At 41.5% G+C, this 144,179-nt stretch overlaps 2 protein-coding genes across 7 annotated transcripts in view; both read right to left on the reverse strand.

Annotated features, from left to right (window-relative positions):
* Positions 1-262: 262 nt before the first annotated feature.
* ARHGAP8 (Rho GTPase activating protein 8) lies at positions 263-80,223 on the reverse strand. 4 transcript variants are annotated; one of them, XM_014940164.1, is made up of 13 exons: positions 80,109-80,223; positions 56,994-57,105; positions 53,985-54,122; positions 45,181-45,268; positions 41,758-41,889; positions 38,151-38,237; positions 34,289-34,387; positions 33,038-33,148; positions 23,328-23,401; positions 11,649-11,726; positions 10,852-10,980; positions 7,639-7,742; positions 263-924 (listed from the first exon to the last, which is right to left on the reverse strand). In XM_014940164.1, exons 2-13 carry the CDS (start codon positions 57,028-57,030, stop codon positions 727-729), a joined length of 1,275 nt encoding a protein of 424 aa, XP_014795650.1. In that variant the 5' UTR covers positions 57,031-57,105; positions 80,109-80,223; the 3' UTR covers positions 263-726. The 4 variants fall into 4 exon arrangements, with proteins under 4 accessions (XP_014795650.1, XP_014795651.1, XP_014795652.1 ...); XM_014940165.1 differs by lacking the exon at positions 80,109-80,223 and adding an exon at positions 68,602-68,814; XM_014940166.1 differs by lacking the exon at positions 80,109-80,223 and adding an exon at positions 66,047-66,115.
* A 48,634-nt stretch (positions 80,224-128,857) lies between these two features.
* PRR5 (proline rich 5) overlaps positions 128,858-144,179 on the reverse strand; it is a 106,069-nt gene continuing 90,747 nt past the window's right edge. For all 3 annotated transcript variants that reach the window (XM_014940162.1, XM_014940161.1, XM_014940163.1), the window contains 2 exons: positions 133,689-133,827; positions 128,858-130,033 (listed from right to left, as the gene is read on the reverse strand). In XM_014940162.1, the coding sequence (XP_014795648.1) occupies positions 129,483-130,033; positions 133,689-133,827 (690 nt within the window). In that variant the 3' untranslated portion in view covers positions 128,858-129,482. The remainder of the gene's footprint in view (positions 130,034-133,688; positions 133,828-144,179) is intronic.

The raw sequence follows: 144,179 nt of genomic DNA on the forward strand, positions 1-144,179 counted from the left end.
AAATACATACAATTATTGCTCCCCGCTTGAACTTATCATAACAAAAAACCCCCAAACTTCCACACTCTTTGCACATGCAGCTACAGTGATTAACTGGACATAGTAGATACCTGCAAACATAATTAGTAAGCTGTCTGCACAACTCAAATTACCTGGGAAACACTTTATTCTCCATGGTAGCTGCAAACCTGATGTGCCACAAGTGCCCATACCTTTTTGTGTAAAACAAGACACTTAAATATATGGAAAAATAGTTTAGAAATGTTAGTATCTTAAAAATGGATTCAATCTTTATTAACTTAATAGGGAAATTTCCAACAAACCTGTATTAAAAAAAAATGAAGAAGAGGAAAGCTGTACATTCAGGAGTGGTCTAGAACTTCGCTCTGCACGTTCCCAGAAAATAACGCCACATTATTAAGGTCTCCAGATCCCCAAAGAAATGACACGTGTGTCATGATTTTTTTTAACATACCAGTTTTTGTCAGCTGTTCCAGTTTAATAAGGGGATTCACTTTGACCTATTGGTACTTTAAATGTTCATGTATATATGCTCCCACATGTGTATGGGGCAGTGTGCTTCTCCCCACATCTTTGGTATAGAAACTTTACTCTGTATTGAAAGTTTTCTTGGCAGGAAAAAGCCCTTAATATAAAGCTCCCACCAGTTGAGGCACGGAGACCTTTCCCTCAGGCAGCCATACTCCATTGTCCTTTCTGGGGGCACTAAGGTAAGATCTCACCAGGCACTGTTCTGGAGTTGAATATGTTTGTGTAGAAATCTATCAGAAGTTCAGTGAAGAGATTCAGAGGCACCAGAGCACTCAGAGAGGCTGTTCCTTTCGATGGCCAGATCAAATTCAAACCAAAGACACAGGCCAGGCTGGATGCTGTCATTCTGTTATATATGCTTTCCTGTGAAACCTGGAAAAACAGAAACATGAATAGGTATCTGCAGACACGTGGGCCTGAGAGAGAGAGAGAAGACACCATCCTGTGCTGAGGAGGAACCAATGATGGGAGTACACCCTGGCCACAGGTACATCACTGGCTATGCAGCCTAGAGCTACGGGGCCACTGGAGTTTCTGTCCCACGAATACAAGATAACACCTCAAGAAGTCAAACAAAAAGGCTGAATCATTTCCTTATGCTAGGAAAATTAATTTTTTTTTAATCCTTCTATATGGAACCTATTGTTATCTCTGCTGCAGGGCAGGGAAGGACAGCAGAAATAAACAGCTATCCCATCTGCTTTTGTACTAAGTCCTCTATAATAAACCTCGGGGACTTCTCAAGTTACTTGCAAGGGTTTAGACGTTGTTTTTTTCCTCCCACTGATGCATGACTTCACTTCCAAGTACTTCCACAACCACCCAATTCCTCTGAAGCAACAGAGGTGAAAATGGGCTGTAGGTAAAATACACAGCACTGAAATCTGTTCTGCACCTGGATGATGTGTCCTACTTCTGTCTGTGGATGTGAGCCCAGAACTGGGTAACAGGAGTATTTTTTTTCCTCTGTGTGAGCTTGGCAAGGAATTTGTATGTGTTTTGCTCTCCTGCATTGGGTGTTCTATCTGACAAGTTCTCTGTTAATGTAAAGAGCCAACAAGTTGAAGGTGCTCTTGATTCCTCCTGACCTAGGTAATTCAGCCTGTTCTTCTCAGGCTGCTGGTTGCAGTTGTTGATCAGTAATCTGTCATGGGAAGACCATGCTGTCACAAGCTGCGATGTACAAGTTGCTCTGAAGCTGTCATCTCAGACCAGAACAAGGAATTATTTGGCAAAATCTCCCATCTATTCTTCATGCTAGAATTCTAAGTGGAATAGGAAAGCCAAAATTCTACTTCTCAGTATCTTCCCATTTCTGCCTTGCCATAAAGCCTCCTGCAAAGGCAGCTCTGTAGTGCTATGAAAAGCCTGAGGGCACTGGAGAAAACCTACTAAGATCATGTGAACACTCGTTAGTATATGCATAAACTCCAGTTGCCCTCTGCCCATTCCCCTCTATCTCCTACAGCACAGTCCCACCCTCCTTGGTGTTTTACCCAGCAAGGAGCCTGTTTGCTCAGCCATGAGAGGATATAATGCCCTTTAGACACGTGCGCAGGATGGAAGTCTCTTCCTTGGGGGACATGAAGAAGCCCCTATGTGCTCAAAAGCATAACATTTTCTTCCTAACCATCTTAATTTTTCCAATAATAGGTACTATTTTTCCCTCCAACTTTGCCTCACCCTCCTGGGACATCAAAGCTGCCGTCATGCTACTTCTGCTACGAATATTAAAGGCTTCAAATGTTTTTAAGGTCATGAAGCAGGGCTGGATAAAGGAAAGAGGTATTAATAAGGAGATATTGGTGCCATAACCACCTTTTCAAAGGACCGACTTCATAACTTGAGAATAAAAAGTCATCAGATTAAACGGCAATGCCTGCTTCATGACCTTATGCAAAACCCACATGGTTGTCTCCAGAGTACAAATCACGTCCAGCCTGCTGACCTTCACATACTGCTCTCAATGCACTATTTAACTATAGGGAAAAACTAACAAGCCCATCTTGTTCATTTAATCTGCTTCGGACGAGATCAGCTCAAACAGGAGTTCATTAGACTACAGCAATGTAGCAAAAGCTAAACTGCTACCAAAATAACTGGTGAGGGAAAACAATTAGGACAAGGTTAACAGGAGTACACTGCTAACAAGGAGATGTAGACCTAGGTATTACCCTGAAGGTAGCTGGACAATGAAGCTGGCATTTGGATACTGCTAAATATATCAAGGTTAGGGACTGCGTTCTGGCCCTTGCATCACGTGCCTCAGACTGGCTGCATCCAACCCATGTAATGCTGTAACTGTGGAACCCCCGTGGATCAAAGACAGATTATTTTTTGGTGCTTCTTTCAGCTGAAAGTCTCTAAAATAACATGAGAGTTACAGCCCATCACACTGAGTTTTCTACAGGACAAACCCAAATGCATGTGCTGTGTATCCTAAGGGAGGTAAGTACCTGAAGTGTGTATGGGGCAGGTGCCCTGTGATGGCAGAGAAGCACGTGGTATAGTCCTGGACGACAGTGGAGGGTGGAAGGAGCCAAACCTGTTGTGGTTGTCTTCCACCTGGTTTTTGGGAGTACTCCCTGACACACTCCAAATCGTGTACAGGTGCTGTTTTCAAGCATTAATTGAAACACACCCAGCTTAACCTAGCCACTGCCTTCGAGGGCCAACGTTTCAGCCCAAAGCAACACCACTGAGACTTGCTGGTAGAGCTAGATTTGTTTTTTCTCTTTAGGCCAACTATTTCAAAGAATGTGAAACCATCTTTTCCCACCTGCCAGCACTCTGTGAACATTTCAAGGAGACAGTCAATGTTGAAATGATCAATGAAATTACCCATGACACAGCCTCTCCCCTGAGAGATAAAATCCTTAAGATAAAACGAACCAGTGATTATATCATCTGAGGCAAAGCCACACTAAGCCTTATCTGGGAGTCATCAATGAGGCTGACACTTTGGAATTCAAGGGAGACACAGCACGTTGCTTCACTCCAAAATGCACAGCAATCCCTTCCTCAGCAGATCTAAGAAAAAGCATGCAACTGAATCCAACTCTCCCCACAATGACCCTTCCCAGCTCATGGAGAGCTGCAAGCAAGGAAGCCTTGTCACAGCAGTGGTGACAGCTTTATCCCTCCCGGAGGGGATGAGGCTTCACACCATCTCAAGTTCCTCACTATTCCAATGCCAGATTTCTTTCTTGAATGACACAAACACATCTACTTAATCCACAACACCACTGTAAACAGCTGATGTCTTCTTCCAACACTAGGTCATGTAACGGCAGCACGCAGTCAGCCAACATCTTTATGGGCTACCCCTCTGAATAACTGCACCCCAAAGCTACGTTCTAAGAAATACAAATGGCATCTTTAGCATTTGGACTAAACCCCTTGATTCTTTCTTTGATTCACTCAGAAAGTTAGTAACTGTCATCTCTGTTTCAAGTGAAAATACACTTGCTCTGTCAAACTGACAAGCTAATAAAAGACAGTTCTCCAAGAAGTTCACCTTCAAAGATACATAGATCGTACCTTTGAAGGAATCATCTGAACATCACTGAAAAGTATTGCAACAAAGAACTATGAGTTCCACTTTGTTGGGTCTTTTTCTCCTCTCACTGGTACATATATAGAAAAATCATTAAGTAATGACAGCCTATATTGAAAGAAAGTCCTCTAGAAAGACAGAACTTGTACACTGCAAAACTCATTACAGGGAATAAACACTGATGATTTAGTGCCACATCAACAAATGCAAACTGTACATCTTCACTATCCCAGAATAAACATCCAGCTCCCCCCCCCCAGCAAAATTTGATGATTTTCAGATTCCACATACTTGCATCCCAGCACCCTCATGGCTACTGCTGGAGTGAAACCAGACAGCCATTGCTCTACCTAGTGAACTTAAACAGTGAAATCCAGAGGGTAGAAACAGCCAAGTACCATCATTTTTAAAAAATGTAAGGACATCACCATCTCTTTGGCTTCTCAGTCGCAATGCTGAAAGGAACTGCACAAAGCATTTTCAAAAGAAAATTACTAGAGATTAAAACGCCCCCACAAACTGATGAAAGTTTCGATCCCCCACTCTCTGCTACCTTGCAGAGGTGCCAGCTGCTTCTATCTGCTCTATGAGGCTTAGTTATCTAATCCTTCCCAACATACCCCAACATCCCCAGCCACCCCTACGCTGTGCTGGTGCTAATTACACTTTAAAATTGCTCGAGTGATTGAGGCAAAACATTAATTCAGAACATTATTTTTCCAGCCTGTACTTGGCTTTAACTTTGCAGCTTCAGTTACAGACCTGAAGCATATCTCACAGTCCCCAAAACCTTGTCCATTTTTTTCTAGTTGTCCAAGTTTGACGTTTTGAATTTGGCAGTTTTTTGCAACGGTTCTTTCAGCCAAGTCAGCCATCCTTCCCCAGCACCAGGCATGACTGCAGGGACAGAAATAAGCAGCAGAGAGGGAAAGGGTGTTAAGTGTAGTGAGGAGGGGGGTGTATCAGCTGGTGCCAAACCCAAAGACGTGGTTATAAAAGCACAATCTAGATGGTATTATTGCTTCTACAAACTTTGCTGATTGTTTAGCCTTAGACTGGCACGGAAAACCACAAACAGTTTTCTACTAAATGGTTTCTGGCTTCAGAACTGGGTAACTGTAGCCCTCAGCGTGCTTGGACAAGTAATTTGCAAGAGGACTTCTTTGAGTCCTTTAAATTTGCACGCGCATTTCTAAATCCACTTCACTGCAAGTACAACACAGGGCGCAAACACCTCTTTGTGCACAGCCAACTCTTGGGAAATCTGCGGAGCAAGCACCCATATTTTTTACAGACATAATTCAGGGACTGACTTGTGAAAACCAGCCTTTGTTTTCCCCCTTGCTCACTTCTGCCCAGGGACCTTAGTCCACTCCAACTCCAAGAAGACCTGCAAATCCTTCTCTAGCAGCCAGATGCAGTGCAAAGTGGAGATGGACTGCTTACACCTTCCACAGCGTGCTGGGCTCGTTGCTGGCAAAATCACTGCTAATCTAGGGTTAAAGGATTTGGATCTATGTTTGAAATTCAAGTCTTCTGTAGGAGCTGCACTGTCTTGCTGTAGCACCCTTGGACTGGAAGGAGTTGTTTCCTTAACTAAGGGGGTTGAGACTGAAGAGAAAATAGGGATATTTTTTTTTTTTCCTTCTTCCACAAGCCTGTATCAAACCCAGAGTGTTCAAAACCTGTATCTAGTGATTACAATTCATCCCACTTCATGAAATTACCACAAGTACCTCTTGCACTACTCAAGGCTGAGCTCATGGAAGAATTAAATTGCCTCTTATATGTAAGAAGGTTGATGCTTGCAGGTAAAAACTAGGATTATTGGTAGAGTGGTCTGTTAAAGTTTGAATTGTGGCAGCTCGCGCAGCACACCAATCTGCAATGAATAGAAATCTCTAGCTCCTAGATTGTTTCACATTCCCTTGACCTTTCCAAATGCAAATATTCCGCGAGACATTTAGGATAAAAAGCCATGGATCAGCAAAAATTGCAGATCTGAGCTCTAGTCTCAACTTGATGCCGTGCTTTACATAAGAAGGCATACTCAAAAATAATGCTATGTTCTGTTGCTCAATTACAGAAAACACCATGTAGTACTTCTGCACACCTCATTAACACCTCAAGTGCTCAGCTCTTAAGAAGTGCGTTGAGATGGTGCATCTATTATCGGAACAAAGTCACTTACACGATTCATAACACTGAGGAGAGATATCAGTTGCTAAAATAATAGCAAATGACACGAGGTTTTCCTTAATAGCATTAGAGTTCAGCTAAGCAACAGTAAACGAACATATGGGTGTTACAGGAACCTTGCAAGTGCTGTCTGAGTGTGGGTCATAGCAATGCGTTTCCTTTAATCTTGCTTTTCTCTACTGTTTCGATAGAAAATGGGATTAAATATACTTCTTTCTGAAATATGCTACTGGCTAGAATATGGCAAACATGGCTGTAGCGCAAGAACAGTTACTGAGGGCTAATTCCTCCACTGGGGAAAATCAGCATCATTCCCCATACATAACTGCTTTGGTGGGCTCTCAGGACTTTTGAAGGCTAGATCATCTTATTTAGGTGTCAGCTACACCGTGATCTTCAACTATAGGCACCTAAGTTTGAAAAATGCAATCTGGAAAAAGCAATGCACTGGATAAGGCAGAACCACAGGAAACTTACATTGCAGTCTTTTCCTGCACATAAATGGCAACCAAAGGATGTCACCAGCCTAACTGTAGAATAATTTTTAATGGATCTTTCCTGAACCCTCAGACTTGTGGGGATTCAAAAAATGGGTAGAAAAAAATCAGCAAATCAAAAAGTAGGACAAAAGACACACAACTTCATTTATCCTGAAGCATACCAAAAATCCTTGCAAAACGTCACTGTCAAAGTTTTTCATTTAACACTGTAGTAAATTACAGAACGAAAGGCTATTTTAAACAGGAAAGTGTAATTTGTAAGACTTAAATAAATTATTTTGCTGATTGTTGTTGTAAAGTTCATTAATATTTCTATCATTTTCTAAAACGACACTAATTTATTGGGTGTTTTAGTTGCTCAAGATTTACACTTCGGAGAAAAAAGGTGATTTCACCTATTTTTTTCTCCAGCACCAAAAATTACACAAACACTATTTTCAGGCTTTTTCACTCCAAAATAGGAAAAAACCCAAGAACTAAATCAATTAAAAATACATTTGTGAATGGGGAGTGAAGGGGACAAGGACAGGGCTTCTAAATACTTCAGTGCAGGCACCGTTCCATTTAAATTTACACAGTAGCTTTCACTACATGCAAAGAATTTAATGGTGAAGGTATGGCCACACCATTGTTTAGCACTGACTTTTATTAGAACTGGAGGGTTCTGCACCCTGAGTTCACTCCATTGGCAAGCACTTGCACCACCACATAAATGTATTTTTTTTAATTCTTCAGCTTTATTTTCGGTGGAGATTTTCAATGTTGAATTAGCAAGAACAGATTAAGAAAAGAAAAAACTGGCACTACTTGGTAAATTTTGCCTATACTCACCATATGGAGAAAGCATATCAGATATTTCAGAACAATGTAATTGTGCTCAGGAAGTCCTTGAATGATTTGCTTACATCTGGTGACTCGTAGACTGCTCTCCACACCTGCAATGTCGAAGTCAGTCTTAATTTAACTCAAAACCATCAAAATATTAACAAGAAATAATGCCTTATTTATATCTGCTGGAATTTAGATATTCACCTGTAAAACTGACCACAAAATTCAGCCCCACTAACCTCCATGACCACAGTAACAGTTAGGGTTATCCCTTTGAATGTCCCTGTTTTATTTTATATTATTATATATCTGGCTAAGACTAACTTCCAGAGTATTTTCTCAATTCAGTGAAATAGCCAAAATAATTTCTTTGCTACAGAGGACTTGCAAAGGCCTTGATTTGAATCCTATTATCTCTCCACGCACTGAATCCAGACGTCTACTTTTTATGCCCTGACTTTATTCTTGCTGAGACATGGTCCTGCCCAAAATGTTCTTTTGGCATTCTACTAACTTTAAAAACACTTTTGTGATTCTGCAGGAAACTCTTCTGACTTTGGGAAAAATTATGAGGTGGCCACTTGGGTGGGCAAGAGTTTTCTGGAGATGAACCTAAGCAGTTTCATTAACTCATTTCTGCAGATGAGTAAAACTAGAACTGGACCCCAAGCTCTTTGCATCATCCATAGAGTCTGGGTGAGAATTACACTAACACTAGATTATATTTCAAATGTTGTACCAAATGATTCTTTTTTTTTTTTTTTTTCTGGAATATTGTAATTATTTTAATACTGGAAGTTTAACACCAATTTGGAGAAAGGTCTGATGACTACAATCATGCCTGACCTCACCAGCCCATTTGTGCTGTTGTTTTTTCTGCATTTGTTGCATTTTCCTCTCCCTCTCCTTGACACAGCTAAAGCTGTGCATTAAGTATGCGAGCACGTACAAAATTCCAGCATGTTCAATGTTTTCCCTTAAGCTCTGAATTAAATACATGAAGCTATACGGTGGTGACCTGTGTTGACATTTTTCCTACTGCAAAGCTACCAATTCCCATTAAATACAATAATCTGAGCCCCAAGAATTTTTTTTGTCAGCCTTTTGCAGAGTAAATAATGCAGGAAGTGTAGCAATACTGGGTGAAGGAATTCTTGTTAGCAGTTTTCACGACCAAAATAGAAGTTCTTTGACAATTATGAACTTCAAGGTTTTATTAATATTTTTAGTCAGTTACTCAGCTATTTATTTCACATCAATAACTCTTTAAAAAAAATGTTTCAGATGAGGCACTATAGAGAGAAGTTTCACTATCATTTCAAAGTACTGTAAAGCAGAGCTACTGTATTTCTGGGTTTGCAGGTTAAGAGATGTAACAGATACATCACACACTGCTCTGGTGTCTTCCAGAAGACAGAATGAGAATTTTCAAATCATCCCAAGACAGCTGTCTGCGATCACACCTCTTCAAAGCTCCCTTCTGCACTGTATTCACGGAGAACATGCCTTTGCTGCAGTCCAGCTTGGCTCTCAAGATCTTTTAAATGATCTTAAGATCATTTAAAATCAGGGTATCACCACAGCATCAAGAAAAGATAGTGGCCATCAACACTGCATAACAGCCCAAGGAGAAATTATCTCAATCTTCACTTTTCAAAGTCTTTTGTTAACATTTAAAATGTCAGTAAACAAAAATAACATGGAATGAATGTTTCACAGGTGTTTTGACAAGCAAAACCTTCCAGCGTTTCTAGGACAATGTAATGTTCTCAGGTGATTTTCAGACTTGCTCTCATTTTCAACTTAGTTGTATTACGAAGTAATATCATGTCCAGAAAGTCAGCACAAGATTAATTTGATAAAAATTAGCTCTTCTGCATCCCTTTTCCATATTTCCCCTGTTCTTTCCAGTTCTGAGTGACTATCCTTAGTCTCTCCATTTCTACCACTTTCTTGTGAACAGACCTGTTCACAGGTCTCAATGCCCTGAGATATTTAGTGTGTGGACAAATGAATCCTTGATTTGGAAGGTGGTTATCCACAGGCTTAAAAATAGCAAAAGAGCACAGGACTTCAGAAGATTCTGAATGTGACCTGATTAAGTTTTTTAATGGAAATACAGGCATAACGTTAATGATATGAAACAGTACATGCAGATGTGAGCCATGGGCTCAGTATAAGAATTTTACCTAGAATACAGTATATCTAGGTAAAGTAAACTTGCTGTATTTCACTTCAAAAACATGTTGCCATTGAGATTTATCCTCAATGTGAATTATTTTAGTGACCTCCCCCAACAGCACCAGTCATGACAGCGATGATAACGTACATTTTGCAACAGCATCAGCCCATGGCTACCAGAGCTATGCTAACAGACTCTGTTGGAAGCCATACTCCATTATCATATATATATAATTTCCTCAAAAAGCAGGTTTTGGAAAAATGTGTGCTTGTGATTTGTTACTGGAAGCTCTACTGGTTCCCTGCTAGATTGACTATAGCCTGGATGGCAAAATACCAGTCTCTACAAGTATTGGATACTCAACCTCAGATATTCTGGGATCTCAGATCAACCCCCCCATCTATTAGGGAGTTGCCTCGCCAGCATTTGTAAACTTCTTTATGGCCCTGACAAAGGCCACAAAGTTTTGTAATTCATAGCCTCATATGGTGCTAGATCTTTAGGTAATCAATGTCTTCTCACAGCTTCAGATCCTTTCTTCCCTGATGTGTTATCCCATAGGAACAGTTCAAATAACAATTGCCTTCCCACTAAAAAAAAACAAACCAAAAAACGAGAGAAGCATACAAATGGCCAGCTAAATTTTGTTCCCACAGTTCTGCCAATGCTGCTGCTAAAACTAAAGCTGCTTTGACATCACTTGTGTCACAGACACAAGTCACAGACTGGCTCAGTGCTGTGCCATGACAAAAATGGAGCCCTGGCAGTAAGAAGTCTGATGCAACTCTTAGTAATACAGTATGATATATAGAAAAAACAGTAAAACTTGTAAAAAGCAGAGAGCGTCTTGGAAACCCTGACCACCTTGCTCTGGTGCAGATGACGAGGTTGTCCATTTGTGGCTGCAGTGAAGCACCAATAATAATAATATATACCCACAATTCAGTCTTGATTAGCAACCAGCAGTGATTATGAATTAGCCAGGTCCAGTTCAACTTGCTGTATAAATTTTTCTAGAACTTATTTATACTCACTGGTGATTCCGAGGATATGATCATAACACTCAAATGTTAGCAATGGCTGAGGGAGTTCCCTAAGGAAAGTCTTTAGGATAACAGCAGGAACATGGATATCATGATAATCATCGAAATTCACAGACTTGCCTAGAAGGAGAAAAAGAAGAAAAAAGGTGTTTAATCATATGTTTTACTGTTTCTTTACTGCTTAAAACTGTGACTCGCTACATTTTGAACAGAAAAAGTCTTGGCTTCCTGCTGCTGGTAACTCCTGGCATTTTCTTTTTGTGGCATTTTTTTGGTAGTGTTTTATTAACCTTGCTATAAGAGATTCTCCCCATAAAGGCATTTCATAAAATGACTTCACAGGGAAGCCAGTGACTTTCAAAATTACTTCACTACATTTCATAAATTATTAGGTAAGAATATATATCTTTGCCATAACCATGGAAAAACACCAGAGGCAAAATGACACAAAGACATTGTACTTCATAACTACAGTGACTCAAAGTGCGTAGTGGCAATACAAATGTTTATGAAAAAACAGACCATTTTTGACTCAAACCTTATCATTCATTAGCTGCTACAGATTTTGTAAGCTCTGGTCTGCCATCAATCGATGACTTGCTATTCAGTAAGCATTAAGTGCCTGTTGCCACCTTTCAGGTTTCTCTAATAGTGTTCTTACTACCATATTTTATATTACAAATGGGTTTATGATTTAACTAATTATAAGAAAGCTAGCATTTCTGCTTCACCAACAAAACCAAGATCAACAAAGCCCTCACACCAGTAATGGTACGATGACAGCTTACCCTGATTGTAGAGTTTCTGAACATCTTTGATAGTCTGGATGCTGGCTGACCTTCTGAAAAGGCCCTCTACTTGTAGTCCTAAAAAAACAATTAATGCAGGTCTCATCTGTAAAAGCTCACTCTGTTGTTTTTCTCTACAAATTCAGTTGAAAACAGAACAGAGGCAGAAGGTTTGGGAACAAACCCACTTGATACACTCATTTTTTTTTTAAATAAAGTCCTTGAGAATAGAATGTACAATCAAATAATGTTGCAACATTGCCTACAGCACTTTCTTTATTTAACGTGCCTCATAGAAACACTACCACCTTTCCTTAAGTGTTTTAGAATGCCTTGCCAACTATAAATTTTCTTTAAAAGTAGCTTTCAGTTGTGCCTAATGACACAGAAGCAGGAGATGTAGATTCACCAGGCTGCTTATGTACCCACCCTCACTGAGCGTATCTGCAAACCGAGCCCCAAACCACACCTGTAAATCTGCTGTTCTGCTTTTAAATGCTTTAAACCTTTGGCAAGCTAAAGATGATATTTGCAAAGATTCCCCAAACTCCCTCTTCTGCCAGTGAGTGAGACAAGATCCTTTAGGCTGGGGAATGCTTCATAGGACCTTTGGATGGAGGACCCCGTTTTTTACCATTGGAGGTAAAGGCATTTTGGGGCAGACCACTGCTCCTTCCACTTCTGGGGCTTAAGACTCTGCCTCCCCATGATATTTTGAAACACCTGATTCTAGTCTTGAGGAACTTCTGAAATACTTATTATAAATCTCCCGAAGGGTATCTATCTAATTTGCTTTCATGTCTTGGGCTAACTGAAATCTGAGTTTAGCTACAGAGGAAAAACTTCAATAAAATGCATCCCATCAAGGATCTAATTTGGACCTCAGCTTTCAAGACAAGTTATTCATCTGCATTATTATGCAAAACAGGATGGGGACAAGAAGTGTCACTTTTCTGGAGACCTGTGGTACTTCTTGCTTTTGAGTTTGGTAAAAGCATCATGTCCCTTTCTCTTTCCTTCTCTCCAATTTGTGCTCTTCTCTGCAGGTAATGCAATTTGGCTCACACATAGCCTCAACTGGAGAGTCCTACTGGAAGCACCATAGTCTAAAATATTAGTCTACGCTGGTCTGACAAAACATAAAATTGCTGACATTTTGACATACCACCCACTGACTTGGTGGGAATGCTGTATGTTTCTTAATGCGAGTGTGAAAGAGCAGATTGATTATTTTATTTTTTCCTGCTCATCTTTCAGCAAGCAAGGAGCCAGACTGAAATCAATGTTCGTGTATTTCAGCCAAAGTACACACGCATCTATTTGCATGATCAAGAATCTTTATGGTGTTCTAGAAAAATTTTGAGTCATACGTTAATGAAAGATACTCAATCACTCTTGTAAATTCACCCAGGTTGCATGCATTTTTTACGCATGAAAAACTAGTAAATTAATACAAAATTCCCTAATGAACCCATTCCTTACAGAATAGCTTTTAGTGTTGTTCATATGAATTTAGATCAGTATACTAAAAGAACTGATAATGTACTATTGAAATAAATTTTCATAAACATGTTTCAGAGACTTTTGCAAAGAACACCAAGCTCTACTTAATTCCAAATTCAGTGGCTCCTAGTTACCTTCTAAGCATTTATGCCCTTGCTTGTTAAATTCCAGGTTGAATATTAAAACTTAAACCCATGCACTCAGTTGTGGAAGGAGTGTATCTCAAACTACAATATATAAGAAGGATGTGTGTGTTTACTAAATGAATCAAATGGACAATAATTATGATCTATTTGACCGCTTGTTTTATTCCCAATCAGTTCATGTTTCAGTGGAATAAAGTTACGGCAAGTGACATCACTGTAGTAAAACTGTGCCATTAGATTTACAGCACAACCTGTCTAAAGACATGGTTTTGGAAGTGGGAGCTGGGAACAGCTAGCTCATCAAGGCCTCGCCCTCAGCAAACAAGAAATACAATAATTTCCTGAGAGTTTGTAGAATTTTATGCTGGCTGTGGGTGGACTAGAGGTTTTCTGTAGGAACAAGTCTTTCAGAAAACGGACATCATAAATGCTTGCAATTCGGTTTGCAGGGATTGGTTTAATAGTTAATGCTTTAATCTGCTGTGAATCTCACTGTATAAACTACAGTGTAATAAATATCAATTTTTAACATGTTTATGCCTTTATTGGCTAAGCTTTCAAGTGTCTAATTAAAGACATTAATCTGCAGCATAGACAGCAGCTGTACTTGTCTGGCCCTGTATCCCATCAACGTTACTGTAATGACACATAACACTAAGCTCTTGCTGGGTATGTTTTTTGGAGGGGGAAAAGCAACTTTTATCCTCATCTGCAGAAATCTGGGATATGAGTGATAGCCATTCATCATCGAGAATTCATTTTCCAGGACAGCTGAAAAAGAATCAATATACAGTAATTTGTTTGATCAAAGGTGGCAACAAGCCAACTACCAAAGCAGGTATCTCCGATCCTTCCTACATTTGTGGGCAACCTATCCAAATGACATGACACTAATTAAATGTAAGTTAGTGAAATTCTTAGAAAGAAAGAAAAAGCTATACGCTCCTGTTAAACAAAAGAACCCCAACAGCAAAAAGAGCCACATCTTTTTTGCAAAATATATATAGTAACATTTTTAAAATAAAGTATGAGTGATAACTTCAGCCTATTGGTAAACAGAAAGATGAGTCAACAGGAATTATGCTATTGAAGGGAGAAAACAATGACACTGAGCACAAAGACAGCCCTTTTGCAACACATTTTTCTGACTTCTGTGGTGTATATGAACTACTCAGGGCACTTTTTAAGAAGTCTGTAAATCCATTAATTGCTCTCAGTGTCTTCTGCGTTGAGGCAGGGCAGGGGAAAGCTATCTGAAAACATGATTTGAACAATGGTGTTTCCCATGTCCTGTAACCTGAACAGCACAAGCATATGCCCCCAACATATTGTATCTCATAATAAGGGATGAGAAGGAGAAAGAAAGGAGAAAGGGGACCTGAAACCTCTTGTTGGTTTTTCCACTGCAATGGATAAATACACGGCCTTATACGCACTCGGGAAATATTTTCTCCAAACCTGTCTCTTCCATTTCAGACACTAAGGGGAAAAAAACAAACAAACCACCAGCTCTTGGAATTAACATACTCAAGCTAACACATGGTGCCTGCACTATAATAAAATTAATCACTTTACCTTCTTTTTGCAGGCAAAATACATGCCGGAGTAACCAGAGTTATGGGATGAGGAAACAAAATTGCCTGAAGACAGTCCTGGCCATTGCAGCTCAAAGCAATCATTTTTGTCCTTTAAAAAAAAATAACTTGGAGGTAGCCTATTTAATTTCTGTTAGCTGTGTTCTTCAATCAAATCCCATTTACAGCGTGACTCACGTCAGCCGCCTCTTTAGAGAAATACCTTTTTTGTGTACATGTTGAACTGTTTTGCCATTAATAGCGTGGGTAAGGCAGTCTATAGAAAATACCAACCCTGGAGCAGGAGAGCTTGCCAGAACGCTGCTAGGGGCTGACTGACACGAGCCTGGGCTTTCCAGTTCTGATAAACACGCAGCTGCATGTCACTCACACACTCTATCAACGCTGCAGAGCCTCTGCGGAGATAACTCAGCACAAACTGCTCCTTGCCCCTCACCAAAAAAAAAATATAGGTAGATACAGACAGATACAGAGATCAGTGGACATTTCCTGCCCTGCACTAAGCTCTCCAGACCAAAAAGAGTGAAATTTTATTTTCAATATTAAGTGATACACAGAAAAAAAACCCCCGTAGCGATGTGACTAGTGAAGGAGCCATCTGTATTCAATGAAAAGTGATTCTGTGATTGAGAACTTAACTGAGTAATTATTTAAATGTCAGTAATCATAAATGAAAACAGGCAGGCACTTCATTCCACATTGAAATAAGATGGCTTTTACCACAGTAGACAAAATTTCACAGAGCAATGACACAACTGTGTCACACTCCGATTTAATAAACTGTTGCTAAAAATACTTAACCTCCTTCTACTCCCCCCGATCAGTTGTCCCGCTGGAAAGACACAGAAAATCAAAACTGATAAAGATAAATTAAAGCAACACATGCTGTCACATTGCTGCAAACTTGTCAAAGAGAGCGAGATGAGAAAATTACATTCTTTTTCTTTCAATCATCCTTGATTTGAGGGTTGCTGGCATCAAAAACCTTTGTTAATTTGTCTGCTTTCAGAAGAGAAATAGCAAAGAGTGAGCATCTGAATTCCTTCTGTCCCAAATTGAGTTTGGAAATGTTTCTTTTGGCTGGGGTCCTGCCAAGTCTCAGGAAGTGTCCAGCCTGATTTGGAAGCATTTTTGATTCTCATTAATACAACTGATTTAGACATCTTACTGCAGAGTACCTAATTCTAATAAGATTTCTTTTTAAAAACTAGAACTAATCTATTTCTAATATGTGGACTGATGAGTTTATAGTGTATTTAAATTGTCCATTTTCAGTGTAACATCTTAAATGCCCAAAGTAGCGGCAACTGCGAATTTTTATGCATAAGACAAAGGTGAGATTCAATTTTTTAAAGCTAGAATGCAGTACAAGTTTGAGGAGGAGATTGCACAACCTTCCTTTCCCTTGGACTCTGTGCAGTGAATACAGAACAAGAGAGCACGATGTCTGCAGTTTGTAAGGACGATTTGCACTGCAAGAAGGTGCACAGCAGATCAAGGGCAAAGGGGGAAGAGAAGGGACAGTTCCAGCTGTCCTGAAAAGCTGAGCAGCAGCAGCAGCAAAGGTGTAGAACTGTGCATCCTCCCCAGAACCCAAAGTATATCTGTGTCCTTGTGGTTTTGAATGGCACAGTCTCCAGCCTTTGGATTTATGAATGAATATTCTCAGTTTACACTTGGCACCTCTGAACATAATTTATTTGCAATGCCTGAGCACCAAAACCACAAACTGTCCTTATTACAAGGTTCATTTTTATCTGGTGGCACAAGAACCAGTCTTGGGATTTATCTCATCTCCATGAACCCTAGGTAAAAGCATTCACATGAAAACAAAAGAGCCAAGAACTCAGAAATGTTTATATGGCCTATGTCAAGCTTTCTCAGCGTTGCATTTTTAAAAGATATTTGATTGATCACAAGAAGTGGAGGCCAGGAGGCAAACTCACTAAGCTGCAGGAATCCAAACGTATTCAGAATGCATAACCATCCATCTCTACCCATTCTGACTATCACCACCAGGATGTATTCATTCACATTAAAAAATGGAACCAAAACTTTCTCCATCAGCAAGATTTGTTGTGCTTCATGGAGGGGATGAGAAGGAAAGATTAATCACTGTTTACCACTGCTCCTGCTATGGAACAGATAAAGGACAGCTTTAGTTGTCACTATAATCATACCACAGGACATTTATTACTTTATCATTAAACTTCTATAGCATGGTTATTACCATTTCATTTAGAAGTCTTAGTCATCACCCAGGACTCTCCTGTGGTACCACAAGACAACATTGAACAAAAACTTTGCGCTGCAAAGCACTTCCAGTCAACAAAAGAGATGAGGTAAGAGAGAAAGAATGGGCAGTGGGGCTCCTGGGAGATAATGTTCCTATAGGGGACAGTTATCTTTCCTGCTTTGTAATTCTGTAGTGTGATTCCTTCACTGTGAGTTTATTGTTCCATCATTTCCGAGCTGCTGCTGATCTCATGTGGTCTCTTCAGTAATCAGTGCTCTATGCAATTTTTTTTCTAGCTGTTCCCTTATTTGGCTATTCCTGGCAAGGCAAATGTTACCAAATTTTGGGAATTTTTGTAAGAATACCAGCAGGTTAGCTCTTGTTTTAAATTGTTTAAAACATGGACAAACATGTAGCTTAGCCCTTTGAGGCTACTCTCTCAAACATAAAATACATTAAAAATAATAATCCTACTTACATATTCCAAGTTGGTATTTTGCATAAGACCAGTACAAATGATAGCTTATTAATAATTAAGATAGCTTACAAAGAGCAGGAATGTTCCTCAAGCCTACCTGACATCTTCATGCAGGTCTGAACAGCGCAGTTTATATCCACCTTTATAATGAATCAGATACAAGTTCCCTTAAAAGCTGTCTTCTGACCTCTAGGTGTTGGGGTGGGGGCGGTTTGCAAACAAGATATGGATTTTACCATGCACTCAAACTGTGGGTCAGACTTTAAAAACTAAGACAGGATGGTGAATTGTACTGATGCTGACCTAAACAAACACCAAAACCACCAGTCCCACACCACCTAGCTTTTAATTTATCACGATAACTTACAGCCAGTCTGTAACCTGCTTTTCTAGAAAAAAAGACATGCAAGTAAAAGACATGAAAGGGAACGTCTGCTGCGATACCTTATTAGATTTTAAAAGCAGAAGTGCATTTCTGAATGTGAATTTCCTATGATGGATAGAACTGCCTGGGAGATGGGACAGCTCTGAAGTGAGCGTGCCCCTCTCTGCCCTGCTGGGTCGGTGTGGGCAGCACCAGCAGCTGCAGCCCCTCGCACAACGCTGTCCCTGAGCGTTATGGAAGCCATACACACAAAGATGCATCCTTAGTGCAAGTCAAGCCTTGCATTTATAAACTAGACAAGATGAACATGTTGTGGTTTCGAGGCTGAGCACGGAAAAAACTGTCCTCTGGTTTGCTAGTTACTACAAAGATCTGTTCACAAACGTGCTATGCTAAACCTACCCTTCCTCTTTTGATCTAAATCGCCAGCTGGGTACAGGATGACACTGATACCTTACTTCTGAAATTAAAAGCACCTCTCTAGTTTCATCTGGAAGATGAACTCTGAGGCTGAGTCTTAATGAGCTGATGATTTTCTCAGATACTCAGAACTCATTTGAGGAAAGCAATTCTGCCCTGTGATGGTTAGCAGGAACTTAAATTAAGCATTTGTACAATCCATTATCAAAAACTTTTAAGAACATTTTTCACTCTAAAGCAGAGCAAGAATGAAGGTGGTGAGATGCTTATTTTCTCGTTCTTTGTTGAAAAAATAACCTGAAAATTACTACAGAAATTAAGATACTTAGTTTATTGTGTTAATTGTAACAGTGCCTAACATCAGCCATAACAGATCTCGTTTATATAATACAAACAGATGTAGAGGAATCTCTGCTTACAGTAGATTCTTTAGCCTCTGTTAAGGTGTCTTACTAACTGGGTCCAGTGAGAGTCATCTTGCTTAGAAACAGCTATCTAAATATGCAGTCAGATAAATGTACTAGAAAGAAACCCGCACTCACTGTCATAATGTTAATTTGGCTGTTGGGGATGAGGACAGGCTTGCTGCTGTCAGAGACCACTCAGAAACTCGGTACAAGAAGGGGAGTTTTGGCTCATTTGTACAGATGAGGATGCTTCCACCCCGGGAAGAACACTTCTGCAAACAGTGTCGTCTGAAACCGAGGCAGAAAATTGAAACATCAAGGAGGAAAAAACGGGAAGAACACTTCTGCAGTGTCGTCTGAAACCGAAGCAGAAAATTGAAACATCAAGGAGGAAAAAAGTGACATGAAGCAATCTGTCAAAGGGATCGGAGACATTAAGAAGAAAAAGGCTGGGTGAACTTTAGAGACCGAAAGTTTACTTAACCTGGTAGCATATTATTGCAGGCTGGTGCCTAGTTTGAATGCCACCACAGCTCCCACATCACATCTGTTCAGGAAACAAGAGCCTGACCAGTAGAGAATGGGCTTAACAGATGCCAGAGGGTGGCTGCTGTTTTAAGAAATCTTAAACCTGTTGATGAAGCGTGATTTTGCAGAAGCTTTTGTGATCTAACTCAAGAGTTTCAGAACCTGATTTCAGGTACATAAATGTGAAAATGTAGCAGTGGGAAGAAAGAGTGAAAATACTGCAAACCCAAACCCACTCCCTGCTAATTCTGCAGGGCTGGAAACCATGCCAAAATCAATAGGGTAATGCCAGTGAATTTTTGTCACTTCCGGAAGATGAACTGCAGCTCTCGCTGCGCTCAGGGCTGCGTCTGGAGTGCAAAGAAGGCTGCCAGTCAGCCTCCCGGGGCTGTCAGCACGGGGACTGACACGCGCCGAAACTGATGGCAGAACTGAGATATTCCCAGTTTAGAGAAAGAGTTAAAATCATAGCAGACAGCAGGTACAACAGATACCTGCACGCTTATAATCAAGTGGAAAAAAAATGCATGTCTATCACCTACCACTTAACAGCCTTGGCATGGCAGGTACTTGGCTTTCAAGCATCAGCTGGCTGAGAAACGTCAGGAAACACTCCACCTGACAAGCCATCTCTCCTTAGAAATCTGGTTTGTGGAGATCTCCTTCTGATCGGGATTATGACAGCTCTGAGCAAATCTGGGCTTGGTTGGAAAATATCCACGTTGACAGAGCCCATGCCCTTCCTTCCTGGGGACACTGAAGGACAGAGAGCTGGGGAAAAAAAGACAGCCCGGCTAGCAAGTGTAGGGGCTGGACTACGTATCGGTGGCCAGCAACACCACGCCACTGACTTGTGTAGATGCACAAAGTAGGACAAGGGCTTTGTTTGAAAGTATCATCACATTTCCTCAGAGACTATCCTTTACAAACTGTGCTGAGACAGCACTGAACAGACGAATAATTTAGCCAAAAAAAGATTAAGTTTGGAGAAAACCCAAGGATGATTGCTGCTTTCAGAATAACAAACATTTCAGCGAGGAGAAATTCTGCAAAGACAAAGTTGAGCCAAGCCTTTCTTCTATCACAACCGTGAGAGCTAAAACTTGCTAATTTTTCCCTGTACTGTGCACTTGGCATTGCTGCTTCGGAAAACTGTGGGTATCTGAGCTGGACTCAGCAATTGTTGAGAGGGAAGAGTATGGGACTGGTGCAACAGTGATGAGACAAAACACCCAGAAAAAACAAAAGCAAGACACAGAGGAGGTTTTTTGTCAGATCAGTGCAAGAATTACTAGGTACTGGTCACTAGCACAATATAATGATGGCCATAAATCTCCTATTTCTTTAAAAACATTAAAAAGGCCCAAGGATGTGCCAAATATGCAAAGCCCTCCTCCCAAGCACAGCCAAAAGTTTAAATCAATTAACATTCTAGTAACTAAATTTTCACTCAATTTCTAAATAATAACAGCTGTGAGAAGTAATGATGTTAGTGCACATTCATCCTCATTTTAGCTCTCTTGACTCCTGTGATTAGTGAGAAAGAGGTATTTGCCTATTAAGATAAGCTAAATATATGTAAGGATGATTGTTTCATAACAATTTAAAACATGAAAAAGTCTGGCTTTCATCTGCAGATGGGGCATGCACTGATATACTACACAAGCTCTAATTATCCACTTAGAATTATAATTACAGGGATTGTCTCAAGCTGCCAGTCACTTGCCTTCAACATTCTTAGCAGTGAACTATTTACATTCCCTGTATCCAACCATAATATTTGATAGAAGCTACACCTGCAAGGTTTTCATCATTAGCACCAGTCTGGAAACAGCACATCCAAACAGCTTTATAGGCTTGAGTGGAAATTCTGAATTCGGACCAAGAGGCCTTCAATGAAGTCTATTAGTAACTCTCCATCTACTGCAGATCAGTAGATACCTTTAATGGCAGAACTGGCCCCACTCCAGTACTTGGCCTTGGCTGCTGCAGGTGTTTTGAAGATAAATCAGCAATTTCAAGAGGCGAGGAGCTAGCTGTTCTGTACACAAGTGTCTCTATAGATGCTATGCTCCATTGCTTGCAAGCTGTAAGCAGGTATCCACTGCAGTGGATATCTCTCTCATTCTCCTACGCGTGTCACTAGTCAGCTTCACTCAAGGAATAAAGCCCAAACAAAACCAAAATGCGCAGTTATTTAATGTTGTTATTTACCATGGGGTAAGCTAAAATATGAAGGAGCATAGCCTAGCAATGAGGGCAAGACATGAAGCGTCTAGTCTGTCCTCATTTAAATCAGTATGATCTTGTACTGATTTAAATGAAGCCATAATTTCTCTTGAGAATCAACAGTAATGCTGAGAAGCAATGTTTTTATTTTCCCCTCCCCTTTGCCTTCACAAATGTGAAGCCTGTTCAGTACAAGTTTTTAAAAGGTTTTATTTTTTTAAAAAGTTTCAAATCTATGATTCTAAGTTTCTCACTTAGGGTTCAAATAAACTCAAACTCAGACCAAACCCTAGTGGCAACAGTTAAAATGAACAGAGATCAATGTTGCACACTATTTGAATACTGAAAGCAAAGTTTATCTTGTTCAGAATTAACAGCTCAAGGCTGCAAATTAAGAATGGGGAATATTTTGGGATATAGGTTTTCGGTGACTCTATCTACAGAAGAATATAATTTAGTCAAAACATATATTTTATATTATTTGTGCCCTGTCAACACAAACAGCTCTTTAAAAGAGGAAAACCTCAGCTACAACTCATTTAACAGCAATATAGAGATCTGAGTCTGGTTTTTGTTTAATAAAATTCATGCTGATCCTCAAAATTTGTTCAAATATTAACCAAACTTAACAGTATGTTAAAGGCCAGTGATGTTTCCTTATTTATTTTTTTTTTTAAATAACTGAACCAAACACATTGTGATTTTCTTCACTTGCCCGTATTGACACACTTATTAAAAATTCACACCCTTCTTTCAAGGATCTTAGGAATCATTCCCTGTGTAATGTTGTGCCCATCACATAACTGTGTTATACTCTCTTTCTATTCTGTCTCCTGTAAGACAAATGTACTCTGGCTATAGATTTAGTACTGTAAGACTTAGCAAACATTTGTGAAGCTCTGAGGTCTTGGAGCACAAAGGACTATGGAAACGTTGCCATGATTGCCTTAAAAATCAGGGATCAAAATGTAAAATCACATTACACTGGGAAAAAGAAATTTCAAGACTGCAGCCTTATCTCTGACTTTCTCTCTGCCTACGCTTTTGTCCCTACGTAGGGAATACAGTGCACTTACCCTGCAGATAGCATCTAATATTTGGTCCTCTGTGTTGGTCAGGCGTGCACTGGGCAGCTCAGTGGTAGAGCCAGCAGTTCAGAGTCTACCCTCTCTTTGAAGGGTACATGAAGGTGATACAGGGAACCCAGATTTGGATGTTCCCATTTTAGATATGGGTCTTTTTAATCTGTATCTCTATATAATGTAACTATGGATATGAACTGTAGCCAAAGGGTCTCTAAGTGCCATTAAAAAGATTTTGTGAAGGGAGGGCTTCAGGTTTACTCTTGCAAAACATGTTTTTTCAACGGCTTTTTGTGGCCACTGGTTCTATAAAAACAGAACTTCTCATTGTTTTTTAATGGGACTTCTACTTAAAACCAACAATATGATACCAGTTGAAGATTCGTATGTCAAGACATCTTCTCTCATTTGCTATTCCCTAATCAAATCCTAAGGGCAAAAAGTTGTTTGTTTGTTTGTTTGGGTTTTTTTCATATTGGGGCAATAATCTGATAATTATTCCCCATCCACCAAAGCTCTCCAGGCAGTTCCCAACTGCCACTGAAGTTTTCAGGATATAAACACATCCTGTGTAGCTGTAAACTTTGCTGAATCAGGCACTGAACATTATATAGTTTGACACTATTGACCTTGTTCTGTAAGGCACATCCTCTTTTGACACAAAACTCACCTTTTCTTTTTAGGTAGGATACAGTTTCCTTCATTACTGGGGGAATTAGTTCGCCTTTATTTTTGTCCTTGATACTGTTAGGGGAAAAAAAAAAAAAAGGAAAAGGTAACAGCCTTTAAAATGGCATTTATAGACAAAGAGTTAAAACCAAGACAGAACAGTTTCAGCAAAAACCTGAGTGATATCTGAGAGCATACCTTAAAGTCCACAAATTAAAGAGCCTGCACCAAACACAAGAGTCCTCCACAAGGGCTGAATGAGCCATTGAAACAGGTGATTTAGCCTCCTATTCAAAGAGCCGTTCTTAAATGCTTTATTTGTGCTACAAAAGCTATATAACTGCAACAGTGCCAAGTAATAAATAAGTGCTATTTACTACACTGAAGGGGAGTCAAGGACAGAGGAGCAGAGCGGTGACCCAGGCTAACGTTACCACGATTTGAGATTGGTTTTGCTCCAGTTTTGTTGCCCTGGCTTGGCATGACCCAGCAGGACACAACGACGGCAACGGTGGTGGCTCTGACCAGTTCGGATGGAAACCATTGGTGGAACAGGGTTTCAAGGTGGCTTAGAGGCAGGAGAGGAAGGTGATTGCAGTGAATGCTTCATAATAAGTCTTGATCAAGGGATGCTGCGAGTTTAGGGAGCCTTTTATCATGCAGATTTTTCTTTGTCATTTGTCTCTTTTTAAGCTACAGTGTATGTATAATTAAAAGGATATTGTACTATTTATTTTGAAGGCAAAGTGATGCAGCGAGATTATTAACACTTTGAATGATTCCCATGAAATGAGATTTCTTTCTCTTTCATGAATGAACAGTTGAGGCAAAAAATTGAACATAGCATTTTCTTGATCTAGACAGCGCAGAAAATTCTGCAATTATCTTCCTTATTAAAAAAAAAAAAAAGTCTTTGGCAGTTTAAGAAGTATAACAAAAGAGACGGTCAGTATCTGCTGAGTATTCTGCTACATTTTTATAGCAATCAACAACAAAATAAAGGACAAATCGCAGATTTTAAAGTAGACAATATATACTTATGTGTACAATTTCATATTTGATATTTAAAAGGTGACCAGCTTTGCTGACAAATTCTAAAGCACCAGCACAAAAAAAGCACAGAGATCTGTGACTGTATCACGAGAGGTTGCAAATGCTGCAATTTATCCACAGAAAAAGAGAGATTTTTATACAACATGTGACATAGCCTTAACCTAGTGCTACTAACTGAGGTTGCCCCTGCAGAGAACAATGATTCTTAGAGTCCTTTTCCTTTCCAAGTACTGTGATTTCTTCTCTTTCTGCCTAGGCTTAATATAAAACAACTGCTAATAGCATTGTTGCATGGCAGGAGCAATCCAGTATTATATTTTGTGTTTACACTACACATAGAAACTACTTTAAAATAAATGTTACCGCAACATAAATCAGCATGGAGGGGTAGGGACATTGTTGCATCCCCCCCTTCTCCTCATATCTGTTTTCCCTATGCCTGTGAAGGGAGTTAGAAGAAGTTATGTAGACTGGTTTAATTTTGGATCCCCAAGCTTAGGAGATTGGTCACCCCCAGCTTCACGTATGGGGGCAGTGGGGGTGTTCCTCCAACGGAACGACTCAGAGCAGGATCATGACTTACGTCCTGAAATACCCTGTGGTTTTGCCTCTTTTACTCATAAACTGACAGGGAAATGTACTTCACTCTATTCAGTCACCAAACATTTTGAACTCATTCCCCATTCAAGGAACATAATGCTGAGCCACCAGTGCATTTTCTTCCAGTTTCATTGCTCACCCAGTCCTACTCTTTCCCATTTTCAACATGCAATCTCTTCCCAGCCAATAATGTCTGTGTGTCTGTATATTATACAGATCCTCCTAGACCATATCTGTTTTCATCTACTGCACATGTTTTGTGTGTCACTGCCCCTAAGTGCTGTATAAAACAAAGCAACTTGTTACTTGATGGTAATACACCTGTTAATCCGGCTCCCAGAGCTAGTTCTACTATTTCAAATACCAAGACCACCTTGCTGTTTGAAAGGTACTAAGTCATTCCCTCAGCTGCAGAATTAATGAAGTTGATTTACAGATTTGTATCCTATGTCCTATCTCTTTCCTCGTCATAGTAATCTGATACCATTTCCCTATGTCATCTATAACCTCACTTCCCTTACAGAGTATTTTCATTTCCTCCTCTCAACTCTTTATCTTGTATTTCTTCATAAGGCAAGGAGTAGCTCATAATTAATCACCATCTAAACGCTAACCGGACACCAGCAGACCAAATATAACAGAGAACTGAATTCCTGCTGTAGTTTCTCTCCTTCCAACCAATGATTTTTGAAAGCTTCTAGTATTTGTGAGAGCTCTGCTCCTCTGTTAAATTTGGTTGACATAAGCCCATGGCTCTTCCGTGAACCTAACTAAAAATCAATCTATTGAACAAATTTTTCCTGCTTTTTTTTTCAACGAAGTATCCATACCAGAATCTAAAGGGTATAAAATTCAATACTGCTTTATGTGTGGGTTAATACTACTTTGTGGACACTGCTGTATTTATATCTAACAGAAGCTGTTTAGGAAAGGGGAATTTTCCTTGATGTAAACAGGCATAGGGATTTTGATAAAAGATATAGCCAAGTTTCACAAAACCATGTTCATAATGTGATATATTCAGACATTTGATCAAATAAATTCTACAATATATGCAATACGCTTGCAGGAAGAAAAAGACTAACAGCAAGGAATAAGTTTAATTCAGATAATCCTAAAGTATAATCTTTTATATGTTATTAGTTCTCAGCATTTGCTGCTGGTTGCAAGTATGATCTTTAGATGAAATCATACAACTTCTTGTCCTTACACGCTGGCAAGGGACCATTAATTTCAATATGAAACAGCACTGGTCTTGCTGGAGTAATCATTCTCTGCGGTATCATAACAACATGATAACGGCCAGAAGAAATATTTATGACCTGACTTGCATGACCAAGTCCAACCTCAATCTTCCTCATTATCACAGACATCTTACAAGAGCTAAACCAGAGACTGTAAGAGCCTCATGAAAAAGACTCACTGACAAAGAAAAAGGCCATGGCTTGACATGCTACCAAGACCGAGTTTATGACCTAGTCCTCTGAGAAGCATCCTCTTCTTACTTACAGTGACAACCAGGTACCTCCATAAAAAAAAATCCTCTCAGCCCCTTTCAGGATATGTATCCCACCACTCCTAGTCTCTCCTGCTCCTTCCAGCTTAACAGTCTCACAGCAGTTTCAGGTGTGATGGTGACACTGGAAGGTCAGTGTCAGTGTTACAACCGTGCAGGAGTTGTGCAGTGCTCTCAGACCAGCTCCAAGACCCAGGTTGTTCTCCCCTTCCATCCTGCCTTCCATCTGGACTTCGGAGAAGAAAAATGAATAAGTAACTTTGCTTCAATACCATGAGCTCTCACGCCAGCCCCTGCAAAAGTTGGCCACAGCAAAGGGAAAATTGCCACGCAAACCCCCTGCTCCGAAAGGCAGCTGAATTATTTTCTCTCACAGCAGATGAGTGTTGTGTTGTACAACAACCCTCCTGCAATAGAACAAACCAGGCAGTGATTGTGCAGCCCCATTAATATATTAGCCTTGCTAATAAACCACACAAGGAAGGAATGTAGGGGTTCTCTGCACAGCATGCAAAGTTGAAATCCCCAGTGAAATGATATCCCCTGGTAAGGGACTAAACAAGAAAAGGGGCTGGGAGATGAGGTCAGGACCAAGGTCAATGTGTGGGATACCAGTGAGGAAAGGTCTGCAGCAAATCAAGGTAAGGAAAAAAAAACCACAACTGTTTATTTTAGCCTAATAGGGGAGTTATAATACACTTTCTGTGTGTCAAATAATTCTATTTTCTGTATTCAGATCAGTACCCTAAACATTTAGGGCAAGTTTTATTAAAATTAGTCGAAAGCCTAATTCACGTAAATGAGAACATTATCAAGACTTTAATTTGCTTGAAAGCTGTTACATCTTTATTATTGACAATTTAAGCTCATGGAACCTATTCTCAGTCTCTCTGAAGTTGCACTGATTGTTTTTGCTTTCTTACAGCTGCTCACTCCAGAGGCACCAAATAGAACCCAGCAGCTTTTTATAAATGTTTTCTAATTATTATTGTTACCCATAAATGTGTTTCCCATTTCAGTATATAAATAGCAAACTGATTATTTACAGCACTTGCTCCTGCTGAGCACTAGTTTATCTGTCAGAGAGGTGAGACAAATAACTGGGCTATAATTTGTAATAATAAAACTTACACATCATTTTTCTTTTTCTAGGAAAAAAGATACAGTTTCTGCTCATCTCCATTTTCTACAGGATTCCCATTTCCCTTGAAGGAAAGGTTTCATGCCCAGTACGATGAAAGAGGTCCTCAAGATAAATGGTATTTTAAAATAGCGCAGAATATTCACTAAAAGTCACATGAAAAGGTTTTTGTTCTGTTTCTCCAACACTGGGGAAATCTGGGATGGATATTTTCATAGCATTTTGCAATGTGGGACATAGTGCTCAGTTTACCAGACCTAACGTGACAAAAAAATAATAGGGACATTACCATAGCTAATGTAAATCAGACCGGCTCAGAGGTCAATGAAATTACACCTCTATCCTCTCTTTGTGGATCCTGTCAAGCAATCTGCATTTTTCTTGCCTTGTTTGGGATGGTGTGATGAGCAGCTGTGCTTTATAATGGACAATACAAACTGACACTGGAGATCAGGCACTACTACAGGCAATTTGAAATGAGAGATCTCTTACGCTTTCTGCTTAAGAGATGAGCTTAACAGAGCCTTTCAGTGCACGGTACAGTTTTCTGTCACTGATTCACAGATCTGAATCACATTGCAGCAACACGTCAGATTCAAGAGGGATCTATTCCAGTAAACACAGTAGCCAGAGAGAATGAGTCCTCCTCACTATAGGATATATGATTAGTTACTGCAACACATTATATACCCAATGACTTGTTTCAAGACAGTGGACTGTTATCAAGAAAGGCCCTTACACATTATTCTGAAGTGTCATTAAGTATTCTTGGCTGATAATCTTTCTCTCTCTCTCTGCTTTTCCTCTCCTTTTCATTTTTTCCCTGCTGAGACATGCTGAGATTTGGTTTAGAATGCATTCTTCCTCCCTGGTCACGCATGCACAGCATGCACAAGCGGAAAGATTATGACCAAAAGGAAAGCACCTTGAAATGTTTATGATAACAATTCAACAAGCAAAAGCTATGCAGTTGTGGCAATCGCGTGCATTTGCTCTGCCCTCTCTCCCCCATCCATGGCAATAGACAGAAAAACAAAACATTTCCTGTCTTCCCACAAAAGATACTTAATTTTAGATTTTAAAACCGATGGGAGAAAACAGAACAATGTCAATAGCTAGTCAAGGTCAACTCTGTGCTCTGTGCTGGAGCTCAGCTGTAGCTTTCCTTGATTACAGAGGCAATCGGGTGCAGCAACAGGGGTTTATAGGAGCTTGCTGAACGTACAGCAGAGGACAAGGATGCTGCTTGGCCCATATAGTCAATTATCAATTCCTTTAAAGTACTGCAAATTTAGGAAGCTTCATTCATGCATTTTAACTGTATTTATCTGATCAACAGAAGCAGAAAGTACCCCAAATTTTTCCTTGCCTTTTTGAACATAAAATCTTTATTAATGGCTTTTAAAATGAAAATCCTATTTTTCACCCTGACACGCAGTGCAAACTAGCAAGGTTATATTCTGAATAGCTAATTCCTGCTGCTCTACATTCTGTGTGTGAAGGTAGCATTGCTGAATGAACAGCACACAGTCTTGCTACATCAACACAATACATGAACATTCTTTGAAATGTCTGGATTTATCAAAGTGATAGCTACTAGTGGGTAACAGAAGGTCATTTTCACAGTACTGTAGTACTCCCCTCTGTCAGTCTCTAATCACTACAAGCTGGGCCATTATACCTGAGGAAGTATCGCTGCACACTTGCCCTGTTGTAACACTGCTCCCTGCTGACATCTGCTATTGCCCTCTGTTGGAGACGTGACGTGAGACACAAACCTTTAAACCAACTCATTACGGTTGTTATTCTCCTCACTCTATCTGCACATAAGAAGTTTGAATTAGCAAGTTGGAGAAGGACGCAATAAACAATAAACATGCAAGCCATCCCACCCACTCTGGGCTACATATTCTAAAGTACCTGTCAAATCCGAGCATGGATTCCCATTAAATTATAACTGAAAAATTAAGCGTGGACAAAACCTCTTCGGGAGGACTGTTCTGTCTGATGCGCCCATGAAGATGAACATTAGTTTCAGTTGTGTCATTTTATATTTTCAGGAAAAACACATAGTTTCTAACACGAATTCAACCCGTTAAAAGTGCGTTTTGGCAAGCGGGCGATGCTGGCTGGGGATCAGAAATGCTATGGAAAGTCTGTCACTCAGCAAACGGGGCAAGTCTGCTCTCTACATGTAGCCATAAGGAATTAAATAGGGAGAAAGCCAACCCTTTTTGGTCCTCCACACTTTATTCTAAAGACATCCTATAAGCCACCTTTGGATGATTTAGCTGCCTTTATTAATCTTATTTATTATTCTTTGAATTGGCCTAGTTTCAGTGGAAACTTCAGGACAACTTGATATTAGATTCAAGTTCTAGTTGCAAAAACCAAATTATTGTGTCCTCACAGGTGCTCACAATGAGGAAGGTATTCCACGTCTGTGCTTAACAAAGTACACGCTTAAATCCCTGATAAGTAAATTTAAATAAAGCCGGATGGATGCTTAAAATGCAGTCAGCTTGGTGTGTGTTGATGACACTGAGAGGTTAAATAGATCACATGCAACCATTTTAAATTCAGATTTGGATCCTGAGTGGAGGGGGGTAACATACGAAAGAGAAGTTTTGAACTAACCTGATAATGATCCCTTCAACTCACTCATAAATTGAAGCTAATTCAGTATAGATTATATTTCAAAGAATTATACTCCCAGCTCTCGCAGACCTTCCACGATTTTCAAATGCCCAGTTGCCTTATGTCATTTTGAAAATCTGACTCTACAAGGTTAAAAATGTCTTTGTGAGTTAACAGATTCCTCCAAGACAAGGCACTGGTCCCAGCCAGTCATTTATCAGTGTCTAGATGGAAACCTCCTCCAGCTTCATTTTGCTGTCCTAACAAAACAGGTTTTTCCCCCCTGCCCTTCGGACAAAAGTGATATTTTGAACCAATGCTTAGTAACTTCTTGCTCTTCTAGTTTTTAATTATAGCTCTGGAAAGCAAATGTATTAACCAATATAAACTGAGAAAAAAGTTAAATGAGGAAGTGTTACCAGAGACAGCATTGCTCGCTGCTTTTAGGGAGGCACTTTCAAACGGGTATGGCTTTACCACCTTCCACAGACAAAAGTCATTAGGATACCATTATCTTATCAAACATCTTATCAAAATTGGGCCACCTGTGACAGCTTTGGATAAATCCTATTCACCAACCTTTTACTGACTCAATAAAAATTATCATCCCAGAAGTCCTGAATCTGATGAAACCTCCTGCCTATGGGCCTTACCGCTTCTTTTCTTAAACTAAAGAAAAAGACTCCACGGAGAGACAGTCCTTTAATGACAGCAGCTTTCTCTCAGCAGCATCTCTGACACTATGATTTTTACTAACTGTAATGAAATACACAACACACATATTCCCCATAAGCCTATAGAAAATAAAACCAGGGTCTCCCCTATAGCTCTCTTCAGAAAAATGGAAGAGCCTCACTCAGGAGAAGACTTCAAACCAGCCTCTTTGGTAGACAGATGGGAGGTCACTGCCACTTTGTCATTACAGTCTATAGAGATCATAAAAGGAGAAGGAATTAGCAAAAGCAATTCATTCATCAAGCTGAAAGTTGATACTTTTACTCGGTTCAGATCTTAGAAGCTCTCCCCACATATCATTCCTTCTCCTCCATTAACTTTACCTTTCTTCACAAACACAGCCTCGATTAAGTCCTTTATTTCTCATTTAGTCATAGGGGATTTATTTATTTGTCATTTTTATGTGGTGATGCAGCACAGTCTCTTCCGAAAGAGGTAATTTGGACAAGGGTGGGCAGACAGAGGAATGAATATCCCTGTGTACTTTGATTTTGGACACCTGAGCCCTGTAAGCTGCACCCACACATGGAGGGCATCTGTCCATCAGCGCCTCCATCACCAGTGCTGGAACTCTCTAGGTCAAAACTGATAGTAATGCCTCACTTGGTGTTTCTCCACCCACAGATCTTCCACAGAAAAGCTCTTTGTAAGTAGCCACCATTTTAATACTTGGGAAAGCTAAGGGACATGGCAAGGACACAGTTTGCTGATGGTAACACAGCTGGGAAGTGGCAGAGCCAGGAAGGGTGGCCACCACAGCCTTACCATGAGCAGCCCAGTGAAAGGTTGAGGCACTGTCAGAGAAATAAAATATGACTAGTAGATGGTAAGAGTGGCCACAACATGCTGTGACGTGCATGACATAAGCCTGCAAAAAGTTTGACAGACCTGCTTGAGCAGCCAGGCTTGCCTGGAGGCAAGTGAGGCCTGCAAACAATCCAGGTTTTACTACTGAAGTGGTGGCACAAGACATTGTCCTTCTTAATGACCCAGTGGAGCCCACCTAAAAGATATTCTCTGAATGAGGGAAGTGAGTTAGCCGTGTTTCAAGCGTTAGGTTGAACTCTGAAAGAGGTATCATAAAAGTTAATGTCATGGTAGCTCTTGCACAATAGATATTGATTGTTCTAATTTCAGGCCTTCCAGAGAGGACTAATGCTTAACATTTAACCAGGGGAAAATTATATTTTATATCTCATTTACAGCTGAATCATTAGAACCAGAAAAGTAGACCGGGGGTGGGAGGAGATTCGACAAATGTCCATGTATCAGACAGCCTAAAATGCCTTTGCTGAATGCGAACAATATTCTTCAGCTGTTTTTGAGAAGGATGCCACAGAAAGATGACAGAAATTACTGTGGGTAGGAAGCTAGAAGGTTTTGTGGTGGTTTTTTGGTTTGGTTTTTGGTTTTTTTTTACCAAAATTGAATCTTGCGAGTACTATTGCCATCCCATTCCTTCTGTAAAGTAAATCACTTTTTATACCACATACAGTGCTGTAATCTATGTAAACAGCTGTCAGGGCATTTCTGATCTCAACTCTGATCACAACAATATGTGAGCACCGAAACTGCAATATATAAAGGCTCAAGCATCCATTTTAGCTTTATGCAGCCATTTTGGAACCTGACACTTTGTTTTGGCTTTGCTATCCACCACCTAACTGTGTCCAAAACACGTTCACACTGCCAGCATCCACCAGCAACAGATTAGCTCGAGGCTCTGTCATATATGGGCAAATTTCTGTCCATTGGGAGAAGACTTGTGCAGTCATGCTGGTACCAACTACCACTAACTACAACGATAAATATGTAAACATGAAGACCAGGCAGGTCACAGGGACAGAGATATTCCTCCTGAATTCATAAAACCTATTTTCTAGCCTTGTAGTTTTGTGGCTTTCAAAGAGAATGAGAAATGAAACATATAATAAACAAAATATTTGCAGACATTCTGTCCAGTGAATGTGCACATTACAGAAGGCTGCGGGGTATAGAAATCTCGTGTTTTAGAAATCTCACAGCTTACTATTTCAGGCTGACTCCAAATTGCTGGGTAGGTAGAGGTGGCCGTGGTGGAGGAATCTTAACCACAGGTGGCAGTTTTCCCTTATGTTTCTGCCGAAGATTTTCATCATGTCTGCAAAATTCAAGAAATCATTGATTTTCTGTGCACCACCATTGACAAACTATATATATATGAACAGCTATCAGTATTGCTCATAATGCTGATTTGCTGACAATTTCCAGGTCTTACAGAACTTGGATTTAATTTAAGCAGTAGGGAAATTTTTTAGTAGAATTTTTGGTAGAATACTTAAGCACGACATACAAGAGCTCTTTTGCTTCAGCCAATGGAGTATAGTAATAAATGTGTCCAAAACCCAGGAACACGCTATAATTTAACAGCAAAATTCAAACCTATTTTTTACTCAAAATACAACTCCCCTTTCTTTGGCAACCATGCAATCCAATTTATAACCTTCGAGCTGTAAGGTATTTTTCCTTATTCCATATTTACACAAAAGGTGTGTAAAAACCCACCAGGCATCAATAACAGTCATAATCAAAGCTTCCAGTTACTTTCATTCAGCGGTGACATAAAATCACTTCCTGTCAGTACATCAAAGCATTTCCATGTAAAGTGCTGTGTCGAAAAGACTGTTATTGATACTAATACTGGCACTTGACAATCCCAGCCCTATGCATTTCTTTCTTTTTTTTTCCTCTCCCGCCCCCTCTCCAATATTCCTCCCTAATACACATACACGCACGATATAAAAGTAATGGATCTGCTAACAATAGATATATCCATAAAGTTTAAAATCAATCAACACTTTGCTGACTGGGAATGCTCTTAGCGAAAGGAAGTCACTTAATCCATTACAATAGGAAAGTGAAGAGGTCAGAATTACATTTTTGACCACGAACATTATGTGATACTCTTAAGGAGTAATGACATACGGATTGGTTTTGTTAACGCTCACACAGAAGCTGCAGTTACACTAAGAAAATGCTCCACAACTGAGACAGACACTTTCCAAATCTTTAGAAAACTATATAGTGTTCTCTCCTCTAAAATCCTCTAAAATCCCAAGGCACTTCAGCATGTCTTTGATGGCGATGTAGCTTTCAGAATTCAATCCAACCAAGAACAAACAGGTAAATTAGACTTTTAATCATTGAAGAAACAGGATTAGACTCAGTTTGGAATACAGTGAATAGGATGCTACTCCACCTGAGAAAAGGTGAGACAATGCATTTTAAACTTGCCACATACCGGATGACTTCTTGAGGGATATTTAGCTGGTCATATTTGAGATGCTCTCTCAGGTCACTTAAATAGTTCAAGTAGGTGATTTTTTTCCCAAACTTATGGCTAAAACAACATAAAAAGAAAAAAAAGATCACAAAGAAGTATAAAAATCAGCATAGGGAGAACATTTACGAAGGGTTTAGTTTCTATTACAAAAATGTAAGTGCTGATGCAACTCAAAATTAGACTGTAATTGAAGCAGCAGGAGACATAAGATGTATTTCATTTCATATGATCAAACATATACAGTGCATGCCTGAGAGTCTGATTTGAATAAAAATAACTGACTTCCATCTGAATGTTTTGTGATTTGCATAGATATGAAAAACACTACTTTAAAAGCCACTGAAAAACAGCTTTCACAGAGCATTAGAAAGATCTCTAAAGAACTGTTAACTTAGGAGAAAATGTTACACGGCCAACAGAACAACATGTTTGTGCTATTTAGGCATTCCTCCCTACCAAAAGACAAAATAATGGGGCTGTAGACACAAACTATAAAGTAGTAAGCGACAGGCAAGATTTTCAAAGCATGGATAGTGTGTACCCTTGAAGTGTTGGGCCATCAGCTTTGCCTGTTTTGAAAAGAGCTGGGTAGCTTCTAGGAAACATCCTGAATAATAAGGTTTTTCTGTGAGTTGCACAAAACAGATTTCCAAATCTGAAGCCCCAAGCATCACCAGTTAGGTCTTGAGTTTCAGCCAGAATAAACTACTTAAAGGCTGAGGGGTTCAAACAAGGCTCGGGACACATTTACACATGTGGTCTGAAATAATTTCATCTTTTTCCACAACACAAAATCTTTGTCCTGTAATGAAGTGTCCAGCAAAATGATACGTGTTTATGATAAAAAGTATACTTTGCTGCAACTTACTTTGATCGTAAAATGCAAGAAAAATTCTCTCCCATTAGAATTTATCCCCGGATTGTCAAATACACATACACACACTCCCTCTAGTGGGAGATGGCACAAATATAAGCCACTTCAGCATTTTCAAAGCTTTTAATTGAAATGAGCTAAATTTTGCCAGCAGGCAAGATAGCAAGGGGACACTGATGGATATCAATCTGTGCGTGTACAACTTCAGAGCTCTTCAGTGTGTCTTTTAGCCAAAAGAGCCTGTGATTTCAACGTCTCCCCTAAGCCACCGGCTAGCACAGAATTCTCTGTAACTAATCAGACCTGGTAACAAAAGACATGTTGCAGGGCACATAATTTGTAACTAAACCCTGGGAATAATTAGGAATTATTCCTGTTCCTTAAAAATGCCACATCACCACCACCACCTAAATGTATATTAATTTGATAGCAGGCGGGTGGCTTCTGTTAACTCACAGACAGAAATATGCTCTTACAGTTTTCTTGCAGCTTGGAAAAATACATTTGACTTAATACTACCTTCTTGATCACCTCTTTTGGGACTGGAAAGGAGACCAACTGATCTACTGTATTTACATTTTCATAAATACTTTCAAATAAAGCGTGCAAAATATTTATTACTTTTGTTCTTCACTCTAATAATTCTGTCATTTGTCCAGTTCTTAGCAAACACATGTTCATGTAAAAGTACTTAGGCCATGTACTTACAGGTACCAAATGCACTAACAGATCTCTGAAGAATAAGTACATGTTTCTTGATAATGGAATTTATTTGACATCTGTGATTTTTAGTGGAAACACTATCTACAGTTGAGTCTGGGCTATATTTCAGCAAAGCTAGAAACGCAAAGTCTCGAGGATTTTTCTGCCTTCTTTTTGATCAGTTTGGTTTAATACTGACACTTAAACAAAAGTATGACCTACTAAGATATGCTTATTCTAAACTGGAATAAAAAGGTACTGTGAACAAATTTTAAATTGTACTATTCTAATAAATTAACAATTTTAATAAGTTTTAGTATCAAATGAGAGTACAATTTAGGCAAATTGTACATAGGCACTTCAGTTTTAAAATTATATTCTTATGTTTTCCTTTACCTGACACACCCAAACTTGAGTTAAGCTAAACCACAAATGCATGTGAGCATTTTTGCAATTAAACCATTTTAAGCATTAAAGATAGGTTTTTTCCCTAGCTTCAGCTAATTCCTGCCTTCTGACTTACCAGCCTTTTCAGAGCTTACTCATACTTTCAATTATTTTGTCAATGCCACTGTACAAATATCTTTGTTTCTGTTGGCGACACATTTTAACAGCAGAGAGAGTTGAAAAATAAGGACTCAAATCAAGTATTCAGGTACACATTGGTAAAAGTTGAGCACAAACAAGAACAGCCAATCCTGATGAAAGCAGGGTGTTAAGAAGATCAAGATGATGATGCATCTAAGATGACAAGCCCTGGTTTGAATTTTCTATGCTAGATATGAATGCTTAAACTTATCAGAATCACCCATTTTCACATCCATATTTAAGGATTTAGTGGCTAGTGTATATTATATTCTTCCAAGATAAAAAGTATTCATCTTATTTACACAGATATAGTCAAATCCAGGGAAAATTTTTCGGAACAGGTATGTGTAAACTTCTCTTTTGGAAGAATTAGCAGCCAATTATTGCTCTAAGTCAAATAGCACAACTGTGGCTCCACTGAATGCATTAACACTCACAGACTAAAAACCATCAGTGCCCCAAAAAAGCTTGCCTGGAGCTATTCCCAAGGAGCTCTCAGCTGCCTCTGAGAAAGAAGCTGATTTCATCTCATGTTGTAATGTACATCAAGAGTTTTTCTGGTTTTATTGGGTTTTTTTACTACAAAGTTGTCCATACCCATCCTACAGCAAATCAGGAACAAAATAAATCCATTCCTGAGGTACTATCAGCTACTGGACCTCCTGCTTCTGTCACATTTCTCTCACCATTGGTCTGTGTCCTGGATCTCTGGCTTTTATTTCACTTCAAGTTAAAATAAAAATCTACAGCCAACAATCTTCTTCCAAGAACAGCATGTTCTGGAAGGATTTTTAGTTGCAATTACTTTTTTTATTTTCACATGCTTCTTACATGTTCTGATCTGTCTAGAAGTTAAACTCCCCCCTCCTAATTAATTAACTTTCTACCAGTCAAAATTGAATCGATTGCAATGGACATTTTTAGTTGGTTCATTATGACTTCTCAAGATCAGCTGTTTTCCTCCTGTAGCCATTAGGACATTCATAGTATAATCTGCAAAATGTTAGAATTACTTTAAAAGTGACAGAAGTTCAGGAACAAAAACTAAATAAACCCACCTATTCTAGCACTTCGCATTATCTGCACATTGTTGCCAGTTCCTTGCAGACAACATCATGTTTTACCATGCAAAGAATGCACCAGTAAAATACATCTACCTTCACCGTTATACCCTCCACCTCAAATTTTTATGGGTACTTCAGGGCTTATCCATGAACTTTGAATACACAAATAGTATAATTCCTATTCATCTCAGCACTTGAGATCAGACCGAAGGTTAACCATCTATTATCTGCTTTACCGTACCACCGAGTAACTCCAGTCACGGACCCAGTTCTATTGTGCTAAGTGCTGTCAAAGAGGACAAAAAAGTCATTCATGGTCCACAGAATAACTATGTTTTAAAGTGATATTTACTTTAACATATGAGTAAAACGACTACGAATTGAGACTCCCTGTTCTTAGAAAGAAAAGAACTCTATCCCATTATTCATACCCGAGCTTAAGCTCACCTCACTCATTAGTTCAATACAGTTTAAATGGCTATTGTGCTCTTACCTGACATATTTTACCTCAAGCGTTTTAAAAAGCAACTTACTAGAGAACAAACCATCCTTAAACTAAATGGGAAAATGTGTTGAATAAACTGCCAAGTACCTTATAAGAGGTTTAAAGATATTCCACAGAATTTTTATGAAGTTGGTTGGATGTACAACATAGAGTGCTTTAAGGTTTTTCTTATACCTAGGAAAAGAAAATGAAATTGTTAGAAGACTTTTGAATATCATAGACAGTAGAACTGAATAGCTACCACTGAATGGGAGGTATTATTACAGGAACATTATACTGCAGTCTTTTCAAATACATTAAAAAGACCTAATTCAGAAGAAACTGAATGTAGAATGAAAAAAAACCCCAATTTTAAAAAATGGTCAGATTCGATGATACAATAGTAGGCCAAGATAACACTATTACGTTTCTAACCTGTCTTATAGGTTTAATAACAGGGGGACAGGAGGGAAATTAGGCAACTTGAAAAAAAACATGTGAACACGTGAAGAGAACCAAGAGATCCAATTTTTTTATTAAAAAATTTCTGTGATATAAAAAATTACTTTCCTTCCTCTCCCTTTATTTTCTGCTTACAGGAGTTTCGTATTGGAGAAAATTTCTAAATTTTCAGATGTAAAATTTACACCTAATCTTTCAGTTTTGCCACTACTTTTGTCTTATTTTGCTAGTAATTATTAAAGGGGAAGCTAACTTCACACTGTTTTATATTGGATGGTCCCCTTTGTATGAAACAAACAAAAATCTTTCTCCATTATAGCATTGCTTGATTCTACCGTGTCATACCATGACATACAAACAATAGATTCTAATAGGCTGAAACTGAAATGGAAACCAGGCTGCACAAAACCCTCTCTCTTATTCAACATGTGCATCTTATTCAACATTATTGCAAAATGAAATTGAGAAACACATAATGAAATATCCTGCTTTTATATATAAATTGTTACTTATCACTTTGCCAAGTTGGAGCGCCCCTCCCAAGCATTCACCATTCATGGTTAGAAAATAAATGACCATCGAAAAAAATGATTGTGAACTAAGAAAAACCTTCTAGTAGCAGGATATGGTAAGAGGCAAAAAAGGGAACAACTCAGCAATTACAACAGTTTTTCCTTCGGGGGTTTTAATTGGGTCCATACATCCTTGAATGAAAAAGACATTGTTTTCACAAAGCCGCTATCACATAAGCAAACAACTACAATTGTGCAATTGGCACCACTCTGCATATGAACCCAAAATCAACAATAAAAAGTAACAAGCAAAACACTTGAGTTTCTTTACTGAAGTTTCCATTTTAAGTTTGTTTTGTACCTTGAAGCAATGGGCATAAGCCGTTTCTTCTGTGGAATTTTACATACTTCATAGTTTCCAAGATTACAATTAAATGCCCACGAGACTTTACTGAGCCTCTGCTGTAAACCTTCAAAGCAAGATGTGTTCTTTTGAAACTATTCCTGTTGAACATTTGCTTTCATAATGCTAGCTAATTACTATCATCCCTAGTACTCTCCTTTGTTCTCTTTTTCCTTTGACCCCCCAAATGCACACAGAAGTCTGAAAGGTGTTTGTTTTTTGGTTTTTTTCCCCTCTGGCTAGTACAGTGGAATATACATGTTCGACTGTGAATACTGCTTTGAGCTTCTCCGTGACAGTATGCTAAGAAGTCCTAATTGTGAATAAAATGATGGGTGTATGGTTGCCTGGTTTCGCCTTTTGGATTAGGGTAGGGGAATGGAGAAAAGAGATTTCTGGCATAATCGAGAGTGACTTTGTGCACTTGAGAAGTATGTCAGAAAGCAACAAAACGGGAGAAAATATTCCCTCATGCTGCCTCTCCCCATCCAGCAACTGTAAATTTGGCTTAGGATTCTCCTAGAGGGAAAACAGTACGGTAGGGTACGCTTCCAACTCCATATAGTGCTTTATTTTCAGGAATTGTCAGTGCACAGCAAAACCCAGTGTCATAGTCCAAATCTCGCACCAAAGACAAAATAGAAGAAATCCTTTACCTTTCTTCTCCCTTACCCAATACCAGAAAAAACATATTCAGAAACCCACTAGCAAACCCAAAAAGCTTTCTCAGTCTGTTGAGAGCAGTATCTCATGAAATGAGATGGAGAGCAGTATCTCATGAAAGCAGCTACAGGCTTCTGATAACAGCGGGCTGCTACACACAACCTTTCCTTCTTGCTTAGTGGGTTTAAGAGTTTCAGGTTATTGAGTGAGATTCAAAAAAGGCTGAGCTCTGGCACGAGACCACCAAAAGGTGTTGTACACATCTCAACCTCAATTTACAAAGCAGGGTGCACAGTCCTATGAAACACTCAGGAGTTTATAGCCCAGTCTAGAAACACCCAATAATCTTACCCGGCAATCTTTTTCACAGAATCCTTTACGAGATTTGCTTCTTGTTCCAGCTACAAAATTGAAAAAGTCAAACACGTATGATGCAGCCCCCCAAAATGCACATAGACTCTCACTATCAGGAAAGATCTATTTGTGTATATTTTTGCTTTCGGTCATGTTGCCCTCTTGAGGCCAATTTACAAACAAGTAGATCAAGTAACAACTTGCAAACAAGACTAACTAACTTTAGCAGGAACTTCCCGCTCCTCTGGTAAGCATGCATTTTCAGAAAATAAACATCAGAACTTTAGTTTACACTGTTAAAAGGCTATTTATCTAGGAGTTTTGGCCTCAACTGTATCCTAACCAACTAAAATATGAAGCCATCAGCTGCAGCCATTGTTACTCCAAAGATCAGGCATATACGAGCGTAGCGGTCCCTTTGGGCTTTACCAACAAATGCTACAAGGGTTGAGAGATACAGACTGTTATCTTTCCTTTTTTGTATACAACCCAGCCTTGAGATAATCAAACACAACTGTGAGATAATTGAGTATGATGACTAATAGGTGTCACGGGTATCTTGTTAAATAGTGCACAGAGAGGGCAACGGCTCTTGGTTTTTGTGGGAAAGTACCAGAAGATTGGGAAGGAGGACAGTAAATACGCTCAAGTGACTCGCATGTGGGGTGCCGGAAAACACATCTATCACACTAAATCTTGCTTAGTTTTGTGTGCTCAACAGGTAGAACATCTGCACTCAGATAACATAGGCCTGGGATGGACTCAGGGGCACCTTATCAAACACGCCTGAGATGCTTGCCCTGCTGTTGAAGAGATCAAAGCCCAGCAGCAAACTCTGCCTGCCAGAATCCTTGAAATCAGCCCCAGACAGCAAGTGGGGCTCTCTGGCTCCCTCACTCCTTGCTAACGAGGACTCTCCTGCTATTAAGGACTCTCCCTCTGCGGTGCCTGCATCCCCTGCTGGCCTGCCTCTGCCTGGGTGCTGCTTCAGAGGTTCCCTGATCCATGAGGTATTGAGATGAAATTTGTTCTTTGCCCTTAATCCATGGTTTTGTGGTTGTTCCTGCGTCCTGCCTGCATCGGCTCACACAGTTTTGTTCCCAAACTTTGGCTAACCACTGGCAATCCTCACACCTTTTCTTAGCACTGCACAGAAGATACTTAGAAGAGAACTAACAGCAACAATATCATTACAAGAATTTGCAATGGCCAAATGAACTCAGTTAGTTGCAGGCAGATCAGGAAAGACACTCTTCCTTTGTGGGAATTAGTTACAGCCATTACAGAACTGAAAGAGTACACCAAATATTTGGAGACGTACTTCCTGTCAAATTCTTTGTAGGCTGTTTGTAACCATTTCAGAGACGGTTTATTCAAACTCTTCAGGCCATAGTGAAAGTAGACAATTGTATAATCATTCTCTACATACTGGTCCAGAGTATACTTTAAGTACCTGAGGAGAGAGATAACATTTTAGTTTTCAGACAGTTTAATGGAGGACAATTTTAAAGCAGTAAATGAGAAACAAAATGTGCTATTTTCGCACAGAACGCTAGTGACTGCAAATTCACATTTACTTTGATGTATTTATCTAACAAGTTCATCTTCCTCTAGCAGCAGCGCTGCCAATAATTCCACATCACTGCAAAGCCTGAAATTTGAAAGAACACATTTAGTTACAAAAACTATAGCGCTCATGAATCACTAAAAGATTGCTGCATCAGGAGAAGTGTGGCCAGCAGGTCACGGGAGGTGATTCTGCCCCTCTACTCTGCGCTCATGAGACCCCACCTGGAGTACTGTGTCCAGCTTTGGAGTCCTCAACACAGGAAAGATGTGGATCTGTTGGAACAGGTCCAGTGGAGGGCTATGAAGATGATCAGAGGGATGGAGCACCTCTGCTATGAGGACAGGCTAAAGGCTGGAGCTGTTCAGCCTGGAGAAGAGAAGGCTCTGGGGAGACCTTAGAGCAGCCTCCCAATATCTGAAGGGAGCTACAGGAGAGCTGGGGAGGGACTCTTTGTCAGGAAGTGCAGTGACAGGACAAGGAGCAACGGTTTTAACTTGGAAGAGGGGAGATTTAGATTAGATACCAGAAAGAAATTCTTTGCTGTGAGGGTGGTGAGGCACTGGAACAGGTTGCCCAGAGAAGTTGTGGCTGCCCCATCCCTGGAGGGGTTCAAGGCCAGGCTGGATGGGGCTTGGAGCAACCTGGTCTGGTGGGAGGTGTCCCTGCCCATGGCAGGGGGTTGGAACTTGATGATCTTTAAGGTCCCTTCCAACTCTAAGCATTCTATGATTAAAACTATAAGACTGTGTTTTCCAAGAATTTTTTAAAAAAGATGCATTTTAACTGACAGTTCTGGTCTTTGTAAAATCCTTCCTTTTAGCCAAGTAAACACTGTCATTTTGACTTCTCAAAATAATAAAAAATAAATCTTGGGTTTTCCCTTCAATTTAAAACTTTTTAAATTCTTGAAAAGTCCATTAGCCCTAATTACTGCCAATTACAACTTGTTACTATAAACTCTTTTCTTGAATATATTTGCCTCTCTTGACTGTATTGTGCGGACTGTGTTCATAGATCATTTCCCTTAAAACTAATTTAAAGAACTACACTATTTACCCCATCTTGAAATAATATTGCATGTTTTATAAGCAGATTTCTGTGTGTTCATTCTTTTTATGGTATAGTTTAAGATGCTTTTGTCTTCCCTTTCTCCTACAACTGAGAACACTATATGCCCTATTACACAGCTCAATGATTCAAATAAAGCAATGATGTAGGAGTACAATCTGGCCTCATCTCTTGCTGTGTCAGATTTCAACTTTCTCATGTCATTCTCAATGCTATCTTATTATTCTGCAACAGAGCCCCAGCTATTGCTCTTAATTGCATGTAAGCGATTTTCATTTAATAAAACAGATAGTTCCACGTGCCATTTATTAGGCTGTGGCCATCTGCAAGTATCAAGGGCACTCTGACTACCACCCTTTCATGGAAAAGCCCCTATCTTCACTCTTACACTGTACTCCCAGAGTCTCATTTATCTCCTCATTCCCTCAGCATAGTGTAACTCTTAACCTGCAAATAGCCTGGGACAAGGACTGCCACTGCAATTAATATAAAGCTGGTTTGATCACTGATTTAAGAATTAACAGTATTTTAATGAAGTAGTAGTAGTAACAGTCATTCTAGACTTTCTTTTTTTCAAGAGTTTGAAATTAAATTATATCTAAGCAGATATTCTTACATACAAAGTGCCTCATGTTTTATTTTACAGCATGTAAATTCCTTGGCACATTGTATACAGGAAAGCTTGTACTTATAAAAATAATTGAGGGTTTTGTGGGCATAAAATAACCAGTATTTTTGCACAGTTGATTACCTGTTCCAAGGCTGTAAGAGAATTGCAGGGATATTACAAAAGCTTTACTGAATCGATTATTTAAGTAATTTCATCATAAAACACCTACCAATCCAGGCCTAGTCTGCAGTTTTTCTCAAAATTCAACATCTGGATTTAACTACCCAAAATCAGATCACCTGATAGTTATGCTGCTAGCTTCACATTCAGATATCTGTCTTCAGTTATCTCATAGCACAGACATTCCATGTGAATTTGATGTAGGCTCAGATACAGGAAAACACCTAAGTGTTCAAGTCCAGGAGAGTGTAAAGGCTGGAAATCCTACTTTCATGAAGGTCCCTCCTCTCAGAATGAGGAAAGGTTCTTAGACCTGGTGGCAACGTGGTTTGTCACACTCCTTTTTTGGCATTTCCTAGTAATGACTGGTGTGGCTCTTCCTCCAAGGTACTAACACTCCCTCTATGCTACAGAGGAATCTCTGGCTTAAGGCTGTGGAAATACCCAAGGTGTGAAGAGCATACAAATGAAGCAACACAGTCCCAAACACATCTCTTAAATAATCTGCCTCCTAATCCCTCTCTGTTTCTGAAAAGTTGAGATAACAGCACTTCGGCTCTTTCCAAAGGTGGTAGGAACTGACGTTTGAAAGGTGCTTAAACATTTTGGCAATGGAGGTTGTACAACAAATCCAAATAGGTTTAAAATGCTTAATAAGAACAAGACTGTCACGGCAGAACTGATCTCCTTCTATTGAAAAACTACAAGGCAGACACACCTGCTGGTACCTTGCTGCAGCAAGTTTATAAAGAAGAATGTTGTGATTTTATATATTCACAACCTCTTTTAACACATTACAAAGTGAGATACATATAAAAAGGTTAAGCATAATAAACTGTATACGTAATACAGATCTTTTTTATAAAAGAGGAAAACCACTAAGATGTAAATAGCTAAACAAAGCTCCTGTTGAGTGATTTGGGAGATAAAGTATAGCAAATTAAGGCAAACACTGCTATTCATGAGAACATATGTACAGAGTGCTAAAATACTAGAATTTCTCTTTCATTGGTCTTCATCATAAATTTGATTTTTTAAATACTATCAGAACATGTTAATAAAATAAAGACAACAAGTTAATTTCAGTACACAGTAAATTGCTTCTTCTAGTCAAGATTCTGAGTGAAGTAACTTTGGCAGTTTCATCCACATCTCATTTACTCATTATTAACACTAATAGGTCTTGCACCCTTTTTAAATCTCACTCCCTGCCACCTGCTTCTCGCTCCTGAAAGCTAATTCACCTGGAAACAAGCTAAGAGAAGTTCACAGATAAAATATAAAGTAGTTCACGCAGGAGACTGAGATAAACTTACTCCAGCAATCTGGTGTGATTGAGCTGATGGGAGGGGGGCATACGGCAGCAACTGAAGGTAATCACTTTCCTTCCAGAATTGTCATCACCTAGTGAACAAAACAGTTAGTAAAGACAACGCTCATTTACTTATGCATTGGGACCTCAATGATCTGAAGGAATGGCTTGTATCTTCTCATATTCAAGACTAACTCTACCTCCCATCATTACTCCAAATACACTGCAAAACTTCACTGCCAAATCACATTGCCTACAGAAAGCAATTTGGTCACCACTGCAGTGACATGAAGCAGTTGCTGGGCAAATGGGGAAGTTAAGCTGAGAAAGTCACATTCAAGGGTGGTTGGTGGTGCTCAGCTCCTGGCAGGGAACATGCAGGTCCTCCTGCAGCACTCAGTCGTAGAAGAAAACAGGCCTGCTTTCCCCAGAAGTCTTGAGAAGTGACCTGTTTTCAAACTCTTCCTGCTTTATTTTGGGAATGTATCAGACTACTACTCTGCCTACGAACACTTTCGGCATTTTCTTTGTCACATATCTTAGTCACTTTTTTTTAACCAATGTAAACTTTTTTAGATATCCTTTTCCAGAAGCAGTCCTACGTTCAGATCACATTTAAAAATAAACAAGCAAGGCATGCAAGTATGATTTTCATAACCTGAAGATCCCTCAATGTTCACCCCTTAGTTCCTCTGACAAAGCATATATTGCTGCACTCAAGTTCATTTACTCTTTGACTCATGACAGTGTCACTCATGCCATCTGTACAGACAAGGTTGGTGTTTATGCCATGCCCACCCCACACCCGGGTTCCACTATCCAGGAATCCAGGTGAAGAGTTTAAGTCACGCTCATAATGAAGGTAACTCAGCACTGAAGACTGTGAGGTGTTAAGGTTTTAACTTAATACTTGAAAGATATTATTCCTTTTAAGGCACTACAGAAATATCCCAGAAAAATGTTCAGACTGAATTCATATTTCAGATGTTCTCGGTCTAATTTCAGTGTTAAAACTAAATGATATTTAATACTTGCTTCTATTGCCACAAAACCATCAAAGGTTGGCTTTGATATCAGTAGGACCACAATAAAGGTAAGAATTGGGGTTTTTTAGAAACTCTTTATACTGTTGTTCCCCTTCCACAGCTAATTAAGTAGCTGTAATGAATAAACAAATTTTAACAAGTAATAAAATGGGGGACGTTAAATCTGTTAACAGAATCACTTAATGAATATATAACACCATATAAGCATTTCTATGAAAACTGGGTAGAACAGCTTCAGACCACTTCTAATTTGTATTACTGATGTTGATTCAAATTACTTATCTGACCAAACAGAACACTTCCCAGCTTTGCAAACACGCACTTTTCATGAAAACCCACCACAGATAGTAATATGCTTTCCTTCATTCAACTCAGGAAGAGGTGGCTGTCCTCACCTGACAGATTCGACACTTAAAAAAAATAATCCTGTACCTGTTTTGTCCAGTTCCTACCTAGTTGTGCTGAACAGAGGTCATGAAGGGACAGCATCTATTGAAACCCATTCCATTTTAGGTGCAGAAGGAGAAAAGGGAGGGAAGAAAGGAAATTAGCGCTTAATGACTCTTCACATATGAACATGGACTAGGAAACATCTTCTGCATTATCAGTTCCAAGCTTGTGTTATCACCAGGAACTGTCCTACATAATCCTTCCATTGATTTGTTGAGCTCTATCTTAAAAAACAGTTAGGTTTTTCTATTTCTTGCTCCACCTGCTCACTGCTTTGACAACTAGCAACCTTTCTCAATCCCAGTCTAAAACTCATAGCAAGTTTGTCCCAAATTTGTTCGTGTGACAATGACACCACTTAGCTGAAGCAGCACTTCTCCTTCAGTACTGTTTACCATCCTGAATGACTCTCTAGACAATAAACATATCTCCTCCCAGCCTGTATTTTATTGCTTGTAAACAAGTTAGATCTTCTATTTCTTCCCCACCCTAGCTATATCTCTATCTATGCATCTTCCCTAAACATGGGTGATGAGTTAGATCATAAATTGCAGATGAACATCACATACAAGACTCAAAAAGATTTCCTAATAATATCATCATTGTCTTTACTGAAAACTGAGATGAAGTATTAATTCAGTTTGACAGCTATAGTTGGATTATCTCTGATGGCCACCTCACTCTTATTTCACAGAAGATAACTTCTTCTGCTTTTCTTTTTTTTTTTTTGTATTTATACAACCAAAGAAACTTTTGCTATTTGCTTTAACATCCTTTAAAGATTTGACTCAGCTTGAATTTTGGTCATTATCACTTTAGTCCTGTAGTTTTGATTTCCAAAACATAGCTTTCTCTACTGGTTGGTTCCTTCTTCCTCTCCTATTTTGTCTGACTGCTTATTTTTATTACCTTTCTCAAAGGTATTTTTTCATTCCACAAGGCCTGGTCTCTCTTCCCACATTGATAAATAAATTCTGACTCCTGGGTTAAATAACCTTCCCACATTGATAAATAAATAAATAAATAAATAAATTCTGACTCCTGGGTTAAATAAGGTGCTTGAGCACCACTAAAGGAAGAATATGTACAACAACACAATTATATGCACTCAGGTATGTCTGCATATTGTTCTTGAACAGATGATAATTTATTTCCTGAAGTTATTTTTAAGTGTCTTATTTCATATTCTCAGAGCACTTATAAAGGCATTACAATGTGACATGCATTAATATGAATGATGTACTAAAATTAAATTAAGACATAATTGCCAAGTCTCCCAGTTTCAATAATGGGAAAACTGAGGCAGAGAAACCTTCTCAAAATTACCAGCAGAGCAGATCACTTCGTTCTCCCACCCCACGGTGCCACACAGGCAACAAGAGCAAACCAGAAAAGGTGACTGAAAACCCCAATTCTATTAAAAAACTAAATAAAGCAGTGCCAGCTTCCAGTTAGTGATGGAAGTTAATGAAAGGAAAGAGGCTGTCCTTTCTTCACAGGCCTCAATAACGTTTTGAAGAGCATCACATTTTAACATGACCACACAAAGGAAGCAGGTTTCCCTTGCCTTCCACCAGAAGGGCTGTGACTGAGCACCCTGGGAAATTCCCAGTGCATTTGCTTCCCAGTCCGATATAGTTTGAATCCCATGACCTCGTGGATAGAATTTTGACCCAAACACGTGGAAGTGCAGTTTGAAGGGTATGGTGAGAAGCGGCAGTTATCTGCACATTCAAAATGTCATTTCAAGCATGCGGATTTTAAATCAGAGCAGAGTATATTTTTAAACCACAAAACCTGTATTTCCCCACTACTTGGACTTCAACTGAAAGATGTCTCATTTTCTACAGGGGACAAAGCAAAAAAGAAGTGCAACATCAGCTTTAATCCTTCGTGTTTTGCTTTCAGGTCAAAAATGTAGTTTTGTATTAACCTACTTGATTTCAGAGGCTAATGTCACCAAACACTTTCAGATGAAAGCTGATAACCTGTTCTACCTCCCTGGAAAACGTGCTCCTCCTCTTATTTTTCTGCACTGGTTTTAAGCTCCAGATACTTAGGAGGCATTCCCAAAGACTGAGCGCTTTAGACTGCTTGGGCACTCACACTCCTCTGGCCACCTAATTATACCTTTTTAAAAGTCACTGGCTCAGAGACAAAAGATCTGACTGGCCCATGGGTAGGAGGCTCCTGCCTTTGGATCAGGCACTTGATATCTCCACGTGTTCCTGGGTAGCCTCAGGATTATCTCTCAGCTGTGTCGGCTGCGGAGCACAGCACAGAAACTCCAGCCACCTCCTCTGCGCTCGGTGAGCAAAGAGGGGTGTGTAGAGCACGCTGTCCAGAATGAGATTTATGCACATTAAAACACGAGCTATCTGCTGGGTTTGCTTTTCTTTTGTCTGGATTTCACCGAAACAGACATGAATCATCCATCGCTTTTGATATCAAACTTTGCAGTAGGAAAAAAAAAAAAAAAGTTACAGCAGAGCACAGGGAAGTGCAAGTGGGAAAGGGGACTGGTCTACTTTTTAATTAAGATTTTGGACGGCGCAGCACTTCCTAACTGCTTCTTGCAATTGAAAAGTTTTTTTTCCTAAAGATACAGCTCATTCCAATTTGCAAATGAGGTCTTTTGAATGCCGTAATTTTAGAATGACTTTTTGAGGGCTTTTGTTCTGATGATACTAAAGATTACTATTTTATAAGTGAAAAGTGAAACATCATTTTATTTCACTCAAGCTTGTCATTATCACGTTAGAGCCAAGCAAGTTCCTAAAGGCAACAGAAGTTTTGCCATTGGCTTCAATGGGAAGTGAAGCAGAGTAAAAATCCAGGGGACTTGCCACAGCAGTGAAAACATGTGCTCATATAGAATTTAAGCTACAGAAAATGAACCTAAACCTCAATTACACTACGTTAAATGGCCACACAAACTGTGCTTCCGAGCCTCCTCCTCCTCCTACTCTCTGTGACTCAGAGAAATATGGGGTTGCACAAAAGCTGTCATGGAACTTCTGTGTTTTGCCTGGGCTGAGTAACAGACGGTAAATACACCCACAACGAGTCTGCTCCGGGTCTTTGCCCATCCGTAAAGGCAAACTTTTAGTCAGTTAAGAAATACACAGCCAAGATAACACAGCGGAGTCTCAACTTGAGCAGGAGAAGCTTATACCTTTAGCTGTAGAAATTTGAGTTGTCTTTCTGCTGGCATTGATCACCTCAGCTGATCATATCAAAATATATTACAACAGATATTAGCCAGCTCAAAGACGGAATATTAAAATATCCATTGTAACATTTATCCTTTGGGACACAGACCACACCCACCAAGGAAATTAGGAGTACACCACCAACTCTAAATTCCAAGACTCAACTCGTTCTGGTTTCACAAAGTTCCCGTTTTGCATATTTGGGTGTAGAATGACTTGTGTTATGTTGTCAGGATACCCAAACCTAAAATTGAGTTTGCATTCACATTTGAATCTGGCACTTCAAGCCATCATTTATTTTAGTAAGCCTGTTGCTCTACTAAACGACGTCTAAAGCAGACCTGTTACATTTTCTCAGATTCAACGAGAAAGCATGTCCATATATTTTGATATAATTAACTCAGTTTTGTGTTTAAAAAAGAGACTGTAACTTACAGCCTGATGTTCAAAGCGAGGAATACGGGAAATAAGGATTTATTTCCTTTCATGTTCTAAGAAGATAGTTGGAGAAAGAAGCAAGAGGAAAATTGGTGTAGAATTTGGAAAATCTAAGTTCAATTCCTGCCTAAAGGATTTGAACCCATGTTTCTATCACTCAGGCAAGTTCCATCTTCACTAAAGCAGGAAATAGTTTTCATTGCTGTCAACCTTTATTTGGGATTTCCTCTTGTAGCAACTGAGAGAAGAAAACGACACCACCCAAACAGTTAGGACATGCTTTGTAATGTGCAAAGCCTACGTTAAAATCTGTTCTTGTGCTGCAAATAGGTTATGAATCAGAGCCCTCAGCTTCCTTCTTGAAAAGTGTCCAAGACTTAGGTCTCTCCAGTTGATTTGTTATTTTCCCCTAAAGGATACTCATGAAATACTTTCACTTTGGGGGAAAAGAAAGAGTAAGTATTTTAAGAAAAAAAAATATCTTTGAACCCAGTTTTTTCCTGTGGCACTGCAATTTACAGACCAGAGAACTGCTCCAGAAGCTATTGCAAGGAAGTAGCAAGGCTGTCACTAAGTGGCACTACAGACCAGAGATCTGCTCCAGAAGGTATTGCAAGGAAGTAGCAAGGCTGTCACTAAGATGGACTGAAAATTATTAGGACTTGTGTCTTAGGCTTATTAGGAAATTCATTACAGTTCCTCCTTACATGTTACAAAAACTAAATTACAACTTTACCTTTCACAGTCTGATCTACATAATACTACTCTAATCAGTGTCTATTGCACTGGTTCAAAATCAGAAACAAGCATGAAATCAACTGGATCATGAAGAAAAATATAGTCAGTCTCTATAAAGTCCCAGGCTGGACACCTGAAATCTTTAAACATAATGAGAAAAGCAATAAAAGGCTACAAAGGGAAATATAGATTTAAAACAATAATGGACTTCGATTCCATTAAAAATTTTTGACTAACACATAAAAGGATTTCACAGGCAGTTAATGAAAACACAAGCATCAGAGACACAGTCCTACTAGAGTAAGCACATATTCAAAAAATGGTACCAAAGTTGTCAGCAATCATATTACAGAAGCAAACTACAGAAAATAAGGAAGCTTGATGCATGGTATATGATTAAATGTCCCTTCTGTTTTACCACAAAGAAAAATAATCTTGAGTTTCTTTTTAGGCAACAGATTAAAATTTCTCCTTCCAAATAGAAATAAGAAGAACCAACATTGCAGCACTGTTCCATTTATGTACGCTTAGAGAAGTCAGCTGCACATTGGTATTAGTGACAGAAACCAACCTGTAATTAATAAACAATTATTAAAGCTTACATCTTTTTAAAATGTCCCCTATTTTTATTTAATTAATTGTATTTTCACACTGTATGAATAAAACTCAAAAAATCTCCTTTATATAGTCAAAGCTATTGTTATGGAAAGCAGGTACGAGTCATTTTAATTTGTGAGAAGCAAGAAGGAATTTTAGACTTTCTTAAATTAACTGTTGGAAACTAGATCACTGTAAAAGATGGATAAATTACTGCAAATATTTTCACCTAAATTATCTCTTTTTTTCGATCATTTCAAACAATACATCTCCTTGTCTTTCAATCACAGAATGAAAGCTGAAGGAATAGCTTTCAGAATTGCTTAAAAACAGCCATTCCAAACACTTAAATTCTACTATGTCATATTCAAATAGGTTATTAAAACCATTATAAGCTAGGTACAGATCATTTCAGAATTTGTTCAAAAGGGACTGGCCTTTTCCAATATGGGAAGGAGACCTGAAGAGCTTATCCTTTCTGCACTTCTAAATCCAGAAAACGTTCAAACCTGACTCCTTAACACCGGGGATAGGGAGGGCTCGTTTTGTGAAGGTGAAGCATGTCTTCCCATCGTATTTCACCTTCCCCGTGTTCTGCATTCATATGCACACTTCTGCGTTCTCCTCTTACATCCCACCATCAGAGCTGTTTTAGAGGGTGCAGAATGCCTTCTAGAAACACAGCTCCTGGCTCGTGCTTTGCACTTAAATTGTCCAGTAAACTTCCAAAACCCCATCATATATTTCCGATTGAAACGGCAGCTAAATTAACTCTTTTCTGAGCTTAAACAATGGCTAGGGGACTTTGTTCCTACAAAATACTGCAGTATTAAGGATAAAACCAGCAGAAATAATCCAACATTTCAGCCAAGATTCATCCTGTGAATACCTCCATTCGCTCCAGTGAATTTAAGCCAGGATACCTAACGTTTTGACTTCAATTCAAGCAAACGCTGAGAGGGAACAAGTTCTCTTTTTATGTGTTATCATATAGCACTGCCTACTACAGGAGATGGAAGAGGTTCTTAGGTGGACAGTTACATTGACTCTGGTGCATCCACTGTGCCCGTTAACACGTCTATTTCACGCTTTGTCAGTTTGATCTCAATGGTTTCATTAATAACTTCAATATCTTGGTATTTTTCCCATCCCCAAACTGGTGCTTGAGTGAAAAGTGGGTCGTAGCTTTTGAATCACAAGAACGTGGATCTGTTATTCCCTTGTTTATGGATTTGAGTCTTATGTTGAGGGGGGTAGTTTCAAAGAAAGTAAAAGGTTATTATTCTGTGTATAGCTAGGGTCAAGAAGAGAAGTTACTACAGGTAAAATTCTCCTCCCACTATAAGTCCAAAGTCAAATACCACAGATTTCATTGCCCTGGTCAACGACACCTCACTAGAAGACTGGTCTTCCTAAGATTGATATTCACCTGGATGACATCCTGTTTATGGCTTGCATTCGGGAAGGTACCTATGTATAATCAACTCAGGTTATAACCTACATATGATTTTACAGGAAAATTATGAACTGACATCTTTTCCTGAAAAATCATAACCTCGGCTCACTAGAGTGTAAGGCAAAAAAGTGTGCACAACACAACTCAACCTCAGACTTCATTAGGATAAGTAGCGTTAAATACTGCTATTTGTTTCTTGTTGCATATGTTTCTTTAGTTCAGGATTGTGATTATTAATGCTATTTTAACAAGCACATTAAATCCAAAAGGAATATGCAATGCATACTTTAAAGAGATGCTTTTATATGATAAATATGCCTTCATGTCTTATACATTGTCAGAATGTTCTAAAAATAAATAACTGTAAACATTAAATGATTCAATAGTCAAATATGCTATGTACCCATAGCTTCTCTCCATGTCACAATAGGCAGTCAGGTGATAAACATTTATGTCAACAGTTTCCTTTCTGAGTTTTGTTACTATTTACACAGTAATCCATGTCTCTTCAGCTGCACACCCTTTCCAGGGCAGACTAGAAAAATGATTACGTGTGGCTACACAACACTTCAGGTTATTCAGAAAACAAAATAGCTTATCACAAATAAAGTACAGATCTGTTACAGCCACAGTTAGGCCTTAGATAATAATATATTGCTACTGTTATATTTTAAAGCAAGATTGAGCTCAAATATTTGGTTCATAATTCATCTGTAGAAACACACTGAGCTCACATATTACTATTCAGCTGCTTTTCAGGATGAAGGCTGAAAGCATCAACATGATTCCTATGCATCATCTTGAGGAGTACAGTAAGAAAAATGTGCTAAGGGTTGTAGTAAGGTAAAGCCAAAGTATTTTCCAAACATACCTGCCAACTGAATGATGCCATGTCTCGCAACATCATAGTAGGGGTGATTGATATTAAGCTCAGGATCCTCAAGTGGTGGAGGCATAATTGTTTCTTCCTGTTCTGACTGCATATCTTCTGCTTCATCTTTCTGCAATTCTGAAGGAGCAAGCAAGAATGCTTAAGTGCTAATGAACAGCGAAAAAGTTTTGCATCCAATACATTATTGACGGGTTGAATTTTAACTCAGTTTGACAAACACACAGGCTTTTCTTACCATTTGTCGCAGTTTCAAATCAGTTCCTTGTTCTTTGTCATTCCTCAGGTGTGGGAAAAGCAACAATACCTCAAAGCTACCTTCACACCCTCCTTAAGATTAATATCTACTGTGATGTTCACAAAAATCTCCACAATGACTAGACATCTGGCGCGCTGTGACCTTTCTATTCACAACTGCTGGTGTTGTCTCATCATTTCCTACACTCCCACAATCTGCTTGTTGTATCCGTCCACAGCTTCTTGCCTTTTATTTCAAGGTTGCCCAAACGGAGCAATCAAAGTTTCAGTGTGCTGTCGTGTGCATTGACAGCTACTCCACACTAACACCCCGTGTGAATGCTCTCTGAGAGCAGACTCAATACTTTGCACAGAAACTGACTGGAATACCGTTCTATTGACACGTTAACACACAGGTGTCTTGGAGGCTTAAGAGAAGAAAAGGCACATATACGGAGAAAAATTAACATTCTGATAAGGTCCACCACCCCCTATACATGATCCATCTCTTACCATGCAAGTTTTAATAAGGCAGAATTAACAGTTTTATTTATAACATTATTAGTGCCACTTTAAAAAGTACTTCCAGAATATTTTGCCTTCTCATCATCTGCATTTTTCATACGCCTTGACCATCACACAAGACACACTAGAGCAGAGAGAATATATTAAGTATTGATTTCAGCCAGATTTATGTGCCACTAGCTAATAAGTGTTAAAGAATAACTCTTACTAAATATTTCTCAGTGCTTTCCACTCACAGTTTCCCAGTATCTTTCTATCCTATAAACAACCACATGAAAGCTTTATCATCTCATTTTTATTTTTAACATGATTTGTACCAAAAATGCATTTCACAAGGATGAAAAATGCCACTAGTGGCTGGGCTTTTCAAAGACAGAGGAGTCAGGAACACGTGTACCACTTTTACATTTCTTTATGTCTGAATTCATACTAAAGCCCCCTCAAAAAATAAATCAGCAGTCCTACAGGAAAAAAAAAAATATATATATCTGCTTTTAGAAATACACCATTAGAGTACTCCTCATACAAACAAAAAAGTTAAAATCCTTATTATCATCTCCAAAATGTGTATATTTCTACCCCTTTAAAGAGTAAAATACATAAAAAGCTACACTAACCTTATCTGGAAAAGTATTTCACTTTAAAGAATGTTTTTATTCAAAGAGCCAGGAATAATAAAGCAAACATAATGCAGTATATAAATTTCACATTTTTTTCCTTTTTAATATATTTAAGTCATATCAAAACTCAGAACAAGGAAAACACTATTCTGTTTAGCAGGTTTGTTTGGGTTTTTTTCAGGTCTGAGGACTAACCACCTAAAGTAACAAAAAGTTGCAAAGGGGAGAGAGAAAAAGAAATAGAAAATGCAAGTCTGTGGGGACACAAAGCAAGAGCTGGGAACCATTTACCAGAATCCACTGAAACTTAACAGGCTTTATTAAAAGTGAAATGTATGTTGAAGTTAAACACAATAGAAACAACAAATATGTTAACCACAGGCTTTAGTACAGAGAGGCAGAGACCAACTCCTTCCATATAAAATTATTTTGTACTATGCGCAAAAATAGACACTTTTTCAAAAAGCAAGGGTAAGGATTTGTAAACCAAGCATAGATATCAAGCTGTCTTGTTTTAAAATGTATCAAAGTACTAGAGAAGCAAAGTAAGTACACGCAGCTATTGTACTGCAGTTATTCACAGGGACTAAAGTCCCAACATCTATTGAAAAGCTAGTTAACCCTAATCTAATAAGATAATCCTTTGTATATTCTTTTTAGTTTCCTTTTTTCCTTTTTCCTTTTTTTTTTTTTTTTTTTTTAAGCTCTGAGGATCAGAGCTCAAGAGAGGTTTCATAATAAACATAAATAGAAAAGAAGACTCATTGTTCCAAAGGACAAGGAGGGAGGCCTCAGGTCCATTTTTCTCCTGCAAATGATGGAGGAGTTTATTGCCCTGCTCCGTGAGCCACAGCAGAGGATCATCTGTTACTACTCACAGCGTTACCACTGCTCAGCCCAGGCTGGGAGACAACACGAGGGGCCTGATCCAGAGCTTGCTGGATCAGGAGAAAATTGGCTGAGGAGAAAATTGATTTCAGTGGGTTTTGAAACAGGCCCTGATTCAAAAAGGAAAAAAAACAAACAAAAGAGAGCCAGCCTGCTGCTGCTGGAAGTCACAGTATGGAGAAATCAAAGCTCATGTAAAGGACAGGGAAAGAGAAGCTGAGGCAGGAGGCACAGGGGGAAAGCTCTGGAAGACTCTTGTTCTGGCATTCAGTCTGGCATCCTCAAAAACGCAAGGAAAAAAAAATAATGCTGATCTTTCAAAATGATGAGGCCCCTAATGCCGTGGTCATATTGCTCAGCACGACTAACATCTTTGGAGATAACATGCAATAGAGCAATCTCTATGCTCATTCAATACTTGTCTCTTTGGAGTAATGACTCCCATTTGTGCCACAATATGTGATGATGGTGATATTCCAATAGCCTAGAATTGCACTAGGAACATCTACCAATAATTCATAAAAGCTGCATGTATTAAACTAACCTTCAACCCTAATGGCTTTAATAGGGTACACATCAGTACAGTGGCTGTAACTCATATTGGATTGCTCCAAAAAGTATTACAAGATGTTGGTGAAGCCTCTCACTTACTGAGGATGCTCTATTAAATCACCTGTAACTCTACACAGATGCCATTTGAAGTATAATAAAAAATATTTACCTATTTCAGCTAACTTCTCATAGTCAATCTCAGACATGTTTCCCCTTAGGAACAAGTCTATGCAGATCTTGATAACTGATTCTTGCAGGATGAAATGGTCCTTGGGTCAACCCTACAAAAATAAACAATAGCAGCTGTCATCACAATGTGGCATCTTTTACATACTATACGGATAGAAAATGAAAACAACCATCACCGTCAACCTCTAAACTCTACTGCCCAATTATTGTTGAGGAACCAGCTCATCTGCATTTGGGCACTATATTCTTACAACATAAGAGTACCATAGAAATATTTTAAAACAGCAGTCCAAAATAGAAAAGCTACATACAATAATAACAAACTGATCTGATGTTGGGGGTGGGGGTAACGATTATTTTTAAAAATACTTACATGTTACACATTTTTATTTATAAACATCAGAATTGCAGATTAATTCACTTCCAGAAATAATCTATACCTTCTTATTTTTTCCTTAATTTTATTTCTCTGATGAAGAACATATACACTCTATACCCTCCCAACAAAATCACTTATTCTATAGCAGTTTTAAGTCTTATTACAGGAAACATTCTATACTCCGCATTTCACATGAAAGAGCTTCATGAAAATTTCAAGTGAACATTAACATATAAAAAATGGAAAAAACAGCACTTCCTGTGCGTAATCACTGCTTTTTGTCACTCTGCAGAGTGCTTTGTAAACAGAATACTAACACACCCAAAGCGAGCATCAGGAGTGAAGAATACAATTTAGAAGATCTGTTTCCCCAAGCAGCTGCTCCAAGTAGAAACAGGTGAGAAAGAAACTGAGCTTTTCATACTCGCCTTTTAATTTAATTTAAAACCCCTGCTTCATACCAGTTTGGTTTCATTGAAGCATGTTAAATAAAAAAACCCAACCAACCAAACAGGGACATTTATGGCGTGGGGCTTGAGAAAAGGCATATACAAGAATACTCTCTGCCAAAAGGTTAGATATGGTATTGCTACTTCAAAGTACTGAAACTGGGAAATTATTTTGGACCAAACAAGAGCAGACAATCCTCCCGCTTGCTGCTGCCCACCTTGCACTTCCCAAAGCTTAAGTAAGATAAGTAGGTTTATTCCAGACCTACAAGTATGAAAGCAAGATACTATCCCTTTATTATTTTTTTTTTTAACCAGAGAAGGGATATATAAAAGTAGTTTTCTACAAATAAAATGCACATCAACAAAGCAAGCAAACGTCTACTTAACTTTAAGGAGATGTTTACCTATCTTGCTGTGGAGGGATTAGTCATTAGAGTGACCACAGGTATTACGTGTGTGAACCCTAACCAGCTAACACAAAGTCTTATCCTTTGGGTTTCAGCTTCTACAGGCAAAACAAATTTGCATCCTAGTATATGACTACAGCTCCCAGGTACTACAGTGAAACAAGCACCTGCTAGCCATCATAATATTTAAAAGCACTTCTGATGGATAATGAAGGTTTTCCACAAATTTTCAAAACATTTCACAGGTCTGATATTAATGTAATAGTAATTATCACCAACAGCAACCATGCATTTCCATAACTTGCTGCACTGCAGATAAAATATAAACGCAGTTCTACCACTCTGAAGATTTTCAAATGCTTACCAACTATTTTATAACAATTTTACTTGTTTCTTGTTGAAAATAATTATCGCCATTTATGGTAAACTCTAAGTTTAAAAGCACATAGAGAGAAAAGTCCCATTAAGTTCAAAAGAGAAAATTATGCAAACTCTCACCGAGCAACAATTTTCTTAAAAAAATGAAAGCAATTCGGGACCAGATATTTTTCACTTAATGTTAATTTTACCACATGGTATTCAAAATGATAACTTCATTGTTGTTTTTAAATTATGAGTTAAAAAAAATAATCTTAGTGATTTATATTACAATCAGTAATTTATTTGTTTACTATTATTCTGAGTGGTATTCAGACATTTCTAAAATTAACAATTAGCAACTAGCATGATAACGCATGGTTTTTTAGCAACTAATTTGTTGCAGGTATTATACATGATTTAGTTATTGACATAGTTTGCTCATAAGTACTTGGTGTATTATCTGATCATGTGTCCCTGTGATGGTCAGGAGTAAATGGTATATAAGTATCTACTTTGAATAAGCAAAATTTAAAAATGTTTTGAAGCAAAGTGTAGTTGCAAAAAAAAAAAAAAAAAAAAAAGCTGACTTTTTCTATCTTATCTGAACAATTTTCCCCCAACTTTTTTTCCTAAACAAAACATTTACATCTTGTACAAATATCATGTAAATGTAATGACACGGAGAGGGGCTCTGAATTCAACCTACAGCTCAATTTTGTATTCCTACCTCTTAACCTTCAACTCAACTATTTCAACCTGGCCTTTCTGCTCCTTGCTGAAGCTGGAACTCGAACACAAGAAGCTCTGTGCGACTTATTTTTCTGTTACATTTTCCAATTTTGTTTTCATAGACTACCACCTGCATTCAGCCAAGCTTTAAGAACAAAGAAAGCCAATGCTCAATATATCTGATCTTCATAGACTTCATCCCAACCAAGTATTTCCCAAAGCTGTTACAAGGAAAAGGGGCTCTACCTTTCTTCTAAAGTACCTATTTACACCAGGCCTTTCCATTCTATTGAATTTTAACCGTAAATCATAAATAAAATCATAAGTCATAAAAACTAGGCTATATCTTTGACACTAGAGTGCTTTTCAGATGACATGAGTAATGAAAGTCTCAATGAACTGATGGAACAGGGAGAAAAGCCATCTCCTTGAGCCCCTGCTTGAAGGGGAAAAAAAAAAAGAGAAAAAAAAAAAGATACAACTTTCGTGCTGCATAGCATGGAATAAAAAATAATTTCTTCTTCATACTAATTGCTAACTCTACAGTTAGCCAGTAGTGGCTCAATCTGAAGATGACAGATTTAAATTTCCCCCAAAACCTGCTGAAAAACATCTGGCTTTTGAACAGCTAAGTTACTGTACAAGCGAGAGCAACTACGATAGCGTTAAAACATTTGCAGACGTTCAAAACACAAAGTTCTTCGGAAGCTAGAAATAATTTAGACGGAATCAAAGAATAAGGGAAATGGGGAAGAAACCATCTGCCTGGTTTTCAGCTTACTGTTCCCTTGGGGCAGCAATTAGAAAGTTTCCAGTTACAAGACAAATTTACTGTAGCACCCTCGGAAATTGATTTCCCGTTGACCACAGCATTCTCTGTTCCTAGGAGATAACATAATCTCCTTAATAGCGTTCCGTGCCACGTAGCATCGTTTCTAGTAAACTGTCAGATTTAGTGCCTTCCCCCAGCTCACCCCACCAAAAAAGCAGTTAAAAAAAAAAACCTCAAAAGAGCCAAACTACAAGCTTTTTATTAATAGAAGAAATTCGGAAGTATTTTACAAAAAATACCAAATCCTCTATCCCTCCACAGGCAAGGTTATTACTTACTGACAGTCCTAAAAGAGCATTACTTTATCGAAAACAAAGGCAGTCACGCAGGCAGAACTGCTTGATAATGAACTCGCATCTACAGATAGTCCAAACAAAGGCGAGGGATTCCTCCCAACATTTGTCAAGGCGCAGACGTCTTTGATGCCTATTCTTTTTGTTCACTCAGCTGTCAGATATGTTCTTCTTCAAATTTAAATAGCGTGGTTTCTCGTCTCTTTTTTTTTTTTTTTTTTTTTTTTGTTCCCTGATGCTTTTGCCTTCCACTGATATTCTTTGTTACATTTAAAAGGTGTAACACAGCTCTCTGTGTAACATCAGTCTGCAATTTACATTTTGATAGGATGAGAATTCTACGTGCAGCCAGTATTTGCTAAGCGGTGTTGTCTACAAAACCAGGTGAAGTGGTTTCGGAAGATTATTTTATTATTTACAATACTGCAGGAACTTTGCTATGGAACTTATAAACACAGCAACACATGAGCTGAGTATATAACGTACGTGCGGAAAGCGTATTCAAAGCATCCTGCTTTTCTTCCCACAGGTCCTCTGTGCTAAATAATATTTTTGCACAGTGTATTTCCCACACTACCAAAACCAAAGCCCACGTTCTTCGTTAGCAGTTTGTTTCAGGTGTTTGACATACTTTATTTTCATATTGTTTATCGACCTACCATTCTTTGCTGGCAATATGTTGCTGAAAATCAGCTAGACCATGCCTAAGAAGTAGACACCCAAAGGACCAGCTGCCAGGGAGAGCAATCAAGCCTGTGGGTCTTTTGGCCTCCTTTATTTTAAGGACTGATTTGGGTCTAGTTCAGCTAACGTCAAAAGCCTGCCTTGCTACTCAGAGAGTCGGTCTGCCACAACCTAGATGGATTTTTGGGACAGAATCAATAAAATCAAGGGGATTACTGTACTTCCACATAATACAACGCACAGATTAGCTTTTAAAAAAGGAAACTCTGGTTCGGCAGCAGAGCAGTTGTTTCACCTGACAACGGCTTAGTGGTTTGTTTGTCTGTTTTTTAATTTTTTAAATTATTTTTAAAATATATAGCTGCCATACTAACACTTCCCAGCTACCCTCTTTCCTCTCTCTCCCTCTACTCTCTCTTTGCTTCCCCTCTTTCTTCGTGTCAGGCAGCAGTTTATACTGTCTATGGAACCAAACAAGTAGCAAAGGTTTACACCCAGGACCCAGATTCCCCAAACCACTGGAAGCGTTTGGTACAGCATTTCCCATGGAGGAAGAACCCAAACAAAACCCCACCCCTCTTCCTGCAAGAACTGGTGCCTTATTTGCCTTCCTAGCATCCTGATAGGATGAGGGGTAACGGTTTCAAACTGAACGAGGGGAGATTTAGATTAGATATTGGGAAGATATTCTTTACCCTGAGAGCAGTGAGACACTGGAACAGTTGCTCTGGGAAGTTATGGATGCCCCATCCCTGGAGATGTTCAAGGCCAGGCTGGATGGGGATTTGAGCAACCTGGTTTGGCGGGAGGTGTCCCTGCCCATGGCAGGAGGACAGAACTCGATGATCTTTAAGGCCCCTTCCAACCCAAAGCATTCAATCACAGTGGGCAACAAGCTGCTACTGCTGCATGCTGAGAGGCTGCAGGTAGGGAGGAGATTCGGTACAGTCCTGCTTGCTGCTCTACCTTCACCCAGCACCAAGGGATCATAGAATCATAGAATCATTGAGGTTGGAAGAGACCCTTGGGATCATCGAGTCCAACCATCTACCCTACTCTACAAAGTCCTCCCCTACACCATGTCCCTCAGTACCCCATCTAAACGTCCCTTAAACACATCCAGGGATGGTGACTCAACCACCTCCCTGGGCAGCCTGTTCCAATGCCCGACCACTCTTTCCGTGAAAAATTCCTTCCTAATGTTCAATCTAAACCTACCCTGTTGGAGCTTGAAGCCATTCCCTCTCGTTCTATTGTTAATTACCTGTGAGAAGAGACCAGCACCAACCTCTCTACAGTGTCCTTTCAAGTACTTGTAGAGAGGATGAAGGCAGAGGGAGCCTATACCCTACAGCCGTGCTTCTCTGTTCTATCTGACAGCAGATTGCATCTTCTGGAGAATGTATAGGGCCCTAAAGTCAGGCCGATACTCTGTGATAGAGATGTGCAGATGTGTGGTGTAAACACCCAACTGTACCATATTGACCAGAACTGAAAAGGGATGCATGTAAGCAAAAAAAACCCCACCCAAACAACCAAGAACAAGACCACAACCACCAAATAAAAACCAAGAGATGGATGGAGGAAACCATTCTTACAATAGAAGGCTTCTCCTGATTGATATTGATGAGAAGTGTTCCTGAACCCTGGAATTCAAGGCAATTTAAACAGCTTTAATTTTACTAAACTTTCCATTTGGGCTCTAATCCCAAATTAAATTTACTGCTATAATAAGTTCCATTGGTTTTGGTGCAGTAAAGACAAATACACACAAATTCCAAGAACTGGCCACATTTATCTGCAGTGTTAAAACACTTTCAACCAAACTTTCCATGATAATTTCATTTTCAAAGAAAAAAAAAAAAAAACACAACAAATTTAAAAAACAATATTAAAGAATTCGAAGGATGGTGATACACAGGTTGGTAAATTAATATTTACAATTAGAAAATTATTCTTTTGGAAAGTTCAATGCAAGTTTAGAAAGGGTTATCCAACTAAGTATGGATATTCCAATCAACTTTCAAAGCATAATTGCTATTCCTAATTGCATCTATATCAATTGATTTCCATATCACTGAACACACAAAAATGTCATGCTAAGATTTAAAGCACAATATTAGAAATACTCCTGCAACTGTTCAGCATTTACCTTGTGCATAAATTTTAGCACGGTTTGTGTTCTTACGTGTGAAGTTGACATCTCTGTTCCTTCAGAATAAACAAAAACAGTCAAGAATTTATAATGGTTAAAACTAGCCATCTCTACATGAAATAACACTGTGCTGTAGCATCACAACTCTGTCCCAGAAATAATGTAAGAACTTATCTGGTTTTAAGGCTGAGATGAAAAATATTATGTTAAAGTGAAAGAGTAAAAATAAAAATTAAATGCATATGACCTTAAAAAGAATCCAAAGACTTTATCCTTTCTATATCACATTAGTTTGGGAGATTTTGAGCTTCTTTTCATATAATGATCAGAGAAGGAGCACACACAAAGGTTAATTCCTGTGATGGATTGAGAGACAGCCTTGAAAATCAGAAAGAAAGGAAGACAGTCTCCCTGTCATGAGTGTCTGCTCTATCACACCAAGTTACACACTGATCAAACAACACTGATTTCTCAGAAAGCAATTTTCTACTAGGCTCATCCATTCTCCTGTTTTCCAAGCACTGAACAGTGTTTACTTGGTGATTGCATATATTGTCCTAAACTTGGGAAGAAGCCCAAGTTTATGCAGCTGTTTTTTTGGGTTTTTTTCCTAGTATTTACTCCTGGATAAGTACTAAAGCGTTATTCTTTAATTACCCAATCTCCCAAACAAGTGAATTGCTTTGTTTCTTTGGAGTTTTGAAGCCACATGGAAATGTGGCTTTACTCTTCCAACACCTGGGTCACTTGGAGCACATCTGCATCATAAGCCTGGGCCATGAAAAAAATAACTCTCCATGGCAGAGCCACCTGGCAGAGTCTAGAGCCAAGCAGAAATCCTGGCTGGTGTCTCAACGTGGCAGAGCCATTTCTGTGGACAGCACGCTATGGGTAGTTGGTACTTCTATGATCCTCATCCCTACAGTGCAGAACATCTGCCTGCACCCAAGCCCTACTTCTGTACTCCCAGGCACTACTCACTCTTAGGTCTAGGGACTCTGGTTGTGATGCCAATTTTTGCTGGCAACTCGCCCCTGGCTTTTTACGCTCACGCTCTTTCAACACTCCCACTTCGAGATGGGATGGGATAATCCTGTCTTCTGTTCAGCCAAATGCCAACTCTCTGGTAAACCAGGTGCTGGCTGGGAATGTGAGGAAGGAAGAGTCAGTGACCTGATAGTTGCTGTTCCCTCCGTGACTGTGTTTTCAATCACAGAATCACAGAATCTTCTAGGTTGGAAGGGACCTTAAAGATCATCTTGTCCAACCATCAACCTAACTGACAAAAATAGACACCCACACAACAAACAAGGAACATCATCACTAAACCATACCTCCCAGCACTACATCAACCCGTCTTTTGAACACCTCCAGGGATGGTGCCTCAACCACCTCCCTGGGCAAAGGGATCAAATCATACTTGCTCTGTGCCCATTCAAGTGGCTCTTCGCTCCTCCCTTGATTTAACTACCCTCACTTTGTTCTCCTGTTTTCCCATCCACCAAGTTCCTCCTTTCTCCCTCTTTCTGTCTAGCCTTCCCCTTTATTCATCTCTGTCTTCCACCACAACTCTCTTTTTCCCCAACTTCTCCCTAGTTCCTTCATCTTGACTTAGTTCCTCTGTGCCTAATTTTTCACCTGCAACCACAACCAAATCTGCTGGTTAACACAACCCTCTGCTTTGCTGATGTCCAGTTCTCCTGCCTGAAGTTCTTTCTCTTCTCACCTCTCCCACTCCTGGTGCAATCACATTTCGAGCTCTCAGGTTGCACGTGAATAAATGAACCTCCAAGGCTGCGGACCCCCCAGAAACAAAGGGGATAAAAAGTCCTTAACAGCAGAAAAGGTGTTTCTTTAGTCCACTACATTTCTTACTGCTACTCTGGTATTTGTTACAACAGAATTCTGGCTGAAATTTGCAGACAGTTCTCTTCTTAGTACAACTTCCTAAATGATTAAGGCCTAAGAATTCACTTCACTATACTTTTTCTTCTTAAACTGTTAATGATGAAACCTGACTGAATGAGTAAATGTGTTTGTTTGTATTCCCTTACTACTTACAATTATAGTGGCAACCAGACTGTAATTTTCTAAGCAACGGTTTTCATTTTTGATGCGGAGTTTGGTGAAGCTTGATGGCTCAATAACCTGGTACACAAACAATTTTCACCACTGAGTTACCAGCATGAATTCAGTGTGAATACAAAGTAAACCCTATGTTCACCACATGGACGTATAGCAGCAAAGCCAGGAGAGATCAGTAACTTAAGAAAAAGAGTAGGCATTTTTATAAAAAATTATATGGGTAATTTTGAAGCATCCTCTTAACCCTCGCCGGTTCAAACCCTGTTCAGAACAAAAATTTATTAACGGTGAAGGGAGGGGAGGAGGTGCCTACGTGCTACTTGTTCTGATGACAAACTTCTGATGCCATCAACTGGGTAATTTTTAACCAGCACTGCACTCATTTAAAGCAAACATCCACTGCATATGCTACACTGTGCAAGGAAGTGAATTCTTAGTATATAAAATAGATAAAGCAACATTTGCTACACTGTGCAAGGAAGTGAATTCTTAGCAGGGAGGACAGTAAACACTGTGTAGTACAATCCTGAAATGAGAAGTTTAGTTTCTAGAATTATTTTTCCTCTCAGAGAGAACCTTGGGGGAGAGAACAGTGTATTCATTAGCTTTTTTACATGTACACACATTTGTATAGAAGAAAATTTAGAACATAATTACCTCAAATAGTAAAGATGCTGGAGTGGGAAAGAGATAGGGAAGTCCAGGGTTACTGCCTGGTGCAGCACAAGCACACCCTTCCTGCGGCTGGGGCTGCGTTGTGATTTGGGACATCCTTTACAGGCTGTCCTGGACCAGGAACAAGCCCTGTGGAATATATAAACCCAACTCTGTCCCCTACTGTCTTTCCTCTGAGAGCTGCCTCCGGACCACAGGCTGCCATGCAGACCTCACTCACGTAATCAAACATTTTCCCCACAGTTACATACTATGTCCCATCTCAAAGTATATTGCAACTTGCCTGCCTCGGTAACGTTTGTGATCACCTCTGCTGCAGGACAGGAGTGGGTAGGTAAACAAAGCAGGTTACACTTTGAACCTACAGACTGCCCATCACTTGTTTTGCACCTCTGCTGGGAAACCAGTAACATACTGTCATTTCAACGACCGCGAAATACGTATGCACAGTTTCTTTTCCCCCCAGCCCTACCATACCTTCTCTGCTGGAAAGAGTCAAAAATCTATTTACTGGAAGAAGTAAGCATGTCAGATTGAAATAAAAATTGTTTCCATACTACATATAAATATCTGCATGTATCAGCCGTTCCCACTTCTGAAAGCACTAAAGTAAAGGGATTATCTCTACCCATTACTCACAAAGAGGTTTTGGAAATACTCTTTTGTTGTCTGAAACAGTGCAGCTATTTTCTTATCACATCCACTCATTCATCTGGCAGAGTGCAAGCACATGGGAAAAAAAGAGTGCCTAATGTATAACCAATTAACAGAAAGCCATGTATGCTTGCTGTATCATTAGGGCAAAATTATCTGAACATGGATAAGTGGCTGCAATATGACACACTACACCACCATTTTTTGATTCAGCGTAAATGTTTATTGACTAAACAAAGATTACTATAATGTAATCATAATAAACATTAATGATCAGTCATCTATGGAACTTGTTCTCTAAATTAATATACTGTAATACACACTAATGTGGCAGAATTACATTTGGCTGAACTCATGTTTAACTAGCGCTTCCATCTCAAGGGATTACACACTTTCAATTGCAGACAAGTATATTTTTAAGACTGTGTTTTTTAATTAAATTAATCTGACAAGTTACTGGACAAAGAGTTGGTGTATTATGATAAAAAGGGTTTTTTTAATTGCATAATTATTCACTGGGGATTCCCCTGGCTGGAATAAATTAGGGCTTTTTAAATAAATTAACTTCTTCTTATATTTATGCAACACAGCCTAATGTTTCCAGTTCTTGTCATGATGCAGCAATACCCGCACTTACCATCACCCCTCCCACCTCTGAGCTGCACCAACATGAAATAGTGCTGTGAAGCGTAGGAGGTGAGTTCCAAAAACCATTTTATATGGTGAACATACAGCCCATGTTTAGTTATTAATCTCAATTCAAAATCGAGTAAAATGATGATAACAGCACCTGTCATTCCACTGTTTCTTAATCAGTGCACTTAAAGCCCTCCTAATTAGGTCTGCCTGAAACAATTATTTCTCATTTGCATTGGATTGTTTCTTAAGCAGTGCACTTAAAGCCCTTCTAATTAGGTCTGCCTGAAACAATTATTTCTCCACAAGTATTACGATTAAACATTTTCCACCCATCCAATTCCACACAACTTAATGCACCAGGCAGCAAATTTAGTATTGTGAAGCCCGGTCGTGTTTTACCACAGGAGTTCAATGCACGATGTCAGTGAAGCTACTAAAGCAGCCTGGTAAGTGTTTCAGATGAGAACTCAGTCATCGATCCGCTTGTATCAAGAGCCTTAGGAGGGCCCAAAAGAGTTCACATGTTTAATACTATCAATATTATCCAGCAGCAGCAACAGCCACTTCAAATCTAACCTTGAGCCCAACTTCTTTCCATATTCAGTCCACCTCAAATTTCCCAGCACATCCTATCCTCAGAATCTTAATTTTTAAAATCTCACCCCATGCTAGATTTCTATAGACACTTTGGAGTTACAGCTGAACAAAACCTGAAAAATGATTTTACATTTCAAGAGCTTGAACTGTTTTCTTGGTGTTAGAATTGTAAAGACAACACTAAAATGTTTCTTGCTCATCTTGCCACCAAAACTAAAACTCACTAACAACTCATGCTTTATTTTGCTGGCTTTTGTGAGCAAAACTTTGTGATAGGTAATGTTTGTGGAAGAGCACAAAGAATTCTTCTATGTGAAAAACTGCAGAATGAAATAGTAAATTTGTCAGCCAAAATTTACACTATGTCAGTACAAAATTACACTATGAAGTAATGGGAACTAGAAAAAGAAATAGAAAAGAGGGCAGAAAAGGCAGATCTTTCCATACTAAATAAGAAATAGAAAAGGAAGGCAGAAAAGGCAGATCTTTCCATACTAAATCGTAAAGTCTGGGGAAAAAAAAAACAACAAAACAAAACACTCAACCCTAAATTTAGACTTAAAATCTGAAATATGGCTAAAAGGCTTCCCATCTATTTTCCTTTGTGTTTGCTATGCCTGTGTCTTTTAGAGGTCTAATTCTCTTACCTGGTATGGCATACAGAAGACTAGCTGAAATCTGCATGAGACGTGTCTCCTGTCATGGTTCAGTGATACATTAAGTGTGACTTTCAAGTTCCCTGTACTGGATCAGAAAAACTGAGGTGGCATGAAAGAAAGAAATGACACAGCATAAACAAACTCTATGAATTCAAATTTGTTCAAGTTAACGAATTCAAATTTTGGCAGGTTAACTTTTTTATCAGAAAGATTTACATGGCATCGAGTATCTCCTGCCCTCCTGAAGCTGACAGAAACAAGGATTTATGGTTTTTGCTGCCTCGATGTACTTTGACTAAATTGACAGAAATGGCATTGTGCATCACTGCATGATCTGGATCAATTTTTTTATTGCTGGCTGATCCGTTTGCATGTATATTTGGTAATAACGATTATGGAACCATTGTCCCATTATAAAGGCTTTGACCCTGAAGACATCACCTTATCCAAAGGTATCTGTCCATATTCACGCACGTTACAGAGCAGTTCTTGGGTAAGAGAGTGTAGAAAAAGAAATGAAGTGGTAGCAGTAGCATGGTGGCTGAAATAATGACTTACCGTTATTAACTGGATTCTGCTATCACACCTTTTCCATACTTTAACAAAAGTCAACTTCAAAAGAAATCTTGCCAATTCCCTACTGTCATGTAAAACTACTTGCTGTCATTGCACCTGGCTTATTACCTTTCCTTCTTTAACTGCACCCCCAAACAGGCACAAATTATCATCCTAGGAAGGAATCAAAATTTCTAACATCTGGAAAATAATAAATCCTATTTCCCACATAAGAAATCTAACACTGGTAACATATTGCAGGAATGACACATATTAGCCCATTAATCTCCACAAAACACAACTAGAAGGCTCTTCAGAGGTACTTAACAGCACTGGAATTCAGATCTTTTTGAACTTTCAAAAACATACATATGCTAATCACTACACAAATCTAAAGGTATGAGTGCATCAGTTGTATACACACTTACTTAATCCTATACTAACATCTAACAAGACCATATTGTTTATTCATTATTCTTCTCTGTCGGCATATCACAAAAACAGAAAACATACAGAAATTTTATATTACTTACATGTTGAAGTAGGCTTTTGTGTCGCTACAGTCTATGGTGTTGTTACAGGCTAAAGTACTACCACAGCAACAGAAACGAAATGAAGGTGTGAATTTAGCAAGGCATAGAGGGAAACATAATGGTTTTTATGAAATCAAAGAATGCGGTGGGGTTAAAAAACAACTGGTAGATTTTCAGGCACTCAAGCCCTTCAGGTGACCTGAAAGAGAAGCTTGTGCACCCAGCAACTTATCATATTATGCACCTTCCAACAATATTGCCTTTGATATGTTTAATAAATATTTAATAAGCAGTATATAAACATAAGAGCGTAGCGTTCTTAGAGAGAAAAATAAAAAGCAAGGGGACAAGGGCACCCTAAGTCACCTGTGGAAAACAGCAAGGCTGTTAAATGCAATGATCAGAAGTAAATAAGGTTGTCAGGTGAGGCTCTTCTCCTCTTAAATGCCATAATTCGCAATTTAACCTTTTAAATAAATCCATAGTTTTTCTTGAACAACATTCATACCCTTTCCAAGGATGTGGACACGTGGCTTGCCTCACCAGAAATGCTACGTGACACACTTGCTTTACCAACTTGGTTGGCAAGAAAAACATTATTTCTTTAGACTGATAATATATGTGCTGCCTTTGTCTTAGGTGTTGGCCATAATCAATTAACGCCATTATGAAACACCTGGAATGAGTATTACTAAGCTAGCTTTTTTTTTTGGTTTTTGGTGGTGGTTTTTTTTTTTTTGAGAAGCAGCTTGGATGGCACACTCTGGGAAGAATTCAGGGCCAGGATGAAGAAAGCCTTGCATTCTCTCAGAGGGTCAATTAAAATTATACAGCACGTAAAAACAAACAAAAAAAAACCAAATCAAAAAACCAACCTTGCACACTGCTTACCAGATCAGTTTTCAGGAACAGTGACACACTCAAGCACAAACTTTGAGAATCCCATCGATGCAACAAAGCACTTGGCAGCATATTCTGCCTCCTTCCAAACATGGATTTTTACCCTTTTCTTCACTTCTATTTTGTATTAAGAACACACACCTGTAAGCCACTTGCCATGCCTCAGTGTAAAATGAATATACAGTCTATTAGGCCCAGATTGAGGAAAGCATTTGGGACAGCCATAAAGCACTAGCTCACGTATTTTAGCTGGACTTCTGTTGAACGTATGAATTATGTGTTCAAGGTTTTCATGAATCAATGCCTCGAAGTGTTAGCTGCTTGATTAGTCAGGAAGCAGTTCTGCTGCTCTTCACCTAATCAGATCTTGCCACTCTTAGCTCACGTTGAGATATATTTGCCTTCAAAGTACTTTCATATGTACCAGGATTACAATGAAATTCGGTTCCACTTCCCCCAACTACAGCTGCTAAAACCAAAAGCACCTACTTGCACCCCATCCTGCACCCACCTGGTTGATACTCCGTGAAAATAAATGGGCCTCCCCAAGGGGATACACACTATTCAGTGTCAGTAATGGTATCGCAGCAGAGCTCTTTATGAGCTTCAGTTGAAAAGAGTCACTCTAGAGTGAAATATTTGTTCTTTTCCACACAGTTTTTGGTATAGGACTTTTACCGATTTCTCTCTTTTTTCATCGATTCAGCCAGGTTTCTGCAGGCTTTCAGGAGGCTTCTTAAACTTCAGTGCAATTTTTTCTCATCATCTGACTTTAAAATCTTTAGAAGAAAATGGTTTAAGTAAGTTATCCCAAGGGCAGATAAGGATTATTTGGCTCTAGAGCCAAGTCACATTCACAGTTCCTGTTTGCTGGGAAAGAAAGAGAGAAGAAATGAAAAAGAAACTGAAAGGTGAATTTACAATAATCCCATTTATAAAAATTGGACCCTGCTAGGTTTATGGCTGGAACAAGAAGCTATTTTAACCTTTCAAAGGCATCTTTTAATTAAAATGACATTTCTATCTAAAAACTTCTACCTACTGCCGGTACAAAAAGATAACTACAAAAAATTAAGGATAAGATTTTTCCCTGGTTTACAATTCCTTTCCTTTAGTTGGCACTTTTAATAGTTCCTAGTTGCTACCATTCTATACTTGGATATGCTCACAGGTTTTTCAGTAAACAACCAGTTTCTTTGCATGGATCCTTTGCAAAAAGGGAAGATAAGCCTTTTTTAAGTGATTAAAAAAAAAAGGGATGAGAAAAGTTATCAGGTTGTCAGAGGAAATAAGAAATGCAATATGTGACACTAATCACAATTGATTACTTAAAAATTACTAGCTTTCAGATTCATATCACTGTCGTTCTTCCTTCTATTTTAAATACAGCAAAACATTAGATATTTATATGCGAGATGTCATCAGGTTACAGTAAACAATCAATGAGGCCACTATACCCAGAGAAAAAACTTAAGACTCATGAAAAGACCTGTAATATCACTTGCATTTTTATAACACCAATATGCAGTACTACAAGCTCTGCTTGTAAAAACAGCTGTTGAATCAAGAACAAGTTGGGTTTTTTTCCCTTTTTGTTTTTGCTGTAGTATTTTTCTTTGCAAGTCCGAGTAACATATCTTTTATCCTGACTTGTAGGCTTCTCACTGCAAAGATAAGGTTACAACTGGGAGTTTGTCAAGTCTGCTTAATCATTCTGTCAAGCAAAACAGTATGTCTAGTAAGTCCAGATGCAGAGACAAACAAAGCTGCAAACGTAACCACAGCTTACTCTGTTACCTGAATGCTGTGGCAAAAGAACTGTCCTGCTATTAGACAAGATCAAAAAACCATTGCCGAATAAAAAAGACCCAGTGGGTATACTGGATATACCAGAGCAGGGAAGAAGATACTAAGCTTTGAAACACTGGTTATTTCTGGCTTCTGAGTTTAATGTGCATACAGGTTAAGTGTAATTCTTGCATAAACAGAGTGAGATTCTGTGCCCAAGGAACAGAATAACTCACACTGACCTTGACTGAGCTGGGATAGGATCTCATTCCTACCTTTTCAGGTATTTTCCTCCCAAGCATATGATCACTGCTTATACTAAAAACTCTCTTCTGAGGAATTCAAGAATTGTCCACCTTCAGTGGCGGAGCCACCCACACAGCACCCAGCTTCAGCATGGGACTCCCTAGCATCCCAACGTGAACACAATGTTAGCTAACGTTCAACAGCTGGGTTGAAGCTGCAGGGTCTCTACTTCTAAAACACAGGATGTAAACCCTGTAACCCTAAACCAATAGAATATTTTTCAGAAAAGTGACCTTTTCATTCCTATTTCATCCAATAGGTAAGCAATGCAATGCTTACTTTCTATCTATGCAAAAGAGCTCAGTTTTATCAAACCGGGATTTAAAGCTAAAGCTACCATGGTTTCGGTGCTACCACTTCTTGAAGCTAAATACACATGAGCTGCCAGGAGCACCAGTATTCTCTGAAGCTACAGAGATCAGCCCTTAGTGCACAGGCTTTTTTCAATGCCAGATTTGTAGGGAAGATGCCAAACTTTTTAATTTCAGCCTCAAACTCAAGCTTCAAGCAAACAGCTTCTCAAGCTTGGAACAGCTTCCAAAAGCAGAAGCTCCCATGAAATTGCAGGCTTTCGCTAGTAACATCTGCCAGAAGAGAAAGAAGAGTGTGATTTAGAGAGAAAAAAAGCCCATAAAACTGTTGAGTTTTTAAATTGTTTCCATTTATTTAAGTATTTCATATGTGTAAACACATGGAAGATTATGTATATTCTGTCTCACAATAAAATACTGAAAGATAATAGTAAAGAAGGATGTGGAAGGTCTGCAGAGACACCTTAGTCTTTCCAATTTCTTGTACATCAGGTTATGCATTCTTCCCTAATAATTCAATGCCTTCTTAAAAATAAAAACGGACTCACTAGCTTTATGTTCTGAATCTTCTCTAGTTCTTCTTAGTTATGTGACACAAGATACCATGAAGCATTTCAGGATGTAGCGTCCAATGCACTGGCCTCTTGGTGTGCATGTTACCATGCATTTATAGCTCCTGTATTCAGCGGTCTGATAAATGACACAGAAAAGGTTTTCTTTAATGTTCACTCAGAAGTGGCTCTACAGCTTTTTAGCCAATAGGCATCTCAGTGGAAAAAATTTAGTAGACATGGCCCTGTGTGTGCAAAAAGGAACAGGGGTTTGGATGAGCAACATCAGGCATCAAGAATAGTGCAGGTTATATGATATCAGGTGAATATTGCGATGAGCAACATCAGGTTATATGTGCAGGTTATATGATATCAGGTGAATATTAAGATACGGTTATTTACAGAGACTCTTCATTGGAGACTAGGGGAAAAAAAGGCCAATTTCCTTATAAACAACTATGTAACTTTTTCCTGTTCATCCATTTTTTGCACCTAGCCTAAGTTTCCACGCTCAGCGGTATGAGCCTGCAATGACCAGCAAATCCTGATCGAGAGGCTACCATGAGGGCACACAAATGCCCAAGAACTCTGTAAGAAGTTTAAGGTTTAGTTTAATTGTTTGTTTGTTTGAAGTGTCTGCAGAAACCTGGCATATGCACTATGCTGTCGCCACATGCCCCTATATCTGCGGAAACTTGGCACATGCACTATGCTGTCGCCACATGCCCCTATATCAGAGACCACCACTGAATGTCACAGAACAACTAATTCCTAGTCAATGTTCTTCTTGAAGCTTTGACATTCAGCTTTATCACCACAACCCTGCAGCATCACGCCAAAGACAGTGTATCCTTGATGGCTGTGGAAGCCATACAGAAGAGGAAGCTCAAAATTTTCAGCAGGCTTAATTTCAAAGTTAGAAAACCCTAGTGAAATACAACCAGTGCACAGTACACAATGTCAGCTACGGTCTTCTCTAAGAATTTTCAGTTGAAAGAAATATTGCCAGAATACATTAATGTATAAAACGTACAAAAGTTATCTTCAGAATGAACAAATCAAAGAAAAAGCCAGACATTGCTGAAAGGCAATGAAGTGACACTGCTGGGGACGGTATCATAGCCCAGTTGGTATCACCTGAAACTTCAAGTCTGAGACCCCATTTTTAGTTCTTCACTATTTATTTGTGGGCTGAAATTTTCCAACCTCAAAAGAAGCATGTGAGTAAGATAGGAGTTCAGGAGGGTTACTGAGAAGGTTAAGTGAAAGAAATGGGATTTGAACAAGATAAGAGAGAAGAGATAAGAAAGAAGTTGAATGAGTCCCAACTGGGGATAATAAGCAGAAAATCTATGCCCACTAATGTAGCTTGAAATGAAACCCAAGATTGTTGTGTCTCACCATTTTTTTTCCCTATCAGCACGTCAGCTGTTACATCCTCATACATTGCTTGGCCTCAGAAATAGCAACTTACAATTGCTATCAGTTAATCCATCGCATTGAAATGCAGAAGTCTGTACAGCTAATCTTGAGATTCAGCCTTGACAATGACCTACACTGGTGACATGATATCCTACAGTAGAATTACTACGGGTTTTAAAATTAAAAGTTTCCATACAGATACAAAGTCACAAAATTTGTTACAAGAATATCAATGTGCTTCCTAAGCCTAGCACACAGACCTTCAGGAATGTGAGACATGAGTTTGCCTCAACAACGTGATTTTCAGTCCCTACGCGTGTATGCAAAGACATATTTTTAATTACAGGCTCAGAACGGTATTTTTTCTTTCCATGTAATTCCTTCTTCAGCTTCTGCACAGGAGAACATGACTTGAAGAAGAACTGTTCATTTCTATTGAGAAGATGACTCTTTCCCTCTTGTTAAGTAACATAGTGGATGTAGTCATAGAGGCAAGGCTTATACCCAGAGAAGAGAAGGGATGGTCTCCAAAAGAAAAACCCATTTTTGCTTCTGGCATCAATTTCCAATGCGATCCTTTTGGAAGTCATTAAACAAAACCCTTCTCTTCGATGATTTGAACACTACCTTTGAGTTTGCCAAGAGACAACGTGTAAGTAATATGAACAGAGCAGCTCCCTCAGGAGAGCTGATACTAGCTTGCTCCCCTTGACTGACAAATGTGCTATGCTCCCTGAACAGTGAAAACAGAAATATAATCCTTACTTGGTAATAGTTTAAAAGCATGAAAAAATAGCTTAAAGGAATAACTATATATATTTGGTTGTCCCCAAAACCAGAGAGAGACGTTTTGCTCTTCAAAGAACTAAGAATATGGAGACTAGCCTGACTAAAGAATTGGCTTGAGAATAAAAAAAAAACTGAGTAAAGCCACCAGTCTACAGAGAAACCTAAATAACAGCTGGAATTCAGTACTGACTGCCTGGCACTGGACACACAGTCCTTGATTATCCGAGGCACCTGCAGCCCCAGGTGTAGTAAACGGCAGCACTTGCAGGATACAAAATTTCTGACAAATGCGTGGTTTAAGCCATCACCTCCCACATTTGCATGATTAGAGGATTGTTATTTCTTGTATTGTATGTTCGTCAGTTCATGCTACTTATTCCTCATCTGCAGTCACCATCTGCACGTGCCGTGAAAATTATTGTCATCCCAGATCAAAGATTACACCTCCAAAGGACAGACTGAGCAGGAGAAAAACTCTCAAAGAATGTGAATTGTATCAATATCATACAAAGTGAATTCAGCAATAAAGCATGAAAGATTCAGTAAGTATGAACAAAGTAAGACCTCCAGTAGAAGCAAAGAAGAAATAATCATTTATTCTTTATTTTTTCTTCCCTCAAACGTTCTTGTTTCTGAAACCAGATATTATAAGTCAATGATTATATTTAGTTCTCTTTTTAAAACGCCTTACATTTTGTAACAAGAGAGCTTATTTTAGTTAGGGTCAGGGAAAATTTGATGGTTCAACTAAGCCAATCTTTAGTATACTGGTAATACTAACTGCCAGTCTCTCATTTGATGCAAAGAAAGCTTTTTTGGTAATTGTCTCCTTGAAAAGGCACCGAGTTGTCAGTTTTTAAGCCGTCAGGCTTGAACAGTGTATAAGTGCAACAGAATCTGTGCCTTATTACAGTAATATCCAGCAGTACTGCTAAAATAAAGGCCTTTTGACAATATTTTTACAATTACTCTGCACTTTCATTCCTTTGCAGTCTTAGACATTGTTGATTCAAACTTTCCTGTCATCAGTGCTTTGACCCACATATTCTAAAGCTTTGGTTTGTTGTTTGGGTGTTTTTTTTTCATGGGAGGATGGAGGGGGGCATAAATTAAAACCAGTAAGACTTTATATTTTCCAAATTACTTTTTTTCTGTATTTATTTTGACACTAAAATATTGATACTGTTCATATAGCCCATCTTTTCAAGAAAAAAATTATGTGTGCGGGTTTTGGTTTCTGTTTGGTTTGGGTTTTTTTGTAAACAATATAAATCCTAACTATACCTCTTTGTTCCTGGATACGAAATAGTTGTTTCTTTCTACAGCACAGCTGGGCCAATGAAGTTGAGGGGGTGTGTGTGCAAGAAAGCTGCCAGGTACAAATGTCATGCCTTTTTCCTTCAAGAGCAAAAGGGGTCAACCTGTGTGACTCCAGCCTCGTGTTGCTCAAAAGCAGGTTGTACGGGGTTCCCAGAGTCAGTCTGTATCATTTGCCTGGCAGCTGGTTATGATGGTGTGGAGGCTGGCAAGAAATCTGAAACCCCAGCTGTGGACGTGGTGAGCAGCAAGAGCTACTCACACTAATGCTGGGTGGGAAGTCACTCCCAGGTGGAACCCATTCCTGAGCAGCAGCCTGCCTACATCCCCTAATTTCCACCTCTCAGAGCTGCATCCCACATCAACATCTTGGACTGTGGTTTAAATGGTCTGGTGGAGTGAATCCTTATCCTAGATTTATAATGTGATGTCTCATTAAAAAAAAAAAAAAAGAGAAACATTTGTAAGTTTTAAAATGGGATTATAGTTTCAATAACACAATGCCTATTAAATAATGACTGTTCTGTCGTAGGTGAAATTCAAAATTAAACCAATCCAGTCAGCACAGCATAAACACTTACTGCTATATTACATTCAAACCCTTTACACCAAGGAATGTTTTGGCTCTGAATGTTTTATCTGAAAAAAACAACAGTTAAATTTAAAACCGATAAAAACTAATACCCACATAAGCATGTAAAATACTCAGCTCAGTCACACAATGACTTCATGCCTCTATCCATATTCTAAAAAAAAGCTTAAGAGTTCATAGGGGAGTACAAAAAACACTGTTAACACATTTGCCCAGTGGTATTGTTATTAAACATTTATTCAGTCCAGAAGAACTTTAAAAATACAGTTTACATCTCCCCATGTTTATTTACTTTTTGAATTCCTGCTCTAACAAAGAAAACCACACAGGGAACTCAGTTTCATTTCACTTAGTAAAGTTAGTTCAACCTAGCATTACTGCATATTTTTGTCCGAAGAAACTGGAATAAGCAACTTGTGTAAAAACAAACTTTAAAAAGTATTTCTCTGGTTGCAGAAACAGCACAACCTGACTTGGACCTACTCAGAGACCTCTCAGCAAACTGCTAGATTTTAGGCTAAAACGGCATGCTTTTTTTGGCAGCATATCGAAGGTCTGTAACAAGTCAGTGGCAAAAATCACATTTAGATGCCAAAACGCCCTCCCAAAAGCAGGGGTGGCTCCTCCTTGGAAGAGGCTTTGGTGTCGGAAGCAAGGCTCCTACCTTCTGCGGCCCCGACTGCTGCTCCATGAGATTTACTCCTGCATCCAGCCACTTAGGTTGGACTTGCAGAAGTAAAAGACCAGACGAAAAGAAGTTCAGCAATCATTCAGCTCAGAGACCGAGTAACAGACCAACATCATATGTTTAAAAGAAAAACAACAACAAAAAAAAGCCAAAATGCCAGCAAGGTCATCAATAAAACGAACAGTGTCAAGGACAGGAAGCTCAGTCACCCCTGGGGGTAACAGGAAAGGCATCTAACTGGGCTTTCCCTCAGATTTCAGGCTTGCTACTTCCCTGCCATAGGAGCGCAGGATGAGAGGCTTAGCCTCTTTTGTCTGCCCTAAAGGGTTTCAGCCTTTTGGTGGACAAATTCTACCAGGGTAGGTTGCGGAAGGAATTGCAAGAATGCTAATAGCAGCCAACAAGAGGAACCGGTTCCAGTCTGTCCTCCCAGCCTACCACAGTCCTGTCCCCTCATGGACCCCCCTTCCCCGCCCCCAGAGTTAAATCAGCCTTAACTAAACCCTGTGTCACCTTCTGCCTGGAAAATTTACTGCAAAAGAGCAAGGTCATCACTCAGGTATCTGGAAAGGTTGGGATGAATGTCCCACACACAACATGACATCAGCCCCTTGTGCACCTGCACACCAATACCAATTACACCTACATGCCAAATACGTGACACAACACGTATAGAAAGAACGTTGAAAAGTGAAACAGGTTTATGTATCTATTAGAACAAGAGGCAAAGAGGAATTCATTTTCAAAGGACTGGCAACAAAGAGGAGTAAAGAAAACCCTAAAAGCATAATGCACCACTGTATAGCTAGAGATACTATTTAAAAGATATTTTATGGTTTATAGTGTTGAATCTCAGTCACATAACATTCGCTGTAATCTTTATCCCATTTTCTATGTTTCTTGTGAGGTTTTGTATTGATGCCAGCTCCAATTCTACAATCGGACTCACATACAGAAACTTTTCATCCCGTGAAGTTGGCAGAACCAGCCAAGAAGGGCGCAAATTCACCTACCTACTATCAAAACCACTGAATTACTTCACGCAATCTTAAAAGTACAGGATCCTACCCAGCCGAGTCACGTCCTTGTGCAGATCACCACACGGCTCCCTTCCTCAGACCGAGGTGTGAGCACCGGTGTAAAACAACAGCCTCCCATCACACCGATCACAGCATAAACCTGACCTTTGAACCGTATTGTGGTGGGAACCGGCAAAAATGAAAGCATCCCGCAGAAAGGGCCCACCGAAAGCCGGCTCGACCCCGGCCCCCTTCGTGAGGGGAGCCCGGTGCAGCTGCTCCCCCGTGGGTCAAAATGGCGGGGGGGGTGGTGAGGGGGGGAAGAGAGAATCCCAGCCCGACCAACGGATCGCTTTGCCTTTAGACAGGGCGCTTTTCACCCACAGGGCAGCGCAACAGGTTGTTAGAAGGAGGAGCACAGGGAGTTTGCTTGGCTTGACACACACCTATGTATCTACAGACATCTCTGCAAGAGCCCCCGGGGGTCCCACCTGGCGCCGGCGCAACCCCCCCCTTCCCCCCGAAACGCCTCCCGGCAGCCAGTTTTTTACCCGCCTTTCCCCCCCCCACCCGGGAGCCCCAGCGGCTTTTACCTTCCCTCACCGGGAGGAAACACCGCCGCGGGCCCCGGGAATAAGAAGCCGGGGCGGAGCGAGCCTCCGGGAACAGACGAAGCCTGGGCCCCTGAGCGCTCCCCGAGGTAACCGGGCCGGGCCTCACGTACCTGACGGCGGCGGCAGGGGTTCACAGGCACCACAGGTGCTTCTCCCGGCCGAGACGAGGCGGACGGCCCGAGGCAGCGCCGCCCCGGGGCCGGCCTCACCTGCGGGCGGGCGGGCGGCCGGAGGAGGGGCGAGGCCGTGGGCCGGGGCAGGGCGGGCGCCTCCGGCCGCTGGGAGGCAGCGAACCGCACTGCGGCCGCCCCCGCCTCACAGCCGGGCAGGGCCGGAACCGGGCCCCGCTGGCCCAAATGGAGGGAAGGGGGCTCCGCGGCGGGGGGACGAAGCGGGGCTGTGGCCGTTGGCCCCGGGGTGGCGGTGGGAGGAGGAGGAGGAGGGAGGAGGGAGGAGGGAGCCGGGAGCGGGGTGTGAGGCAGGGGCGGTGAGGCCCGGGCCCGGAGCCCACCCCGCCGAGTGGCCACAGTGGGGAAGCTAAACCAGAGGCAAGAGCAAGATGGGGAAATTAATGTCTTTTTTAATGCTTTCTTATTGCTTGGTGGGATAAATTAGCGTCAAGTTTTCAAGCATCGCCATCTGACTACACGTGTGAGACACCGCTAGCTCCTCTAGGTCTCCCCAGGTATCCCCATGGGGTTTGGAGAGGTCCCATCAGCATCCTGACAAAAGGCTGCAGGTTGATCTTTTTGTCCCACGGTTTCCCCGGGATCATGCCGTTTTTTCTGTACACGTCCTCAAACTCAAGGCTCGGAAATCACCGTTGCCAGGAGAAAAGTGGGAAGTAGGCCGAGATAAACACAAAAACACAATTGGAGGCACGAGGGCACCACCTCACTGAGTCACAAACTGCCGGATGCTTCCACTGTTCAGGGAAAATCCTGCCGGATTCGCCTTCCCCGGCTTGTGTTGGCGGCTGCTGTCAGCAAGGAGGGCTATGGGACGTGGGGTCTGGCCTGGTGGGGCAGCCCTTACAGCTCTGGATGCGTGGTATACCCCTCTCCTGCCTCTTCCAGACAGAAATCAGTTCACTGCGGGCTCACTCCTGCTCCTGAGTGATTAATCCGTGCAATATCTTTTCTTTCTTCTGTCCGTCTGGAGAAGCCTCCTCTTCACCCCGCTTTACTGGAATTAATAGGAATTTCTGCTAAGTGCACAGCTTTGTATTCTTACTATTAAATTGCATGTCATTTCTCTTTCTCCTGTCCGCAGACTCATCCAATTCTTTCCATAGAGTATTCCAGTCCCTTTCTGTTGTAACAGCAGGTCTTGGGTTTATGTCATCAGCAAATTTCATTAGCACACTCATGTTTTTTGTGCCAAGGTCACTAATAAAATTTTAACTAAGATTAGTTCTGAGATCATTCCCTATGGAACTGCATTAGTAACCTCCTTCCATATAGAGTTTCCCTTTCAGCACACGCTATTGTCCTTCCTTTTCATTTCTTGCATTCATTCTCATCTCTCCATCTTAATTAATATTTTCTCACATGGCATCCTCTCAAATGTTTTATTGAAGTCCAGATAGATTTGATCTACTGTATTTGCATTGTTTGAAAAAATGATTTATCAGACAAAGATACTGGCTTAGTCTGGTACATTCTATCTTTTGGTGAAGTCCTGCTGCATTTTAACTAGTTTTTCATATACCTCCACATCTTTAATTAGTTTTTATTTCAGCATTTGTTCTAAAGCTTTGTGTACTAATGAGGTCAGATAAAAGAGCCTGTAGTTGCTTGGATCTGTTCATTTTCTCACCAAGTCCCACACAGAAGTCTCTAGACTTTTCAAATGTCTTTTCTGGGATGCTGTGGCCATAGGTTTGACCTGAAATTAAGGCACAGCATGCCTGTGATTGATTTTAGACTAACCCCTTAGGCTGAAAAAGCCAAATGTTATATTTTCTTACTTCAAAGCCTGCCTCACAGGTTTCTTCCACAAAACCACATGTTCAGATTGCCTAGTTCCCAGATTTCCTTACAGTCATGCCTTTGAGATTTTATGTACAATCCCTGAATGCTCTGGCATTGCTTTGTATATACTATACCTCTTTTCCATTTTCCATGCATTTCCTTATATTTGTAATTTTATTGTATTAACATTTTGTCTGCAACCCAAAAAAAGAACACTGCTTCTACTCTTTATGAACATGTCCATTCAATGGATTTAGAAGAAATCTTATTATTTCAAAACAAAATCAATTTGCTCATCTCCAGTTGCAGCCAACGGCCACCTCAAAATGAGATGTAAAAGCAAAGCTCATGGGTAAATGAAGTATTAAGTTTGTCCTACAGAACCCAGAGAGAGCTTTTTCTCTAGTTTTACTTTGGTCTTAAAAGACATTGCATTCTGTGCACTTTGCCACTTCCTTAATCGATACGAGACTCCAGGCAGCTTTCTTTCAGATGGTGAAGAGCATGATGAGGTCCTTGCTGAGAGTCACATATAATTCCTCAGAGCAGCAGCACAAATGGGAGGGGAGGCAGACAAGTCCAGATTTTTGGCTGGACCTCCATACTTCCATACCTTTCAACCGACATGAAACTCTCCCCTGTTGTACCCTCTACCTCTTTTTGCATGTCTGAATAAACAGGTTGGTTAGAGAACAGCTTTACACGGACCCCAACCTACAGCACTAAGCTCAGTTTATAGAGGCTGTCTAGGAAATTTTGAAGAGAAGAGCTTCCAGTCACAGAGATCTTCTGAGCAGCAAAATTTAAATCAGAGCAGCAGTGACTGTAAGGATTGTAGGATGGTTGCTGGAAGACTTCAGTGCAAACTCAGCTGTTCATCACCTCCTGTTGGTAGAGCACCTGTGCAAAGTGTATATGACTTGTGTTATTTTAACCACGCTCATAGGTGATCAGTATTCTGTAGGCAGGATCAAAAGCTAAGCATAGATTAGACTTTGGTCACAGAAAGCAAGTTTTACTGATAAAATAGTCAAGTAACATCAGATTTTTACTTGTTAAAAGATCACCTCTGTTTTCCCTCAAGGTACAATAGTTTTACGTAGTGGGTCTCTAAGATAAGACCCAGCACTGAGGTCAGCACTAAGGCTGACCTTGTGCAAACTGGAAGAAAAATCAACAGAAACAGCAAGGTTATATTTTGGAGTAAGGCTGTGACATCTCACCAGTTTAAGCTTAATAAGTCATGCAACTTTTTTTTTTTCCTTTTCAAAGTAAGAGGGTACTACATAGGAGAGTGTACCAAATTTGACTCTACTATGTGTATATATTCTAGCCTTTCCTTTCATATGAACAAGAACCAAATGTATGCTGTTTGTCATCTCTAAATCTGAATTATGTTCACTTAAGGAATGTAATTCACTATTGTTAAAATTTGCTTAAGAGAAAGTTGCAAATGAGAGCCCTCTAACGCAAAATGACTTAATATAGGGCATCATCTCCTGTAATATTAGAATTATTTATGATGTATAAAGTATCAGTTACCACAAGGAATGCAACATAAATGCATAGATTCAGTAGAACCTCCAGTATTATTTCAATGTGTCTGTAATTTCTAAAATGGCAGTGCAGTACTACTGCATGGATAATAAAGCAAAAGTGTATTTTAAAAGGCAAGAAGAAATTCCTCTACACTTAGAGTATAAAAATAATATGTCAGTAAAAAGAACTGCTTGTTTTCTGGTTTTGTTTCTTTAATACTTCCCCCATTCATGCAACTTGTCAGAGCCTTTCACTGCTACAGAATAGAATTGGACGCCGAAGGAAAGCTGTGAAGTGAAAGCAAGATTTCAGGGACTGAAGAGTTGTTTGAATTTTGTTTTTTCTCTCCATTTGCTTTCACACATGTTTACGAACTCACAGTTGGATTTCCTCAAACAGGAAATTCCACAGTAATTATCATTAGTGAGCTATGGTAATAGCAGCCCCCTGAATCCACAGGCTCTTTTCAAAGTCATTCCCTTTTAAAGGAAATAAATGCTAATATGGGCCAACTCCTCATTTACTGGGTTAGTGTCACTGAATTTAGCAACAAAACAATTTACTTTGGCAAACCATCCATCCACTCATTTCAAACAAGCTTATTATGAGGCATAGAGTAACTGCAAGAGGACGTTGTATGACCCAGAAGTACTACTGAAGCACTGCTGTACAAATACGTTTGTTGCTTTTGTAGATAATGTAAACAAAAAGCAAAGTGAAACTGGCTGGGAATTCCTGGAGGGCAGAGATAAGTAAGGATCAATGGAGAAAGATTACAGATATGGATTTTTCTGTGAAACAACACAGACTTCAGAAAGAAGCACATTGGCCTCAAGCAGTGGTCCACCCAGCCTGAGCCCTACCTCTCAATGCATACCAGATGCTCAAAAAAGTCATACACTTTCTAGCAGGAAGACAGGACAAAATTTGTCCCTCAAGAAGATTTTAATGGAATTCATAAATAACAGGTCTTCAACCAAAGTGTGAAATTTAAATACCTTTTAAGTTTTTTAAGAATTGCTGGATAATCTCAAAACGGAGTTCTTTTTATCAGTTTCATCAACCCTTGTCCGGAAACCTGTTCATGAGTTTCTTTCTACCTCATCTTTAGCATCTACCTGAATTACAGCTGAATGGTGATGACACCATTTTCCACAATATTCTCCTGGAGATACTGGCTGCCCATAGCTTTAATGGGTGTACTCTTTGTTGGGTAAAAAACTAGCTGGATGGCCAGGCCCAAAGAGTTGTGGTGAATGGAATTAAATCCAGTTGGTGGCTCATCACCAGTGGTGTTCCCTGGGGCTCAGTATTGAGGCCAGTTCTGTCTAGTATCTTTATCAACAACCTGGGCAAGGGGATTGAGTGCACCCTCAGTAAATCTGCAGACATCAACTTGGGTGGGCGTCTCAATGTGTTTGAGGATAGAAAAGCATTGCAGAGGGGCCTGGGCAGGGTGGATCAATGCGCTGCGGCCAATGGTATGAGGTTCAACAAAGCCAAACGCTGGGTCCTGCACTTGGGTCGCAACAACCCCATGCAGCACTACTGGCTTGGGGAATAGTGGCTGGAAACTGACCCAGTGGAAAATGACCTAAGGGTATTGATTGACAGCCAGATGAATATGAGCCAGCAATGAGCCCAGGTGGCCAAGGCGACCAACAGCATCCTGGCTTGTATCAGAAATGGTGTGGCCAGCAGGACTAGGGAAATGATAGTCCCCCTGTAGTCGGCACTGGTGAGGCCCCACCTTGAGTACTGTGTTCAGTTTTGGGCCCCTCAATACAAGAAAGACACTGATGTGTTTGACTGTGTCCAGAGAAGGGCAACAAAGCTGGTGAGGGGTCTCAAGAACAAGTCGTATGAGGAGCAGCTGAGAGAGCTGGGGTTGTTTAGCCTGGAGAAAAGGAGGCTGAGGGGAGACCTTATTGCTCTCTACAAACACCTAAAGGGAGATTGTAATGAGATGGGGGTCAGTCTCTTCTCCCAGGTCGCAGCCAATAGGACAAGAGGAAATGGCCTCAAGTTGCTCCAGGGGAGGCTTAGGATGGATATTAGGAAAAATTTCTTCACTGAAAGGGTTATCAAGCATTGGAACAGGCTGCCGAGGGAAGTGGCTGAGTCACCATCCCTGGAGGTATTTAAAAGATGTGTAGATATGGTGCTTAGAGACATGGTTTAATGGTGGTTTTTGCAGTGTTAACAATTAGACTCAATCTTAAAGGTCCCTTCCAACCTAGATGATTCTAGGATTCTTCCCCCTCTCCTCAATCTCTTTGCCTTGCCATTTTGAGTAGTTTATTTAGATGCTAACTTCGTGAAGAAATTGTGTACGTTGTATATCAACAATAAGCTATGCTATGTCATATCTAACCCATGAAGAAGACCCCAGGATTAGTCTTTCAGCATCTTAGAAGTGTCCACCAACTGTTTCCTTCCCAACCCCAGGCAAAGCAAGGGAGATGCCCCATTCCTGGAAGTGTTCAAGACCAGGTTGGATGGGGCCTTGAGCACCCTGGTCTGGTAGAGGGTGTCCCTGCCATGGCAGGGAGGTTGGAACTAGATGATCTTTAAAGTCCCTTCCAATTCTAACCATTCTATGATTCTGTGAGACTGATGCACATTGTTCATGACTCTGGCAAGAGCTAATAAACGAATCCTGGTTTAAGTCCAGGGTGAGGCTATCCAGCAGAGGACCACACTGTCCCTCCCCAGAAGACCACACCAGGCAGGACACAAACAGAAGCAGTGTCTGGAAGTAGATACGATACTCCACCATCTGCCTTTAAACATTTCTTCTATCCAGGGATCAAATGGGCCACTGGACGAGTACAAGAGGTCCCTGATCATGCTCTGTGCTGGCACAAGAAGATCTAAAACAAGCAAAGCATGCTTGCAAACAGCAGTTGAGGGAGATAAGAGATACAAACAGGCCTGAAGATCCCTCAAAGTTTAATTCCCATCTTCTCTCTCCTTTAGGATGCCAGGATTGCCTTGACCAGGTACATGGCTCTCCCTTTCCGGAGCAAATGGTTGTCCCCAGCACAATGTTACAAAGCAGACAGGAATGAGGGAGCAAGAAGGGTTATCTTCTCTACCAGGGATCCCAGTGTGGGAGAGGAAGATTCTAGGGAGGAGATGGCCCTGGGGTGAGATCATGTCCCCCCACCACTTTCTCCATTCAGCTGGAGAAAGCCAATATACACTATTGAAGAGGTGTAGAACAAGTGTGTCCTCCACAGGGACACTGGGACCACTGACATGCCCAGCAATGTCTCAACTGACTCAGCCTGATGATTGGGGTGGAATAAGCTCACCTGGCAGCTTTTCTAAGCAGAGTTTGTACATAGCTTGTTCAGCAAGGAAGGAATACAACAGGGTAGGTTTAGACTGAGCATTAGGAAAGAATTTTTCACAGAAAGAGTAGTCAGACACTGGAATCGGCTGCCGAGGGAGGTGGTTGAGTGACCATCCCTGGATGTGTTTAAGAGTCGTTTAGATGCGGTGTTGGGGGATATGGTGTAGGGGAGAACTTTGTAGAGTAGGGCTGATGGTTGGACTCGATGATCCCAAGGGTCTTTTCCAACCTAAATGATTCTATGAATACAAAAGTCCTCTCCTTCCAGGTCTGAAGCAAGGACTTTCCAGCAACTGACAGAGAAGTTTACCAGAGTAGAAAAGAGGCTCGGGGATTTCTCGGAAAAACATTGTTCTGAAGGAAGCCCTGAGGAAATGCAAAGGTACAAAGAAAGAGGAAAATCTAAGCACACTTCTACAGCTGGAGATGAGTGGACACTAGCTACTTGCCAGCATAAAGTCCCATCTAAGGAATGCTAACAATGAGTTACTCAAACCCCCTCCTATCTGGGGCTGGAGCTGGAAGAGGGAAGGTAATTGTGTTCCCATGCATATTTGCACACTGGTCTGAATGCTTGAGTAATACAAAGGACTAGAACGAGACCCTCCCTTTAGCTACACGAAGGAAATTAATCAAATTCTTGATTCCAGCCCTATTTTAACCAAACAGGCTGTAGGTAACATCTAGACATCTGCAAGACAGTCAACATGCAAAATCAATGTATTGCAAACAGATTGTATAGATAAGTGCTGAGTGACCTATTTTGAGACTATTCTTCATGTTCAGATAACTGTCCCATTCCCTCCTCTGATCTCTAATTAGTAATTGGTGCAGGCAACTCTGAATTAAAGAAAAATTGTCATAAAGCTGGCCGTATTGGGTTTGACTGCCTGTCTGTCCATAAGCTAGACTTGTTCACCTGGTGATTTTACTTGTTTTGCAAGGAGAAAAGGCACCTCCTCATATTTACCCATTTATAATACGCTCCCTCTCCCCCATAAACAAAATAATAGTAGTTCTCACTTCTTCCAGAGAGTCTCCTTGGTGAACTGGAAGTACAAAAGGGCAAGTTTCAGGAGACTGGAGGTATACTGGGGTGAAAAAGGGTGACCCAAGTGAGAAAAAGATAACAAAAGCAGGGAATTTGTGCTTTCCTGGTGGGTTGGCAAGATGAATTTCTATTCCACTTCAATCACACTTAAAAACAGTAAAAATCATTAGAGCATTTAAATAGATCTTTATAAAGAAAGCCCTTACCAAAGGTTTGGTCAGATCCCCAGGAAAAAAAAAAAGCCACAACGGAAAGATATATATAGAAAGAAATGTCCATCACCTTCCCTCTGTAATGTTGTTTTTCTTCTCTCATGCTTTCCTTCCAATCAGCAAACATTACTCTGAACCCAGATAGAGCAAACCTGCACCTCCTCCTCTTTAAGGATCATAGGAGCATGAGGTGGGATGAGATACCCCAGAATTTGCCCAACAATCCCCAGAGATTTGGTACCTACTGCTCCAAGTTGAGTTGCGAAGGCTTCACAGTGAAGACCCAGGGATTTTGGGCTGTGGGGATAACCAGACACTCAGTGTGGAGAAAGGGTTGGATTAACCTCAACCTCTCTCAGGGGATTTGGGTTGTTGGCATATCTGGGGACAGGCTTCAAGCTTTCATCTCCTTCAAAACATTTCAACATCTGAATAGGAGGCCAAGGACTATCTGAGTCTGTCTGGATTATGCAAAGGGAATGTGGCTTTCTTTGATGTCGATAACGAGACCTTAGCTTTTGCTTTTCCTCTGACTTCTTTCCTTTGAGAGAAAATCCTGCCTTTCTTCTGTGTTTGGAAGTCCAGGATCCAGCTGGGTCCCTGAGACAGCATGGACAGCAAGATAGACATTATGTGCTCTGGAAAAGCCTTTGGTTTGATCCAGGACCACAGTATGTTTCAGGACTCTGTGCATGGTAAAGAATAAAGTGGAGCAAATGAGTCTTGGTATCCACTTTGAGTCTCATTCTCATGGGGTTTCCAAGAGCAGCAGATTCAGAAAGGATCATCTTGGGCAGACATCTGGATTTTTTAACATTTGGGTACTCAAATGAAAGCCCTTAAAGCCTTCCTTGTTTCATGACAGCTGTAGTGGGAGGAAATAACAATGACTTCCTGCTCGAGTGCCTGAAAAGCAGCTGGACTGGAAAACAGTTGAAAGTCTGAAATGATACTGGAAAGAAGAGACAACAACAATTTTTGAAAGTAAAGGCATTTAAAGAGCAGGAAAAGGAAGGAAAAACATCAGTCCTATGCCACTGCAGATCAGAGAAACCTACTGGGATCTTGCAGGGTCTTGGAGGTACCAGCAATCTCCAGGGACACGTGAGCATCTTTGATACATAGCAGTCTCTGCGGGGTGTTAGTCTGATACCCCAAGGGCAAAGTTGATGTCCCAGGGGTCAGGAGTGGCAGAAATTTCTTCTGACAGCCAGGAAAGCCCTGCCATGCAGTGAATGGTACATTTGAACCCTTAGTGTCACCCAGGAGATGTTAAAGTCCTCCCAAACAGCTCTACAGAGGCTGTCCTAAAGGGTGCTGAGGTCCTTCGCAAGCTCTGGCCAGGTCCTGTCAGTCCTGATCTCGGAAGCATTTTCAGCCAGTGGTTGACTCCCACCCCAGCTGCACCACAACCTCTCAGTGCTGGTAGGGAATGAAACTCCTGTTCTAGCTTCTGCTGAGTAACCAAATCCACCGGTCTCCACTGGTTCAAAGGACAGGCTTTGGAGACTGAAAAATCCCAGTGCCTTCACTGGGCAAAAATGGGATGGGCATCTCCAATTCTCTTCTTCATCAGCTGTCAAACTGGTACTTCCCAGAACAATATAAGTAAATATATTGCCTAAGTTCTGCTAGAAAGGGGCTGGATCTCAGTTTAACCAATGGCTTAGAATCAGAAAGAGAAGTCTCTCTTCTTCCTGATCGTTCAAGAGTGAAAGAAACTTGGTCCCTCTCCATGGCAGTCAGAACATCTGTGGAATGCCTTCTGGATGAAGCCTGCCGCTCCATCTGCCTGGAAATTTTCCAGGATGCCAGGTCTATCCACTGCAGGCACAGCTTTTGCCAGGCATGCATCACTTGGAACTGGGAAAGACTGACTACCAACTTCTCCTGCCCCCAGTGCAGAAAGATGCTGCCCCACCAGAGCTTCCAACCCAACTGGGAGTTGGCCAACATCATTGAAGTAGCCGAAAGCTTGAATCTGTGACCAGTCAGAGAGGTGAAAGGAGGGGAGAACTTGTTCAAGGAACACTAGGAAGCCCTGAAGCTCTTCTGCAAAGATGAGGAGAGGCTTATTTGCCTAGTATGTGTCAGGTCCAAGGTGCACTGTAACCATTCTGTGGCTCCTGTGAACAAGGCTGCCTGGGAGTACAAGGTGAGGGGCTTATGGGTATGTTGAGGCACAAAAGGCCAGAATCTTCTGGTGTTGCTGCTCTTAACAGGTGCAGATACCTATATAGCCTTTGGTCTGTGGGATAAACCACCTCTGGACTGACCCTTCCTAAAATCTTGATACCAACTATTGAGGTGACATTACCTGCTCTGAGGAAGAGGTGGACATAGGAGCACCATGCTCTTGGGGACCAAGGAGTCCTCTCCACCAGCATTCAACCATGAGCAGAGGCTTAGGCAAGAGTAAGAAACAGATGCATGTGATTTCTTACCACCACAATCCCTACATAACCTTTTAACCTCAGAGTTTGCAATGCCAGGGGTTTACTGAGCCTTGTGAGGGTTTGTTTATCCAGCAGCCATAAATGGCTCTCTCATCTGGTATGCGAGTCCCTTATCAAGATCAGCTATGCTCAAGATCAGTAGGAAAGAAAAAAACAAACAACCTAAACACCAACACAAAGAGGTCCTCAGCCCTTTTCCTACCCCACAGCTCCTGAAATCTCCTTGACCTTGGTTAAAAAAAAAAAAAAAAGAAGAAGAAAGGGGAGGTAAATAGCTCTGATGCCATTAAATTATGCCATTAACCAAGGGACTTATTACTTTCCTCTCAGAAACAAATTCAGACCAAACTGCAACTTGTGAAATCAGAACATGAGGCTCTTCAATCTTCTGTGGAGGATAGAGAAGAAAGAGTCCAGGACTACGTTGTACATGCCCATCAGTTTTCCTTAGCAGAGGATGGGAGAAGAAAGGAGGAATATCTCCTCTTCCTCTCTCCTATGGGTGGGTGATGCTCAAGGGGTGTGGGGAGGGGAAAGTGGGTTTGTATTTTCCCCAAATGCCTCTTTTTTGTGGATCCCATTAATGCATGGCCCACCATCAACTCTTGATGCTCTTGTCCTGCTCTCTGCTTTCCTTTACCTGCTTCAGCTTGCTCTTGGCAGAGAAGGACAGAAGCTACAAAGCAGAAGGTTGCGATAGAATATAAACAGTTGCACGAGTTCCTAGAGAACTTATCTTTAAGGTCCCTTCCAACCTAGAAGATTCTGTGAAACAGGAGTCCTTTTTGCTGTCCCAGCTGGACACAGAGATAATGAACACACATGAAGAAATCCTCAACAGGCTTTTGGAGAAGAAATCAAGCCTGGACACGCTGATTGCAGAGATGGAGAGGATATGCCAGCAGCCAGACTGTGAACTCCTGAAGGTGAGACCCCAGGCTTTCCAAACTTGCCGTGAAGGCACTGGTTAGGCACCAGCTTGGTCTCCAGCTCAATCTCCAGCTCTCATTTTAATACCCCAACATGCTAAAAGAGGGACTTCATTATAGTGGGACCCTGATACTCCAAGGGGAGCTATTCCAGGTCACCAAGGCTCTTTTTCTCTCTTACCTAGGACATTAAAACCACCTACAGCAGGTATGTGGTCCTTCTCCTATCAAAATTTCACCACAGTAGAGCAGCTTTGTGGCAGGATACCAGGAGAAATCATATAGGGACTGGTTGGTCCTTCTGCAATATAGCCTTTGGACTTGATTGAGGACACAGGTTTGAAAGGAGGTCTCTTCCTCTCTACTTAATTAATGATGAATTCAGACACATACTGGCACCAACAGCTCAGTCAGCTGCACAAGCTGAAGCAGGATAACAGGGCTCCATTTCTAAAGGGTTCAGGTTCCTACACTCTCAATGTGAATATCTGGTGGGAGTGTGTTGGGGAAGAGTTTTAATCCATTGCTGAAGAAATAGCTCAGTGTAACAAAAACGAGCATCATCCTGGAATAAGTTGTCAGGGTGCAGTAAGGGCTGACAGCTCCCTACGGTGCTACTCACAACCATGCAGGGAGTGGAGACATCACCAGCCACAGCCCCATTCCACATACCTGAGCAAGAAGAGCTAAGCAGGGCTGGGAATAGCAGCTATGGGCGGCCCAGAGCATCAGGCAGGTCCGTGGTCAGGAAGCAGGGCCGGGGACAAGCCAAGAAGCCAGCCTGTGGTGTGGATCTGCAGGGTCCATGGCCACATATGGGTACTCTTCTAAAGTAGTTTGCAAAAGGACTAAATGTTTCAAGGCTGAGCTTAAATAGAGCACCTGGACCATGGGTGGGGATGTGGGGTCTCAGGTGGATCTGCTCAGGGATGTAGACATAATCACCTCATCCTTTCACAGCTGAAGTCAGTCAATAAGCGTCTGCAAGGGTGGTGTGTGATCATGTTGTGTAATTTGCTGTCTAAGATGTGCGACAATGTGCAGACCCATCATCTTCCTCCCACTAATTTTGCTGATAAAGCACTCAGTAGTAAACTACAACCAGTCATAAATGCATCCCCTCTTTCCTTCCAGGTGTGAAAACTTCCTCACAGTCACTCGATATTTCCCCTGAGCTGGAAAATAAATTCTGTGATTTCACAGAGAAAACTGCGGACATCAAGGAGGCTGTGGAGAAATTTCAAGGTACCATGCACAGGTCCAGAAAGCCAAATGCCATTGTGCTTCTTGGTGGGGAGGGATGGAGTGAAGCCATGCAAAAGAAATACATCCTGGCTGTTGAATGAGGGACTTTTTTCAAGATCCAATAATGAGATTGCAAATGAGCAGTGAGTGTTAGTCTGGTATTGCCTGCCTGCTGCTATTGTTGCTTGTTGCACTGAGTCCTACGTATTTCACATTAACTACATGGAGTTAGTGTCTTGCTGCTCTCCCGTGCTCCTCATCACAGGCATGCTCCTATTAGTTGTCATATTCATTTTCTTAGCAGCAGCCCCTCTGTGTGGGGGTGAATTTCGTATGTGTAGTCCTGTTCTTCTCCTCTGCCCCCTCAAGTTGCTCTACATTCCCCCTAGCTTGTTCCTGACTCCCTGGATTTTTGCAGAAATATGGAATCAGACCAATAGATCAATTCTGCCTCTCACGTTTTTCTCTTTCTCTTTCCTCTAGACATGCTGGAGTTTGAACTTCCATTCACAAGTAAGTGATCTAAATTTCTGGATCTTAATTTCTACCAAAGCTTTTCATCTATTTGCATCAAGAGCTCCCTCTTGATAAGCACAAGACAGAAGTGAGACTATGAGTGCAGTCGCTGTATAAAATGTATCATCCAAACAGAATTGAGAACAGAGTTCTTCCCAAATCAGTTTCTGATGCAAATAAAACAGCAAAATGTAGAATGAGCACATATGGCAGTAGATTTTTATTAATGGGTTAACAACTCAAGTAATATAGATGCCTACACATCAAAGTCATGTAAACAGAGCTCAATCACCATATGGAACTAGACCAAAACGATAATGGGCAACAAAGCACAACAATCCTATTCGTGTTCCATATGGCTTCTGTTGACTTCTATCCATTATGCTGAAACTTGTCTGAACGCTATTACGGAGTATCACATATTGCTTTTCAAAATGGATATCTGAGGTAAGGAATCCGAGCGTACTATCAATGGCCCAAAAATACAGAAGGTATGTAAAGAGAAAAACTGGATTTTTTAAAATGATTTTTTTTTCTATATCAGCTTGATGTATCAGCAAGCAAGTCATGCTTGCTTGAACCCTACTTATTTTTTTTTCCGTTTGATGAAGATGGTTAAGCTAAATCTTCCTCCGCTACCAGGAGAGCCCTTTCTACACTAATGAAACAGATCCTTTTGTTACAGCACAACTATTGCAATATTGAACCTTAGGAGAGAAACACAAAGGCTGCTGGCAGCAAGTACAAGCAAAGGTATCTATTTACACATCCCTTTATCTGCACCATTCCAAGCGTATTGAACAATGTAGACTATTTTCCTCTCTAGCAAGACAAATGGAAACAGAGTCTTATTCCACGTTGGAAGGGATAGAAAGACATAGATACTTTGAGGAATTCCCTTGGGAGAAACAAATCACTATTGTGAAAAGCCTGATTTGTTTCCTGCTTTCAGCCTGTACATAATATCATTTGGATCTAATAATTAACAGTTTGGATTTTTCAGACAGATGTGCTAAGCACACCTTTTGAAAATCAGACATAGAATATGGCCCTTGCAGAGCGAATTGCCAATGCAACTGCTTTTCCAAGTGACATGGGGGTACAATCAAAGCCAGTGGCTTTCAGGTCTGGTCTGAGTGAGTAAGTGGGAGAGGAAGAGATGAGGTGAAAGCAGAAAGAAGAGCCTTCCATCTAGTGGAAGCTTTTTTTTTTTTTTTTAACAGCTGATTCAGAACTGTCTGGAATTTTAACAGTGAGTTCAGCCTAATGACCCCCACCTGCAGAGGCCTGTGGTTCTGTGTATCACAGCAGATAACTACAGATTGGGATGCTCTACTGACACATGGTCCAGCTTCAAACCACTTTCTCACCTTCCCTCGCGTGCTCAACATTTCTGTTAAGCAGTCAGCGTTCAAGTCTAAATTATTTCAGAAATGAGGTGTGGGGAGCATGGTATTAACTTTATTTTCCTTCCTAAAACAGGAAAGTGATTCAAACTGTAATACCTGTTTCAACTTGGAGCTTTCCTTCAGAAATTGAGAAGGGCCTAGAGGCTGGCTGTTGAGTCACATCTTTATACACTACTGGACATGTCTCATGCTCGGTTTAAGTGTTATTGCCTACTGGTTTTGTCATTACTGGAGTGCTACTGATTTTTTTTAGTTGGATCAAATTTGATGTCTGGTGTTCAAAGTATGGGAAAGTGTAAATGAAAATGGGGCAGCTGCTGTTTGGAATGCACTGACTGTCAGGCAAATGGGTTTTCCATCCTCCTACTGCCGGAAAATGAAGTGAGACAACAAAACTTGTGGCAGTGGGAATGGGCTGCAGTGCAGAACGAAGGAGGCATCACATGCAACTACCACAGCTAGTACTATGTCCCCATAAATAATTACCTTCCTGAACAATTAACGTTAATGCCCTGCCTGTAATTAATTTTGACACAGATCTTTTGCCCCCTCTATGGTCAAGTCAAAAGACGGTAGTGCTGCTTCTTTCCTTGGTGATCTTATAAACCTGAAGTGTGTACCTGCAGAGGATCAGCTCCACCTGGCGAAGCACGAAAAAGAAAACTGGTCTACACGATAAGCCACACACCACTGGGCTTCTTCCTCTCACCCATCAACGATAGTCTTCCGAACAAAAGGCAGCAGAGGACTAGCATGCTTCATTTCCCTAAACAGATTTATAAACCACAGCAGCACCCTAGCAGGTGCTGAGATTTGAAGTTTCCCATTTGCCTTTTTTTATTTATTTTTTTCTTAAGCAAAGGCAGCTGGTGAACTATAGGGAAATTGCAAACTTTTAAAGAAAGGGCTTAATCCACCATCTGAAATTCACAGAAGCATTAAGTCATTATTCAAATGAAAAGCTGCTTTTATCCATTAACATATTTTTGTCAACAACAAAAAAAGCAAGATGCTGATATGAAGGGAGATATGCGCATTCTTATTTATATGGTAATTGAATGGTCAGGGAGTTTGTCTGTTATTTTCCTAAGACATGGTACGCGTCAATTAAAACTATGTTATGCTACTCTTCTAATGGAACCTGGCACCATTAAGAAATCTTTTCTTCTTCGTAAGATGTGATGGGGAAAGAGGCATTGAAAGTCAACCAATTTATGCAACCTACTTTGTAACATGATTGCTGGCTTTTGCCTTTCTACAGACAAAGCAAAATTAATAATTCTTCTCTATAACAAGTGACAAGAGAATTATTTCTGTCTATCAAACCCATCCTAAATAAGAGTAAGAATATTGCTTCCCCTCCCATAAATTTGCATATTTAGAGTGTTCTTAGTAAAATCGGGTGCGTTATAATTCAATAGCTCATATTCTTTGTCAATCAGGCTTCTTTCAAGAGTGAAAATATTTTTAAAAGCTAGTGTACAACTGCAGTTTTCTTTTATCCAAGCAACACATGCTGTAAATCACGGTGCAAAAAACTCCGGCTTCATTTAGATGGGCAGAGTTCCAGTGATGCTGGTGGTGCTGTGGTTGGGCTGAGCTGGGTCCAAGAAGTCCAGCAAGCTCCTCTGCAAACGCATCATTAACAGAGTTAATTGTCAGTGCTGAAGAGGCACCCTGAGAAGATGTATCTTACTGTTGTGTAAGGATCCTTTTAATACCCTGGGTTCATCACTCAGGCTGGAGCTGCTGTTTCGCGTTCAAGCCAAGGGAGCCATTTGTCAGGTTTTATGCCTACCTGTCTCTCAATTTATGCAAATTCCCCAGGGCCTCACCAAAAAGAAACCAAAAAGACAAATCACTATCCGGTGGTGTGGGATTATTAGCATTTTTTGCTGAACGTGCTTACACATATGGCACTAGTTTTCCTACCTGTGCTGTCTCAGCCTGAAAAGGGACACGTTGAGGCACGGAAAGGTAAATATCTAAGTGCTATCAGGAGTTACAGAGGTCAAAACTGTAATTTAGAAATGGGTTTGAGGGGTTGTTGTCAAGAAAATGTGAACCACTCATCAGAAATTTCTAAAAGGTGAATGGCCTAAATCTCAAAGTAGCATGTTTAGGTAACAAAGATAATACAAAAGGACACAGCTCAGACTCACAGGCTGTCCAACACCCCTTTGGCTCTGGAAGAGTTTCCAGCATCCCATGAGGAGGACACATCAGAGCATGAGCGTGGAAGATGAACTGCATAAACACTTGGCCTGCTAAGCACAAGCCCAGTCCCTGAACACAGACTCCCTAATCCTGAAGGGGAGAATAAAATACCTTCCCAAATAAATGTAGGCTAAATCTGTATGCTGCCTTTATCCTATCACATGTTTTGGCCATGGAACATCTTTCTGCAAATGTAATTTGCAGAATGTTTTAGATTTGGGAATAATTGGGGTAGAATGGCAGTTCTGTTTTTCTGGTATGCATGAAAGATAATGCAGTATTTACAAAGCCCAGCGATGTTGTCATACAAGTTCTCAAATTTGCACCTCCCTGCAGTGCCCTAAAACATATTCTTTTTCTTATTAAAAAAAAAAAAGGAGGGGATTCAGAAGAAACATTAATAAACCAATGGAATATATGTACTTAAAGTTAAATAATCTGAGTTGGCTAAAGCAATGCTACACAGTCTAACAATCATGTAATTGTGATAATGGGGAACTTGAGAGTGTGACTGATAAGCAGCTAGACTAATGTGGACATTATCTATAATCCATCCAGTGAAGAAAAAAAGGACCAAGAAAAAGCTATGCTGGACACTGTGGTTTTGTAGGATGAGGAGGTGCAGCGGATGAAGTCAAGATATTTGCAGGTTGATTTAAAGTGTCCACAGTAGTTAAAGAACTCCGGTCTTAGCTGAACACCTGATGAAAGGAGTTAGGACTTCCCATATGGATGAGGTAAGCAGCCAATTAACAAGCGCATACAGAATGTGGTTGTACTATAACTGCTCTTTGTATTAACAATAGCAAGTACATAGTACATACCCCAGCTTCAAAGGCTTATGGTGTTTCACGCTTCTTATAGACATAATTGCCAAAAATGCATCCCAGGAAAATGACATATTACATCTTAACAATGCTAAAAAATTGTACTGCTTTAGCTGTATTGATATACTTATTGCAGGACAACCACCCATAGAAATGGATGCTGATACAAATAGGAATAAGGTGTTCTTCCCATGAACTGCCATTTTCATCAACGACCAGGTTTTCAACAAAAGTATTTAGGATTATCAAAAAAAAAAAAGAAAAAAGAAAAAAGAAAGGTGAAACCAAAGCTTAGACCAGATTCATGTATTGTCCTTACATGTATTCAAGAACCGTACCGGTAATCATGTGTATCAAATGAAAAAGTGCAGATTTAAGCTAGGCAAGTTAAAACAAAACAAAACAAAACAAAAAACCCCAAACATTGCAGAGATCTGCACTGGGATTGGAAATTTCCCAAGTTACAGGACTGTAAAAGTCTATAGCATTTACATTTTAAAATCATAATTCATTGAAAAGCAAATGAGCATTGTGCATGATTCTTGAAAACATTAATTCTGAGTTGCATGCTATTACAGAAACATCCCACTTTCCAATAGGAGAATCTTTAATAAAAGATTAATTTGACAAGCATTTCATTTTTGATCAGCAAAAATAGGAAATGTTAGCTGAGGAGATACAATTCTAACCCCCTTCAGTTGCTGAGGGAAATATGTTATTTATGCCCTCAAACAGGTGGAGGCTGTAGCCAAAGACAAGGTTGGGTATTAGAGCTGGTGTACTGGAAAGAACCTGCTGGTGGCTGATGCTCATCCGTGTCTGCAGGTGGGGTGAGGAGGCAGCAGGAATATAGCAATAGAGATTGTGGGCACCTGCTGAAGTTTTCCGTGGCTGAAAATCATTTTTTATAACCAAAGAGCTCACGGGGAGGAAGGGGCTTCTGGACCAAAAAAATGATTTGCAGCTACAAAGCCTGGCAGAGCCGGGGGTGGGTTATACTTTATTCATAGGAGGGTTTGAGAAATCAGTGGAAAATGGCAGGGACTCAGAGAAGACAAAACAATGCCATAAAAGAACTGAATGTTGGAAACAAGGAGTTTATGTTTTCTCATGGACTTTTGCATTTTTCATGCATATTTTCACTCTAAGCCCTTGCACGCACTCCCAGAAATCTGCCAAGACAGAAGAAAATGAAACCAACCCCATTTTCCCACCTCATCCCCGTGCGAGAGGGTTTGTGGGTTTTTTTTTTTTTTGTTCCTTCTGGTTTTATCCCAGGCTTTCCTAATGACTTATTTTTCTCATTCATCATGTATGCTGTTCTGCCTGCCTCTTGTTCATTTACACGTCTCATTGCGCTGCACACCTTCCAGGATACAGAGGTTGCCAGAGTGATGATGCATATTTCAAGGGTGACAAAGGAAGACATTCATTTAAATAACGCACCAAAAACTTGCGCGGAATATTCCCAGACACATCGGTACTTGGCAGATAATCATTCTCTTTGACAGTCTCTGAGTGAGGCGGTACCAAGCGAAGATTATTCAGAATAGGCTGTAAATGCAAACTGAGTTGTGTTCGAAAATGAGCAAAGTCGAGGCAGCTTGATAACGTACAGTTTGGAGCTGCCGTAGTTATAAGGCCCCGTGGATCAATTTTTGGAATCCCTGGCCCCATTATAAATTCCACAAACAATATTCTGCTCCTGGATGTTAACATGCTGAGTGTAGCAAGGAATCAGTTTACAGAAGTCCCTGTAGAGACAGCAGTGATATTACAAGCATCTGTTGTATTTTCAGAAGCATTACGCTGCCTTTTCTCTTAGGGGTTATTACTACGAACAACCACTGCACATGAAAAAGCCAAAAGCCACTGGAAATAAACCAGGAAAAATTAAAAGGAAGGTGTACAGTGCTTAGAAATTCTTCAAAAATCTCTATATTTATGCAGAAACTTTCTTCAGAAAGTCCCCAAAGTGCAAGGGAAATTCTAGATATTCTATAGATGGTATTACTCAACCGCTGGGCTATAGCTTTTTACTTCTTTATATGCATTGGAGGAACTCAGCCTCAGGCTTCATTGCACTCGAATCTTCACAAATGCAGAGCAGAAGGGAACTAGGCCCACAAGAACTTACAATCTAAGAAACATGCAAAAATCAAGCAGCAAAGCAGAGGCAGCAATGACTTAGGCTATCTTACTAGAAAGTCTTCCAAACCGTGCAGGCTAAGTACCATCTTCTGATTCATTCTACTAAAAATCTCCAAACCAGTACAGTTATGATCAAGTAACTTAAAAATACCTTTTGGCCTAAAGAAAGGCTCATCTGTGTGTCTTACTAATATTCCTTATCCTGTATGTGTGCCTGCATTTTAGTGTATGATAACAGTTTATTATATTTTTTATATAGTTTAATAACAGTTTAATATATTTTTTAAGGCTGATTCTAGCAATAAAGATAGTGATAGCAGATAACAACAAATAGCCTTCCCAGTAGTTGAATAGTATGTCTGATGAAGATCTTTGCACAGAAGAGAAAGGATTTCCCAAATCTGCTTACTGTGATTAGTGATAGTTTTAGACCCTCTTATACAGGGTGTTTAGAAGCTGAAGCTAAATACATTCCTCAGTACCCAAGAAAAAAGGCCAAACCAAAAACAAGACTCCAAATTTGTGCAAGTAAGCCTTTCACTTTGCACTAAAATCTCTAAGCCTATACAGATAATCAAGCATTGTATTGTGAATTTCAATTAGATTTTCATTCAAGATTTGCCTTGTAGGCTTTGATAAATTTTCCTTGTGATACTTTACATTTGATCCATCTTTGTCACAAAAAGAGGGGAATTTTTGGGCGCAGTGTACACTTAGCACGTTTCTCTGTAAGCCCATCAATCAGTATCTATTGTGTCTGTTGCCAATTGGGTATTACTGCTAAATAATATATGCACGTTAAGTCCTCTGCTTGGGGAAGTCATTAAATCTGAGACGATCAGAAATCTCCCAACCTCTAAGTAGCGCTACAGCAGCTACCGACCCGGAGCTTTATCAATAGAAAAGAATTGATATATTGGTTATCTTGCCATTTCAAATTGCCAAAGAGCCAGTGCCATGTGTGCCTCCACATTAAGCAGCTGAAACCTTTATAGAAGTAATTGGTAGCTCGCCAGTTGAAAGCTTAGGTCAAAATCAATGGCGCTAACGGCCGTCTAGGAATTGCTGCTCTCCGTTGCTGTAAATTATGATCGGTCACCTTGAGAAAAGCACTGAAAGTTCAAGAACAGACCAAAAGCCTATTTAAGTAGCTCATCATTAATTATATTTGGACAAAGCCCCCGGTACTGAGTTCACCCATCTTTCAAGTTATTTAAGCAACTACGAACAGAAAGGGGTCTGTAATTACTTAATGCTGAAATGCATCCATCCTTCATGCGTTGCATGGATTCTAGTGAAATAGTGGGTTTGTCCCATTCATTTACATTATCACTTCGTTTCTCATGAATGCTTTAAAAGGACAAAACTCCATGTCTCTGAATCTCTTTTTCCATGTTTAAGATGAAATGTGATTTGCTGAGGACTCTGTGGCTTGTAGGAGAGGACACATAGGGCTAGAAATAAGCATCTGGCAAGAGAAGAGGAGTGCTATCATTTTCATATAATTTTGTTTAACGTTGTTGTTTTTTGGCAAGACACAGGCATAGTTGAAAGGACTTGTCCCAGGACGTAAAACATTAATCTCTGTTCACATATTGCTGTTCCAAGGGTATTTGTTTTGCAAAGTAATCTTTAAAAATAGGAACATGAGTACCATGAAAGGCAGCATTATTCTGAAGCCTATTTAAGAAAAGCAAATTTCTTTGCTGGAACTCATGCTGCATCATTACCGTGATCAAAAGTTAGAGGTGGCTTTTTGATGACGTTGCAAATGCCTCTGGCAGATATAAGAGGTTGTAGAAAGATGAAGCGTTGTTACAAATAGAGTGATTCTTAAGCATTGGAGACTGTCAATCGCCCCCATGTCAAGTGAAGTAAGCCAAGTTACACCAATTAGTGCTAATAATAACATCCTCAGCTGGCATAAAGTTTTTAATGAACGTTAGGATAGCAGTGCCTAAGAAGCACTCAGGGGCAGATCCTTGCCTTGCAAAGTACTTTGCAGAACACATTTATAACCCTGTGGGCTAAACAGAGAAGGCGATTGCAAGCATCAACTCCATGATTATTACTTTTTCCTCTCATGGGCTTACTCTGGGGGTGAAGTGGTACACGGAAACCAAAGCAAAAAAGAAAGCATTGGAGAAACAATTGTGAAGACAATAGGAGATAGGGTTTGAGCAATAGCCAGGTAGCACGAAAAGAGAGAAAACCGAGCGAGAGCTGTTAGTTTTTTGTGGGTTCTGGCATTCTCTACTTCTGTTGACTGCTGGCATCCTTCCCCCTAGTGTTTCACCACCAGCACCACATGGTTGAAGGGGAGACTGTTGGATCCAACTCGCTGCCTGGTGCTGTAAAGGTGGGGGGAGAGAGGTGGCACCCCTCGTGCCGTGCTCACCCCGCTTCCTTTAGAGCAGCTGCAGAAGCCAGCAGCAGAGGTACTTCTGTAACACTGCTGAAGTCTCACCCTAGTGCTGGAGTCACAACCTCTGAAAACGAGTACCCTCCTATCACCCAGACTGTGTTTCATTTTAGCACGTGGCGGGTGGCCTCGGAACTGGAAGGTGGAAAGCATCGCTCAAAATTAAATAGCCTTCACTTGTGGGGGATGGCTCACCATCTCGCTGGACTGAGCCCAATTCTGCTTTATACCAAACAAAGCCAGATGAAAGCAGAAGTCAAGCAGATTTTGCCCCCCTGGGGTAACCAAACAAAATAGAGTACACGCAGCTCACGCTGCAATAGGGCCAGTAAAAACAAAAGTGTCCATCAGCTGTTAAGGTAATATATGAGGAAGCAATCTTCAAAACTGAATTGGGAAGCTAATGCCACCATTTCCAGGAATGGGAATAAAGGGTTTACTGAATAGTCCTGGACTTCCCGGTAAGCCCTGGAATTCAACCAGATCTTGATTGTCTAACTACATTCCCCATAAAACCATACGGCTTTAATAAAAAATAAAGAAGTAATAAAAACATTTGTACTGCACCTCACATCTCAAGATTCACAATTCACCATCTAAAATTCTAAAAGTTTTTTTTTTATTCCTCAAAAATGCAGCTTATTTCATGTCATTATTATCTATTTCAGAATCAAAACTTGTACATTAATTGAAGATTCTTTCTATCAATTCATATGACAATCGAATTCTGTCTGGTCTGAGATTATTTCAGGACACAGAGTCTTGCTTTAGCATTTTGAGATAGACTTTTATCTTCGCTAAATCTGGCTCTGATTGTGCAAGATCCACTAGGTGAATGCAGAGTTATTGTCTTGAGCTGCTAACCAACAGCGTGCTGGGAGCATCGCTGTAGCTGTGCGCGTTGCTCCAAGTCCAACATCACAGATTTTAAAATGCCCCACGTTTCTGTCCGTGTCGGGTGTCAAAGCAGCAAACTGGAAACCCAGAGTCTGACATGCATTCAGAGCCTGGACTTTTTTTCAGGGGGGAGGCTGTGTGTATGAACTGTAATCACAGCTATTTGCTTTGAGAAGAGCAAAAAAAAAAATAATCTGCTGCTCTCAGCACTGCAGCTCATTGAATTTCCCCTCACGCCCGCGCACTTGCAAACCCGAGCCTGACAAAGCAGAGTTAACACTCTGTATTTATTAAACAAAAAGATAAGGACAGTTGAACTGATCGCAGTGTTTAAATACACTGTAGCGTTTCAACGTCTATAAATCTTGTAAAACAAAGCAGAAAAGAATTCTAACGGCACTGAATTCAGCTGTTTACGCTGAGGCTAAAAAAAGGCTCAGCTGGTATTTCCTGACTACAAGGTCACAGGCAGCGTGGTTTCGGAGGAGGGTATAAAACTTGCAAGAGTGGGAAGGAAGCATTGTTTAGTTGCAAGACAAGAATATATAGAAAGCACACTCTAAGTAGGAAAAAACATATCATTTAAATTAAACTATTAATAACTACCTAATTTATAAATATGTAACCCAGACCATTCTGTCTTAATTTTCTTCCCATTTTTTGCTGTTGCTTTTTTAGCTTTCCTGTCTGTAGTCAAGCCCCAATACTGCAATGAAACCCAGAGCCCACCTTAGGCTCAAGCTTTTCACTCTTTAGTATCTCATTTAAACGAGGTCTACCAAGGAGTATAATTTTAAGCACATTCACTCAAACCTATGCAAAAGTTCTGCCCGGGGTGCTTATTTTGGTTGAAACCAATTTTATTTTGGTTCAGATGATATGAGTTAGGAATAGGTTTGCGCAGTTTGTCCTGGTCTGGCATAAACTAAAATAACAAAGTACAGCAAAAATCAGAATTTTAAGTCTTAGAAAAAAGTATGCACTTCAATAAAATTTTTACTCCTGGTCTACAAGACTTTGATTAAAAGATACTAAGAAAAGACGTGGGTCTGTGTTATTTGTATAGCTAACCCTTATGTACAGGACATAGTATAAACAAGAGCAAACAGAAAATAAAAAACCCCAACCTGTAGAAAAACTGTTTGGAGACAGATAAACAGTCACAAACATGGTGTCTCTTGAAGGTAAAGAAATCTGCATGAGTGATAACAGTAGGCTATTCCTTTTGCTATTCTTTTCAGTGCTGTAGCATCTTTGAGATGCTCTTAGTGCTTCACAGTGATTAGGGAAATAGGGCACTTTCTTCACTTCCTACTTGCAAAGTCTTAGGTACTCCAGAGGAGAAGCTCCACAATAATACAAATACGTAAGAAAATCATTTAAGATCTTACTGAAATACATTATTTAGGTCAAAGAAGTTGAACTTATACATGCATCTTAACATTTTAAAAAATATTCTTTCAACGTGGAAAAATGCAATCGGCCGTGTTCCCTTTGTTACAATTAAAATTAGCACGGCTGCTCTTGTTGCTGTGAAGGTGCTTGCAGATTCCTCAGCAATTTTATGAGGTTGGTTTCTTTCTCTCTCTCTCAAAAAACCCCCCAAAATAATTATCGAGGTTGTAAAGAGAATCTTTGCTGCTTTCCTATCTAAAAAAAACCCCAAAATAATTATCGAGGCTGTAAAGAGAATCTTTGCTGCTTTCCTATCTAGAGAGATTCCCTGCTTTGTGGTTTACATCCCCTATTCTGAAGTTGCTAGGTGGTGTAGGTCAATATTGCAGAGTATATATTTATCTTTGTGCTTCCCACAAGCTGAGCACAGATGTTTTATCACATCCATTTCAAATTAGAGGGTTTACCCATTTTCTTTCAGGAGACAGAGAGATTACCAAGGACAAAGAATTGCCCAACAAAGTTCTGAACAGCATTGCTACTAAAAGGGAATTTTTTTGCTTTTTTTAAAGATGAAGTGAGAGAAGTATAACTAGAGATGGAAGATGAAAGCATCTTTCCTGCTTTGGTGATGAAAGGGAGATACAGCTTAAGAAGTTTTCTGGAGAGGAAGAGGCATATTAGAAGAGATAAATACTTCTTTACAAAAAAACCCACAACCCAAAACATTGCTGTGCTTCGATGTGGAGATCAAAACCTGGCCAGCCATTTAGAAAATAAGAGGAGGCAGGGAGCTCCGTGCAGGCAGGGACCACTGGAGCCCTGTCCTTTGAGCCGATTCTTGTACGCTGGTGTTAGTGCTGGTGTGTTATTAGTGCTACTTAGGTGGAATTACTTGATGGAGTAAGGGACATAGTTTTCCAAATTTCACCCCTGGCCTGGGATTCTTGCAAACTTCTTTGCACAAACATCAAAGAATGGGATTATCTTCGTCTGCATAGCGGCCATTTAAATCTGGCTGGTTTCAAAAGAATCAACACAGGATGAAAACCAGTATTTTTTTTATTTTAAATTTCCACCACTATATGCCCTGGTTCATTATTAAAGAAATGCATAAAGTATTATTTTTTTTTTTCTTATAGATAATGCTCTGTCTATTTAGAGTCAAAGTAGGGACTTCATTCTGTAGTTTGCCAGAAGTTTTTGTGAAAATTCCTCCCACCTTAACATTTCAATTCACTTTTTATTCTTAACAGAGCAACATGACCCAAAACTAGTGAAAATCATGGTTTGACCCCTTTTCTGTTTCTGCTTACTTTCTCAAAGACTAACTGTAGCCCAGGGATACCATGTTTTCTGTATTTCTAATGATCCAGCTCCTCCATCTGGAGGAGCCTAACCGCTCTGCATAGAAAGCTCTGTTGGCTGGTAAATCAATTTATTGTTTCCACACACACCTCCAAAAGTCAAGTCAGTTATAGCATCTGAGATCTTTGGCTCAGGGACTATGCAAATAATCAGTACCACAATATCGACTGGAAAAGCGAGAATCTATTTTGGTATCAATCCAGTTCTAGAAGGCCATAATCGATACCAAGAGAACCACAACCAACAGCTACTGCAACTACCTCAGCAGGGAGACAGGAAAACAGACAAGGCAAAACAGGTCTCCTGCTCCAAGTTAGACTGATACAGTTTGGGCAATGGAAACGAGATTGCCACTCCTCTGCTCTTCTTGGGATAGAAATTTTAGTTTATCTCTTCCTATTAAAGGAGATGAGATTGCCATTCTGCTCTTCTTGGGATAGAAATTTTAGTTTATCTCTTCCTACTAAAGGAGAGAATTCCCACTAAGGAAAAAAACCCAACAAAACCAAACAAATCCTCTAAGTGATGAATTGACAGCAAAAAACTACAAAACCAAGCAAATCCTCTAAGTGATGAATTGACAGCAAATTCTTTGTGGTTGTTATTTGATGTATAATGTAATACTGACAGAAAATAATTTCCCCTTCCCAGTCATTGTCAAAAGTCACTAAGCCATTTTTATGGTGTCTTCTACCCATACAAAAAAATCTGCACACAAGAGACGGCCTCACAGTAGGATAATCCCAACACATGGTACTTTGCTGCCAAATATTTAAAGGGCAGGAGGAAGGGCTGTGCAGCACATAACAGGAGAGAATCCAAAAGGGAATCAAGCTTTGATAATCTCCAATATCTGTCTCCAACGCTGTCCCTTCTTGACAATGTTATTTTATCTTTACAGAGTGCTTTTTTTCTTTTTTTTTCATGGAGATGAATGCCCAGAGACAAGCACCAGTGAGTTCAGGGCACAGGGCACCAGGCATCATCATTTAACAGATAGAAATGTGGTGGCATTGCTCTGTAGCTGGCAGTCAATGAGTCAGCACAGAGCCCCGTGGCAGTGCGTGTCCCCAAGCTGTGACACACCACAGCTCTTTGTCATCCCTTACCAGATGCAGCTAGAGCCTGAGAATAAGGGGGAAGTTCTCCAGAGAGCATGGTGTGCATGGACACATGGTATTACTCAGCCAGGTATAGTATGAGGAATAATACTCAAATGGGTAACACTTCTTTGCTTAACATGGTAGCCATTGAAATACCATATCCTCTCCATCCTGAGGCACCAGGCTGTGACCTAGGCTGCTGGTAGAACCCTAGTAATTTCAATATTGAGGGAGGAAAAAAAGCAAAATAGAGTTAAAAGGGAGCGAGGAGCACTCGCAATTGGTTAGGACACTTGGGAGAGGGAAAAAGAGTCTTTGCAAGAGAAGGTAAGAAGAGGATGGTATGGGAGAGGCTCTGAGCAGAAATGTGCTATATGCAATAACCATCACACACAGGTATACTCTGCCTCAAACCATCTCAAACTAGATTACAAACAAGAAGCTAAAAGGAAGAAATTAGAAAAAGAAGAACAACAGAAGGAAATGAAATCAAATGGGTTTGGAGGTTGGCTTCTGCATAACTCTCTTGTCCCTAAGGTGATTTCAGTTTTGGTCTTCATGTGGCTTTTTAGGAAACATCTGCTCTCAGTAATTATGGCTCATTTTGGCTTGCTGATTTCTTAGAGATATTTTTGCAATAAAGTGGGTCACGTAGAGAGATTTGGAAGTGAGATGTGTGGCTTTATGAATGAGTACCAAGAAGATATCATGGTTCTCAAGGACATCCTGCTATTGCTCAAGGACACCATGCACAGGTGACTGCAAAGAGGCTCAAAGTGCAAGCAGCATTTGGAAAGAGGCTGTGGCATTTACAGCTACCTGTCAACTACTTGAAGCAGAATGCAGCATTTTGACATCATGGCAATACTCACCCCTGTTGTCCCTAAGCTTCTTAAGCCACCAAATCATTTCCAGCATAAGGATCTCATGGACTGAGAAGTTAAAATAAGTCCATCTTATTGCCAGTAACCCAAAGCTCCCTTGTCCGTGCTAGCAGATGTCACTGCTGTCTAGGAGATGTCTGGACCAGGGAAGGTGAGTACACACAGTGGCATGTATTTTCTGATTATTTTTTTTTCCACACGGAGCATAAGATATAGTACAAGTGGGTGAGCGGAAAGAACTGTGAGATAAAAGCAAATGGAAGAAGTTCTTTCCAGCTGACCCCTGCCAATCCATGCCAAGATATACAAATGCACTGACAATGTAGTATGTAATCAAGGTAGTCTTGGAAAAAAACAGTAGTAACAACCTCTTATCTCACTTCTTAACAGCCACTAGCATTAAACAGACTGCTCAATACATTCTGCTGCATGATGAAGGGACTGACTAAAGCATAGCTTAGCTCCCATTCCTTCCAGCACTGCCTATTTTGGCACTGGTCTAACCTGGCATGACTTTAAGTTGGGGATATTAACCATGGGATCCCGGCTGCTTCATCTCCAAGGCACATAAAACGGTCAGAGGCCTTTGTGTCTTCTGTCCTTTGGGTCCATAGGGCTGAATTTGAATTACTGAAGACATCCCGCTCACTTCAGAAGGAATTAACTACGTCAGGCCTTTGTGGACAACTAGTGAATTTGACCTTTTCTTCCCAATTAAGTTCTTCTGCTTGATTTACTGTATTTCCCATGAACAGGAGAAATGAGACTGTGTACAACTACTACTGCTTTAGGTTAGTTTTTTGTTTTAAAAGTCTTCCTTGGCTTCTTTCACATTATCTTGATGGTATCATTTTTTATGCTGTGTAAGAAGTACTTAGTTTCCAGCTAAGGATGGATTAACTCTAGACAGCAGAATCAGTGCCAAGCTACAGTAATGCAGGCAGCTTGTCCAATTCATTGATCTGAGCAAGACAGCTTTGTGAGAAAAAGCATGTGCATGGCAGGGGTGAGAAAGAGCTTGTAAACTTGAGGGCAACCCTACTAGACAACTGCATCAGTAGATTCTCATTTTCAGCTGAGGCACAATCATTCACCTTATCTAACTTGCTTGTGTGGAACCACTGGGAAAGTCTCAGACTGGGTCTTATACTTGAAGAGACATACATTTTTATTTCTATTCAGGACAGAACTTCAAAGCACTATCTGTGACTTTCAGGCGAGAAGGTTAAACAGTACTATGATCCATGAATCAAGCTGGGTTTCCTTTCCATAGTTGTTACTGATGAGGAGTAACATGGAGGTAGTATGATCGTAGGATTCAGTTGGTTCATGCTTTGTCTATCTCCATCAGCACTGTTGCTTGCTTTCAACAACAAAGACCTACACAAGATATGATTTGGGCTCAAAGTGTAGGGTATTGGCATTCTTCTCCCCTCCCTCCCAGTCAGCGTCCTACTGCCAAATAGCTGCACTTTCACAAGTGCAGGGATGTCGCCAGAAACTCTCTATGGGTTTTCAAGGTCATTTTTGAAGGATAAGCTTTCTGTGGTGGAGCAATAAGGAGAAGGAAGGCAATAGGCACCCCATGAGATTGTGGTGGTCTCAGTGGGATCCCTGTGCAGTTAGAAATGAGATGCAGGATCCACCACCTAAGTTAGGCTGTGGCTCTGAATTGTTCCTTCTCTTCCACTGAGCCATCTGTGGAGAGTAAGCATCTAACTTCCATGCTTTTGAGATACTGTGTGAGCTCCTGCCCCACCATGGTTAATGCCAAAAACTAAAGGGACTTTACTATGTATAAGTAGGGTGTAACCAGTATGAGTAGAAGATTATATTCATGCCTCAAATAGTTCCTAAGTACCATGGTCTCAATTTTCATTTATTCATTTATTAACTGGTATTATCTAGTGACCTCTCACCATGGTTTTACCTCTTGTAACCACACAACTTAAATGTATCTCTTCCTTTCTCTCTCCCAAAATGGTGACACCTTAAAATATGCCAACTTAAAATAGGAGTGGGGAGAAGAAAGTAAAATTAATCCACTGCCTTACTAAGTTGGTTTAGGAACGTGCCCAGGCCATACAGTTTTATTTACTGCTGTTAATTAGCAAGGTACTGGCATTTTTGCTCAGTGGCTCTCAGACTCCTGGCATGAGAGGGGGACAATTTTCTTCAAAGAAACTTCATTTCAAGCCTTCTATTTGAGTGGGAGAATGTTTGCAGCCTGCAGCATTCATTTCTGTACCACTTCTTGCTGCTAGTCCCAGGGGGAGGGTGGAGAACTCTTCTATTTGCTCTGTTCTTTCACTGTCTCTAGATCCCTTTGCCCATCCCCACACCACCGTGCCGCTTGGCAAGCTGTACAAGCACTTTTTAGTGAAAGGATTTCCTATTTTCAATCCAACAGACCCCCATCATCTGGGGAAAGAAAAGCAGTGGCAAATACCAAAGGTTCTCTGAAGGGAACTCTTGGTCACGCTTTTGACACCAACTTTCTAGGGGTCCACACTCCGCCTATAAAATAGTAAGTTGGACACTGCTAAAAAAGAATAGTCTCTAGTCTAGGGAAAGCTTTTCCTCAGAGGGCGTTTCTAGGTAGGGAGAGAGGAAGATGTTTTGGGGAAAATGTGGCTGGAAAATCTCCTCCCAGAATCCACATCTGTCTGCAGCTGGTGTTCCTGCCTTCAACAAGATGCAGACAGCCTGATATGTTTCTCCTAATTAACAGCCAATCTTATTTTTACAAAGACTTTCATGGTAGTACCCAGTCCCTGCCAGATACGCCACACATTGAAACTACAATACAAAAGTGTTTCCTTCTCTGACTTAAGGACCAGATAATGAGTTTGAAGACCTTTGACCCAGTGCTGATGAGAACCTGAATGATTTGTTAGATTCCTAGACAAGGAAGGAGAGCCAAGCCCTTCATATAATCACACAACATTTCAGAAGCCAAAGAAATGAGAACTCAGGTTCCACATCTCGTTCCTCCCTCATATTCGACTACCAGTCAACAGACCGGTATTCAACAGACCATTCCTGCCTCAAAATAGTGTTCACATTTGGAAACAGAAAATCAAACATTCTGCTGGCTATACCCAGACATGTCTCCTCTCTATTGATGCTCAATGGAAGTAAAGAGATGAGACCAAGTCCCAGTGGATTAGAAACCTTAGAAAAATCCCACCTGAGAGTTACTTGCTCTTCTCAAGATGAAAAACAAGCAATACTGCCACTCTGGTCTTTTCGGTCTCTTTGAAAATCTCAAAGTATGATCTTACGTGCATAGCTTTGAGTTCACAGTGTGCTCCTATTCCAAGGCTTTTGGGGTTTACTTCCACTTGATATTCTGCCCCTTTTTGCATTTCTGATGTCTGGTTGCACAAAGCCTATCAAAAGGAGTGCAATTTGATGCCCCTGCTATGCTTTTCTTGTAGGGTTATGGATTAAACACCGTGGTCCTTCTTTGTTTGAAGCCCTTTTCTCTAGTTCACAAGGTTAAAGAAATTCAATGACGTCACTCATGCTCTTAGTGGAATGTGCAGCAAGTGCTTGTAATTAGAAGTATTTTTCTAACTGATTTCTAGAAAAACCCTGCTGTAAATTCCCTTGGAACTATAAAGCAAAGTGGCTTTTGTGGGACCACACGATTCCACATGGCCTAATGCCGTGCCTTCATACAACCGGATCATTTCACCACAAAAATACAATCTGTGTCAAGCATTGATCACATTTCAATCAAATTCACCAGTGTGCGTGATGTTGAGCTTATGCTAGGTGTAAAAAGGACCAAGAAGGCCTGCTCCAGCTTTCTGTTGTCTAGCTTGTTTATAATTACTTTTAAAACAAATGTGACCAATAAATTGAGTTTACGTTAGCTGAGCACTGTGCATCTCATGGTTGTGGTAGTTTTTGTCTAGCCCTACAAATCTTACAGCTGCCTGTGCTGTACTGTTGAACCACAGAGGGCTGAAAACTGATAAAGCAAGCCTGATAAATCCCGCTATAATTATTTTAGGAAGTTTTTTGAACAGCTGTCTGTTTTTCCCCCCTTCCACCTCATTCTCCTCATACCCATGCTCTTTTAGCAGGGAATATACTCACATCTCAGTTGCTTGAGCCTATTTCATTTCAACCACCAAGGTCTGAACTGGCTACAACAAAAGCATTTGTTCCTTTATAGTATTGACTACAGCCCAGAAAGGGAGAAGAGGAAAGACCAGTATTGCCTTTGCTGGTTACCTTGGAGGGTTCCGAGATCAGCAGAGAGGTAAGGAGGAGAGCAGGATGCGGCTATACCTTGAGCTGCCATACAGAGGTGACTCTTAGGGGGTGGGGTTCCCAACAGAAAATTTTCTAGTATATATATATATGTGTGCAAACATGGGAAAAATGCAATAGGAATTTAAAGAAAAAAAATCATGCAAAGCAAGAAGATTGTAACTTATTGGGCAACAAGAAATGGCCATTATCTTGGAAAGGACCTTAGAATCTTCTCATATACAATTATTTTTGCTCATATGGGAGACTGCCCCATGCCTGTCTCTATGGGGACTGTGCAGGCACAAGGAACTTACTCCTCAGGTAGATCCTTCCTGCCTGACTTGGTGCAGTGCTGGTCTTGAGGCAAGCCAGATACAAGACTGAGAAAACAGCTGTGGAGGGTTATGGTATTTCCATGGGGAAGAACCAAACTATCCCCAAGATAAAACCCAGCCTTGTTCTATTAACTTTGTCTTGAGAGCACCTCCATCCAAGAGCTGGGTGCATTTCCCAGACCACAGTGTGAAGGCACACAGAACAAACCAGAGATTTGGTTCTCTGGAAGAAAGAAGCAGAAGTTCAATTAAAATAAAGCCATCTCTTCTGGAAGTGTACCATTCTTTCCCTTTCTTTTAAAATGTAGATGGTGGGAAATTCCAGACAGCCTATTTGGCAATCCTCCCAGAGATGGCCCTCCGCAAAGGCTTATCTGTAACAGAGGGTAGGCATATTGTTGCAGAGCTAAAAAATCTGCTCCTGAGAGCAACCTTTGAGGCATGTTCCCCAAGGAGAAATCTATTGACTAGAGATGCCCTCTTATACCTAAGAAATGCTCAAGAGCTCTCTCTTACAACCACAAGCCCCAAACTGATGGCATGCTAGAGAATCAATCATTTCTTATGTCCTGACTTGTTCCTGCACCTATGCAGGAACTCCCTGATGCTTTTTTGGCTTGGTGTATTCAAAGACCTCTCTTCCTGCCAGGACACTGGGACAGTGTTGCCACCTTTCTGTGCCCAGTACTGCCTTTGCACCCATCCAGTCTGCGACCACACTGAGCAAGGCTCTCTGGGTAGCCTGGCACCAGAGATGGATGACCACTGGAGATTTGAAAGGAGCTGGGCAAAAGATAATCTGAAGCCTCAGTTGGACTGTCCTCATTGTAGCTTGGTTAGGCCTGTGAAGGAAGCAGCAGGCAGGGATCAAGGGGAAGCTGTGATTTGACTATGTGCTTAGCAAGCCCTTTTTTGCAGCTTGGGTACACCCACAAAAGAGAGATTTGGATCAATAAGAGACATTTGGGTTGAGCTGAACTAGGTGTGACTGAGTTGTCCTTCAAAAATCAAGAGCAAAGGCTCTTGCATGACCTCCAAAGCTACATTGCAGAGGGCTCCTGAGCTGCACTGGGCCGAGAGCCCCAGATGGGTGGCAGACATGGGGTAAGCTGGACTGCTTTTGCTCTTTCAAGGAAAGGCAACCCTTGAAAACCTCTTCTGTGAGCAGTGGTCCTTGCCATGGGCCTTGGCCAATAGCCAGAGTTGGGGACACATTTTGTTCCAAGGCTCAAGATCCTGTTTCCCATCACCTTCTCCCAGACCCAGCAGGACTCCTCAGCATTGGCCTTGCTCATCTCTTCACTGAGCATCTTTCCAACTAGTGATATCACTCCATCTCCTTGGGGAGTCTTCAAGGATGACTGGAATCCATACTTTTCAAAAAGGTCTGTGTTCAGTCTCCCAGACAAGCAAATACCTGCAGTCCCATGCCCCAACTCTGATGCTTCTTCTCCAAGACGACTCAGAGCCACCTCTGTCTCCTCCAAAGAGAGAGGAAACCTTGCCTTGAGATATCTTGGGGAGTTCTCACTTATGGTTGCAGGAAGTCAGTCTGTCCTCCTGAAAGAGGAAGGCCTTCATTGAGAAGAAGTATGTCACCTGAACTGAGAACAATGTTTAACACTGTAGCTAAAGCCTGGTGAAAGCCATTTGTGAAAGGCTTCATCCTGTGCTCTTCCTAATTGTCCTCACGTGGCACAGGACAGAAAAGAGCCTGAAAAGGCTGTCTGCAAAGTTACTGTGCCACTTCAGGTTTGGACCATGTTTAGACCAGAAACTGCACAAGTAATGTAGGCTCTGTCAGCCAAAGTGCCCAGGCACTGCAAACATATGGAGCCAGCAGAAGTGTCTTCTGGCACTGTGTGATGCAGCTACCTTGTGCTACCTTGATGTGAGCCTCCAGCACAGCTAGAAAAAGGAAGGACTTCCAAAAGGGTACAGGACCAGGATCTGGTTTTCTAGGAATGAGGCGCTCTCCGCCGATGGGAGCTCCTTCCCGTTCCCTTACAAGTGTCCTCAGGTTTTCACTTCTCAGGGTCTCATTTGTGTGCCCCAGCTCCCTGCTTCATGCCTGAGCCTGGACAACTGTGTGTTCACTGGACTATGAGGCAATCTATTCAATCATGAATTTAGATAGGTTCTTTTCATAGCCTTGGGCAAGCCCTTGAACTTCTGGATCACGTTTGCTGGTTACTTAAGACAAATAACAGGTACTCCCAAAGGACACGATTAGTATTACAGCGTGCCTAGGCTGCAAGATTGCTGTCCCAGGTTACTTCTAGATACTTTAAAATGACAGCAGAGATCTACACCTGCCCTTGCCTTTACCTTCCTTCCCCTCACGCCTAAAGATCTGAAAAACTAAGCACAATATTCACCTTCATAGCACATAAAATATGTTGATCCAATGACATCAGCAAGTTCACTGTACTTTTGATTTTTAAGCTAGGGGTACAAAACAAAATGGCATATGAATAAAAGCACAAAACTTATTATCTCATGCTCCAAGATATATATTAAATTCAGTGATTCTTCAGACAAATACCGTAGACCTCTCTTTGTATCATAGTCAGAAATAGCAGCATAGAGCCTTTATCAACTACAAACTGTCAAATCTTCTTGCAAGCCTAATTGAATCATCCAAAGCATCCCTGAAAATGACTAAACAGTTACCTCAAATGGCTTCAAACAATCACAGATATTTGGCAACTTGTAAAGCGAGGTTACTTCCTACCTACGCTGAGGATATATTTTTAAGATACAGGTTCTGTTTGAACCCAGCGTTTCCTAAGGGCATTTTAAATTTCAACTCAGCAATGAAGCTTAACTTTCATGTTTGCACAATATATCTGGTTTTCAGTGAAATAAATACACATTCTACCTACCCTTATTTCTTAAAATAACAGTGCTGGAGTGAGTATATTGTAGCGATACCTATTCTTGGGTTCTCTGTACATACAGATATCCCACTGATGTCCATTAGAGTGAAAGTTTTTTTAAATTTAGTCAAGGTCTAGGGGCACAGTAATAAAGCCATGGTATGTCTTGCTAGACATGAGTTAAGTGCCTCAGTCTGAACCTGTTTTGAAGTCTGCCTTGCCCTAAGACTGGCTATACATGTGCTAAACAACTAGATGCAATGGCAATCACCCCCCTTCTGGTGTCCTACAAGAGTGGGTGTCCCTTAGCTGTGCTGGCCCATCGCACCACCTGAAGCCAAGCAAAGCTTCTACAAGAGTGGGTGTCCCATCGCACCACCTGAAGCCAAGCAAAGCTCTTCTCATGTTTTCAGTGCCACCTCTTCTCCCACTCCCGCAGCTGTACTGATTCTGTGCAAGCTGCCTCATATCCTCCTCATCCCTCAGAAAAGCCACCAAGGTGGCTCACCAATGCTAAGGTTTTGCTCAACATAACAGAATCTTAGATGGTCATCTCATTGTCAAAAAGTCATGGAGTTAATATCACAGATTTCAGACACAAGCCATCAAGTTAATACTCATGAGATGAGCAGCGTCACCAGAGGAAAATAGGAAATATTCTGTGCTGAGCTGTGGGCTATAAGCAGGGCACAGATGAGATGGGAAGACACAAAAAGCCCAGCGTGGACATCTGGAAGCACAGAGGGCACAGCTCTGGCACAAGCACACAGAAAGAAAGAGACTAAGAATTTGGCTGAAGTGCTGTGCCAGGCAGAAAGCACAATAAAGATCACTGGTGTCATATACACAATGAGCAGATTCAGAATGATGGGTTTCAAGTAAAAAATGCTGTGAAATGGAGCAATCAACCACCTCATGGCTGAAAGCCAAACCTACCTTCATCACTTACAGGAAAAGTGTGCCATTTGAACATGGGGAGATCAGGGGATGCTGCCTCTCAGAGACAAGGTGTCTATGAGCTTATTAACAGTATTTTGCATCCTGAAAGCCTCATACACAGGAAGGAACTGCCTTGATTTATTACTGGCAGTGGCAGTGCTAATGGCTTCTAGATGGTGGGCCCCTTCCATGCTGGAGGGCTGTTGTGGAAGAAGTGTGCTCCCTGGTCTGGGATGTATCTCAGGTCCTCCCCTAAGACTGCCTTGGTGGGGATAACCTGGCCCTCAGCTCTTGACCCTATGCCAGACCCTTTGTAACCTGGCCATTTGCTCTGCTTGGGACCTGTGGAGGAGTCTGCAGAACCTTCCCCAGACACCTTGAACATACCAAAGAAATAGATAAACTGTGGCTTTAAGGTGATGGGCAGGATATGAAACAAACTATAGCTGCAAGGCAGCTGGTCAAAAGTCCCAACAGAGAGTCATGGCCACTGAAGAGTTATGACAACTGAATAGCACCAAGGCAAGACAAAGAAGGATCTAATTGACCAGATAGTTAGAGACCTCCAATATAAGCACAAGCTATGGCAGGTCAGGTCTGGGGAAGCTCCCCCAGAAACCCCAGAGGAGAACCCATTGGTGGACCTGAATGCTGATGGTAGAGGTCCCTACCTTGCAGAGCTCCTGAGGCAGAGGAGCTACCTGGTCCAAACCTGTAGGAAGGTCATCTGATCTCTCTGTAGAAATGGATCTTTTAGCTACTGAGCTTCATCAGCTCTGGAGCTGTGCTCATGTCTCAGGCTGCTGGCTACTGGGCCAGGCTACTGGGAACACATCAGCAACTCCAGGCATGCCTGGCATTAGAGAGGTGACCGTGGGGGAAGGAGGCAAGACAGTTATTGCAAGAGCTATTTGTTTCATTTCAATAAAAGGGCCTTCGACATCCCAGCTCTCCACATCTCAGGAGATGGCCCTGCTGTGATGGCTGTGTTGGGCAGCCTGGACTCAGCCTTTCTGTGCTGCCCCTCTGCTGTTTCTTCCTCTCACCAGGGCCTTCCAAGAAAGCAATTAGTTCTCCAAGCTGCTCAGTCTTCTCACCTTCACCATGAGATGACAGACCATGGAAGGGACATTCTCCTGAAATACCAGGCAGCAGTTCTTGCCCAGCTCATCGCCAGACTGTGCATGGCTGAGTATGCTACAGGAACCAGGGCCCAAGGAAATCAGAGAGCACTGAGGTTGTCGTGTTTCTCAGTCCCCGTTAGCCCACAAATGAAGACAGAAGTTTGATCAGAGGCTGATTATCCTGTAGCAAGCTCAGCACGTTGCTGCTGTTCTCTCAGAGGGACTTTGGAAAGTGAGAACACAAAGGACCTTTTATGTGCAGAGCTGGCTCCTCCGCTCTCAGATGCTGCATTGCTTTCAGATGCATTTATTTGGAGCAATGGTGCAATCCAGTGGCCAGTTTGGATAGTAACACGGTAATTCTGTGCAAGCTCTAATCCACTGCAAAACTAGGAAGCATACCTAGGGAGCTGCAGTATCAGTGAGCCTGCAGAGAAGCAGTGATGTCTACTAGTGAGTGATCTTAAGAGATGCACAGAAGATCCGTGTTTCTTGAGAAGAGAAGCTCAGGACTGAGCTGTTGGAATCAATAAGTGGGACAGCTCTTCTTTAGGAGCAGTAGGGCCCATCCTCACAAAAGTGTACAACCCCCACTAACATTTTTCTGAGTGTTATTTCCCCGTGGTGCTAAGCGCAGGTGCTACACGTGCTGACACCAACCCCAGCACCACACTGCTCTGGAGTGGAAAGCACATCCCAGAAGAGGACCTGCACCCCAGACACCACTTCCACAGCAACCCTCCAGCAAAGATTGGGCCACCATCTAGAAGGCATTAGCATTGCCACTGCCAGTAATAAATTAACATTTTAAATATGTTGCTTTTCTAAGCGCCAGCATCTGGAGGCAGGAATGTGGATTTCTTTGATCTGTTGGTATAGATTAGACATCTTGGCCTGGAAAGCACATGGAGAGAGACAAAGAAGGGGACCTGCAGGATCTGTTAATCCAATAGGAAGTGTTGTAGGCTCTGCATCACTGCTCACCCAAGGAATCACTGAGGTGAGGTCACAGAAATCCTGCAAAAATAGATTGTAGAAAATCTTAGCCTGAGGATTGACTGCTACCCAGCCAATTGTGAAGAAGGATCTCCCCCCACCCCAAGAATTGCCGTTGGACTCCCACACTGGGAAAATGTGGGCTTGTGGCAGTGACTTGAACAAACCTGGCAGCACGTAGCCCTCCTGAAAAGCCTCTGCTGGAAGGGGAAGAATTTATGCTTAGTAGACTCCTTACTCTATGTAGTTTTTAACATATGCTTTATTCTGGAGAAGATAGAGGAGGTGGTGTTGCTGAAGGAAGCTGTTTGCCGCTTTTGACCATATGAGATGAGAAACTGTCTTCTGCAAGCCAGGCTGCAACAGGAGTAGCTCCAAGGAGACGCTTAGCTCTGCGTCCATCTCCTTGCTGTCTTCACCTCCCTCATCAGCAGCCACCTTGGCCAGGCAAAAGGAGTCCAAGAAACAGATTCTGAAGCCCCACAGGATTACTGTGGTGTCTTTCTTTGTAGCTTGTAGAGTCAACAAGATTGATCAGAAAGGCAAGAGCAGCTAGGTTCATGAGGGAAAAGAGAAATTCCAGTGGAAAGAGCAAACAGCATAGCCAGTTTGACTCAATCCTGCTTACAGTTATGTCTTCTTTCTTAAACGTGCAGCCTGGCCACTGCCACACCACCAAGGGAGCATCTCCTTACATGAAGCCAGTGGTCAGGTTTAGTCAGGGAGTGTCCCAGTGAACTAGCTGGCATGGCTACTGTAGAAAACACTATAGTCATCTGTATTAGAAGAGACAGGGAGACAATCCCTGCGTGTGCCAACAGCAGAAAAGCAGGACTTCAGGCTTGATTTAAAGCATCCTCTGGGAAAAAACAAACAAGTAAAAAAAAACCCCATCCACCACACACATAAATCCCTGAACTCTACTTAACTAGCAAGAGGAAAATATATGACAGTTTCGAGAGTAAGAAAAAAAAAATTCATATTGTTGTATATATGAGACTGTTTGGCAGTGACTTGGTGCTATATTTGAATACTCCTACAACCTGAACCAAGACTGATACATCCGCTGTGAGCATTTAAAAACGAAGCGTTCAAACTGCAGCATTACCAACCAAGAACCCCTGCCCACACACAGCACTTCAGGAGTGACTTCCGGAAGATGCAAAAGGTAGAATATCTAATTAGTTCTTCAGCATGAGCAAATCATTAAGCTATTCTTGCTGACAGAAAGTTGGATTCACTTGAATCCGCACAGTAAGCGTGTGCATGGTCCTTCCAGACTCCACATGCTGACTGGAGGCATCAATGTGCAGTTTCTTCCCCTGCTAAGTGTGGCATCAGTTTTCTTCTGTTTCCTCATCATCATTTGCTAATTCCAGACTGACAGGGCTAGATCCTGAGCTGTGCTGGGTGCTTGCAATCCCCAATTACAGAAGGCTCCCTGATGCTCCGTGGACAGAGCTCAGTGGAGGTACTTGAATGGATCCATACACTGTGGATGCATCTGTAGTACCTTCCAGGGATTGACGTGTACAAGGCCAATTTCAAAATATTAGAGCTGGTTGTCAATAATCAGTAATCACTTGTTTATAGGATGTAGAAGAGAAAGAGGAGGCAGGGAGCCTGGTGCTGGCCCAGATGCATTTGGCTGTATCTGCATCTGACACAGTAAAACTTCCAATGCCACCTTGGCTCTTGCCATCCAAATGCTGTTCTGTGCATCAACAGAGTCCTTGGTGTTGGACCCAAGGAAGGGAGAAGCTAATTTTGAAAATAACTAACATCCCAAGCCTGTTTTTCTCAGCAATGGTCATCATATCCCAGGGAGTGCAGCTGATCACCTTCCCCCTCGCTGTGTGCTGCAGGAGCTGGGGAGTTGCAGGAATGTTTGTGCACCAAACCCCTTCCTTCCTCCTCTCAGTCAACGTGCCCTAGAAATCCCAGTTTTCTTCAAAAAGCTTTTATCCACTTGAGTACTGACAGTTTGCTAGCGGTACAGTGCGCTCGATTGCCACCACTCCTCACTCCTGGAGTGGATGACAAAAAAAGCAGTTAAAAATATTTTTAAAAGCCAATTTTGCCAAAGATTTGGAACATCTGTATGACAAACAAGGATTTAAATCGAACCAGTGAAACTGAAAATACTTCCACCTGTACCCTGACAGATTCCCCCCCTCATAAGCCTTACAAAATTCTTCAGAGCTCTGCACAATTTTTTTAATCAGAATAATTTCTGTTCCTCCTCTTTCCCCAGGGAGGCTTGAACAAGGTTTAAGGATAGGGACATTCCACAGCTGCTGGTGCAGATGTGGGGTGAGATCTTAGCTCCATTTGAAGTCAGTTAAATGCTGTCATTAACTGGTTTGCATTTTTGTCTGCTCCAGCACCCACATGCTGTTCTGCTTCTGATTTTTTGGGTGCAACAATTCCATTTCTATTTTTACCTCTCTATCTTACCATGTAAAGGGATTGCCTGTGGACACCCCAAGAAGTTACCAGCTTCTCCAGCTTCCTGTAGTGTTTTACCATCCTGGATGATTGCGTACCCATGAGATTTAAGAATGAAGTGGCTTAATAACTCACAGAAAATGGAGTCTTTATGAGAGACAGACACTCCTGTAGAGAATCAGAGAGCACAAGTACCATACCTGTGTTTTAATGTAAGCCTGAGGGTAGGATCCAAACACTTATAAACTAGCAACCTTTACATCTGTATCTGGGAAAAACAGTTCAAGTGATCATGAAAACCAGAACATTATGATCTCAATTTTCCACAAAACTACTTCAACTGGGAAGATAAATTTTCCTCTTTAGAAATCAGGCCTAATGCCTTCCTCTTTTTGATTGGAAGAGGTGGATGAAGCATGAAGCAAAGATATTTGCTCCTGGGGTTACTGATTATATTCAGGACAGAACCCGAAGAATTTCAGAGGGACCTAAACTATTTAGAGTAATGGGCAATAAGAAGCTTGATGCTGAAAAGAACAAAGTAACGTGGACTGAAGGAAAAAAAAAACATGAAATGCTCAAAGCTCATGGAGTATTAGAGAGGTAACATCAGCTAAAGAAACAGAGCCTAGCGTCATTGCAAATGGGTCAGCAGAGATTGCTGTTGAGGAGGAAAGCCAAACAAGGCACAAAGATAGACAGGGAATGGCTCATAAATAAGAATTAATTACCATGTATAAACTTAAATCAGTGGTGCAGCTACATTAAAAGAATACGATGGTAACAAAGTTAAATACAAAAAAGTTAGGGTTGCATTGCTAATTTACATTCAATCATTCTCCAGCACGCTGACTCCTCTCCTCTTGCTGTGTGTGCTTGATCATGGAACCTTTAAGGACAGACAATCCACTCAACAGTTTAGAAAGTAAGAAAGACAGATAAGAACATTATCCCATGTTCTAAAGAGGTATGGAGCTATTAAGTGACTTAAATCTATGCAAAAAAGCCCATGGAGGACATGGAATTAACCCATCCCAGTTTCCAAGTTTCAGTTCAGCAAACTGATCCCAAGACTAATCTTCGTCGTACAGACAACAACCTAAGAATTGCCTTTAAATCCTGATTCCCAAACCCAGAGTCCAGAGGGTTAACAAAGGCAGTGCATTTTGCAATCTAGTTAAAACTCTGCCTAAGACTATTTGCTTTTCAAGAAAAAAAAGAAATCATCCTAAAACTACTAGGAAATAAGTACGTTCTGGAAGAGCTAGCAATCTTGGGGTGAAAATGCTGATGCAGACCCTCAGTAACAGAAATATAAACTCAGCCCCCGCTACCTTATTTCACAAAGGCAACTTGCTAACAATAATCTGGCAGGTTTATTAGCTCAGCAGTTCCATGGCTGCTCACACCCCTCGTTTTCCCTTCCCTCTCCTCTGGCTTTGGCAGAATGTCCTGGTGGTTCCTCTCTCAGGTAGGAAATCCTGCCACAGGCAGGCAAGCAGCCAATTTGCTAATCCAATTATGCACTACAATACCTGAGGGGTGCACCATTTGCGAAAGAACAGGCTATTTTCATTATTCAATTACTAATCAAGTTACCTGCCCGAGGAATATTAAAACGCCAGTGTAATTATGACATTATGATAGTAGGTCAAAACGAAATCCTTGCTGCAGATCTCTCCAAAATGTGGCTTCTGAGGGCGATACAGAGGAGTAAGCAGCAGCTTTAAGCCAGGTAGGGGATTTCGGAGAGACCACACATTAGCCTAATTCTGAGTCTGATAAAACCAGTTGAGTTTAACCATCGGTTTTGAGGGACCATCAAGGCCAACAGAGAACACCTGGGAGAGCTCATGTCCACTTGTTTGTGGCACCCTGGGACCACACAACATGGTTGAACCACTTTCTGGCACATCTCTCAATAGATCATTTGACATAAGCTCCATCCCTCAGAGATCCCTAATCTGGTGGTAACATCAGAAAACAGGCAGGAGCCCAAATCCCTCAGGCCATATGGAATGACCAGGAGACACCTTGGATGCCTCCAGCAGCGATTTTCTGGCAGGTCATCTCCACATCACCCTCCTGAGAGGGGTAGGCTGGTGGCTGACCCTCAGCAGCCCAACATCAGGAGGTCTGTGGTTTTCTGAAGCCTGCTGCCAGTTAAGACAAATAAACTGCCTCAAGAAGCTCTAATCCGACTTGGATTCTAGAGGACACAATGGCACAGCTGCTTTCTTGGCACCTTTCACCCACATCATCTTGAGATGTTGGTCTGCTCTTCCAGCCCCCAGCACCATCTCCACCCTTTGCAGAGGAAGAGGAGTCTAGGAACTTGCAAACCACTGAGCACAGCAGTCTGCTGCTACCACACCACGTGAAGAGAAAGGGACATCAGAAGGCTCTTAGATACAAAATATATTTATTCCCCTTTCAGAAGTGTATTTTTTTCCTCTGTGGAAAGGTGCAAACAAGATTTAATGGTAAACCAAGCATTTTATTCTCCTGGAGAGTATGGTGTATTTATATATTATTAAAATGTCTGCGTGTTCTTTCTTTGCATCACAGGCAGCTTGATAGGTATCTGGGTTTCTGTTCTCTTATTCCCCTCAAAATTCTGGTACTTTGAGAAAAGTTCTGGAATGACAGTCACACCTCTGCAGACCAGAGCTCAAAAGTAACACTAAGGCCTTTCTGACATCTTTAACTTCAAGATGTTCTTATAGAATATGAGCTTAATGAAGGAATGATCCATATATCTCTAAGCAAAACTTTAGAGAGATATCAGGTATTTTCATATACTTGCATTTCTGTATGGTGGCCCTAGAAGAAGGTGGCCCATAGCTCTTCTGCCACCACAGCTTAGTGGTTCAGATGGTATCAGCGAGTGCATTTGTTTTAATCAAAAGCACTATCAAAACCAGCTTGCCAGAAGCTGACTGAATAATGGAAAGTCATTTTTCCCGTTTCTACGAAAAACCAGCCCCTATTTGGGCAGCGTTATTTGCGGCCAATTATTCTGCTGTTTCCAGTTGTGCTCCAGGGAGCTGCGTTACTTCTCCATGGAGCTCAGCAGCAGTTCATTAGGTTAGTCCCCCAGGTTCCTTTTGCTTGCCTAACGTTCACCCTGCAGTGCCAGATGACAGGAGCCTTAAGTGCTATCTGTTGCTCTGGTATCTCCCCCGTAGGGTTTTGGAACCTGTCCCAAACAGAGAAAGAGCAGAGGGCTTTTGACTTTTGAATTAGGATATAAAATGCCACACAACAAAATGACAATGAGCAAGCAGTGTGCTCTTGTGGCCAGGAAGGCCAATGGAATCCTGGGCTGCATGGGGAAGAGTGTGGCCAGCAGGTCAAGGGAGGTCATTCTCCCCCTCTACTCTGCACTGGGGAGGCCACAGCTGGAATCCTGCGTCCAGTTCTGGGCTCCCCAGTTCAAGAGGGACAGGGAACTGCTGGAGAGAGTCCAGCGTAGGGCAACAAAGATGATTCAAGGATTGGAGCATCTCCCTGATAAGGAAAGGCTGAGAGAGCTGGGACTCTTCAGTCTGGAGAAGAGAAGGCTGAGGGGAGACCTTATTAATGCTGACAAGTATCTCAAGGGTGGGTTGAAGGAGGAGGGAGCCAGACTCTTTTCAGTGGTTCCCAGTGACAGGACGAGGGGCAACGGGCACAAGTTGGAACATAAGAGGTTCCACTCAAATATGAGGAAAGATTTCTTCATGGTGAGGGTGACAGAGCCCTGGAACAGGCTGCCCAGGGAGGGTGTGGAGTCCCCTTCTTTGGAGATTTTCAAGACCCACCTGGATGCAGTCCTGAGTAACATGCTCTGACAAGCTCTGGGTTGTTCTGCTTTAGCAGGGGAGTTGGACTAGATGATCTCTATGGTCCCTTCCAACTCTAAAAATTCAGTGAAATTCAGTAACAAGGGACGGGTGGAGAGAAGAACTGGCATACTGAGAATGCCCCCTTAGGGACAAGGCTTGAGTACCACTGGTGCACTGGGACACTGCCAGGTAGCAGCGTTTGAAAGCTGAAAGCCCATCACTTCACAAATATATTTTGGCAAGAACCTGCACTCTTGATACACGCTTTTCTTTTGCAACGACTTCACGATTTTTCTTCTAAGAAGACCACATCCCTCACTTGCCTGCATTGGGCTTACTGGCAGAAGGATCACCAATTAGGGCAGTCTCACACCTCTGCAGCATTTAAAGTCATTGAACCCTGGTCCACTGGGCTTTGATTGCCTGCACACACCTGGCTCTGCATAATTCCCACCATCTGTCCTCCCAGGGCAATCCCCCACTCCCTGCCCCTCTGGACATTCACAGATAAAGGATGTTCACACACACACGATCTTGCAGATACAACCCAGACCTGCCCAAAGGCTCAAAGCATCGAGCTGAAGCACAGCTCCACCGACATCTTCCTACAGAGTACACAGTGCCACCCGCTACGCCACTTCTTGGGGAAAGAGTTGATGAGAAACTTCATCTCTGGGGACAACAGAGATGGTGACTTTCACAGGAATTAGCTAGACCCAGTTTTTCCATTCACAGTCATATCCACCTGCATATCTTAATAGAAACTTGAAGGAGAGACAAAATGCAATCCCATCACCGTCGCAGTAGAAAACTTAACTCTGACTTCAGATTTTCAGGCTCTTCGTAGCAAGCCTGCTGAGTTTATAATGTTTTCTTTAATTAAAAAATAGCCCTGAAAATGCAGCTTGAACCCTTAAGAGTCAGAATGCACTTGTTCCTTCTTTAGTCATTCCCCCAGCAGAAGAGCTTTAGCACAGCAGACAAAACACCTGTGGATACCACCACATTTGCTAAGAGAGAGGCAAGTTCAGGTCACCAAGCTCTACACCACAGCAGCAGCAAAGCTCAGCCTGTTCCATTACAGCATCAGCAGGTTAACTTACTTTAATTGAAGCCAAGTGAGATCCTCTTCATCCTAAAGAGGATAAATAGAAGCCCTTTACTTCAGCTCAGCAGCACTCACAAAACATCCAAGTAATGAATCCCAACAGGTCTGAACCCAACTTCCTTAAATGCTCATTCAACCCTATCACAGCTGGTAGTCATAGATCTGGGGGCAGGATGGGGTCACATGTGGCTTTCCTTCTCCTTCTCCCTGCCCTTGCTTTTATTGTCTCCTTTTCTCCAGTGTGATCCTGGTGAATAGGGCATGGTCTGTATTTGTTGAAGAGACCGGGCTGGATGGAGCTTTGGGCAACCTGGTCTGGTGGGAGGTGTCCCTGCCCATGGCAGGGGGGGTTGGAACTGGATCATCTTTAAGGTCCCTTCCAACTCTAACCATTCTATGAGTCTAAGAGTCCAGGTGCTGCTAATGAAAGCCTGTGTTAGATCTTTCTGCTGCAAGAGCTTTGTCCCTGCAGAGTCCAGACTAAGTGTAAGAGTAAGAAATGTAAAAGCTGGAATGGAAGTTGCCAGGCTCCAATGCTACAACGCTCTGAGATAGCTGGTTCCCCAGGCAGCGCAGCTGGGAAGGCCAAGTGTCCAAATTCAAGCTTTTCCAACAGACACCACGCTGCCTGCCTTGGCCAAGAAGAAATGTTGAAGACAAGACTATTCCCTATATCCTGCTCCTCTTCCAGGTTTTCTGAGGTGGCCGTTGGGAATACTCCTCTTATGCAGTCACTGTCTTGAACCCAATCTGTAAATAACCACCCCAAACAGCTAGAGGGGGGATTTTCATGCAGTAGCTCCATGAATGGTTAGTTCATCGGCAGCACACCAGGGGTTCAAGGTCTCTAACCATGGGCACTAACCATGCGAAAGCTCAGGTGGGAAGGGTCCTAGCAGTCCCTTCCTCTTCTCAGTTGAAACTGTGCTTAAAAATTCTCCAATAATTAAGTGAGCTTATGACTCTCCTTATATTTAATGTTCCCTAAGGGAAGAAGGTGTGCAGAGGCCATGATCTGCTATATTTTCAAAATTTTCTTGTAGGGGTTTGAATCTATCTTTTCCTCCCCTGCACTGTGTCCTTAGAAAAAGGCCGTGCACACTGCTTTTCTCCAATCTAAAAAAAAAATTCAGGCATCAGAACACCCTTTGTTAGAAGGAATGAGGGTGGAGACTGAGGGTGCCAGCATCAGGGCTTGTACCAATTTTGGAAATCACCAATCCCATCATGTATCGGACCCAAGTTCAGTGAGACCTCCTCTCTCTCCTGTGGTTTGCACAAAACATGCCTTGAGACTGAGGGCTCATCGTGCCCCCCAGCCAGGAGAAGGTGGGCAAACACCCACTGGTAGCACCAACCAGCCGGTAGGAATCACAGAGTCATAGAATCATAAAATGGTCCAGGCTGGAAAGGACCTCCAAAGGCCATCTAGTCCGACCTCCCCGCAGTCAGCAGGGACACCCCCAACTAGACCAGGTTGCCCAGGGCCTCATTGAGCCTCTCCTTGAATATCTCCAGGGATGGGGCCTCAACCACCTCCCTGGGCAACCTGTTCCAGTGCTCCACCACCCTCACAGTGAAGAACCCTCTCCTGAACCTGCTAAACCTGAGACGTGAGTGAACTGCCAACACGCTCAGTCCCATCAGGAGCAAAGTGCTCCTGAGTGTGCCCAACCGTGGGATTGTACGGGCATCACCATGGCCAGGAAGCGGCCAAATGGGTGGTGACCTGATCATCTGCACCTTTCACTTGCACATCCAGAGGGCTAATTAGGTGCCATCATCCCCAACCATTTTGTTTATTGGACCTCAAAGATCCCACACAGGCACTGGAGTGGCTCTCACTGAGGATATGTTCTGCTGCACCCGCCTTTCTGTCAGCTGGTGTTAAGTCCCTTTGTGCTGACTCTGCCCCTCATCAGATGGTCCCATCCAGGTGTGTTCTCCAGCTGTTCGGTTTGAGACCGTTGGGACACAGAAGCAATTCCTCATCTCTGTGTAAAAGAAGCTTTTAAGTAAGACCTAACCTCAGTGCCTACCTGCAGGGGAGGCTGCACAGCTGCATGTGCCAAACAGGATGAAGCAAAACAGACACCAAACTCCTGCTTCCTTTATGGGTCTCCTTTCTCAGCTGGCTTCTGAGGTTCTCAAATCTCTGTTATGGGGAGCCTGCACATCTACCCAGAAGGTGAAATCTCCAGCAGTGAAGCAGGGCGATAGATTGAGCTGACACTTTCCAAAAGAGCAGGTAGCGAGGCCAAGGGAAATGAAGTATCAGAAGTGGGGCCTTGAGCCTAGAAATGCAATCAAAGGCTGGGGCGAATGCTGGGGTCAGCAGTGCAAGTGCAGAGCGAAGCTGGAGAGTCCTTGAGCATCTGAGCTGAGTGCCAGGCGCTGCCAGACCGACCTGACAACTGCTGTGCAGCTCAGGAGTTACCCACTGACTCTTTCGTCCAGAGGAGAGGAGATGCCTAGAATGGAGTGACCTGAAGCAGCGTTTTCTCCGCTGTAAAACCACCTGATCAAAACATCTGTCAAAACATCAGGATTTCTACTTCACCCTCGTGTCACGTGCATCCATCCTCTGTAAAACCACTGACACAGTTCTCACCACACTGTGTTAATGCAAGGGAGAATCAAGGAGCTGGGAGCGCACGGGAGGAGAAGAGCTGCAACGTTCACACTCCCCAAATATCAATACATAATTGACAGTATATGCATTATTATATTGCTTTAAGAATAGAAATAGACAATGAGGATTTCCACTGAGAGGCCATATTTTTATTTATTTAGGACAGAAGTTGGATCCTGCTGGAATCTCTCCATACAATGGATGCTCCAGGAGTTGACAGTGCACAGAGTTCTTGGAATTGCCACGTTCAGAGCAATTAACATAACTTTAAAAGCCATCTTCAAGACAACTTTCTAACAGACCCAAGGTAGCGGCTGTGAAACAGAACATCAGACACGAGGCATCACGTGGTATCAGGCAGCACATTTCTGTTTATTTGCCTTTCTTCAGTAACTCTACCTCACCATTAGGCAAAGGAGCGCATACAAGATGTACAAGAAAAAGATTAAAAGAGACTTCTTTATCACTGTGTTCTGTGGCACGAAGGCCCACAGCCTCTGGGGTTTTTTTTGTTGGTTTTTGGTTTGGTTTTGGTTTTTTTTTTTTGTCAAAAGGACGTGTTTTCACTCTGGCTGAGGTGTTAGAGTTCAGAGAACAACCTGCCGTCTACAGGAGATCTCTTGAGAAAATGAAAAGTGAACACAGCTATTTGCTAGGCTGTTTTACTGAATGAACACTGCCAGCTGCACTAACAGCATTTTACCAGACACTTGGCAGCTCGTGAACCTCCAAGTTTGTCAAAACAACAGGATATCTGACCGCAGAGTGACGGGGACAGGGAGAAGTGGTTGGAGCTTCTTCCCCCTCACAGCAGAATCCCGCCCGCTGTGAACTTGTGTCTGTGTACTTGAGGACATCTGTGATGACCTGCAACCGTGGTTCTGCCCTAGACATACATAGCTTGCTCATAGTCCAACTCAGTGCGTTAGTAACTCTCATATATAATATTAAAACCCAAGGTTTGTCTCCCAATGTCCTTCATATGATGCTCTGTCTGTTCACGTCCACGTTGTATGCTGATGAATTGGAACAGCCTCGGCCAAAATCAATAAAAATGCCTTCAGAATCAGAGTCGATCGACTCCAAAATTTGATCCACTATGTTCTCAGGGCTGGAAGAGGGAACGGGAATCAAGGAAGGGTCCCTGTCCAGCTCAAAAGACCTATGTGGGTCATCCATGGAGTGGAAGAGTCCTTTTTGCTGTTCAACTGTGCTGAGTTTGCTAGAGGATTGCACTGACCCGGTGCTGGGCCTCTCTTGGTCTCCCGACAGCGAGCTTTTCGTGGCCGTCATGGAGCTCTTGGAACCGTTGTCCATGATGGTGGTGAGGTTGGAGTACCCCTGTAGCTCCAGGCAGGAGGTCATCTCTGAAACAGAGTGCCTTCGGATGCCCGTTCCGTTGGCAGCCATGCTCTCCGTTTCGTACTCAGCCACTGGTGTCAGCAGAGGATTGTTGTAACTTTTTGATCGTACCACGGGGTTCTTGGCAAGGATGTCACCCGATTTTGAACGCCTGAAGAACCGCTTCTCTGTAAATAAAGAGAGACACAGAGTAATCTCTACAAAGTCTTTTTGTGGTACTAATAATTACGAGCGTTCAGAAGAAAAGTCAAGGCCGGAATATTCATGAGCTTTCGTCGAATGACAAAAACTTTTTAAAAAGAATACATTTTGCTGGTTCTATGGATCCATAGGATTCAGATCTCCTAGATTTCTTTAGCACACTGAAGACCCCAAACATATCTTTACAAATAACAGCTGAAATGCTCTTATATTCATAACACCTCAGCAGGTGGAGTAAAGCAGTAAGTATTGTCGGAGACCTGTTATACAATTGCAAATACTTTATCTAGATAAGGACGGAAAATGCAATTCTGTTATTGTCCAGGCTATAAAGGTCTTCACTAATTTCTCATAGTTGAAATCTAACTTTTCCCCCCACCCTGGGAAAATCAGGTGTCTTCAGCTTTGGGGCAGAGGGATTAAGACAGGCAGTCTGACTAATAATTCTGTAAGATCTTAGATGGAAAGCATCATTCAGAGACCACACAAGGAGAGAGCGCCAGGAGCGTTTGGAAACCGTTGTTACCTGGAGGGCAGTTCCCACAGCAAGCTTTTTTTGGGGGAACAAACCTGCACTGGATCTGGCAGTGATTGTAGGAATCACTGCTGCCCTTAACCCAGTGGGCTCTTTCCAGAGAAGGAGCAGCAGGTGGCAGCAAGTCAGCACAGAGACCCACCAGCAGCGCTTTAGGGTTGGGAGTGCTCCAAATGAGCATCGTGAAAACTCTCTGCAGACTTCCTTGTTCAGGCTCACTTTTGAAGCCTTCTCACCTGCTACTCTCACTCTGCCATCCCCAGGAAAGATGCACGAAAAGATGAAGAAAGGACTGAGTTATGCTGTGGAAGTCAACCATTGCATATAAATAGTTGGCTTTAAATTAGGATGCTGGTATATGTTCCCCTCCAAACCACGCAATTTCCTTTACAATTACGAGTCTCTTCTAAAATTACACTTGTGTATAATTACGTGCTTACCTTGACACAAATTCCAATTACATGCTGTACTATTAAAAAAAGCCAGTTTCTGTACTGAAGACTGCATTTTATAGTTGTTTCTGCCTCAGCAGTGAAATCAACTGAACCAAGTTCACTTTTGGACTTTTTCTTTGTTAGGAGTTTGACCTGGCAAACGGAAAAGGTTCCCTGGGGCTGCCCTGCCACAGGAACGCTGGCTTTTCTGTCACACCAAGGCTTGGCTGGAGGGGAAGGGTGGGTGCACTGGCCAGGTGGGGTAGAAAAGGGGTCAGAGGCCTCACCAGTCCCAAGGAAAATATGTCAAAGCTTTAAATCATACTGCCAGAACAGCTGGACAGAACTAGGTGCATTAGTTTAAAAGCAGCAGAGATTTGTGTGCTCAACTCCCCTGGATTTAGGTTCACTGACTGAAGTAAGACCTATCCAGGGGTACTACCACAGGCCACAGCATGGGGAAGTGCTCAGTCCACCAAAACCTTCCTATCTTCTGCAGTCATATAATACAACATTGATTTTCTAATAACCCACTTCATGGGAGTTTTATTCTCTTTCAGTGCATTTAGTCTAGTGGGAGGTGTCCCTGCCCATGGCAGGGGGTTGGAACTAGATGATCTTTAAGATCCCTTCCAACCCAAACCTTTCTATGATTCTATAATTTTTTCTGTCCTGACATACAGAAACTTGTATTCAGAAAATGTCAGTTTCGGGCTCTGTTTAAATGCCTGTGGCCTTTTAATGGCAAGCAGCGGATATGAAATCCGCTCAAATCATGAAATCAAATCATATGAAGAGCGGCTGAAGGAGCTGGGGCTGTTTAGTATGAGGAAGAGGAGGCTGAGGGGAGACCTCATCACTCTCTACAACTACTTGAAAGGACACTGTAGAGAGGTTGGTGCTGGTCTCTTCTCACAGGTAATTAGTGACAGAACGAGAGGGAACGGCTTCAAGCTCCAACAGGGTAGGTTTAGATTGAACATTAGGAAGGAATTTTTCACCGATTCTATGATTTTTTCTGTCCTGACATACAGAAACTTGTATTCAGAAAATGTCAGTTTCGGGCTCTGTTTAAATGCCTGTGGCCTTTTAATGGCAAGCAGCGGATATGAAATCCGCTCAAATCATGAAATCAAATCATATGAAGAGCGGCTGAAGGAGCTGGGGCTGTTTAGTATGAGGAAGAGGAGGCTGAGGGGAGACCTCATCACTCTCTACAACTACTTGAAAGGACACTGTAGAGAGGTTGGTGCTGGTCTCTTCTCACAGGTAATTAGTGACAGAACGAGAGGGAACGGCTTCAAGCTCCAACAGGATAGGTTTAGACTAAACAGTAGGAATTTTTCACAGAAAGAGTGGTTGGGCATTGGAATAGGCTGCCCAGGGAGGTGGTGGAGTCACCATCCCTGGCTGTGTTTAAGGGCCGTTTAGATGCAGTGCTAAGGGACATGGTGTAGGGGAGGACTTTGTAGAGTAGGGGAGATGGTTGGACTCGATGATCCCAAGGGTCTCTTCCAACCTCAATGATTCTATGAAGTAGTAAACCTGAACCACTTTCCATAAATAACTGGCCTCCACTTATTCACATAAAACTGATCTGTTTCTTAAATGCCTACTGCAATAAAACCATTTTTTCCCTTTAACTTTCAGGGAAAATCAACTACGTTATTGAGCACTCCTGACAAGCAAACAGATTAAACTGACTGCATAGAAAACACATCATTGAATTTATTTTCCCCTCTATTTTCTCTATTGAAGCAGGCCATCACACTGTTTACATTAAAGTACTCAAGTACTACCACAATTCCTTTTTGATTGACAATGGTAGTATCTCCCTTGCGTTTTCCAATAAACTGCATTATTAAGCGGGATATTCAAAAGACCTTCATCTTGGCCAAATCTTGCCTTCACAGAAGTCACTGAATGCTTCCTAACTCAAAGAATCATAGAAAATAAGCTGGAAGGGACTCAGGAAGGTCACTCACTCAGCCTGTCACCAAGCAGGGCCATGTTTACCCACCCTGCTCCTTCTGGATGCCTATCTATATGACATGTGTATAGCACCTCTAGCATTGAAGATTCAACAGCCTCCAGAGGCATTTTATGGACTATTAGAGATTTTTCCTTCCATATAATCTGAATTTCCCCTGCTATGGGTGCTCCATTCTTTTTCTTATCTCCAGTGGGATGCAGAACAGCTTATTACCTTCCACTCTACAGAAAGCTTTTCCATGTTTGAAAGCTTATTGCTTTGTTTTCTCTGAGAAATATTGCTACTCTCTTCCCTGCTTTAAACAGCCTCTGTGCACTAATGAACAGACACTACTCAGCACTCTAGAAATGGCTTCCTGCTTCTTCCTCTCCCTGCCCATAAAGCATCCTGCGTTAAAGCTCTGTCATTAAAAGATCGAATGTAAATGCTAAACACACTCTAGATGCACAGATTTATTAATGAGCCCCGTTAGGATGATCTGTTTTCATCTCCTGCCACTGTGACTTTGCCCATTGCAAAGAGCACGTCCCTGGGAAAGGAGCCTGGCTGTGTTGCATCAATACTGGCAGCCTCCTCTCCTGTGGGCCCTGGCCCTCTGTGGACCAAGGCTTTGGTGAAGCCCTCCGTGCTGTGACAAATCCAGTCTCTGTGATCCTTACCCAAGATGCAGGAAGAGTGTGTGAAGGGTCCGTCACTGGAATACAGACCGTATGTGCCCAAGTAAGGAGAAACGACTTTCTGGATCAGGGATTCCAGTTTCAAATAATCTTCAGTCACACCTTTGGACTCATGAACCCCCTGAAAGAGAGAAAACATGCAAGATGAGTACTGTCACCTCCAGCCACGAGCTTTCCTTGCTCACCACGACAAGCAAAGAGGCAGCAAGCATTTTCACTGAGTTACACAGCAAAGGTGCACTGTGATGAGACACTGGGTTGTTACCACAGCTGATTCCTCTTCCTGTAAAGCCAAGAGATGGGAGTCGAACCAGAGAGACTCACTGTGCAGGCACTGCACACATCACAGAATCATAGAATGGTTAGAGTTGGAAGGGACCTTAAAGATCATCAAGTTCCAACCCCCTGCCATGGGCAGGGACACCTCCCACCAGACCAGGTTGCTCAAAGCCCCATCCAGCCTGGCCCTGAACACCTCCAGGGATGGGGCAGCCACAACTTCTCTGGGCAACCTGTTCCAGTGCCTCACCACCCTCACAGCAAAGAATTTCTTTCTGGTATCTCATCTAAATCTCCCCTCTTCCGACGTAAAACCGTTACCCCTTGTCCTGTCACTACCCTTCCTGACAAAGAGTCCCTCCCCAGCTCTCCTGTAGCTCCCTTCAGATACTGGAAGGCTGCTATAAGGTCTCCCCAGAGCCTTCTCTTCTCCAGGCTGAACAATCCCAGCTCTTGCTATTTGAATCCAGCAATGTACAACCTGCTTAGTGCAATGTTACATTTAAATCCAGCAATGTACAACCTGCTTAGTGCAACGGCAGTCAGGGAGGATGCAGTCTGTGAAGATGAATTAATAACATCCCCGGACTTTTTTTATTCCAGTCTTATACTGGCTTCCTGAATGAACTACTGCCAAGTGCTGCACCAGCAGCTGGTACCACAGGGTGTCACTGCAATCTAAGCAATACCAAAAGGGTTAAGGAAAAGGTAAAACAGACTCAGAAATACTTCTTCCAGGATATTTTCCACAAGAAATACTTATAGTGAAGTGCCCCCTCCCTGGCACTTGCCATTATCCAGGCAAAAGTCACATTATAACTAGCATAGTAATATTTACCCACAGGCAAAATCTTTTTCCCTTAGCTGTTAACTCTGCACTTCCACCCACGAATGGGCTTATAAGGCTGCAGAGGTGACAGGAAAACCCTGTGGAGCTGCAGTCTCCCTTCCACTCACAGTTGCAGCATGAGACCTCCTGTGTTGTCTGAGCAGAGCCCTCTGTATGTATGTGTAAGATTCCTCTTGCAACTCGAAGTAAATTCCCATTTTAGTGTATTGCTATATGGCCACGTTTGACATATTTTACTGCAGAATCAAAACCCTAAACGTTAATACTCCACAAGAAGTTTGCTCGAATTTAGCAGAATTCCAGATTTCATAATATGTTCCTGAACTATCGTAAAAAGAAACATATTGGGATGAAAGCCTCCGGAGAGCAACATGCAGATCAAATGAGTAAAATTGCAACACTTCCTCCAGCATGTGAAAGGATCCTGATGTTCAGGATGTTTTTGCTGCTCAGGATGATTCACCCACCAGTGTCTCTGGGCGACTATCAGCCTGTGACTTCGTTTGTGAATGGCTGACTTCACCCCTCGGCCTCTGCGCTGCCTGAACGCTGCCTGGAGTTCCTTGATAAAAGTTTATGAATGGAAAATAAATAGTGGCCAACAGAGAATGGACAGAATTTGGATTTCCAGTGCAGTGAGTTTTTATATAATGAATAACAATCTTGGAAGATGGGCTATGTCCTGTAATACTCTGTGAGAGTCACAAATACAAGTATGAACATAAGGGTGTATGTAGTGAATCTTTAAGCTTGCAAACACCAACCTAACAGCAGAATGAGCCCATAGCTATTCAACTAATTTAAACCAGACAAAAATAATACAGGAATAATTCAGAAGACTTAGTGAAGGCACGTGTATTATTTCCAAGACATTGGTGGCCTATATGGGAGAAAACATTTAAAATAACAGAAGGAAGGGGCTCAATTTTTATCATGTTGAGATCTGCTCCAGGGTCTCCCCTACTGTCTTGCTGGGATTTAGCCAAGCTCTTTTCAGCCCTCAGAAGGGCAGCATGCCTGCTACCTTACTGCACATTCACAATTGCATTAAACCTATAATCTGCTGCCAAAGGCCAGCATTAGGCCATCCCCTCCAGGCTCCCCCACCAATGGTCTCTGGAACAGGCCTCCTAAATCGTAATATTTAATACTAGTAGCAAAAGCCATTGCTTAGCATTGCTCACGCCCAGACTTTGTGGAAGGTTTTATTTATTTTTCTGCCATTTAAGTACTTCTGATTCTTTTGAAAAAGGGTGGCTAAATATCAGCAGTGGAGAATGAAACCCAGTAGTTCACTAGGACTGTGCTGCCACCAAGTAAGTTACCACTAGCAGAACTGTGACACTGTACATGTGAAAAAAGTGTCCTTGTCCAGTGACATCTTAACACCACCTGATTTCCTATTTGCCTTACATGCCTGAAAAGTTATTTTGCTTTCCCTCCTGGCTGTGAATGATCTGTTCTGCTATACACTCCTCCTCTGATGAACACCTCAAAAGCCTGAGCCGTATTCTGCATTGAGTGATGCTCTGGAGGGGATTCAGGGAGGCTTCCAGCAGCTCTGTTGGGTTGGAGTGGGCTCCTGGAGTGAACGGAGAGGATGGAGACTCAGAGCCCAAGCTCCAGCTGCTGTGACACCCCTCCATCACAGGGCTGGGGAGCAGCAGCTTCACCATGTCCCCACCACTGCTGCCCTGCAGCTGCTGTGCCTGGAGAGCCCGTTGGCTCACTGCTCCGGAGAAACACCCTCTTCTCTCCAAATCACAACTCCATAACCACTTGCATAAGCTTCATCGTCAGTCTTGCCCTTGACCTTCACTCCTGCTCTCCATCAGTCTGTCTTGCCCTTGACCTTCACTCCTGCTCTCCCAAGAGCAGCGCTAATCTCCACCCACTTCTGCCTCTATTAGTTCCCACCTTTGGAGTGAAGAAGCCACAAAATATCACATTCACAGTGTGAAACCTGCCTGTATTAACGCAGCCCGCCGCTACTCTTCCTCCTCAGAGCATCTACGGGATGCTTTTCAAAACCTACTGAAAAGTCATAGAACATCTGGTGTCCACTGGAGCCACGGCGACTTCTCTTCTGCTCTGCACCTTGGCAAAACCACGCCGTATCCACCTGCAACATCCTTCCTGCGTTGGCCATTGTTCCAGGCCTTCCTGCAGGCGCTGGACGGGGCAGTTCCTTTAAACCATTTTCTTGGTGGGGAGCTTCTGTGCAAGCAGGAGCTGTTCCTATGCAGAACACACCCTGAACTTGTAAAAGAGCATTTTTCCTGTATTTTTCTGCTGTGTTATTCCATGACAAACATCCTCTGAGTCTCTATTTAACCAAATACAAGTCCGTCCCAATATTCAGCGAGGACTATTTCAGCTTTCCAAACCCAAACTTTCCCAATGACCTGAACGGCACCATCACTTATTTACAAATTACCCCAGCCCGGGTGGCCCAGAGGAGTGTCCACAGGCTCAGAGAAAGCTCAGAAGTGGCTCAGGGCCACCTCTGCCTGGCCACAGCCCCTGCCCAGGGGCAGAATGTCACCACGCTGCAGTCACTGCACGCCTCTCTCAAAGCCAAATGTCCCTGACCCAGAGCCAGCTGGTCCTTGCTGCAGCTGTGTTGACATGACACGACTGGGAAGTGTTCCGACCCCAAGGTCCGGTCCTTAGGCTGTCACAGGTTGAGTCACAGGGCATAAGGCAGTCCCTGCTCCTCTTCATGAGCTTTTAAGATCATGGCCCAGCGAGGAGGTTGCTGCAGGTTCATACCTCAGCCCACAAGTTAGCTGAGATATACGAAAGGTAGCAATAGGGGCAGGGGTGCCCCACAACCCTAACGAGAAAGTGGGGCTTTCCATTTCTGCAATTCTTCCAATTTCTCTTCTTCAGCGAACCCCAGGCGTGGCTGGTGGGTTCGCTGAAGAAGTTTGCAGCTGAAGGGCAGCCAGAAGGGGACTTGCTGTGGCAGTGGCACCTCTGAGCCAGCCAGGAGTGGGATGCAGGGAACAGCAAGCCCACAGCATCCGGCAGATCCCATGGCCCTGAGGGGGCTGCAGAGTCCTACCTCTTATCATAGAATCATAGAATCATTGAGGTTGGAAGAGACCCTTGGGATCATCGAGTCCAACCATCTACCCTACTCTACAAAGTTCTCCCCTACACCATATCCCTCAGTACCGCATCTAAACGTCCCTTAAACACATCCAGGGATGGTGACTCAACCACCTCCCTATGGCCTCACCGATGCTGGTACCCAGCATGGGTGAGAGAAGGGGTCAGAAACAGTGACTGACCTGCCAACTCTTGTTACCACAGCAGCACGCAGACCTCACTTCAGAGGGCACTGTAATACGGGACAGTATGGGGCTGAGGAGGTTAAGGAGCTTCAAGAGGAAGGATGGACATCTCCTGGAGCAGATCAGTTTGAGGAGGCCAGGGGAAGCTTCTGTTTTGCTTTAGGTGCCAGCCCCAAAGGCGCGTTTAAACTCTTCTCTCCACCAGGGGTTTCCACCGTGTCCACTGTGCTACACATGAAATCACCTGTTGGTGTGACACCACCAGGCACTTCTGGTAGAAGTTTAAGATGGAGCAAAGTATAGTTAAAAATGCTTTATATAGCTGTACGTAAATGTAGATAGATACATATACATGCATAGACATGTATACATCTATCTACATGGACATCTACATATACTTAAAGATGTATAAGGTCCTTTTTAGACCCTTTTCCAAATTTGTAAGTAACTGAGCTTATAAAGGCAAAATTAGTTTTAGAATAAAGCCAACTTGGGATTGTTATCCACGTGACAACAGTTTCTGAAAACTTTATGGCAGGACTTAAAAGTCACCAATAAAATAATAATAAAAAAAGTATTTTCCTTTCATTTTCACTGAATTTCACTGAATTTCACTGAATTTCTAGAGTTGGAAGGGACCATAGAGATCATCTAGTCCAACTCCCCTGCTGAAGCAGGATTGCCTAGAGCTAGAGCATGTTACTCAGGACTACATCCAGGCGGGTTTTGAAAATCTCCAAAGAAGGGGACTCCACAACCTCCCTGGGCAGCCTGTTCCAGGGTTCCGTCACCCTCACCGTGAAGAAGCCTCCAGTCCTCAGGCACCTCTCCTGTTCTCCACGACTTCTCAAAGATGATCGAGAGTGGTCCAGCGATAACGTCTGCCAGCTCCCTCAGCACTCGTGGGTGCAACCCATCAGGCCCCATGGACTTATGAATGTCCAGTTTGGCCAAGTGGTCCCGAACCTGGCCCTCCTCTACTAGAGGAAAAATTTCCTCTCTCCATACCATCCCCCTTGCCTCTAAGGCCACAGATTCATGAGGGGTAGTCCTAACAGTGAAGACTGAAGAAAAGAAGGCATTCAGCAACTCTGCTTTCTCCGTGTCTTCCACTACTAGGGTGCCCACCTCATCCATCAGTGGGCCCACATTATCCCTCACCTTTCTCTTGCTGTTAACATACTGACAGCTCGTGGTTCTTCTTGTACTCACTGCTTGATGCCTTACTAGTTTGGTAAGTCACTATATAGCAATAAAGCAGAAGTCATATCTAGCAGGCTTGCTGCTTAGCTTGTAGGAAGCTATGTTGTAATTTGGAAGAAAAAGGAAAACTTGGAGCATTATAATAAAAGAGAGACTCTACCCTTATCTTTAGTACAGTATTTGCTCTGCAGACATGCAAAAACTTACTTTAAAAGATAACCATGACCTTTCACGATCCCAATTTCATTTTAGCAGGAGAGCTTCATGCTTCTCAGCAAGTGTGAGATGTATCTATTAAATTTTTTCAAAGGTCTTGCCTGACCTATTTATTTCTCAATTGAGGGCCAAAATAGCTCAATATCAAATAGTTGCAAGTACCTCAGTACTTTTGGAAGAGTGTAGCTGTGGAATCAAATCCTCATCTTGGTCACTGTTTTGAAATGCAACAAGAGTCACCTCATTATCTTTGGAAGGATTATAATGTAATATTATGACAAGATTCTGCCCTACTCTCAAGGCATAGATAATGGGGATTTGACTCCTGAATATGTGAACACCACTGAAAATGGAAAAGATCTATATTCAGCATCCATAACAGATGTGTGTATCTGCATGTAACACCGTATCCCTTGCTTCATTAACCTGTAATTAAATCATTTGGAAACAGAGAATTGTAGTCCAAAAGCATTAAAAGGACCCTATGCACTACTCTTTTTGATATGTAAATCTGCAAGCACTCCCAGAAGGGCCACATACCCTTAAGACTAGAGGTCATCGAGGTAGCTACTTTATGAAGTTACTGCCCCATCTGCTGAACCGTGGCACCGGCCGTCTGTGTGCCCCCCGTCGCTGCACTCCAGTATGTTACTGGAACAAAACATTCTTTGTGTTAGGGAACAAAACCCCATGAGTCAAAACCATAAGTCACCCCAGTGAGAACAGACGCACTGAACCGCTCAGGTTTCCATCCCTGTTAATTCTGTAAGTTAACCACAAACTCCTACTGAGTTTTTAAAGAGCACAAGGGCTTCTTCTGAAAGTACAGAGGAAATAAAGTTGTCTTTTGGCACTGCAAATAAACAGATTCATTCAGAAGAACAGCTGGAAGTTTTGTAACCTCACGTAAGGCCACAGCTTCCTTTTTCAATACGTGGGACTTCTCTCAGCCTCAAAGTGTTCCTAAAGTGGAGGCCACTCCAAGCAGGCATTTAAGGACTTGAGGAGTCCTCATCAAACACAACCTTAAAACCTGCCTGAGGCTAAGGTTTATTGCTTTAACCTTTTGCATGCTGGCATTTTTTAATGAACGTACGTTTTAACAAAAAATACTGTTAAGCCATTATCAACAGTATATCTAAGCACAGGCTACACGACTTGCAAAGCTGCCAGAAACCTAAACTCTATTTTGGTAACATTTGCCACAATTTTTCTTAAAAAAAAAAAAGAAAAAAAAAAGAAAAGAATAAAATGTCTTGGCTTTATTTTACCACGGCATTGAAATAACCACAATCACAATTCTCTATTTCTGTATGCTATTGTATTAATTGTTAACAACCTGCTCTTCTCTTCACAGGCAGTGAACATGCAGGTGGGTAGACCCATTGATCCAGCTTGGTGGAAGATGCAAACCTGCCTGCAGCCTCTGTCCCTGTGCATCTAGGACCATCTAGATGGCTGCACGCTCCCTGAGGCTCCATCTCTGTCCTTTTATTCACCACCATAACCAAAATCCTTTAATTTTTGGTTTAAAAAAAAGAGACACCTAAAATATGACGGGATAGTATCAGCACTTCCAAATGAATGCTCTGAAATGACCATAAACCCTGTTGCACCAAGCCAGCCCATCGGGGGGGGGGGGGGGGGTTCAGGCTGTGAGCTGCAAAGGAGCCCAGAAATTAATAATTTGCCTCCCACCACTTTTCACCTGGTGTTGGCTACTTCACTTCCTCAGGCTCTGGTAAAAAAACCCAGACATGAGGCAATCCCCAGAGACAGTCACAGCCATGAAAAGCTATTTAGGCTGCTGATGGTCTGGTGTGTCTCATTAGACAGCCCAGCTAAATTAGGAAGCAGACTTTTAGGCTTCCCATGCTCCTGTGTGGACATCTTATGGAAAAGACCTGGCTCCCTGGCATGTGGCAGAAAGGGAGTTGGTTTTGTGTATCGTTTGCTGCTTATGCCTCTTGCTTCTCACCCCCAAAACTGGATGCGAAATTACACGTCTCCTTTTTATGTGTATTAGGGAACAAAGAGGTGGCAAAACTTCACTGCTTCAGCAGCAAAAACTGGTGGCAAATGTTAACAGCCTGCCCAGGGAGACCAATAATGAAATAGAGACTGCTCCTGGGCCACAGAGCAGGCTGCATCAGTTTCTGCCCCATCGCTCTGTGAACTACTGTCTGCTCAAAAACGCTTGCAAGCATAGCACTAAGTAGAACCAAGATGAAACTTTCTTCTCAAGGACTCCTGGTGGGCAGAGAAGCCACTAGCAGAAGAAGGGTATATTCACCACTTCATCCAACTGTCGTGAAATCTTGGGAACTGGTGGGTTGCACTGAGTGAAAAATGATCTACTCTAAAAATCCTGCAACGCATCGCCCTCTTAATGGCAGGGGAGGCACCAGCCCAGAGACCCAACCACATAAATCACACCACTTGGAGACAAAAGAGCTACAGCTTAAGCCAGAGGACATGACGGCTTATCACACACACCTGAAGAGGATGTCTCACACATGCCAAGAGGCTAGAAATAAACCTAGCTACTGGCTGTTCTTTTTGCTGCCTGCTTCTCCTGGCTGCTTTTCATTGATGCTTGGCTCGTGTTATTCCACTTCAGTGTCTTAGCTGGATCTCCACGTGCCGTCGCTCTCTCATGCCTCACTCCTTTTGTTTCAACGCTTTGCTTTGTCCCCTTGACATCTGCTTTTTCATAATACTCCACATCCATCCTGACCTCCTCTTTCAGGTCCTGGGCAAGCCCCCTGTTGTCATCTGCTGAGCTCCTCTGCTGTATGAGCCTCCCTGCATTCATCTTCACCGCAGGCTGCTTCAGTTCTGGCTGGACAACTGCAAGTTGCCCCAGGCAGCGCCTCACTCACCTGGGTCTGAAAACAATTCTAAACCACCATTAAACAGCAAACTGCATTTAACAGACCAGCAGTAACCTAGTGTTTTGCTGAGTACTTGTAAAAGGTTATGGGTCCTTTACAGTTTCCAATTCTGACTCAGAGCACCCACCACTAGTAACATCCAGAAATACTGGTCTCACTCAGTTGCTTTTCACTTCTCTCTTCAGCAGAGTATTACAGGACCATTTACCTCCTAAATTATACATGAAAAAGATATCTCTGGTGTCTAATTGTAGCCTAACAACTGGACGTAATGATGGGAACTACTTCACCCCCACCTGCAACTGTAGATGTGCTGAAGTGTACACTAGTCATTCATTAAATGATGTAGCACTCAACTTTAGCTGTAACATTTCAGCTGATCAGCATCTTTACATGAGTAAGTACTGGTGCAGAAGACCTCCTCCTCTTTCAATTGGCAAACTGGCTAATAGCTTTTACATGAAAAATAAAATAGACTGAAAAATAAAATAAAGTAAAATAAAATAATACAAAAACTGTCTTCCCCCATGTCAGGGTGGGCACAGCAAGGAGGCCTTCTGCAGCCAAAGCCAGCACCATGCCACGAGTGGATGTGGCACGGAGGGAGGGACAGCAGGTCTTGGTGCTTGACACAGCAGCAGCTCTACCACAGGGGACACCAAGCAGGAACAGCCGTGAGCCAGGTCCGGGGTTACCAACTTCTGGACTCAAGAAAAAAAGGAATAGAAGCCAGACTTCTGGATGATTTAATGAAGCCATTTCAGCAATCATTACTCTTGGTGACTTGATGACCCAGATGATTGAAGTCCTCTGCCCATGGAAGAGGAAGTGCCTGTATAGGGCTCAGCTCATGGCCAAGTAAAACACCCTGAACCTCAGCCTGCTGGGGCGTCCTCAGCCTGGGTCTGCTGGGGCATCCTTAACAGCTGGCCTCCACCCTGGTCTACCAACAAAGAGCCATGACCTACTGCTGAAGCAGTCCTGACCTGGTGCTACACGAAACGAGACGTGCTGCAGGAAGCGCTTACAGGGTCAAGCCCAAACACAAAGTGAGGTCCTGGCCTCATGTACTGCCCTATCTTAACCACACAGGAAAACAGCTAAGAAATGTAACTATTTTCTGCTTAAAAGCAGCAGATTCCTTGGAGGAAAGACAAACGCATTTAGAAACGCATTTCTTTCTTTAACTGGCAACGGGTCAGATCAATAGGACTGAAAGAAACACATACACAGCAGCGATAAGCTGGCAAATACTGGGTAACAATACTTGCCCCACTGCTTCCAGGGAAAACCGAAATTAGAAGTCACAAGACATACCGCAAGGCAGACACAGAGTAGGATCTGTAGTGAAAACACACATTACTCAGCCAACACTTGCTGGCGGAGAATCGATAAAGGTGTGCAGACTTGCAGTGCACACCCCGGTGACCACACAAATGCCAAGATCTGCTCCTTATTTTAGTCACAGAGATAGCAGCAGCCTTGCTTGTAGAGATTTGGAAACCAGTGCCCTTATGGGCCATGACTACTTGTTATCTTTGCACATATAACACCTTTCATGGTGTCACATCTAACCTTCTAAAACTAGACAAAACCCAGAGCAACCTGGGCTCAGAGCAGGCATGAAATCACTGCAAGGAGGAACCAGGGACAAACGGGCCACCAGTCCTTGCCATGTGCACCACTGGCAGCACAGCACGTGCTCCCAGGTATGCTATGGGTCACATTCTGG

This window comes from Calidris pugnax, unplaced genomic scaffold, assembly GCF_001431845.1.
Source record: "Calidris pugnax isolate Ruff unplaced genomic scaffold, ASM143184v1 scaffold36, whole genome shotgun sequence".
Classification (NCBI taxonomy): domain Eukaryota; kingdom Metazoa; phylum Chordata; class Aves; order Charadriiformes; family Scolopacidae; genus Calidris; species Calidris pugnax.

What these genes read in the sequence shown, in the direction of transcription:
- ARHGAP8 (XM_014940164.1), bottom strand. Translation starts at nt 57,030, where the DNA reads ATGTCTGAGATTGACTATGAGAAGTTAGCTGAAATAG. An exon ending in ATCCTACCTAAAAAGAAAAG is followed by an intron (nt 11,727 to 23,327) that starts GTGAGTTTTGTG and finishes TTGTTTTTTTAG; the next exon opens with GACTACAAGTAGAGGGCCTT. An exon ending in TCATATCCTCGGAATCACCA is followed by an intron (nt 7,743 to 10,851) that starts GTGAGTATAAAT and finishes TCGACATTGCAG; the next exon opens with GTGTGGAGAGCAGTCTACGA.